This window comes from Ranitomeya variabilis, chromosome 2, assembly GCF_051348905.1.
Source record: "Ranitomeya variabilis isolate aRanVar5 chromosome 2, aRanVar5.hap1, whole genome shotgun sequence".
Classification (NCBI taxonomy): Eukaryota; Metazoa; Chordata; class Amphibia; order Anura; family Dendrobatidae; genus Ranitomeya; species Ranitomeya variabilis.
This window is the reverse complement of record NC_135233.1, coordinates 272,476,010-272,620,188: the sequence shown is the minus strand read 5'-3', so window position 1 is coordinate 272,620,188 and position 144,179 is coordinate 272,476,010. Positions and strand designations below refer to the sequence as shown.

Genomic DNA, 144,179 nt, shown 5'->3' with positions numbered 1-144,179 from the left:
CTTTTTGGGGTTCATTTTTTCCCCTTCTGCTGTGGAGATGGACCCAGTCAAGGTCCGAGCTATTCTTGATTGGACTCAACCCTCGTCAGTTAAGAGTCTTCAGAAGTTCTTGGGTTTCGCTAACTTCTACCGTCGTTTTATCGCTAATTTTTCTAGCATTGTGAAACCTTTGACGGATATGACCAAGAAGGGCTCCGATGTAGCTAACTGGGCTCCTGCTGCCGTGGAGGCTTTCCAGGAGTTGAAACGCCGGTTTACTTCGGCGCCTGTTTTGTGCCAGCCTGATGTCTCACTTCCCTTTCAGGTTGAGGTGGATGCTTCAGAGATTGGAGCAGGGGCCGTTTTGTCGCAGAGAGGCCCTGGTTGCTCTGTTATGAGACCTTGTGCCTTTTTCTCTAGGAAGTTTTCGCCTGCTGAGCGAAATTATGATGTGGGCAATCGGGAGTTGTTGGCCATGAAATGGGCATTTGAAGAGTGGCGTCATTGGCTCGAGGGTGCTAAGCATCGTGTGGTGGTCTTGACTGATCACAAAAATCTGATGTATCTCGAGTCTGCTAAACGCCTGAATCCTAGACAGGCCCGCTGGTCATTGTTTTTCTCCCGTTTTGACTTTGTGGTCTCGTATTTACCAGGTTCTAAGAATGTGAAGGCCGATGCTCTCTCTAGGAGCTTTGTGCCTGATGCTCCTGGAGTCGCTGAACCTGTTGGCATTCTTAAGGAGGGAGTTATCTTGTCTGCTATTTCTCCTGATCTGCGACGTGTGTTGCAGAGATTTCAGGCTGGTAAGCCTGATTCTTGTCCACCTGACAGATTGTTTGTGCCTGATAAGTGGACCAGCAGAGTCATTTCCGAGATTCATTCCTCAGTGTTGGCAGGGCACCCGGGAATTTTCGGCACCAGAGATCTGGTGGCCAGATCCTTTTGGTGGCCTTCCTTGTCAAGGGATGTACGGTCATTTGTGCAGTCCTGTGGGACTTGTGCTCGAGCTAAGCCTTGCTGTTCTCGTGCCAGCGGGTTGCTCTTGCCTTTGCCTGTCCCGAAGAGACCTTGGACACACATCTCCATGGATTTCATTTCTGATCTTCCGGTGTCTCAGGGCATGTCTGTTATCTGGGTGATATGTGATCGCTTCTCCAAGATGGTCCATTTGGTTCCTTTGCCTAAGCTGCCTTCTTCTTCCGATCTGGTCCCTGTGTTTTTTCAGAACGTGGTTCGTTTACACGGCATCCCTGAGAATATTGTGTCAGACAGAGGATCCCAGTTCGTCTCCAGATTCTGGCGATCCTTTTGTGGTAGGATGGGCATTGATTTGTCATTTTCATCCGCTTTTCATCCACAAACTAATGGACAGACGGAGCGAACTAATCAGACTCTGGAGGCTTATTTGAGGTGTTTTGTTTCTGCTGATCAGGACGATTGGGTGACTTTCTTGCCGTTGGCTGAGTTTGCCCTTAATAATCGGGCTAGTTCCGCTACCTTGGTTTCGCCATTTTTCTGCAACTCTGGTTTCCATCCTCGTTTTTCTTCGGGTCATGTGGAGCCTTCCGACTGTCCTGGGGTGGATTCTGTGGTGGATAGGTTGCAGCGGATCTGGAATCATGTGGTGGACAACTTGAAGTTGTCACAGGAGAAGGCTCAGCGTTTTGCCAACCGCCGCCGCGGTGTGGGTCCCCGACTTCGGGTTGGGGATTTGGTGTGGCTTTCTTCTCGCTTTGTTCCTTTGAAGGTCTCCTCTCCTGTTGTGAATTTGCTTTTTGGCTCCCTCTAGTGGTCTCTAGTTATTTGACTCTGGGTTTTTCTGTCATCCCTTGTATTCTCACCTGGGTCGTTAGTTCAGGGGTGTTGCTATATAAGCTCCCTGGACCTTCAGTTCAATGCCTGGCAACGTAGTAATCAGAGCTAATCTGCTGTGCTCTTGTCTACTGATCCTGGTTCCTGCTAGATCAAGCTAAGTCTGCTTCTTTGCTTTTTTTTGCTATTTGTTTTGATTGCATTTTTGTCCAGCTTGTCCTAAACTGTTCCTGACTTTGCTGGAAGCTCTAGGGGGCTGGCGTTCTCCCCCCGGACCGTTAGTCGGTTCGGGGGTTCTTGAATTTCCAGCGTGGATTTTGTTAGGGTTTTTGTTGACCATATAAGTTATCTTTCTATATTCTGCTATTAGTGAAGCGGGCCTCTCTTTGCTAATCCTAGTTCATTTCTGTGTTTGTCATTTCCTCTTACCTCACCGTTATTATTTGTGGGGGGCTTGTATCCAACTTTGGGGTCCCTTTCTCTGGAGGCAAGAGAGGTCTTTGTTTTCCTCTTCTAGGGGTAGTTAGATTCTCCGGCTGGCGCGAGTCATCTAGCGATCACGTAGGCATGATCCCCGGCTACTACTAGTGTTGGCGTTAGGATTAGATATATGGTCAATCCAGTTACCACTGCCCTATGAGCTGGATTTTTGTATTTTGCAGACTTACTAGTGCCTCTGAGACCCTCGCCATTGGGGTCATAACAGTTTGCCAGGCCAGTATTAAATGTTTAATGCATTGCAGAAGTGGGATTATAAGAAAGAAAGTTCTGAGTTTTTTTTTTCCCTCTCTCATTTTTTTTTTTCTTTTCCCCTTTACCTTTGAGTGGCTTAAGCTTGCTGCAGACATGAATGTCCAGACCCTGATTACAAGTGTGGACCAGCTTGCTGCTCGTGTGCAGGGCATACAAGATTATGTTACCAGAAATCCTAGGTCAGAACCTAAGATACCGATTCCTGAACTGTTTTCCGGAGACCGATTTAAGTTTAGGAATTTCAGGAATAATTGTAAATTGTTTTTGTCCCTGAGACCCTGTTCATCTGGAGACTCCGCTCAGCAAGTAAAAATTGTTATTTCGTTCTTACGGGGTGACCCTCAAGATTGGGCTTTTTCGTTGGCGCCAGGAGATCCGGCATTGGCTGATATTGATGCGTTTTTTCTGGCGCTCGGTTTACTTTATGAGGAACCCAATCTTGAGATTCAGGCAGAAAAAGCATTGCTGGCTATGTCTCAGGGCCAGGACGAGGCTGAAGTGTATTGCCAAAAATTTCGGAAATGGTCCGTGCTGACACATTGGAACGAGTGTGCACTGGCCGCAAATTTTAGAAATGGCCTTTCTGAAGCCATTAAGAATGTGATGGTGGGTTTTCCCATTCCCACAGGTCTGAATGATACCATGGCCCTGGCTATTCAAATTGACCGGCGGTTGCGGGAGCGCAAAACCGCAAATTCCCTCATGGTGTTGTCTGAACAGACACCTGATTTAATGCAATGTGATAGAATCCTGACTAGAAATGAGCGGAAAATTCATAGACGCCGGAATGGCTTATGCTATTACTGTGGTGATTCTGCACATGTTATCTCAGCATGCTCTAAACGTATAACTAAGGTTGTTAGTCCTGTCACCGTCGGTAATTTGCAACCTAAATTTATTCTGTCTGTAACTTTGATTTGCTCACTGTCGTCTTATCCTGTTATGGCGTTTGTAGATTCAGGTGCTGCCCTGAGTCTTATGGATCTGTCATTTGCTAAGCGCTGTGGTTTTATTCTTGAACCATTAGAAAATCCTATCCCTCTTAGGGGTATTGATGCTACGCCATTGGCAGAAAATAAACCGCAGTATTGGACACAGGTTACCATGTGCATGACTCCTGAACACCGCGAGGAGATACGTTTTCTTGTTCTACATAAAATGCATGATTTGGTTGTTTTGGGTCTGCCATGGTTGCAGACCCATAATCCGGTCTTGGACTGGAAGGCTATGTCTGTGTCAAGTTGGGGCTGTCGTGGTATTCATGGGGATTCCCTGCCCGTGTCTATTGCTTCTTCTACGCCTTCGGAAGTTCCGGAGTATTTGTCTGATTATCAGGATGTCTTTAGCGAGTCCAGGTCCAGTGCATTGCCTCCCCATAGGGAATGTGACTGTGCAATAGATTTGATTCCAGGCAGTAAGTTTCCTAAGGGAAGACTGTTTAATCTGTCGGTACCTGAACATACCGCTATGCGTTCATATATCAAGGAGTCTCTGGAGAAAGGACATATCCGTCCGTCTTCTTCCCCTCTTGGTGCGGGATTCTTTTTTGTGGAAAAAAAGGACGGATCTTTGAGGCCTTGTATTGACTATCGGCTTTTGAATAAGATCACTGTCAAATTTCAGTATCCTTTGCCGCTGTTGTCAGATTTGTTTGCCCGGATTAAAGGTGCCAAGTGGTTCACCAAGATAGACCTTCGTGGTGCGTATAACCTTGTGCGCATTAAGCAAGGTGATGAATGGAAAACCGCATTCAATACGCCCGAAGGTCATTTTGAGTACTTGGTGATGCCTTTTGGGCTCTCTAATGCGCCTTCAGTTTTTCAGTCCTTTATGCATGACATTTTCCGGAAGTATCTGGATAAATTTTTGATCGTTTATCTGGATGATATTCTGGTTTTTTCTGACTGATAATTGGGACTCGCATGTGGAGCAGGTCAGGATGGTCTTTAAGATTTTGCGTGAAAATTCTTTGTTTGTCAAGGGCTCAAAGTGTCTCTTTGGTGTACAGAAGGTTCCCTTTTTGGGGTTCATTTTTTCCCCTTCTGCTGTGGAGATGGACCCAGTCAAGGTCCGAGCTATTCTTGATTGGACTCAACCCTCGTCAGTTAAGAGTCTTCAGAAGTTCTTGGGTTTCGCTAACTTCTACCGTCGTTTTATCGCTAATTTTTCTAGCATTGTGAAACCTTTGACGGATATGACCAAGAAGGGCTCCGATGTAGCTAACTGGGCTCCTGCTGCCGTGGAGGCTTTCCAGGAGTTGAAACGCCGGTTTACTTCGGCGCCTGTTTTGTGCCAGCCTGATGTCTCACTTCCCTTTCAGGTTGAGGTGGATGCTTCAGAGATTGGAGCAGGGGCCGTTTTGTCGCAGAGAGGCCCTGGTTGCTCTGTTATGAGACCTTGTGCCTTTTTCTCTAGGAAGGTTTCGCCTGCTGAGCGAAATTATGATGTGGGCAATCGGGAGTTGTTGGCCATGAAATGGGCATTTGAAGAGTGGCGTCATTGGCTCGAGGGTGCTAAGCATCGTGTGGTGGTCTTGACTGATCACAAAAATCTGATGTATCTCGAGTCTGCTAAACGCCTGAATCCTAGACAGGCCCGCTGGTCATTGTTTTTCTCCCGTTTTGACTTTGTGGTCTCGTATTTACCAGGTTCTAAGAATGTGAAGGCCGATGCTCTCTCTAGGAGCTTTGTGCCTGATGCTCCTGGAGTCGCTGAACCTGTTGGCATTCTTAAGGAGGGAGTTATCTTGTCTGCTATTTCTCCTGATCTGCGACGTGTGTTGCAGAGATTTCAGGCTGGTAAGCCTGATTCTTGTCCACCTGACAGATTGTTTGTGCCTGATAAGTGGACCAGCAGAGTCATTTCCGAGATTCATTCCTCAGTGTTGGCAGGGCACCCGGGAATTTTCGGCACCAGAGATCTGGTGGCCAGATCCTTTTGGTGGCCTTCCTTGTCAAGGGATGTACGGTCATTTGTGCAGTCCTGTGGGACTTGTGCTCGAGCTAAGCCTTGCTGTTCTCGTGCCAGCGGGTTGCTCTTGCCTTTGCCTGTCCTGAAGAGACCTTGGACACACATCTCCATGGATTTCATTTCTGATCTTCCGGTGTCTCAGGGTATGTCTGTTATCTGGGTGATATGTGATCGCTTCTCCAAGATGGTCCATTTGGTTCCTTTGCCTAAGCTGCCTTCTTCTTCCGATCTGGTCCCTGTGTTTTTTCAGAACGTGGTTCATTTACATGGCATCCCTGAGAATATTGTGTCAGACAGAGGATCCCAGTTCGTCTCCAGATTCTGGCGATCCTTTTGTGGTAGGATGGGCATTGATTTGTCATTTTCATCCGCTTTTCATCCACAAACTAATGGACAGACGGAGCGAACTAATCAGACTCTGGAGGCTTATTTGAGGTGTTTTGTTTCTGCTGATCAGGACGATTGGGTGACTTTCTTGCCGTTGGCTGAGTTTGCCCTTAATAATCGGGCTAGTTCCGCTACCTTGGTTTCGCCATTTTTCTGCAACTCTGGTTTCCATCCTCGTTTTTCTTCGGGTCATGTGGAGCCTTCCGACTGTCCTGGGGTGGATTCTGTGGTGGATAGGTTGCAGCGGATCTGGAATCATGTGGTGGACAACTTGAAGTTGTCACAGGAGAAGGCTCAGCGTTTTGCCAACCGCCGCCGCGGTGTGGGTCCCCGACTTCGGGTTGGGGATTTGGTGTGGCTTTCTTCTCGCTTTGTTCCTTTGAAGGTCTCCTCTCCCAAATTTAAACCTCGCTTCATTGGTCCTTACAAGATATTGGAAATCCTTAATCCTGTGTCCTTTCGCCTGGATCTTCCTGTGTCATTTGCCATTCACAACGTGTTTCATAGATCCTTGTTGCGGCGGTACGTTGTGCCTGTGGTTCCTTCTGCTGAGCCTCCTGCTCCGGTGTTGGTTGAGGGCGAGTTGGAGTACGTGGTGGAAAAGATCTTGGATTCTCGTCTCTCCAGGCGGAGGCTTCAGTACCTGGTCAAGTGGAAGGGATATGGTCAGGAGGATAATTCCTGGGTGGTCGCCTCTGATGTACATGCGGCCGATTTGGTTCGTGCCTTTCACGCCGCTGATCCTGATCGCCCTGGTGGTCTTGGTGAGGGTTCGGTGACCCCTCACTAAGGGGGGGGTACTGTTGTGAATTTGCTTTTTGGCTCCCTCTAGTGGTCTCTAGTTATTTGACTCTGGGTTTTTCTGTCATCCCTTGTATTCTCACCTGGGTCGTTAGTTCAGGGGTGTTGCTATATAAGCTCCCTGGACCTTCAGTTCAATGCCTGGCAACGTAGTAATCAGAGCTAATCTGCTGTGCTCTTGTCTACTGATCCTGGTTCCTGCTAGATCAAGCTAAGTCTGCTTCTTTGCTTTTTTGCTATTTGTTTTGATTGCATTTTTGTCCAGCTTGTCCTAAACTGTTCCTGACTTTGCTGGAAGCTCTAGGGGGCTGGCGTTCTCCCCCCGGACCGTTAGTCGGTTCGGGGGTTCTTGAATTTCCAGCGTGGATTTTGTTAGGGTTTTTGTTGACCATATAAGTTATCTTTCTATATTCTGCTATTAGTGAAGCGGGCCTCTCTTTGCTAATCCTAGTTCATTTCTGTGTTTGTCATTTCCTCTTACCTCACCGTTATTATTTGTGGGGGGCTTGTATCCAACTTTGGGGTCCCTTTCTCTGGAGGCAAGAGAGGTCTTTGTTTTCCTCTTCTAGGGGTAGTTAGATTCTCCGGCTGGCGCGAGTCATCTAGCGATCACGTAGGCATGATCCCCGGCTACTACTAGTGTTGGCGTTAGGATTAGATAAATGGTCAATCCAGTTATCACTGCCCTATGAGCTGGATTTTTGTATTTTGCAGACTTACTAGTGCCTCTGAGACCCTCGCCATTGGGGTCATAACACTCTCCCAAATTTAAACCTCGCTTCATTGGTCCTTACAAGATATTGGAAATCCTTAATCCTGTGTCCTTTCGCCTGGATCTTCCTGTGTCATTTGCCATTCACAACGTGTTTCATAGATCCTTGTTGCGGCGGTACGTTGTGCCTGTGGTTCCTTCTGCTGAGCCTCCTGCTCCGGTGTTGGTTGAGGGCGAGTTGGAGTACGTGGTGGAAAAGATCTTGGATTCTCGTCTCTCCAGGCGGAGGCTTCAGTACCTGGTCAAGTGGAAGGGATATGGTCAGGAGGATAATTCCTGGGTGGTCGCCTCTGATGTACATGCGGCCGATTTGGTTCGTGCCTTTCACGCCGCTCATCCTGATCGCCATGGTGGTCTTGGTGAGGGTTCGGTGACCCCTCACTAAGGGGGGGGTACTGTTGTGAATTTGCTTTTTGGCTCCCTCTAGTGGTTACTAGTTATTTGACTCTGGGTTTTTCTGTCATCCCTTGTATTCTCACCTGGGTCGTTAGTTCAGGGGTGTTGCTATATAAGCTCCCTGGACCTTCAGTTCAAGGCCTGGCAACGTAGTAATCAGAGCTAATCTGCTGTGCTCTTGTCTACTGATCCTGGTTCCTGCTAGATCAAGCTAAGTCCGCTTCTTTGCTTTTTTGCTATTTGTTTTGATTGCATTTTTGTCCAGCTTGTCCTAAACTGTTCCTGACTTTGCTGGAAGCTCTAGGGGGCTGGCGTTCTCCCCCCGGACCGTTAGTCGGTTCGGGGGTTCTTGAATTTCCAACGTGGATTTTGTTAGGGTTTTTGTTGACCATATAAGTTATCTTTCTATATTCTGCTATTAGTGAAGCGGGCCTCTCTTTGCTAATCCTAGTTCATTTCTGTGTTTGTCATTTCCTCTTACCTCACCGTTATTATTTGTGGGGAGCTTGTATCCAACTTTGGGGTCCCTTTCTCTGGAGGCTAGAGAGGTCTTTGTTTTCCTCTTCTAGGGGTAGTTAGATTCTCCGGCTGGCGCGAGTCATCTAGCGATCAACGTAGGCATGATCCCCGGCTACTTCTAGTGTTGGCGTTAGGATTAGATATATGGTCAATCCAGTTACCACTGCCCTATGAGCTGCATTTTTGTATTTTGCAGACTTACTAGTGCCTCTGAGACCCTCGCCATTGGGGTCATAACAGCACACGCTGAATGAAACACGTACAACATTTAGGCCCCTATACAGTCAAACTGTCTTGGAGGCGGGAGTTCCCTTCTTAATGAGACGCAGCACAGCTGGCAAAAATACCACCTTGGTGCTTGGCGCGGCCTCCTGAGCATCGCATTTTGCTGTACAGGAGTCTGCGCTGTTGCGTTATCCCTTGGCCATGCGCTGTCCGTCTTCTGACAACATTTGATGTCGGCTGGTGCGGTTCGCGATGCTCATGAATCCCAGCCCCGCAGTGTCTTTACATTGTTTGACACTGCGGGGCTGGGATTCATGGCCTTGCGCAGTACATATGTTTGTCTCTCACTCGGGTCCTTACACCTGCTTCAGACTGTGCGGCGCCAGCTGATCCCTTATGGCATGCCACGGCCATGAGGCCACACAGTGTGAAGAAGGCAGAAGGAGATAAGTGCCAAGCGAAGATAGGCACTGCTCATGCCCATCAATCACACCCTCGCAGTCTAAAGAAATTAGACACCGAGGGGCGTTGCGTCGGGCAGGGCTGCCGCAGAGGCGCAGCCAGCCAAACAATGATGTGAGAAGACGGGCAGCGCTACCAAGGGGGTTGCTGCGTGTCATTACAAAGGAAAGTCACACCTGAGGGACGTTTTAATGGTCTCAGGGGACACATTTTAGACGTGTTCAGTTCCACGTGTGCAAGGAGAATAAGTTTATGAGCCACCTTGCACAAATGCAGCATGACTGCTGTACAAGGTGGCTGTAATACATACAAACGCCTGGGGGGGGACAGGTTCCCTTCAATTTCAGTTCTTGTGTCTGCGTGGCTTTTGCAGGACACGTTGCCGGCTACACAGCAGGGGAACAGCTGGCGTTACTGAACCCCACTGACACATTGGCTGGTGTTTTTCTCTGTGCAGCTAGCACTTCCGGGCTCCAACTAGCGGTGTTAGAGCCCAGGGTCAGGAGGAGCAGATATGAGGTATTGCAGCACACACAGCAGGGGAGAAGCTGACGTTACTGAACCACAATAACATGGCAGCAAGTGTTAACTGTGCATCCAGCACTTCCAGGCACCAACTGGTAGTGTTAGAGCCCAGGGACAGCAGGAGGAGAGGGAGCAGGGTGTAGGCTGAAGCCTGCACTGGAGGCAGTTTTAGGTCTGTTGTGTCTGCATGGCGTTTGCAGGACACGATGCCGGCTACACAGCAGGGGAACAGCTGGCGTTGCTGAACCCCACTGACACATTGGCGGGTGTTTTTCTCTGTGCAGCTAGCACTTCCGGGCACCAACTGGCGGTGTTAGAGCCCGGGGTCAGCAGGAGGAGCAGAGTGTAGGCGGAAGCCTGCACTGGAGCAAGTTGAAAGGGAACCTTTAACCCCCACCCCAGGCGTTTGTTGCTGAAAGAGCCATCTTGTACAGCACTAATGATGCAAAAGGAAAAGGTGGCTCTTTTAATTATGCTCCTTTCAAAGGCTGAACTAGACACTTATGAAATGAGTCCCCTCACACCGCTAAACCGTCCCGGAGGTGGGACTTTCGTTTGTAATGTGACGCAGCCCAGCCGTCATTCCTACCCCCTTGGCGCCATGCGCCGCCTCCTCAGCATTGTTTGATTCTGTCCCGGAGCCTGTGCTGTTATGTTATCCCTTGGCCAGGCACACTTAGCGCTGCCCATCTTCTGACATTATTTGGAGTCAGGCTGGCTGTGCCTGTGCGGCCACGCTGGCCGAGATCCCGCCTCGCAGTGTCGTCTAATGCAATCCCACCGCGGGCCTGGGATCCGTGGCCATGCGCAGTGCATATCCTCGCCTCTCACTCCCCTCCCTCCAGCTTCTTCAGACTGTGCGGTGTCACGGCCGTGGCATGCTATTAGGGATCAGCTGATGGCGCACAGTCTGAAGAAGGTGGAGGGAAATGAGTGAGAGGCGGAGGTGAAGATATGCACTGTGCATGCCCATGGATCCCAGGCCCGCAGTGTGATTAAATCAGAAGACACTGCGAGGCGGGATCTCGTCCAGCGCGGCTGCACAGGCGCAGCCAGCCTGACACCAAATGATGTCAGAAGATGGGCAGCGCTAAGTGTGCCTGGCCAAGGGATAACATAACAGCGCAGGCTCCGGGACAGAATCAAACAACGCTGAGGAGGCGGCGCACGGCACCAAGGGGGTAGGAATGACGGCTGGGCTGCGTCACATTACAAAGGAAAGTCCCACCTCCGGGATGGTTGAACGGTGTGAGGAGACACATTTCATAAGTGTGTAGTTTAGCCTTTGAAAGGAGCATAATTAAAAGAGCCACCTTTTCCTTCTGCAGCATTACTGCTGCACAAGGTGGCTCTTTCAGTAACAAATGCCTGGGGGGGTGGGGGTGGACAGGTTCCCTTAAATTTGAGTTGTGCCAGCGTGGCGTTCGCATGACACGTTGCCGGCTACACAGCAGGGGAGCAGCTGATGTTACTGAACCCTACTAACACATTGGTGAGGTGTTTGGCTCTGTGCAAACAGCACTTCCGGGCAGCAACCAGCAGTGTTGGAGCCCAGGGACAGCAGGAGGAGCAGATAGGAGGTATTGCAGCACACACAGCAGGGGAGCAGCTGACGTTACTGAACCCCAATAACAGAGGAGCGACTGTTGACTGTGCGGACAGCACTTCCAGGCACCAACTAGCGGTGTTGGAGCCCAGGGACAGCAGGCGGAGCAGATAGGAGGTATTGCAGCACACACAGCAGGGGAGCAGCTGACGTTACTGAACCCCAATAACACGGCAGCAAGTGTTAACTGTGCATCCAGCACTTCCAGGCACCAACTGGCGGTGTTAGAGCCCAGGGACAGCAGGAGGAGCAGATAGGTGGTATTGCAGCACACACAGCAGGGGAGCAGCTGACGTTACTGAACCCCAATAACAGAGGAGCGACTGTTGACTGTGCGGACAGCACTTCCAGGCCCCAACTAGCGGTATTAGAGCCCAGGGACAGCAGGAGGAGCAGATAGGAGGTATTGCAGCACACACAGCAGGGGAGCAGCTGACGTTACTGAACCCCAATAACAGAGGAGCGACTGTTGACTGTGCGGACAGCACTTCCAGGCATCAACTAGCGGTGTTAGAGCCCAGGGACAGCAGGAGGAGCAGATAGGAGGTATTGCAGCACACACAGCAGGGGAGCAGCTGACGTTACTGAACCCCAATAACAGAGGAGCGACTGTTGACTGTGCGGACAGCACTTCCAGGCACCAACTAGCGGTGTTAGAGCCCAGGGACAGCAGGAGGAGCAGATAGGAGGTATTGCAGCACACACAGCAGGGGAGCAGCTGACGTTACTGAACCCCAATAACAGAGGAGCGACTGTTGACTGTGCGGACAGCACTTCCAGGCACCAACTAGCGGTGTTGGAGCCCAGGGACAGCAGGCGGAGCAGATAGGAGGTATTGCAGCACACACAGCAGGGGAGCAGCTGACGTTACTGAACCCCAATAACACGGCAGCAAGTGTTAACTGTGCATCCAGCACTTCCAGGCACCAACTGTAAAAAAGGATTGTTACAAACATAGTCATGCAGAGATACCTATATGCATTATTACCAATATACCAATATCTTAAGGTACCTCAATGCATGTATATCCAGACCGTAGTCAGGAAAAAACCACCAACCATATGGTAAAAAACTTCACACACATGCAGTCCAAGATTTCCCATAAAAATATATAACTTTATTGATACACAAATAAACACATTGAACTGTGAACAAGGTTAATGGACAACAGGGAGTAACAAGATACGCACTATATGGTGGTACATGTGCCCACAGGCTCAAGGCAAACTAGCTGCAGCAACATCAGTGCGGAAAGATCAATACAATGAATGGGGGGCCTATGGTAAGTAATATGAAAAGTCAATAACCCCAAACACCGCATACTAGTAGCGCAATAATATCATGTCCAATAATAGCTACCTGATGATGTCACAGCCAGAAGCCAGGAGCGCACCCGACGCGCGTTTCGGAGCTAACTGCTCCTTCCTCAGGCACCAACTCGCGGTGTTAGAGCCCAGGGACAGCAGGAGGAGCAGATAGGTGGTATTTCAGCACACACAGCAGGGGAGCAGCTGAGGTTACTGAACCCCAATAACAGAGGAGCGACTGTTGACTGTGCGGACAGCACTTCCAGGCACCAACTAGCGGTGTTGGAGCCCAGGGACAGCAGGAGGTGCAGAGGAACACCGTTTAGGCCGAAGCCTGATTGGAGCAAGTCGAAAGGGAACCTTTAACCCCCCCCAAAAGGCGTTTGTAGCTGAAAGAGCCAGCTTTTGCATCACAAAGGATGCCAAAGGAAAAGGTGGCTCTTTTCATTATGCTCCTTGCAAACACAGAACTAAACACTTTTAAAGTGTGTCCACTGAAACCGTAAAACCATCCCGGAGGTGGGACTTTCCTTTGTAATGTGACACAGCCCAGCGGTCATTTCTACCCCCTTGGTGCCATGCGCCGCCTCCTCAGCGTTGTTTGATTCCGTCCCGAAGCCTATGCTGTTATGTTATCCCTTGGCCAGGCGCACTTTGCGGTGTCCGTCTTCTGACATCAATTGGTGTCAGGCTGGCTGCGCCTGTGCGGCCGCGCTGGCCGGGATCCCACCTCGCAGTGTCATCTAATGTAATCCCTCCGTGGGCCTAGGATCCATGGTCATGCGCAGTGCATATCCTCGCCTCTCACTCCCCTCCCTCCGGATTCTTCAGACTGTGCGGTGTCACGGCCGTGGCATGCTATTAGGGATCAGCTGACGGCGCACAGTCTGAAGAAGGTGGAGGGAGATGAGAGAGAGGCGGAGGTGAAGATATGCACTGCGCATGCCCATGGATCCCAGGCCCGCAGTGTGATTAAATCAGAAGACACTGTGAGGCGGGATCTTGTCCAGCACGGCTGCACAGGCGCAGCAAGCCTGACACCAAATGATGTCAGAAGACGGGCACCGCAAAGTGTGCCTGGCCAAGGGATAACATAACAGCGCTGGCTCCGGGACAGAATTAAACAACGCGGAGGAGGCGGCGCACATTGCCAAGGGGGTAGGAATGACGGGTGTGCTGCGTCACATTACAAAAGAAAGTCCCACCTCTGGAATGGTTTTACGGTATCAGTGGACACACTTTAAAAGTGTTAAGTTCTGCGTGTGCAAGGAGCTAAACAAAAATAGTTACCTTTTACTTGTGCAGCATAACTGCTGCACAAGGTGGCTATTTCAGTAACAAATGCCTGGGGGGGGGGGACAGGTTCCCTTACATTTCAGTTGTTGTGTCAGCGTGGCGGTCGCAGGACACATTGCCGGCTACACAGCTGGGGATCAGCTGACGTTACTGACACCCAATAACACTGGGTCGTATGTTTTGACTGTGCAGACGTCACTTCTGAGCCTCAACTGGCGGTGTTGGAGCCCAGGAATTACAGTTCAGGTGGTAGAAAGATGAACACAACTGGAGACCTGGATACTGTAGACAGTCACCCAATTATTTAATCAGGAAGAGGAGTGGCAAATTCCTGCGAGATCCAGGCCTGGTTCATTTTCAGTAAAGTAAGCCGGTCAACGTTATCGGAGGATAGTCGCATGCGACGGTCAGTTAGTACACCACCTGCAGCACTAAAGACGCGTTCCGATAATACACTAGCCGCAGGGCAAGCCAGCACCTCCAATGCATACTGGCTTAGCTCTGGCCATGTATCCAGCTTAGAGACCCAAAACTTGAAAGGGGAAGAGCCGTCTGGGAGTACAGCAAGAGGGCAAGACATGTAGTCTGTCACCATCTGACGGAACCGTTGCCTCTTGCTGACTGGAGCCGTCTGTGATGGTGTAGACATTTGTGGCGGGCACACAAAACTGTGCCACAGTTGGGCCATACTGGTCTTGCCTTGGGCAGAGGCACTGCTTCTGCTCCCTCTTTGTGCAGAGCCTCCTCCACTGCCTGGACGCACTGAGCTGCTTTGTAAAGCACTAGCAGCACTTCTCTCAGTTGGACTGGAGAAGATGATGGAATTCACCAGTGTGTCTTGGTACTCCCGCATTTTATGCTCCCGGTTCAACGGTGTGATGAGGCTTTGTACGTTGTCCCGGTAGCGAGGATCGAGGAGGGTGAACACCCAATAATCAGACATGTTGAGAATGTGGGTGATGCGGCGGTCGTTTCTCAGGCACTGCAGCATGTAATCAACCATGTGCTGCAGACTGCCAACTGGCCAAGAAATGCTGTCCCCTGCTTGAGGCGTGATCTCTGCCCGCTCGTCATCACCCCACCCTCGCTGTACACACTGACTACTGGACAATTGTGTAACTCCCTCCTCTGGACGGATGTCTTCCTCCTCCATTGACTCCTCCTCATCCTCCTCACAAAGTTTTCCCTGCCTATGCGTTTGTGAGGAACCACGTGGCGCTGACTTTCCAGAAGATGATGGAAATGGTGAATCCTCATCCTCCACCTCTTCCACAACATCATCCCTTAGCGCTTGCAGTGATTTTTCAAGCAGGCAGATAAGGGGGACAGTCATGCTGATTAGTGCATCATCTGCACTCGCCATCCGCGTGGAATAATCGAAGGGACGCAAAACCTGTCAGACGTCCTTCATTGTGGCCCACTCTGTGGTTGTGAAGTCTGAACGGCGCGGAGTGCGACTTCTTTGCGCCTGATGCAGCTGGTACTCCATTACTGCTTGCTGCTGCTCACACAACCGCTCCAACATATGTAACGTGGAATTCCACCAGGTAGGTAGGTCACATATGATGCGATGTTCCGGAAGGCGGAATCGGCGCTGCAGAGCCGCAATGCGCGATTTTGCCGTGCTGGAATGCCGCAAGTGAGCACACTCTAGGCGGACCTTGTGCAGCAGTGCATCAAGATCCGGATAGTCCCTCAAAAAACTCTGCACGACCAAGTTGAACACATGTGCCAGACATGCGATGTGAGTGAGGTTGCCGAGGCCCAGAGCTGCCACCAGATTTCGGCCATTATCACACACTACCATGCCTGACTGGAGATTCGCTGCCACAAACCACACATCGCTCTCCTGCTTGATGGAATTCCAGAGCTCCTGCACTGTGTGGCTTCGATTCCCCAAAGAAATTAATTTTAAGACGGCCTGTTGACGTTTGGCCATGGCTGTGCTCATGTCGGTCGTAACAGGTAAACGTTAATGGGTCCATGTGGAGGTGGACTGTGACGGCTCCTGCAGCGATGATTCTGAGGAACTTGTGTAAGAGGAGGAGTCAATACATACAGACTGGATTCCTGCAATCCTTGGAGTGGGCAGGACACGTCCTGCGCCACTCGCACGATCTGTACCCGGCTCAACAACATTAACCCAATGGGCAGTGAGGGAAAGGTATCGCCCCTATCCATATTGACTGGTCCACGCATCGGTGGTGAGGTGGACCTTGCTACTGACGGCGTTCAGTAGCGCGTGTTTTATGTGTCCCTCCACATGCTTGTGCAGGGCAGGGACGGCTTGCCTGCTGAAATAAAAGCGGCTGGGCACATTGTACTGTGGGACTGCCAATGACATCAAGTCAAGGAAGCTGTCAGTCTCCACCAGCCTGAGTGACAGCTAGTGTTGAGCGATACCGTTCGATACTTGAAAGTATCGGTATCGGATAGTATCGGCCGATACCCGAAAAGTATCGGATATCGCCGATACCGATACCCGATTCCAATACAAGTCAATGGGACACCAAGTATTGGAAGGTATCCTGATGGTTCCCAGGGTCTTAAGGAGAGGAAACTCTCCTTCAGGCCCTGGGATCCATATTAATGTGTAAAATAAAGAATTAAAATAAAAAATATTGATATACTCACCTCTCCGGAGGCCCCTGGACATCACCGCTGGTAACCGGCAGCCTTCTTTGCTTAAAATGAGCGCGTTTAGGGCCTTCCATGACGTCACGGCTTCTGATTGGTCGCGTGCCGCTCATGTGACCGCCACGCGACCAATCACAAGCCGTGACGTCATTCTCAGGTCCTAAATTTCTAGAATGAGCATTTTAAGCAAAGAAGGCTGCCGGTTACCAGCGGTGATGTCCAGGGGCCTCCGGAGAGGTGAGTATATCAATATTTTTTATTTTAATTCTTTATTTTACACAGTAATATGGATCCGATACTGATTCCCGATACCACAAAAGTATCGGAACTCGGTATCGGAATTCCGATACCGCAAGTATCGGCCGATACCCGATACTTGCGGTATCGGAAAGCTCAACACTAATGACAGCATTTCCAGTGACAGAAGTTTGGCAATGCCTGCAGTCAGAGCCTGTGCTCGTGGGTGGTTTGCCGAGAAAGGCCGCCTTTTCTCCCTTGCCTGTACTACCGATGGCTGTAGACTGGGCTGGGAGTGTGAGGATGACTGGGAACTTGGTGCTGCGGGTGGAATTACAGTGGGAGTCTCTGGACAACAGTGCCAGAGGTTCTTCCATGGCGATCCTGGGAGGAAGCCGAACCAGCTGTGTGTGAGCTGGAGGAAGAGGCAACATGAGCTGAAGAGGTGGTAGCTGCCGCTGTTGGTTGGCCTAGCTCTTCAGTGTGTTCTTGTAACTCCGCCGCGTGCCTGGTCCGCACATGTTTCCACATGTTGGAGGTATTGAGGTTGCTGACATTTCTCCCTCTTTTGACTTTGTGATGACACACCTTGCATTTGACATAGCAAATGTCATCTGCAACTGTGTCAAAAAAGGACCAGGCACTGCAAGTCTTGGGAGCACCCTTTTTGGCTTTTGGAAGAGACATGCTCCTAATGGGTGCCAAAGTGGAGGCTACAGGATCCGCAGTCTTCCCCCTCCCTCTCCATCTTTGGCCCATTCGGGGAATCTCTTCCTCAGAGCTGCTCCCACCACCTTCCTGTCCCTCACGCCACGATGGGTCAAGGACCTCATCATCTACACTACCCTCTGCCACCAACTGCTCCTCCTGGGTAGTCTCAGCAGCACAGCACGCACCAGAAAGTGGCACCTGAGTGTCATCAGCGGATGCGTTCTGCGGTGTGGTGACCGGAGGCACTGGCCCACCCGCCTCTTCAGACTCAGAGAGAAAAAGCTGTTGGGCATCACTGCACACTGCCTCTTCTTCCATTTCTCCAATGCTGCTTGGCTGGCCCCCTGTTTCCAAGCCAAGAGATTCAGAGAACAGAAGTAGAGACGGCTCCTGTCCTGGGCTCTCTGTCTGCCTGGGCAATTTGGCAGTTGGTGAAGAGACAGATGGGTGCTCTCCAGTGCTCTGTGTCTGAGAGGATGTGGCACTAATTGAAGTCAATGCGTTAGCTGCCATCCATCCGACAACGGCTTCAATTTGGTCTTCACGCAGCAGCGGTGTACGGCGCTCTCCGACAAAGCTGTGCATGAAGGACTGTTCCCTGCTGAAACTGGGTGACGATGAGTCACCGGTGCCCGCAGCAGGCACAGAATCCCCACATCCTCTCCCTGCTCCGCGCCCACGCCCACGTGCCTTACTCCCTGCCTTCTTCATCTTGGTTGACTGATAAAGATAAGCAGAAAAGTACTAACGGCTTAGTGTGCTTATTCCTGAACAGCTCCTAACAGGTATAAGAAACACTAATTTTCTAAAGTGTGGACTAGACTTTAATATGAGCTAATGTGGCCTACACAACTGTAAAGTGGTGTGTTTGGTGAACTTTATTATTTATTTTTTGGGGGCTTAACTGACAACAGGGAGAGCTGCACTCACACGGAGACCGTGCAGACAGCCGTAAACGGCACTGCAAGGCCCCAAAAACCTCCTCTACGTTATCCTATGTAGTGTTTTTCCACAATTTAGCTGGATACGGGTGGAAAGCCACTAATAGGAATTATTTGAAAAAATGTGCAGCGGGCTGCACTATTTGCAAAAAAGGACAATGGAATGGATAGAACTGTATGAGTCAGTGAACCACCCTGAGCTGGATACAACCGGCTGTGGCTGCACACAGACTACAGGGCGAGCTGCACTTACACGGAGACCATGCAGACAGCCGTAAATGGCGCTGCAAGGCCCCAAAAACCTCCTCTACGTTATCCTATGTAGTGTTTTTCCACAATTCAGCTGGATACGGGTGGAAAGCCACTAATAGGAAATATTTGAAAAAATATGCAGCGGGCTGCACTATTGGCAAAAAAGGACAATGGAATGGATAGAACTGTATGAGTCAGTGAACCACCCTGAGCTGGATACAACTGGCTGTGGCTGCACACAGACTACAGGGCGAGCTGCACTCACACGGAGACCGTGCAGACAGCCGTAAACAGCACTTCAAGGCCCCAAAAACCTCCTCTACGTTATCCTATGTAGTGTTTTTCCACAATTTAGCTGGATACGGGTGGAAAGCCACTAATAGGAATTATTTGAAAAAATGTGCAGTGGGCTGCACTATTTGCAAAAAAGGACAATGGAATGGATAGAACTGTATGAGTCAGTGAACCACCCTGAGCTGGATACAACCGGCTGTGGCTGCACACAGACTACAGGGCGAGCTGCACTCACACGGAGACCGTGCAGACAGCCGTAAACGGCGCTGCAAGACCCCCAAAACCTCCTCTACATTATCCTATGTAGTGTTTTTCCACAATTTATCTGGATACGGGTGGAAAGTCACTAATAGGAATTATTTGAAAAAATGTGCAGCAGCCTGCACTACTTGCAAAAAAGGACAATGGAATGGATAGAACAGTATGAGGCAGTGAACCACCCTGACCTGAATACAACCAGCTATGGCTGCACACAGACTACAGAGTGGGCTGCACTCACACACACACACACACACACACACACACACACAGAGACCTTGCAGATCGCTGTGAAAACAGCGCTGCAAGGCAAAAGCAAGGTGAACACACAGCGGTTGCTAAATTAGCCTGGGAAAAGCACAAAGAAGCAAATCGCTATCTCAACTGGCCCTCAGTCAGAACACAGCGTCCTGTCACTAACTGAATTCACAGCAGAGTGAGCCCAAAATGGCGCCAGCGACTTTTAAACTGCAGCATGACATCATTTCAGCAGCCAATCACAGACTTGCCAGTAGTTTCATGCCCACCATGCTGAACAGGATGTGCCCACACTTGTAATCAGTCCTCATTGGCTGAATTCGTGCTGTTTGAATTGAGAACTTCCGATTCCGGTATCCGATATGCGGCAAGTATCGGATCTCGGTATCGGAATTCTGATACCGCAAATATCGGCCGATACCCGATACTTGCGGTATCAGAATGCTCAACACTATTCGTGATATATTCTCTTCTTTGTAACGTGGATAAGACCCTATTGCGCTTTTCTCTCTCCATATTTTTTTGCAATAATCAGATTATGAGTAGAAATGAGGGAACAGCGGAAGTTCCGATTCTGGTACCTGACCAATTTAGCACAAAATTCGGTTTGTGTACCAGAACTGTATCCAAACTTGAGCTTGAACCCAAACTCCATTAAAATTAATGGGAACCTGAACTTTGGAGCAGGAAAATTAAAATATCTCTCCTCCCAAGACTTCTGTACTGTTCCGTGTCTCATCCGAATCTTTAAGGGAAACTGTCAGCAGGATTGTGCTCAGTAACCTACAGACAGTGTCAGGAAGGGCCTGTTATACTGACTAAAATGATACCTGCATGATGAAATCAGTCTGGTGGTTCTTGTTTAATCTTTATTTTCAGTTTTGAGTTAATGATATGTGCTTGTGGGGGGTCATCATGTTGAGCTATGCTTAGCTATTTGTAATGTGCTGCTGCAGTGAAGTATCGTGCAGCCTCCACCAGGGGGAGCTGGTTCAGGAAAAGAGGTTGTACACACAGCACAGCAATACTGAACAACAACACAGGTGTCACAGTTAATGCAAGAGAAGTCAGACAAGCCAAAGGTCATACACATAGAGGTAAATGCAGTACACAGGGGAAATCAGTAGAATGGTCGGGGACAAACAAGAAGTCAGAGCCTACCGGGAACGTGGTAACAAAACGTGAGACGTAAGACGAAGTCGGGATACAAGCCAAGGGTCAGAACAAGTCATAAACGGGTACAGGCAGTCAGAGGCAAAAAGGAACACTAGTACTAGTGACCAGGTCAGGTGCTCAAGCCATGCAGCATGAACTATAGCAGACACTGGGCCACAGGCTGCAGAGGACTTAAATAGCTCAGCCAGCTTTAAAGTGAGGCAGAGGGAATTAACTCCCACATGACCAGTCCAGAGACAAGACAGCTGAACATAAACACAGAACTGGATCATGACACTATTCATCTGTAGGGCTTTCAACAGGTCATTGATTCTACAGTGACCTGACCCCTATTTTACATAATGAATATTATATAAAAAAAAGTCACCTTCAGTAGGCAAGCGCAGGTGCTGTCGCCTGCACATCAGTATGATCGCATGTGCAGTTAATTCTTTTATTTGATGCTATATCTAAATTAATAAAAAAAGTGTCTCAAAATGACGCTGGCCGCACCAGTGGAGTAGCAGCTATCAGTGATCCTATAGCTGTCAATGCGCAGGCGCCGGTGGTGCCATCTTGCCAGAGAAAAAAATAAAATTGCCTCCTCTAAGATAGCACCGCCAGTGGTTTCAGTTTTTAAAAGTCATCATTTTGGATAATTTTCCAACATGTAGGTCCCTCAAAGTCACTTTAAAAGTAAATAGGTTTTCTAAATTTCCTTGACAAAAATGAAAATTTGCTGCTAATATTTTATGTATTCTAACAATATAGTAAAATGAAAGGATGTTTGAAAAATGATGCTGATATAGGTAAAACCTATTTATTAACTTTTTCTGTGGTATGATTATCTGTTTAAGGGAACAAAAATTCAAAGTTTAATGTTAGCAATTTTCATCAAATTTCAGATATTTTCATAAATAAATTCAAAACATTAATTTACCAGTAACATGAAATACAATCCCATAAAATGGCATGTCAGATTTTAAAAAATTCTCTTGGGCAGGAAGGTGAAAACTGGCTGAGGGGTTAAGAATCAGATTGTTGATTTGGATACTTCGAAAGTTTCTGCTATTTCTTTGATAGGTTTATTTTTCCAGACTAATGATGACCTCCTTCGTTTATGTTGATGTCTCTTAATTGCATATTGAGATGCAAATGTAACACTTGGAAAAAACTCCACATCTTTATCTCCTTAATTTGTCATGAAATAATGAGGTAACAGGCGACACCAGAGAATAAAATGGCTTATCAGTCAATTCTACAATTACTTTTGAGCCTGTGAAGATGAAGGGTGAGGGAATGTGGTTGTCAGTGGCAGCGACACTCCAGTTGGTTAATGCATGGGCACAGATGTTGTGTCCGTGTGATCACTGTGATATATATGTGAGTGCACATAATATTTGAATCAAATATGTTAACATAACACGGGAAGGGAATTTTGCTATTCAGGTTTAAAGGAAGCTGTATAACGTTTATCTACACAAATTTTCAAAGTTCTAATCAAAATTTAATAAATTTCTACAATCTGTACAATTTCTGTCTACAGCAATTTTCATAATTTTACACCAGCCACTTACTTGAAAGAGAACTGTGATTTTTTTTCTGGCTAAGTAAAAAGTTGTAATCTATAAATCTAGCTTTGACCTATGTTTAGCTAAGCTAAGTAAAAATTAAAAAAGTCGCAGATTTTTTGCACAAACAGAAGAGAAAACATTTGCGATTTTTACAACATCAAGTCTCATTCAAGATCCATTTTTGACAAAAGTGTTATGCCTTTGTATGTAATGGCTACAACATATTCCCATTGTAGTCTATTGCGCTGTCCATGTTTTTTTTTAGACAGTGTGTCTCGCTTTTGAACCAAGTCACGAATGAAGATCATCCATACAAGTCTATGGCTCTGTGAAAATCCATGCCATCTACTGTATGTGCTATCCAATTTCAACATTGAAATTGGCAAAGGAGGTAATTACTAACAGTAAAATATATTAAATAAATACACTGCTTCACACTGATAAGAATTACCTCAATTTTTTCATGTACAATAAAAAATGTAATTTGAGTGAAGTTCAAAACTGTGATACAAAAAACAAGCAAACATTAAAATAATAAATGTTTGCACACAGGAAAGGAACAACATATTGGGTGATCTACAATAAAGAATGGAACGTAGGTATGGAGCTAAGCTTGTGCAAGGCTTGTCTAGTTCCTATGAAATTTTTGATGAAAGTCCGTGGTAGCCACTCATTAAGACATTGTTTTTACTGTTTTATGGCCCAAATAGTATTTATATTTTCTCATTATCACAACATATTGGAATTTGTGGTCTAAGAATAGGTGGTGTCAACTTTGCAAAGAATTTCTAAGGGATAGCAAGAATGAAACGTGCCATTTCCATAGTTTTCTGCGTTTGTGCTCCCTTATTCCCAGGCTGCGTGGTCCCTGTATGGATCAGATTCACGTTAACAGTAGTTTGGAACCCATTTCAAATGCTTCTTTTCTGAAGCCCAGCAGGATCTCAGAGCCAGCAAAAACAAGGATTTAGACAAATAGAAAACGATCTGTTTTGCTTTCATCAGTCTCTGAGCCGCTGTGTGTAATGTTTATGTTTCTGGAAGAAATTTCTGAAAATCATGCTCTACTGAGGAATTTGGCATCAGGATATGGGCAGCTGAAGTCCCTCTCTATGAGCTGCCCCGGGATCCCACCACAGGAGATAGCTGGGATATGAAGTCACTGACAGGGCGATGAAATCTTTCTAAAGGGAAGGATATAAAGGTAACACAGACAAAGTACCTAAAAAGCAGCTCTCAGCAGCACAAAAGCCAGAAATTATACTTGGGAGAAATGCTTATGTGCATTGGTTAGGAAGTGAGGCGCTACATCTGAAACCGAACCTCCGGTGTTTCCAAAATCAATAGTCTAACCGCAATAATAGCATGGAAGTGTCCTATAATGACAGATTAGTGACACTGCAGTGATTCCAGTGTATCCAGGCATGTCTGTATTGACAGCAATACTTCTAACATGACATTGTAGGTGTCCACACATGTATATGTAATTGTGTTTGGTTTTCGTCATGGATAAGACAGGACAGGTTAGTTTTCGGCTTCTTATTGTTTTTTATATTTGTACAAATGTCAAACTGTAACCGATCTTAGGAGTAGCTATTTCATGGATAACAATTATTGGTCACTTCTGATTTACTTCTGCTTCTGTTTTTTAATACTTTTTCTACATCCTGTTTGTTGTAAAGATGTCAGAAAAGTCATAAAAAGCTGTTGTTATCCCCTTTGAATACTCATATTGGAGCGTAAGGAAGCAATCTTCTCATAAAAGTTTTTATCCTCTTCATATACATGTGCTTCTCACAAAATTAGAATATCATCAAAAAGTTAATTTATTTCAGTTCTTCAATACAAAAAGTGAAACTCATATATTATATAGAGTCATTACAAACAGAGTGCTCTATTTCAAGTGTTTATTTCTGCTAATGTTGATGATTATGGCTTACAGCCAATGAAAGCCCAAAAGTCATTATCTCAGTAAATTAGAATACTTTATAACACCAGCTTGAAAAATGATTTTAAAATCCAAAATGTTGGCCTACTGAAATGTATGTTCAGTAAGTGCACTCAGTACTTGGTCGGGGCTCCATTTCCATCAATTACTGCATCAATGCGGTGTGGCATGGAGGTGATTTACTGTTTACAAACATTAGAACCTCATGGTCTCAACAGAGAATATGAGGTTTTCTATTAAGAATTATTATTGTTACTGTTTATGGTTTTGTATTTGTTTATTCTCCTTGTGAGCCGCAGTAACCACGGGTGATACTCATGTGTGACCCATAAATTGACTTATTAGTACAAGATTGTGCTTTGTAGCATTATACTTATTGATTCTAATGTAACATCACTCTATATATAATATACTATATTATGTACATACACAAAAGGTGAAACAGACAAGGTCCTAAGAAAGGGGATCACCACAACAAGGAAATGGCGAAAAATTATATATACACAGCTTTATTGAAATATATATACAAACAAGGGTAACAAACACATGGACATATAAAAACACTTAAAAAGCATACAAATGCTATACACAACAGCCCCTAATACGGCCGTACCCCACATAGGACTCGAGTCATGTACATATGATGTAATTACCTAGAACCAAATTGCTCATAGAATGAAAGAAATAGGCCAAGCTACCTGGGCACTCCCCTGGGTACTGCAAATGGGAACAGACCACTAATAGTGTGAATGCAAAATAGCAAGAGTATAAAGCCCACATAGACATACAAATCCCTGCACTGCAAGTGCTAGATAAGGGACACACATGCACAAACCTGCCTAGCAAGTAGAGACGACAGGTGTGTACATAACGGTACATAAATGTCAAGCAGCAAAAAATATATCAGCATAATGTATTGCTCCAGGCTATACTTATGTGGCAACAGCATCTGATCGGTATGTGCTAGCTGGCGCTTGTACTTGCTGCATCTATGGGTGGTATCGTAGCGTGATGCATGGAGCGGTTCCCTCTCATGGCATTAGCGCTCACATACTTTATTGGCAGTATGACAGCTCATACAGTGTATTTGGCTCATCTTAATGCGTCTTGACAGCTCTGATATATTTTTTGCAGGTTTCTATCACTATGCGGCGCAGGAGCATGCGCTGTGCGATCGTTACGCAGTTTCTGAACATATGGGTTAGTAGTGGTTAACTGGTTGGATTTATGTAGCGTAATTTGCGCTCATTCATCCTACTGGTATCCTATGGTCCTTTGCATAGCCAATATGGTGGATACATTATGTTTTATACTGTGTGGGCACCTCTATTTTCAAACGATTTTGTGTGCTTTGATTGCCTGGATTACTCGGTTTGGGCATTCATTAATATGCGACAGGAGCCTGTGTAGAGCGATCCCAGCATTGCTCCAGGCTGCACATGTGTGACACTGACATCTGATCGGTATGTGCCAGCCGGCACTTGCATTTGCTGCAGTTATGGATTACATTGCAGCGTGGTGCATGTAGTGGCTCCCTCATACCGAAGGGTTAAACTCTGGAAGCTTTTCTTGTCTCCCCGGCAACTGTATTTTCACACCAATCAGCGTTCGATGCCGGAGCATGCTCAGATGGGGGAGATTCTCCATGTTGGTGTGATTCATACTACTCCATGCGGCCGATCTAGCAGCAGCACAGCTGATTATGGTAATGCTATTCATTTATTTGTTATATAAGGGGCAAGTACTTGGTCTTTAGATTACCCCTGACGAAGCTGCCCGGTGTGGTGGCGATACGCGTTGGGTCTCCTTGTAGCCCACATTAGGACTCTTTTTCCAGGCGCTATAGGCTTGGGCATTATGTGCCCTGGGTAATATGCTATCTCTACAGCTCACACTATCTTGGTGCTATTTTTCTGTATAGTGGCATGTTAGATAGTTAGTCACATGCTATTGAGGCATTATGCTGATATATTTTTTGCTGCTTGACATTTATGTACCGTTATGTACACACCTGTCGTCTCTACTTGCTAGGCAGGTTTGTGCATGTGTGTCCCTTATCTAGCACTTGCAGTGCAGGGATTTGTATGTCTATGTGGGCTTTATACTCTTGCTATTTTGCATTCACACTATTAGTGGTCTGTTCCCATTTGCAGTACCCAGGGGAGTGCCCAGGTAGCTTGGCCTATTTCTTTCATTCTATGAGCAATTTGGTTCTAGGTAATTACATCATATGTACATGACTCGAGTCCTATGTGGGGTACGGCCGTATTAGGGGCTGTTGTGTATAGCATTTGTATGCTTTTTAAGTGTTTTTATACGTCCATGTGTTTGTTACCCTTGTTTGTATATATATTTCAATAAAGCTGTGTATATATAATTTTTCGCCATTTCCTTGTTGTGGTGATCCCCTTTCTTAGGACCTTGTCTGTTTCACCTTTTGTGTATGCTCATATGTCTCAGGTCCTGGTGGTATCCCATGATCCGTGGTGCCCCCTTTCCATTATATGTATACTGATTGTGTTTATGTGGTGTCTCCTTTGACCACATCTTCTGGGTGTTGGCACACGGTAGTCTGAGTAACCTTTTCATTATTATTATTACTATTTCCCATATCTTGTTTGATAGGATATTGTATTACTATGGATTTGGCAGCACGAGAGGCTGCATGGAGTAGTCAGGCCAGTGGTATTTTTAATGACGACTATGGGGATGACCCCGGTAGTAGGGGTGACAATGATGATTTTCAAATTGTTACTAGAGAACTCACCAGTTTGCATAAGGCACTCACTAAATCTTGGTGGAACGTTAAATCACTAGAAGGATACAAGAAAGCGGGACTGGTTCCCAGAGGCCTTAGGGTACAGATTTTCCCGGCATGGGAAGTGGAATCTGGGTTTCAAAATATTTGGGAGTCTGGATTGTTGAAATGCTCTCATATTCTAATTGACATGCTATTGGAGCATGATCAGGGTGTATTGAGAACATTGAGAGACAAAATCAAATCTTGTGAGGAGAAACTTCTCAAATTTGATAGAACCACACTGGTTGAACCCTTTCAAGCTCAACTTAAAAATACGATAGATAGCTTTGAAAAAGAGGTTATAGCCAAGAAAAAGCAGAAATATAGGAGAGACCAACTTGATTTTAAAAATGGTCGAGCTTACAGGTGGGTGCACAGAGGAAATAAAAGGTTTGGTGCACCAGAAGGCACGATAGCTGCCAGTACCATCACTACGCCTGATATACAATCTAGCGATGATTTTTTATCCTCGGGCCCGAGCGACGTCGAAAGCGCCACAGGAGGGGCCGCAGGAAGAGACACGGCACAGAGAAAACGAACCAAGAATTACAAGGCATGGTCGCCCAGGAACCAGCGAGAGACACGGCAATACAGGAAACGCCAATACTAGATATGGATTCACGGTGTCCACCAGCTGCTGGTAAGCTACAAATCATAAACTTGTCCACATATAATCTATCGGAGGCTGAGGTTACAGTATTGGAGAAGGGGCTATCTTTTTGCCCAACTAGTGGCCTGGACAAATTCACCTTTATTAAGGACGTTTACCTGTTTTGCAGACAGCTTACATTTAAGCTTCTGTTTCATCGCTCTGCAGCATTGGATGATCTCTCCACGTGTGATAGACAGATACTGCGGGATTTATTGGATCTGCTGGACGAAGGGGAGGAAGGTCATACTAGACGTAAGTTTACTGGACGATTACCATCTCAGGCCACCCCCTCGTTTGCATTATGCCCGGCTGTGCAATGTTTCTTTGATGCTGTATGTAGGGAGGTACATCAATTGAAACTAGACCCTACCAGGAGCAGGAATATCAGTAAAGACGAACAGGCCATCATAGCACGGCTGGGGTCCAATAGGGACTTCGTTATTCGGGAGGCGGACAAGGGGGGCAATTTGGTCATTTGGCCAGTTAACCTCTATGTCCAGGAAGCTATGCGTCAATTACGCAACACAGAGTGTTATCAAGTCCTTCCCTCTGACCCTACAGGTGCTTTTCAAGCTAAATTAAACCGGCTGTTAGATAATGCGTTTACATATAACATCATTAATAAACGTGAGAGAGAGTTTTTGACCACCCAACATCCTAGGACCCCGACCTTTTACATGCTCCCCAAGGTCCATAAGTCGTTGGAGGTTCCACCGGGCAGGCCTATAGTGTCGGGGATAGGGGGACTACTTGAGCGTCCCTGCACCTACATTGACTTTTTTCTTCAGCCCCTGGTCCTTAATTTACAATCATATGTCAAGGACTCAACATCTCTGATTTCATTGCTGCAGGACTTCGAGGTTCCTCCCAACACGTGGCTGGTGACCCTGGATGTGGAGTCCCTTTACACGTGTATAATCCATGAGTTGGGGACACAAGCTGTAGCGTATTTTCTGGACTTGAATTCATCGGGGGATAGGAGACACGATTCGTTTCTGTTGGATCTGCTGCTGTTTATCCTGGATAGGAACTTCTTCACCTTTGACCGTGTCTTCTATAGGCAAGTGAGGGGCACGGCTATGGGGGCTCGCTGTGCCCCGGCTTATGCCAACCTCTTTTTGGGGTGGTGGGAGGCTACCAGGGTGTACTGTCTGGAGGGGTATGCCAAATATGTTATCAAGTGGCTTCGATATATTGATGATGTTCTATTCCTCTGGACAGGCACCCTGGATGAGTGTCAGGAATTTGTCAAGACACTAAATGAAAATCCATGGAACATCCGATTGACATCTCATTACTCCCAAGTGGATATTGAATTCCTGGACCTTAAACTGAGTGTGAGGGAGACAAAAATCAATACCACCTTGTATCGGAAGCCTACAGCTACTAATAGTCTCCTCCACTTCAATAGTTTCCATCCTCAACATTTGAAGACAGGCATTCCGAGAGGACAGTTTTTCAGAGTCAAGAGGAACTGTAGCCAGCAACATGACTTCGACAGATGCTCTCGGGAACTCACTACACGCTTTCGTGAACGTGGATACCCACACAAGGTAATCTCTCGCGCTTTTGTTGCAGCAAGAGATAGCGACAGGTCGGTTCTCTTACATCCTCGTGCTAAGACATCTGTTAAACCATTGGGGGTTATTACGGCCTATAATAACCAGTGGACGGATGTAAGAAATATCCTCTCCAAATATTGGGGTATTTTGCGTAGTGAGGTCAGATTGCAACCACACATTGCTACTCAACCGAGTCTAATAGCTAGGAGGGCTAAAAATTTGAGGGACTGTTTGAGCCATAGCCATTTTCAGCGGCCAACCAAGAGGTTGAATAGGGGGGTCAGACTCACAGGTACATTCCCTTGTGGGAATTGTAATGTTTGTCCCTATATGGTTGGTGATAGAGTTATTACCTTGCCCACTTTGCCTTTACAGATCTCCACTAAGGCTTACTTCAATTGCAAATCTCGGAACCTGGTGTACGCTTTGATATGCCCATGTCGTAAGGTGTATGTCGGACAGACTACACAGGAGTTGAGGAAACGCATACAGCAACACTTCTCAAATATTTCCATGGCTAAAGCGGATAAGGCTAAAGGAAAGACTCTAACGTCAGTGGCTACACACTACCTGGACGAACATAACTCCCAACTGGTGGATACCAAGATACTTGGATTGGAGGGCGTTCAAACGAACATTAGAGGGGGCAATGTCACCCTGGAACTTTTGAGGCGTGAATCTAGATGGATTTTCGATCTTAATTGTCTAACTCCTTTTGGTCTCAATGAGGACCTTCTATTTACAGGGTTTTACAAACAAACCTGATTGAATTGGCCTCCCCTGGGTTATCTACTATAGCGACCTATATGTCTTTCTGTACCATCTATGGTGTCCGTGGTTGCAGGGGGCAATATGAGTCTCTACTATGGTATCTACGATGTTTTGTCCCTGTATTCATGAGTATATGTTGGTGGGCGCAATAAAGATTACTCCTTCATGAGGTACTGTATATCTATAGGGGGTCTTAGTGTTCTCTAATCCCTAAGTGTACCACTGTTTTTCATCTTAGGGCCAGGATATTCGGGTATTCAGATTGGCTCCCCTGTGCCACTACACTTAATAAGGCCTTTCGGGTATAGTCGTGGGGTTTGCTGTAAATGCCCTTTAATATTTGGCACCTCTACTATATCTTTGATAGTCTGTGAGTTTCTTGTCCACTGTGTACCTTCCATTATAATATCGTTGCAAGTTCATGTGCGTTAATGTATTTTTCATTCTATGGGGTTAGGGTGTAACCCTACAGCAAATAGGGTCCATCTAAAGCATTTTGATAGTCCTGGTTATTCTATACAGGCTCCTAACGCTATGCAGCGTAGGAGTATGCGCAGTGTGATTGTTACGCTGCTCCTGAACACACAGGACATGAGGGGGTTAACTGGTTAGTTATGTAGCGTTGGCTGCATGCATTCATTCGTTTGGTGTTTTATTGCATTCCTGCACAGTCACTGCAGTGGATGCGTTTTACACTGTGTGGACACTTCTACTTTGAAGTGCTCACTGAATGGCATCCTGATTGCCTGGGTAATTTTGGGTATTTCTTATTATACGACGCAGGAGCCTGTGTAGAGCGATCTCAGTATTGCTCCAGGCTATACTTATGTGGCAACAGCATCTGATCGGTATGTGCTAGCTGGCGCTTGTACTTGCTGCATCTATGGGTGGTATCGTAGCGTGGTGCATGGAGCGGTTCCCTCTCATGGCATTAGCGCTCACATACTTTATTGGCAGTATGACAGCTCATACAGTGTATTTGGCTCATCTTAATGCGTCTTGACAGCTCTGATATATTTTTTGCAGGTTTCTATCACTATGCGGCGCAGGAGCATGCGCTGTGCGATCGTTACGCAGTTTCTGAACATATGGGTTAGTAGTGGTTAACTGGTTGGATTTATGTAGCGTAATTTGCGCTCATTCATCCTACTGGTATCCTATGGTCCTTTGCATAGCCAATATGGTGGATACATTATGTTTTATACTGTGTGGGCACCTCTATTTTCAAACGATTTTGTGTGCTTTGATTGCCTGGATTACTCGGTTTGGGCATTCATTAATATGCGACAGGAGCCTGTGTAGAGCGATCCCAGCATTGCTCCAGGCTGCACATGTGTGACACTGACATCTGATCGGTATGTGCCAGCCGGCACTTGCATTTGCTGCAGTTATGGATTACATTGCAGCGTGGTGCATGTAGTGGCTCCCTCATACCGAAGGGTTAAACTCTGGAAGCTTTTCTTGTCTCCCCGGCAACTGTATTTTCACACCAATCAGCGTTCGATGCCGGAGCATGCTCAGATGGGGGAGATTCTCCATGTTGGTGTGATTCATACTACTCCATGCGGCCGATCTAGCAGCAGCACAGCTGATTATGGTAATGCTATTCATTTATTTGTTATATAAGGGGCAAGTACTTGGTCTTTAGATTACCCCTGACGAAGCTGCCCGGTGTGGTGGCGATACGCGTTGGGTCTCCTTGTAGCCCACATTAGGACTCTTTTTCCAGGCGCTATAGGCTTGGGCATTATGTGCCCTGGGTAATATGCTATCTCTACAGCTCACACTATCTTGGTGCTATTTTTCTGTATAGTGGCATGTTAGATAGTTAGTCACATGCTATTGAGGCATTATGCTGATATATTTTTTGCTGCTTGACATTTATGTACCGTTATGTACACACCTGTCGTCTCTACTTGCTAGGCAGGTTTGTGCATGTGTGTCCCTTATCTAGCACTTGCAGTGCAGGGATTTGTATGTCTATGTGGGCTTTATACTCTTGCTATTTTGCATTCACACTATTAGTGGTCTGTTCCCATTTGCAGTACCCAGGGGAGTGCCCAGGTAGCTTGGCCTATTTCTTTCATTCTATGAGCAATTTGGTTCTAGGTAATTACATCATATGTACATGACTCGAGTCCTATGTGGGGTACGGCCGTATTAGGGGCTGTTGTGTATAGCATTTGTATGCTTTTTAAGTGTTTTTATATGTCCATGTGTTTGTTACCCTTGTTTGTATATATATTTCAATAAAGCTGTGTATATATAATTTTTCGCCATTTCCTTGTTGTGGTGATCCCCTTTCTTAGGACCTTGTCTGTTTCACCTTTTGTGTATGCTCATATGTCTCAGGTCCTGGTGGTATCCCATGATCCGTGGTGCCCCCTTTCCATTATATGTATACTATATTATGTATTTATTCTGGCTTTCTTTCTATTTTTTCCACAGACCTAGAATGAGGGGCCCCCTCCCCTTTTGTTCTTCTCTGGTGCAGGTTTGTTTTCTATGTATGTGTCTGGTGGCCTCTAGTTTTTTCATACATCACTACATTGCTATTGTCCACCTCTCCTTTAGATGTGACATTCTCATATATTATAGCGATACTTAGACACCGTTACTTTATTAACACATCTGCGGGTGTTTCCTTCTTTTATTCCTAGCATGTCATCACATTCATCTATACGGTTCCCCACTTCCGGTTGTTTGTATGTAGTTTGCAACACTTCCGTCCACCCGGACAATGCGCGCACGCTCCTCTTTCAGCCCGCACGCATGCATAATCCTATTTGCTGTGCTCTGATGCACGGCTCTATTTCCGGTCCACCGGTATATAATGGCGTTTCCATTATCCCCGTCACACTTTACTCCTCCAGCGGTATTATCCCTGCCTCATGTCATCACTCTACCAGGTATGATTTGTAGGTTTTACACCCCCCTTTTTTGTTGAATGTCTCTCCCCTGTCTTGACGGCTATGCTATTTCTTATTTACAGTCTATGATTACTGACCATCATACAGGTATCAGTTGTGGTCTTTCACACTTTGAGTATCCATGTCACTCCCTAGGTTTCTTGGTGTAGGTTCTTTGGTGTTGGTTCTTTTTCTCATCCGTCCTATTTTTACTTCTAGGGTATCCCCCCAGCCTAGGTCTAATATATCATTGTGTATATTTTAATGATTTGTATGCAGTCTATCTATTCATGTTACATAAATTATCAGTACTATGATGACTTTTACTATTGTTTCCCCTTAGTTCACAGATTTACCTTTGTTCCTTTCATGGTTCACCTATGACTTCACTTATGACGTATAGAGAAGACTCTGTTTTGATTAAGTTACTTTATCACTATATGGATTTTTTTGGTATATATTTTGTCAGTTACCATTGTTATCTTCCTATTTTGGAACAATTATATGTGAATTCTGCTGGAATTGGAATGTTATTGATTTGTTCATGTTACTTTTTGTTCATAGATAAATTCCTTGACAAAGGCCATACGACCGAAACGTCGGGTGCTGTATGATTGGTCTAAATAAAATTGAATCTTTGTCACTATCTCCTACATTTGCCTCAGGTTTATCTACTTAATATGCTTGGAATATGTCATCAATATCAGATGGGGATCAGGTGTTTTCAGCTCAAGAGATGGCCGTATATAGAAAGCGGTGAGCTTGTTCACTCTACTGTTACCATTGCTGGAGCCCCACTAATTCGAAATTGATGACCTATGCTGAGGATCTGACATGACATGATGGGTTGGTTGACTCATTAAACAAGTTTACGCAGGGTCTGGATACCTTATAGCATAAGTTATGGGTGCTTGATTTCTCGACATGGAAATTTAATTGAGAGATTTATTCTGATTTTCATATTAAGAGTCAGATGGGAGCCTTCCCTCTCTTGTGCAGCAGTTGACATCTGTTTTGTAGGAGTTTTTACTTTCTTATGGATACACACAAATGGAATAAGTTGAACTTAATGATTCTGTGCTTTTTTGCCCAACTTTATCATCTGCGTAAATATGTAAAAAAAAAATAGACCAATAATTGACCGATGCAATTTTTTTAACTTGACTCTTAATAAATGAAAAATTGAATTACAGAGAAAATGATGAAAATGACCATCTCTATTCTCCAGCACAGAAAAGGGATTGTCCTGGAATAACATACTGATGATCTATTAGTAGGGTAGGTCATCAATATAAGATCTATGGGGGTCTGATGTTCAGCATCCGCATTAATCTACTGGTATATGCTCTGGCGATGGAGAACATAAATAATGGTATGAGCGTTCTAAGTAATAGCGTCTCCTGATGAAGTCCCAGTGACTTCGAAACGCGTTGAGAATAAACCATTATCCTTAAATTCCCAACACGCCTGGACATTTGTTTTTACAGCAGTGTGGGTGATTTCCACAAAATCCCTAAATTGAATATTCTGAATCGGTTACGAGTTTGACCAGTGGATCTGCGGCAGCTGTAACTCTGATGAGTATTTTATGCTATATTTTCGGAAACATCAGGTGAGTGCCATCTCATTGTATATATTGAAATCTCCATCGGATAAGACCCTATTGCGCTTTTCCCTCCTGCAGTATTTTTGGTCGTTCTAAGTAATATTCATTTCCAATTATTTCCCTGTGTGAATATGCCATTTATAAGCCCACAAATGACTAAACTCTCATACATCAGCTGATCACATCTTTTTATGTTTGCCTGAAAATCACTGTCATCGGCAGCAAATCCCCACCTGTAAACAGAGAATGTGCTGCTGAAAATATTCCAACTGTATGAGAAAGAACCTTGGTAAAAGACTGAGAAAACTACTGAGATATCAATGCCCAGGGGAAAAGAAGAAGTATATTTGCTGTATGTTTATTTTTTAAGACATTTCCAAATATTTGTTTTTAAAAATATGAAAGTTGGATAACCCCTTTAAGCCGAGCTCATACTGATTACTTATGCATATTTGAATGCATTTTTTTTCATGGCAAAATGTTTATGTTTTCAATGCTACTTTTCCATTTTTATTTTTGAAAACAAAAAAAATACTGGAATAACAAGTGAACTAGGCCTTACGGAGAAGTTTATTTGATTAGATTTAGAAATATTCCTTTATCGATGCATTTAGATGTAAAGCATATGGTCGCATCACGAGCCCATAAACGTCTATGGGTTGCTGCAGTAAAGTCGGTTGCACTCATCCCTTCCATGTTTATGACGTCTTAAAGATTAAATTGTAAAAGGAAAAAAGTGTGTCTCTGATGGGAATATAATCCTAGTTCTGGGTTTCCTATAGTTGAATGCTGATCTCTGCATTTGTTCAGTGGTCCTTGTGGTGTTTATCATATGTAATTCTGTACATTTGTTTGCTTCACCACAAGGATAATTTCCACCTTGTCAACACCAAGATTATACTTCACCATCTCAAGTTTAATTATGAACTGTCCCTTATTTTCAAGTATCTGTTTGGCTGCTCAGAACCTCCTGTGGAAATGATTTATGTACATTTGCAAAACAGATTAATTTTTGAGGTGAAATGAAACTGTGAAAAACCTCCTATATATTTTCCAAGATTTACAAAAGGCCACCTATTAACTTCCTTTACTGCAAATGTCTACATCTGGATAAAATAATAATAATAATGTATGTGCTAAAATGTTTAGTGAAAAAACATTGTATGTCCGATTACTAGAAAATCACAGAACAAACAATTCGATCACACCCGATCTAGTATTGTGTTTTACAAAATGTATTATAATAGGGCATTTAAAACAACAAAAATAGAATTAAAAGTGGGTATTCATAAAAAGGATACTCAGCCTCTGGGTTCACTGTGATAAGGGCAGCTTAATAGTAACTTGCAAAGTTATATAACTGGAATTGAATTATCATCGGATTTTACAAAATTCCGTATTCTTCTGAATACAGATTATTTGCATTTCACTCCCCCAGCTACACCCATTATTTTGCTAAATCATAGAGAGCCAGGCACGTAGTTAAAAAAAAAAATTAATACTCACCGCTCAGTGGACAACCTGCATTGTAACTTTGTTATAATGTTTGTTGCTGTTACGACAGCACCCCTGCATGAGTCCCCTTCCTCCTACTCGGCAGGGACATTGTTGTGATCATTTACCCTCCTGTGCTGCCCTGGTCCCCGCAGCGCCTTCTTCCTCTGAGGACCTGCGCATGGCATGAAGGTCTCCAGAGCGTGTGCTTAGGGCGCGTGTACTACCTGCTTCTTTTTAAACGGGCAGCGCGCTCACACTTCTGAAAATGTCTCCAGCCATTGGCTGGGAGACATCAGGTATTTAAAGTACCCTCCCCTATAGGAGGATACCTTTAGTCCTTTAGTGTTTTACATGTTTGCCTAAGTTGTAAGATCTCTGTACTTGTGCTCCCTTATACTAATCCTGTCCACCCTGTCTGTGCCTAATCCTACCTGTCCTTCTGATCCTTATCCTGTCCAAACCTGTTCCTGATTCAGTCCTGCCCATACCAAGACCTGATCCTGACTCGCCTAGCCCGTACCTGTTACAGCCTCTCTCCTTCGTCCAGTCTGAACCAACTCCTGTGATCCTGTGTTGTGAATTCCGTTCTCGGGCTCCCTCCTGTGGTCATGAGTGGTAGTGTGTGAGTTTGTTCTTGGGCTCCCTCTGGTGGCCTTTAGCGATATGGCTGGGCTCAGCTGCTTCATTTCCTTCTATGCTGGGCCTATTTAACTCACCTGGACCTTCATTTGTTGCCTGCTGTCGGTGTATTCAGTCCTGATTCTCAGCTCTCCTGAATATTCCTTGTGACCAGTCTCCTGCTGGAGAAGCTAAGTTTGCTTGTTCATTTTGCTCATTATTTCCTTGAAAACGTTTCTCAGTATATGATGAGTTCAGTCCAGCTTGCTTTTATGTGATTTTTTGTTTGCTGGTTAGTTCTGGGGTGCAGAGTGCGCCCCTCACATCGTAAGTCGGTGTGGGGGTTCTTGTATTCTCTGCGTGGTTTATTTTTGATAGTTTTTGTACTGACCGCACAGATTCCTATCTATTTTCTGTCTATCTAGTGTTAGCGGGCCTCATTTGCTAAACCTGTTTCATTTCTACGTTTGTATTTTCCCCTTAACTCACCGTTATTATTTGTGGGGGGCTGTCTATAATTTTGGGGTTATTTCTCTGAGGCAAGTGAGGTCTTTGCTTTCTCTCTAGGGGCAGTCAGTTTCTCAGGCTGTGAAGAGGCGTCTAGGTTTTTAGGTAACGCTCCACGGCTGCCTTTAGTGTGTTGGATAGGATCAGGATTGCGGTCAGTATAGCTTCCACATCCCCAGAACTTGTCCTAACATTCTGGTTATATGTATCAGGTCAGTTTTGAGATCCTACCACCGAATCATAACAGTACAGCAGGCCACAAAGTGTTAATGCAGCAGAAGAGGGAGAAGAGAAATCCTGAAGTCATTTTTTTTTTCTTCTCTGCACTGTGTTTAGCCTCTCTCCTCCCCTTAATCTCTGGGTGGTTCTGAACTCAGCTGCAGATATGGACATTCAGAGTCTGTCTTCGGCCGGGGACACACTCAACGTATAAAAAAACGGTCCGTTTTTCACGGCCGAGAATCGCACAAATGTTTCAAAAACAGTGATCCGTGTGCAGTGTGAGGATGCGATTTCCTCGCATCAAATGATCCGTGTGACATCCGTGTGACATCCGTATGGCATCCGTATGCCGAGATTTTCTCGCAAGCTTGCAAAACCGACATCTAATGGATTTATGTGCTCAAATGGCAAATGTTCGGGAAAACATATATACAGTATATATATATATATATATATATATATATATATATGTCATTGAGACACATATATATATATTCTGTATTTAGATTTCATTCAGCGCGATATCTGTGAAAAGCCGGTAATTCAATTGCCGGCTTCTCATTTCTCCTGCACAAACCCGACAGGATATGAGACATGGTTTACATACAGTAAACCATCTCATATCCCCTTTTTTTTTGCATATTCCACACTACTAATGTTAGTAGTGTGTATGTGCAAAATTTCAGCGCTGTAGCTGCTAAAATAAAGGGTTAAATGGCGGAAAAAATTGGCGTGGGCTTCCGCGCAATTTTCTCCGCCAGAGTGGTAAAGCCAGTGACTGAGGGCAGATATTAATAGCCAGGAGAGGGTCCATGGTTATTGGCCCCCCCGTGGCTAAAAACATCTGCCCCCAGCCACCCCAGAAAAGGCACATCTGTAAGATGCGCCTATTCTGGCACTTGGCCACTCTCTTCCCACTCCCTGTAGCGGTGGGATATGGGGTAATGAAGGGTTAATGCCACCTTGCTATTGTAAGGTGACATTAAGCCAGATTAATAATGGAGAGGCGTCAATTATGACACCTATCCATTATTAATCCAATTGTCTGAAAGGGTTAAAAAACACACACACACATTATTAAAAATTATTTTAATGAAATAAACACAGCGGTTGTTTCAGTATTTTATTGCTCTCTCAATCCATCAGCAACACCCTCGCTTGGAAAAATAATAAACGCACAAGATACATACCCTCAGCTGAACCGTCACGTCCCCCTGTATGTAAACCATGTCTCATATCCTATCGGGTTTGTGAAGGAGAAATGCAAAGCCGGCAATTGAATTACCGGCTTTTCTATAGAACACCGCTGCGTATTTCTCGCAATGCACACGCATGGTCCGTGTGTAATCCGATTTTTTCTTGCTTTGGCGAGTCTCGGCCGAGATACGCTGACAATCGCAGCCTGCTGCGAGTTCGCTCGGATCCGAAATACGGTGGAGAAAATATCGGATGATGGGAGCTGGACCATAGATTAACATTGGGCCGAGTGCTATGCGATTTTTTATCGCATAGCACTCATCCGTATTACGGTCTAGTGTGACCCCGGCCTTCTAGTGTGGATCATCTCACTGCAAGGGTACAGGGCATTCAGGATTATGTAGTCCGCAGTCCTATGTCAGAGCCTAAAATACCAATTCCTGAGCTGTTCTCCGGAGATAGATCTAGGTTTTTGAACTTTAAGAATAATTGTAAGTTATTCCTTTCTTTGAGACCTCGCTCCTCTGGTGATTCTGTTCAGCAAGTTAAAATTGTTATTTCTTTGTTACGTGGTGACCCTCAAGATTGGGCATTCTCTCTGGCGCCAGGAGATCCTGCATTGCTAAATGTGGATGCGTTTTTTCTGGCGCTTGGAGTGCTTTATGAGGAACCTAATCTGGTAGACCAAGCAGAGAAGGTTTTGCTGGCTCTCTCTCAGGGTCAAGATGAAGCAGAGGTTTAGTGTCAGAAGTTTAGGAAGTGGTCTGTGCTCACTCAATGGAATGAGTGCGCCCTGGCGGCGATTTTCAGAAAGGGTCTTTCTGAAGCCCTTAAAGATGTTATGGTGGGGTTCCCCACGCCTGCGGGTCTGAATGAGTCAATGTCTTTGGCCATTCAGATTGATCGGCGTTTGCGGGAGCGCAAACCTGTGCACCATCTGGCGGTATTTTCTGAGCAGAAACCTGAGCCTATGCAATGCGACAGGATTCTGACCAGAGTTGAACGGCAAAACCTCAGACGTCAGAATGGGTTGTGCTTTTACTGTGGTGATTATACTCAGAGTGTTCTAGGCGCACAAAAAGGTTCGCCAAGTCTGTCACCATTGGTACAGTACAACCTAAATTCATTTTGTCTGTTACTTTGATTTGCTCTCTGTCATCCTACTCAGTTATGGCCTTTGTGGATTCAGGTGCCGCCCTGAATTTGATGGATTTGTCATTTGCCAGGCGCTGTGGTTTTATCTTGGAGCCTTTACAATTCCCTATCCCACTAAAGGGAATTGATGCTACGCCATTGGCCAAGAATAAACCTCAGTACTGGACCCAAGTGACCATGTGCATGGCTCCTGCACATCAGGAGGTGATTCGCTTTCTTGTGCTACATAATTTGCATGATGTTGTAGTGTTGGGTCTGCCATGGCTGCAGGCTCATAATCCAGTCCTGGATTGGAAAGCAATGTCTGTGTCAAGTTGGGGTTGCCAGGGAATTCATGGCGATGCTCCTTTGGTGTCAATTGCTTCTTCTACTCCTTCTGAAGTCCCTGAATTTTTGTCGGACTACCAGGATGTATTTGATGAGCCCAAATCCAGTGCCCTACCTCATAGGGATTGTGATTGTGCTATAAATCTGATTCCTGGTAGTAAGTTCCCTAAGGGACGACTTTTTAATTTATCTGTACCAGAACATGCCGCTATGCGGAGTTATATAAAGGAGTCCTTGGAGAAGGGGCATATTCGCCCGTCCTCGTCCCCTTTGGGTGCGGGGTTCTTTTTTGTGGCCAAGAAGGATGGTTCTCTGAGACCCTGTATTGATTATCGCCTTCTAAATAACATCACGGTCAAATTTCAGTACCCCTTGCCACTGTTGTCTGATCTGTTTGCCCGGATTAGGGGGGCCAGTTGGTTCACCAAGATAGATCTTCGAGGAGCGTATAATCTTGTGCGCATAAAGCAGGGCGATGAATGGAAAACAGCATTTAATACGCCCGAAGGCCATTTTGAGTACTTGGTGATGCCTTTTGGGCTTTCTAATGCCCCCTCTGTGTTTCAGTCCTTCATGCATGACATTTTCCGAGAGTATCTAAATAGATTTATGATTGTGTACCTGGATGATATTTTGGTCTTTTCTGATGATTGGGAGTCTCATGTGAAGCAGGTCAGGATGGTATTTCAGGTCCTGCGTGCCAATGCCTTGTTTGTGAAGGGCTCTAAATGTCTCTTCGGAGTCCAGAAGGTTTCCTTTTTGGGCTTTATTTTTTCTCCTTCTACTATTGAGATGGATCCAGTCAAGGTCCAGGCTATTTATGACTGGACTCAACCTACATCTGTGAAGAGTCTTCAGAAGTTCTTGGGTTTTGCTAATTTTTACCGTCGCTTCATCACTAATTTTTCCAGTGTGGTTAAGCCTTTGACGGATTTGACCAAGAAGGGTTCTGATGTGACAAATTGGTCTCCTGTGGCCGTGGAGGCATTTCAGGAGCTGAAACGTCGATTTTCTTCGGCTCCTGTCTTGCGCCAGCCCGATGTCTCTCTTCCCTTTCAGGTCGAGGTTGATGCTTCTGAGATTGGAGCAGGGGCTGTCTTGTCGCAGAGAAGCTCTGATGGCTCTGTGATGAGACCATGTGCTTTCTTTTCAAGAAAGTTTTCGCCTGCCGAGCGGAATTACGATGTTGGTAATCGTGAGTTGTTGGCAATGAAATGGGCATTTGAGGAGTGGCGACATTGGCTTGAGGGGGCCAAGCATCGTGTGGTGGTCTTGACGGATCACAAGAATTTGACTTATCTCGAGTCTGCCAAACGGTTGAATCCGAGACAGGCTCGATGGTCGCTGTTTTTCTCTCGTTTCAATTTCGTGGTTTCATATCTTCCGGGTTCGAAAAACGTGAAGGCTGATGCCCTTTCTAGGAGTTTTGTACCTGACTCCCCGGAAGTTTCTGAACCGACTGGTGTCCTCAAAGAGGGGTTGATTTTGTCTGCCATCTCTCCTGATCTGCGACAGGTGTTGCAGGAGTTTCAGGCCAATAGACCTGACCGTTGTCCACCGGAGAGACTGTTTGTCCCGGACAGATGGACCAGTAGAGTTATTTCCGAGGTTCATTCTTCGGTGTTGGCGGGTCATCCTGGGATTTTTGGTACCAGGGATTTGGTGGCGAGGTCCTTTTGGTGGCCTTCCTTGTCGCGGGATGTGCGTTCCTTTGTGCAGTCCTGTGGGATTTGTGCTCGGGCCAAGCCTTGCTGTTCTCGTGCCAGTGGATTGCTTTTGCCTTTGCCTGTCCCGAAGAGGCCTTGGACGCATATTTCCATGGATTTTATTTCGGATCTTCCTGTCTCTCAGAGGATGTCTGTCATCTGGGTGGTTTGTGATCGTTTTTCTAAAATGGTCCATTTGGTACCTTTGCCTAAGCTGCCTTCCTCCTCCGATTTGGTGCCACTGTTTTTTCAGAATGTGGTTCGTTTACATGGTATTCCGGAGAACATTGTGTCTGACAGAGGATCCCAGTTTGTGTCCAGATTTTGGCAGTCCTTTTGTGCTAAGATGGGCATTGAATTGTCTTTTTCGTCGGCCTTCCATCCTCAGACGAATGGCCAAACCGAACGAACTAATCAGACCTTGGAAACTTATTTGAGATGTTTTGTTTCTGCTGATCAGGATGATTGGGTGACTTTTTTGCCATTGGCTGAGTTCGCCCTCAATAATCGGGCTAGTTCTGCTACTTTGGTTTCACCTTTCTTTTGCAATTCTGGTTTTCATCCTCGTTTTTCCTCGGGTCAGGTTGAGCCCTCTGACTGTCCTGGGGTGGATTCTGTGGTGGATAGGTTGCAGCAGATTTGGAACCATGTGGTGGACAATTTGACGTTGTTCCAAGAGAAGGCTCAGCACTTTGCTAAACACCGTCGCTGTGTGGGTCCCCGACTTCGTGTGGGGGATTTGGTGTGGTTGTCTTCTCGTTATGTCCCGATGAAGGTTTCCTCTCCTAAGTTCAAGCCTCGTTTCATCGGTCCTTATAAGATTTTGGAAATCCTCAACCCTGTGTCATTTCGTTTGGACCTCCCAACATCGTTTGCCATTCATAATGTGTTCCATAGGTCATTGTTGCGGAGATATGTGGTGCCTTTGGTCCCTTCTGTTGATCCTCCTGCTCCTGTCTTGGTCAAGGGGGAGTTGGAGTATGTGGTGGAGAAGATCTTGGATTCTTGTATTTCGAGACGGAAGCTTCAGTACTTAGTTAAATGGAAGGGCTATGGTCAGGAGGATAATTCCTGGGTTGTCGCCTCCGATGTCCATGCGGCTGATTTGGTTCGTGCCTTTCATTCGGCTTGTCCTGATTGGCCTGGGAGCTCTGGTGAGGGATCGGTGACCCCTCCTCAAGGGGGGGGTACTGTTGTGAATTCCGTTCTCGGGCTCCCTCCTGTGGTCATGAGTGGTACTGTGTGAGTTTGTTCTTGGGCTCCCTCTGGTGGCCTTTAGCGATATGGCTGGGCTCAGCTGCTTCATTTCCTTCTATGCTGGGCCTATTTAACTCACCTGGACCTTCATTTGTTGCCTGCTGTCGGTGTATTCAGTCCTGATTCTCAGCTCTCCTGAATATTCCTTGTGACCAGTCTGCTGCTGGAGAAGCTAAGTTTGCTTGTTCATTTTGCTCATTATTTCCTTGAAAACGTTTCTCAGTATATGATGAGTTCAGTCCAGCTTGCTTTTATGTGATTTTTTGCTTGCTGGTTAGTTCTGGGGTGCAGAGTGCGCCCCTCACATCGTGAGTCGGTGTAGGGGTTCTTGCATTCTCTGCGTGGTTTATTTTTGATAGTTTTTGTACTGACCGCACAGATTCCTATCTATTTTCTGTCTATCTAGTGTTAGCGGGCCTCATTTGCTAAACCTGTTTCATTTCTACGTTTGTATTTTCCCCTTAACTCACCGTTATTGTTTGCGGGGGGCTGTCTATAACTTTGGGGTTATTTCTCTGAGGTAAGTGAGGTCTTTGCTTTCTCTCTAGGGGCAGTCAGTTTCTCAGGCTGTGAAGAGGCGTCTAGGTTTTTAGGTAACGCTCCACGGCTGCCTTTAGTGTGTTGGATAGGATCAGGATTGTGGTCAGTATAGCTTCCACATCCCCAGAACTTGTCCTAACATTCTGGTTATATGTATCAGGTCAGTTTTGAGATCCTACCACCGGATCATAACAATCCTGCACCTGTCCGTCCTGTGTATCCCATCTCGTCCGTTCTTGTGTTCAAATTCCCTTACTGTCTACCAACAGTGCATTATCCATCTTCCTGCTCTCCAGTTCCTGGCCATCCTAACTCTCGGATTCTATTTCTACTTCCCTACACCCCTTAGGGCATTGATGGCGAACCTTTTAGAGACCGAGTGCCCAAACTGCAATCCAAAATCCACTTATTTACCAAAAAGTTCCAACACGGCAATTTAACCTGAATACTGCTGTTTTAGTTTAGAAAAACAACTCATACATAATCGCGCTATAGTCTTTAACCCCTTAAGCCCCGAGGGTGGTTTGCACGTTAATGACCGGGCCAATTTTTACAATTCTGACCACTGTCCCTTTATGAGGCTATAACTCTGGAACGCTTTGACGGATCTTGGCGATTCTGACATTGTTTTCTCGTGACATATTGTACTTCATGTTAGTCGTAAAATTTATTCGATATAACTTGCGTTTATTTGTGAAAAAAATGGAAATTTGGCGAAAATTTTGAAAATTTTGCAATTTTCCAACTTTGAATTTTTATGCCCTTAAATCACAGACATATGTCATGCAAAATACTTAATAAGTAACATTTCCCACATGTCTACTTTACATCAGTACAATTTTGGAACCAAAATTTTTTTTTGTGACGGAATTATAAGGGTTAAAAGTTGACCAGCAATTTCTCATTTTTACAACACCATTTTTTTTTAGGGACCACATCTTATTTGAAGTCATTTTAAGGGGTCTATATGATAGAAAATACCCAAGTGTGACACCATTCTAAAAACTGCACCCCTCAAGGTGCTCAAAACCACATTCAAGAAGTTTATTAACCCTTCAGGTGTTTCACAGGAATTTTTGGAATGTTTAAATAAAAATGAACATTTAACTTTTTTTCACACAAAATTTATTTCAGCTCCAATTTGTTTTATTTTACCAAGGGTAACAGGAGAAAATGGACCCCCAAAGTTGTTGTACAATTTGTCCTGAGTACGCTGATACCCCATATGTGGGGGTAAACCACTGTTTGGGCGTATGGCAGAGCTCGGAAGGAAAGGAGCGCCATTTGACTTTTCAATGCAAAATTGACTGGAATTGAGATGGGACGCCATGTTGCGTTTGGAGAGCCCCTGATGTGCCTAAACACTGAAACCCCCTACAAGTGACACCATTTTGGAAAGTAGACCCCCTAAGGAACTTATCTTGATGTGTGGTGAGCACTTTGCCCCACCAAGTGCTTCACAGAAGTTTATAATGCAGAGCCGTAAAAATAAAAAATCATATTTTTTCACAAAAATGATCTTTTCGCCCCCAATTTTTTATTTTCCCAAGGGTAAGAGAAGAAATTGGACTGCAAAAAATGTTGTGCAATTTGTCCTGAGTACGCTGATACCCCATATGTGGGGGTAAACCACTGTTTAGGCGTATGGCAGAGCTCGGAAGGAAAGGAGCGCCATTTGACTTTTCAATGCAAAATTGACTGGAATTGAGATGGGACGCCATGTTGCGTTTGGAGAGCCCCTGATGTGCCTAAACACTGAAACCCCCTACAAGTGACACCATTTTGGAAAGTAGACCCCCTAAGGAACTTATCTTGATGTGTGGTGAGCACTTTGACCCACCAAGTGCTTCACAGAAGTTTATAATGCAGAGCCGTAAAAATAAAAAATCATATTTTTTCACAAAAATGATCTTTTCGCCCCCAATTTTTTATTTTCCCAAGGGTAAGAGAAGAAATTGGACCCCAAAAAATGTTGTGCAATTTGTCCTGAGTACGCTGATACCCCATATATGGGTGTAAACCATTGTTTGGGCGCATGGCAGAGCTTGGAAGGGAAGGAGCGCCATTTGACTTTTCAATGCAAAATTGACTGGAATTGAGATGGGACGCCATGTTGCGTTTGGAGAGCCCCTGATGTGCCTAAACATTAAAACTCCCTACAAGTGACACCATTTTGGAAAGTAGACCCCCTAAGGAACTTATCTAGATGTGTGGTGAGCACTTTGATCCACCAAGTGCTTTACAGAAGTTTATAATGCAGAGCCGTAAAAATAAAAAATCATATTTTTTCACAAAAATGATCTTTTTGCCCCCAATTTTTTATTTTCTCAAGGGTAAGAGAAGAAATTGGACCACAAAAAATGTTGTGCAATTTGTCCTGAGTACGCTGATACCCCATATGTGGGTGTAAACCATTGTTTGGGCGCATGGCAGAGCTTGGAAGGGAAGGAGCGCCATTTGACTTTTCAATGCAAAATTGACTGGAATTGAGATGGGACGCCATGTTGCGTTTGGAGAGCCCCTGATGTGCCTAAACATTGAAACTCCCTACAAGTGACACCATTTTGGAAAGTAGACCCCCTAAGGAACTTATCTAGATGTGTGGTGAGCACTTTGACCCACCAAGTGCTTCACAGAAGTTTATAATGCAGAGCCGTAAAAATAAAAAATCATATTTTTTCACAAAAATGATCTTTTTGCCCCCAATTTTTTATTTTCCCAAGGGTAAGAGAAGAAATTGGACATCAAAAAATGTTGTGCAATTTGTCCTGAGTACGCTGATACCTCATATGTGGGTGTAAACCATTGTTTGGGCGCATGGCAGAGCTTGGAAGGGAAGGAGCGCCATTTGACTTTTCAATGCAAAATTGACTGGAATTGAGATGGGACGCCATGTTGCGTTTGGAGAGCCCCTGATGTGCCTAAACATTGAAACCCCCCACAATTGACACCATTTTGGAAAGTAGACCCCCTAAGGAACTTATCTAGATGTGTTTTGAGAGCTTTGAACCCCCAAGTGTTTCACTACAGATTATAACGCAGAGCCGTGAAAATAATTTTTTTTTTTTCTCAAAAATGATTTTTTAGCCCCCAGCTTTGTATTTTTACAAGGGTAACAGAATAAATTGGACCCCAAAATTTGTTTTTCAATTTGTCCTGAGTACGCTGATACCCCATATGTGGGGGGGAACCACTGTTTGGGCGCATGACAGAGCTCGGAAGGGAAGGAGCGCCATTTGGAATGCAGACTTAAATGGATTGGTCAGCAGCCGTCACGTTGCATTTGCAGAGCCCCTGATGTACCCAAACAGTACAAACCCCCCACAAGTGACCCCATATTGGAAACTAGACCTCCCAAGGAACTTATCTAGATGTGTTTTGAGAACTTTGAACCCCCAAGTGTTTCACTAAAGTTTATAGCGCAAAGCCGTGAAAATAAAAATTCCTTTTTTTTTTTCACAAAAATGATTTTTTAGCCCCCAGTTTTGTATTTTCACAAGGGTAACAGGATAAATTAGACCCCAAAAGTTGTTGTCCAATTTGTCCTGAGTACGCTGATACCCCATATGTGGGGGGGAACCACTGTTTGGGTGCATGACAGAGCTCGGAAGGGAAGGAGCGCCATTTGGAATGCAGCCTTAAATGGATTGGTCTGCAGGCGTCACGTTGCATTTGCAGAGCCCCTGATGTACCCAAACAGTACAAACCCCCCACAAGTGACCCCATATTGGAAACTAGACCTCCCAAGGAACTTATCTAGATGTGTTGTGAGAACTTTGAACCCCCAAGTGTTTCACTACAGTTTATAACGCAGAGCCGTGAAAATAAAACATCTTTTTTTTCCCACAAAAATGATTTTTAGCCCCCCAAATTTTTATTTTCCTAAGGATAACAAGAGAACTTGGACCCCAGAAGTTGTTGTTCAATTTGTCCCGAGTACGCTGATAACACATATGTTGGGGTAAACCCCTTTTTGGGCGCACGGGAGAGCTCGGAAGGGAAGGAGCACTGTTTTACTTTTTCAACGCAGAATTGGCTGGAATTGAGATTGGACGCCATGTCGCGCTTGGAGAGCCCCTGATGTGCCTGGACAGTGGAAACTCCCCAATTCTACCTGAAACCCTAACCCAAACACACCCCTAACCCTAATCCCAACGGTAACCCTAACCACACCCCTAGCCCTGACACACCCATAATTCTAGTCCCAACCCTAATCCAAACCGTAAATGTAATCCAAACCCTAACCCTAACTTTAGCCCCAACCCTAACTTTACCTCCAACCCTAGCCCTAACCCTAACCCTACCCCTAACCCTAACCCTAAACGTGACTGAAATATGTGGCACTGAAATACGTGGCACTGAAATACGTGGCACTGAAATACGTGGCACGTGGCACTTAAATACGTGGCACTGAAACACGTGGCACTGAAATACGTGATACGTGGCACTGAAATACGTGCCACTGAAATACGTGGCACTGAAATACGTGGCACTTAAATACGTGATACGTGGCACTTAAATACGTGGCACTGAAACACGTGGCACTGAAATACGTGATACGTGGCACTGAAATACGTGGCACTGAAATACGTGGCACTGAAATACGTGGCACTGAAATACGTGGTACTAAAATATGTGACACTGAAATACGTGATACGTGGCACTGAAATACGTGATACGTGGCACTGAAATACGTGATACGTGGCACTTAAATACGTGGCACTGAAACACGTGGCACTGAAATACGTGGCACTGAAATACGTGGTACTGAAATACGTGGCACTTAAATACGTGGCACTTAAATACGTGGCACTATGACTGTCAGAAAATGTTCATTAAACGGTTAGGGGTAGAGTTAGGGTTAGGGTTTGGATCCCTTTATCACCTTGATGGTGGTGGGTGGCTTTTCAGTGTGTTTTCTGTTTTTTTCCAATAAAAACGCATGCGTTTTTAACGCAAACGCATGTGCTTAAAAACGCAAGAAAATACTGCAGGTTGTATTTCTGAAAATGAACGCATGCAGAAAAAAAACGCATGCGTTTGAAAACGCGACCAAACGCGTACAAAAAACGCATGCGTTTTCAATGTTAAATATAGGGAAAAAACGCATGCGTTTTTTTGTGCAAAAAACGCTGCAGACAAACGCAAGTGTGAAACCAGCGACGCTTTTTATAGCAAAAAAGTTTTTGCGTCTCCACATTTTGAGACCTATAATTTTTCCACATTTTGCTCCACAGAGTCATGTGAGGTCTTGTTTTTTGCGGGACGAGTTGACGTTTTTATTGGTAACATTTTCGGACACGTGACCGCTTTTGATCGCTTTTTATTCCGATTTTTGTGAGGCAGAATTACCAAAAACCTGCTATTCATGAATTTCTTTTGGGAGAGGCGTTTATACCGTTCCGCGTTTGGTAAAATTGATAAAGCGGTTTTATTCGACGGGTCAGTACGATTACAGCGATACCTCATTTATATCATTTTTTTATGTTTTGGCGCTTTTATATGATAAAAACTATTTTATAGAAAAAATAATTATTTTGGTATCGCTTTATTCTCAGGACTATAACTTTTTTATTTTTTTGCTGATGATGCTGTATGGCGGCTTGTTTTTTGCGGGACAAGATGACGTTTTCAGCGGTACCATGGATATTTATATCAGTCTTTTTGATCGCGTGTTATTCCACTTTTTGTTCGCCGGTATGGTAATAAAGCGTTGTTTTTTGCCTCGTTTTTTTTTTTTTTTTTCTTACGGTGTTTACTGAAGGGGTTAACTAGTGGGGCAGTTTTATAGGTTGGGTCGTTACGGACGCGGCGATACTAAATATGTGTACTTTTATTGTTTTGTTTTTTTTATTTAGATAAAGAAATGTATTTATGGGAATAATATATATTTTTTTTTATTATTTATTTAGGAATTTTTTTCTTTTTTTTTTACACATGTGGAAAATGTTTTTTTTTACTTTTTTACTTTGTCCCAGGGGGGGACATCACAGATCATTGATCTGGCAGTGTGCACAGCACTCTGCCAGATCTGCGATCTGCTGTGCAGGGCTGCAGGCTTACCAAGTGTCTGCACTGAGCAGACACTCGGTAAGCCACCTCCTTCCCTGCAGGACCCGGATGCCGCGGCCATCTTGGATCCGGGACCTGCAGCCAGGAAGGAGGTAGGAGACCCTCGCAGCAACGCGATCACATCGCGTTGCTCCGGGGGTCTCAGGGAAGCCCGCAGGGAGCCCCCTCCCTGCGCGATGCTTCCCTGCACCGCCGGCACATCGCGATCATGTTTGATCGCGGTGTGCCGGGGGTTAATGTGCCGGGGGCGGTCCGTGACCGCTCCTGGCACATAGTGCCGGATGTCAGCTGCGATAGGCAGCTGACACCCGGCCGCGATCGGCCGCGCTCCCCCCGTGAGCGCGGCCGATCGCGTATGACGTACTATCCCGTCACCCGGAATTAAGTCCCAGGTCACCTTGACGGGATAGTACGTCAAACGGGATTAAGGGGTTAATAGCAAAGCACTTGTAAGAACTGAACTCCAAGGTTAAGGTACTAGCCATCGATTGCAGTGGAGGTCAGTTCTTGAGAATGGAGAGGATTTTTAATTAAAACTAAAATTGCAAAATTGTTTGTTTTTACAACCTCTTTGCATTTGTAATCCCTCATCATGATGAGAATAACCCTTTAAGAGCCAGGGATGTCAAATTCAAATACACAGAGGGCCAAAATTAAAAGTTTGGACAAAGTCGCGAGCAAACCTTGATGTTTGTTAAAAAAAATGTCTACAATTCAGAAATATTTTCCTTATCAAGGAAAGCGATTAACTTTTGGAATTATATTGGAATAATATAATATGTTATGTAAAAGCAGTAAAAAGCATATGTCCCAATGGCCTAATTTAAATATGAAATAACAAAGGATAAAAAACTTTGAATAAAACAAATAGTAGAGTATGATACAAGCAAAAGTGCCCCCCAAAACAGTATGATAGCCCCACAATGAATTCCTCCACAGTATCCTCCATACACACAGTATGATGACCCCATCACAGTATGATTCTCCAACTATATAATTGCCCGACATGATGCTCCATACAGAATAATAGCCCCACATGATGCTTCATACAGTATAGTGGCCCCACGTAGTATTCCAAACAGTATAATGGCCCAACATAGTGCTACATACTTTATAATGGCTCTTCGTGATGCTCCATACAGTATAATGGCTCCACAGTGATCCATATAGTATAATGGCCCTACATAGTGTTCCATACAGTATATTGGCCCCACATAGTGCTCCATACAGTATAATGGTCCCCACATAGTGCTCCATATTGTATATTGACCCCACATAGTGCTACATACAATATATTGGCCCCCGCATAGTGCACCATAAAGTATTATGGGCCCCACATAGTGCTCCATACTGTATATTGGCACCACATAGTAGGGTTGAGTGACTTTTATTTTTATAGGATCGGGTAAGGTTTCACGAAACCCGACTTTCTCAAAAGTCGGGTCGAGTGAAATCGGCCGATCCTATAAAAAAGTCGGGGTCGGGGTCGGCTGAAACACGAAACCCAATGCAGTGCAATGGGATACTATGATTCCCAGGGTCTGAAGGAGAGGAAACTCTCCTTCAGGCCCTGGGATCCATATTAATGTGTAAAATAAAGAATCAAAATAAAAAATATTGATATACTCACCCTCGGACGCGCCCTGGTACTAACCGTCAGGCTTCCTTCCTAAGAATGAGCGCGTGAATGACCTGTGGTGACGTCGTGGCTTGTGATTGGTCGCGAGCGGTCACATGGACAAGCCGCGATGTCACCGCAGGTCATTCACGCGCTCATTCTTAGGAAGGAAGCCTGCCGGTTAGTACCAGGGCGCGTCCGAGGGTGAGTATATCAACATTTTTTATTTTGATTCTTTATTTAACACTTAAATATGGATTCCGATACCGATTCCCGATATCGCAAACATATCGGAACTCGGTATCGGAATTCCGATACCAGATTCAGAAGATCGCCGACCTCATGGCTGACCCCACACAGGGGTCGGGTCGGGTTTCATGAAACCCGACTTTGCCAAAAGTCGGCGACTTCTGAAAATGGACGACCCGTTTCGCCCAACCCTACCACATAGTGCTCTATACAGTATATTGGCTCCACATAGTGCTCCATACAATATAATGGCCCTAAATGATGCTCCAATCAATATAATGGCTCCACAGTGTTCCATACAGTATAATGGCCTCACATAGTTGCATAACGCATAATGGCCCCACATAGTGTTCCATACAGTATAATGGCCCCATATAGTGCTCCATACAGTATAATGGCCCCACATAAAAAAGTTACTCACCTCTGCCCGTTTCCCCGCTGCTTCTGACTCTTCATATATCAAAATCCTACTGTGGACACACGCGCCATCCCCTTGGCTCTAGCGCCGCAGCTACTCTCCTCTGCATGTGTGTCATCATCTCAGCACTAGTCCTGCCATCCCAACCCCCCTTAGCACTCGTGCTGCCTAATGGGATGACGTGCGGCTGATGATACCATGCATTAGCATTTTTTGCACAATTATTATATTGAATTGGAGTTTTTTTATTATACATTTTTTCCACATTAATATTTTTACACTGTTTAATTTTTCCCAGGAAACAATATTTTACCTTGCACTAATATATATGTGATTTTTATGGTGCATATTGGGTATCTATTTATTGTTATATGCCGTCTGTGCTGCACATTTTTTAAATTAATATATTGCAATTTTTTGTATTTTAATATTAAATATATTTATTTTCTTTTATATATTGTATCACTGCTTAATAAAGGAATATAATTGATCCAATTTGGTCCTCTTGGTATATCCGTCCTTTGGTGATTGTTTTTTTTTTTTTTTTTTTTTCCACGCATGTGAAGAGTAGAGTGGAGCTAGTGTTGAGAGGATGGCGTGTGTGCCTACTGGGAGGGCTATACGTGTCCCATCTGGCATGTGTGCCATTGGTTCGCCACCAATGCCTTAGGTGGTCAGCTGCTGCAGCTCCAGGGTCTGTCCTGGAGTGGTAACTGGCATCCACCTGCATCCAAGTCTAGGGACAAATTGTTTCCAAAGCACCACAGAGATGGTTCTATTCCTTTATCGAGCCAAAATGAATTATAACAGCAAAGTGTAGGCCAACAAGTGGCCTTTTTCAAGCATAAACAAAATGGGAGATTAAGCTGAATGGCAGATGAATCTGTCTCTGAATTTGCTTATAACTCAGTTGAAAAATGCCCCAAGGAAGAGCCTGTGGAGTGGTGCAAAGGGAACTACCATTACAGACAATGGGTCCAAGTCTAACCACACCATCAGGGTCTCTAGTGAAGAACCAGATGGTCTCTTAGTTACGCCTCTCCTGGCTCTCTCTGGACCATTGGACAGTGGCTCCACAACCATTTGTGTAACAGTTGTGATTGCACTCCATATAGTAATGTTTGAGTTCATGTTCAGATAGGAAACCTGGTCTAGAGTGAGGAAGACAGAAGAGAGAAAATGCATTTGTGGCGCCCCTGAAGGTCCAGACACCACAGAGCTACTGCATCTCAGCCAGAGGTGTAGTATCTCAACTCTCTGGTAAGGAGGGAACATTGTACAGAACTCTAACACTCGCACCCAACAGACACCAGTTTAGACTGGGCATCTAGGTGAACTCTTAGGGAGGATAGCCACATCCCAGTCTAGATAGGAAAGGGTATTGGGGAGTGGGTGGAGAAGGTAGGGAAAAGGGGAGGAGCTAATCAGGTGGGAAGAAGTGTGTGAGAGAAGACTGAGAATGGAGGTGGAGCTGAGTAGATGTGGGGGTCTGCAGCTCCTGACAGACAGAGAAAGAGCAAGAGAATTGAAAGGGAGGAGAAGAAGCTCCCAGAAAGAAGGGGTTCCAGGGAGATGGAGGCTGCTGTGATTGCAGGTGCAGCAGCCACGTTTCTACCTACTCGCCGAAAAGGGTGAACACCTAGGGTCCAGGGGACAGAGTACGTTGCCCGACAAGACCCGCATTCACTGGCTTGGGACACTGGGTGGCAAGCGCAGGGCAGGAGAGGAGATAGCCAGCGTAGAAAGATGACCAGGAGAGACACATATATAAGACGAGTTCTGGACAGGTGCCCGACTTGCCGGAGAGTTTCCTGGACTTCATACCTGGAGGACACAGCACCCCAGCTTGGGAATCTGAACTGTGAGTAAAACCATGAGAACTGCAATTGTGAGCCCTTGCGGGCAGGGTCCTCTCTCCTTCTGTACCAGTCGTGACTTGTATTGTTTAAGATTATTATTATTTATTTATATAGCACCATTGATTCCATGGTGCTGTACATGAGAAGGGGTTACATACAAATTACAGATATCACTTACAGTAAGCAAACTAACAATTACAGACTGATACAGAGGGGCGAGGACCCTGCCCTTGCGGGCTTACATTCTACAGGATGGTGGGGAAGGAGACAGTTATTGTACTTGCTTTTATTATGTATACCCCTCCTCACATGTAAAGCGCCATGGAAAAAATGGTGCTATAATAATAAATAATAATAATAACTGCAATAAACTGTGTCCTTCTATTTCTTTCTGGCATCATCCACTCTGCACCTCAACCTGTCTCTAGTAACATTGTCACCCGCATCACTAACCACCCTGGGAACCAAGCTCTACCTGTGGAGAGCTATAACAACTCAGCTGCATTATCATCTGCCCCAGACGACTGTACAGCAGCGTCAGCTAACACCTTTATTGCCGAGTACCACATGTGGCGTCACGAACATTTTCCACTTTTCTACAAAACTTCCCCTTTAAAGACATCCCCTTTAACTGGACGCCCAGGGCCATGGACTGGGTCACTGCACTGTGACCACCCCTTTAAGTAACGCCAACCCAGTACCGAGTACCCCACGGTCCTAGCGGGCGCTCCACATGCAATGTAGGAGAGAAAAAGAAGAGGTGTTTAGTGCCAGAAGGCATGCTGAGGAGACAAAGGCACAGGTGAGCAGTGAGGTGAGTACTATTTTTTTTAACATCCTATGTTTGTTACCCTCTGGATTTTGGAGAGCTGGTAGAGCATAATAAAGAACAATTAATTTGCAGACAATAACTTTGCTGCAAATTGAATTTTCCTGTAAAATCTGTGAATCTTGGCAGATTGTCTCATCTCTAGAGCCTAGCCATAGGTGAGCCAGTTCTATATTTAAATAAATACAGATGCCAAATTTATAAAAATCCATAATGAACCTCAAAAATGAGATATTAATACCTCCAAATAGGGAGCTAGTATTAAAAAAAGTAAATGTGCAAAGGCAAAGCAGAGGTGAATCTAGGTTTTCCTGCACTCTACTAATACATTCCAAGTTTCACCATTAGTACATGAATACATTTCCAAATCAATCATCAATACAGAAATACATCACCAGAACCACCATCAGTTCATGAATACATCACAAATCCTACTGCAGCAATCATTTGCAATGTCAGTTCACCCCCATATACAATTGTATTGCATAAACCCACAACTCCCAGTATATGCTTAACAATGATAAGGAGATATTGGAAGTTATTGGTACCAGCCATAATCAGACTACGGACCATGCAGGAACTACACAGCTGTTGAAAGGTAGTCAGTATCATAAATTAACATTTACATGCAGGTATCTTATAGATGACATGTTCTTTGATTGGAGTTGTTTTCTTTCTTTTCTTCTCTGTCTTGTCCAAACCCCAAGATGACTTTTCAAATTCACAATTTGTCTCTGCAGATTTCTCTCTTCACCGGTCTTCTGCAAGATATCCTGATACAGTGTCCTTAAAAATAACAACATTATTCTGAAATATCTGCCCTACACTATGCCCCTGAATAATTGCCCCTCAGAGTGTTACCTGCATAAATATGACCCCCACATGCCTCTTATGGTGCGTAGCACACTGTCCTATCCTTTCCATACATGACCCCCTCTTTACTCTGTCTTCTGCCACTGTGTCTTCACTACAATACCCAGTCTCTATACTTGCCCTGACCCAGAAGAGCCAGCGGTCAGAGCTTCAATTGCACTCGTGCCTGATATACGTGAATGCAATTGACTGTTGGATGTTTTACAGCTTCTCCGAGCCAGTTGTTTGCTTGACAGCCAGCTTGGATAATGGCAAAAACCCACTCCTGAGGAACAGAAAAATGCCGCGGCTTGGGAATAACTTTGTACGGGCACAATAGGGGGCCTGATGGGGTCCCCATGCTGACTGCAGCTGAGTAAATTGCCACTCCTCCCTCCTACCTAGATACGCCTCTGGGGCAATGTAATTGAGTGTAAACAATCAAAATCAAAAGATAAATTAGCAGTTAAAAAATGTGATGCATGCTAGTAATGCTTGAATGATATGCAATCGTATTGCCATTTTTTCATGGAGATATGGGCTGAGGTCTTTTAGTGAATGAGTATTAATGAGTGAGCGTGCTTGGATAAGGTGTTATCCGAGCATGCTCACGTGCTAATAGGGTATTTTCAGCATGCTTGAAAACTATGTTCGATTGGCCACGGCTGCATGTGTTGCCGCTTTCGAACAGCCATGAGGCATGCAGCCACGGCGACTCGACCATAATATTCGAGCACGCCGAAAATACTCTATTAATACCTTATCCAAGCACGTTCGCTCATCACTACTAATGATACTTTGTAAATAGGCAACATAGATAAAAAATGCATACCTATAAGCAATGTTTAAATATGACTCAATCTTTATTATGTCATACAATCAGTAACAAAAATAAAAAAGTAGCACTAATCCTCATCAAAATATTCAATATACAATAGATATAAAATGTGTTAACACAGCATTCCCTTCAACGATACAGTATGTTACCATATAAATTGTGTGGACAGCAATGATTCCCTGAAACTCAAATTTCTTTAAAAAAAAGTGCCAGGTGCATGAATTGTACTTTAATGATATAATGCGTTCCCATAAGGCTAGGGTCCCATGGCCGATATTCTCTCATCCTAGAAAATCAGGCCGATTATTCTAATAACACTCTGATCAGAGATCAGAGTTTGATCAGAGATTGATAATAGTGTGATCTAGGGTTGAGCGAAACGGATCGTTCATTTTCATAAGTCGCCGACTTTTGGCAAAGTCGGCGTCTCATGAAACCCGACCCGATCCCTGTGTGGGGTCGGCCATGCGGTACGCGACTTTCGCGCCAAAGTCGCGTTTCAATGACGCTAAAAGCGCCATTTCTCAGCCAATGAAGGTGGACGCAGAGTGTGGGCAGCGTGATGACATAGATCTCAGTCCCCACCATCTTAGAGAAGGGCATTGCAGTGATTGGCTTGCTTTCTGCGGCGTCACAGGGGCTATAAAGGGGCGTTCCCGCCGACCGCCATCTTACTGCTGCTGATCTGAGCGTAGGGAGAGGTTGCTGCCGCTTCGTCAGAAGCAGGGAGAGCGTTAGGCAGGGTACATTCACCCCCAAACCGCTTGTGCTGTAGCGATTTCCACTGTCCAACACCACCTTTTGTTTGCAGGACAGTGGAAGCTACTTTTTTTTTTCCTCAGCGCTGTAGCTCATTGGGCTGCCCTAGAAGGCTCGCTGATAGCTGCGTTGCTGTGTGTGTACGCCGCTGTGCAAACCAACTGCTTTTTTCAAAGCACAAATCCTGTTGTTCCTTCCTTTCTGCACAGCTATCTTGTGTGTTTGTCCACACTTTTGTGTGCAGCAGTCCTTTTTATAGCTGCCTGCCATACTTTTCTGAGATTACTGCAGGGAGATAAAGATTGGCAAGTCTGCCTCTGTGCCATTGCTGTGTGTGGCATCTGTCTCATTGTGTGCCACCGAAAACCAGTGTGTAATACTGGGCCATTTTTTTTTTCTAAATTCTCCCTGTAAAAAAAAATAATAATAGTGGGAGTCTGGGAGATAAAGATTGGCAAGACTGCCTCTGTGCCATTGCTGTGTGTGGCATCTGTCTCTCATTGTGTGCCACCGAAAACCAGTGTGTAATACTGGGCCATTTTTTTTTTTTCTAAATTCTCCCTGTAAAAAAAAAAATAATTAGTGGGAGATAAAGATTGGCAAGTCTGCCTCTGTGCCATTGCTGTGTGTGGCATCTGTCTCTCATTGTGTGCCACCGAAAACCAGTGTGTAATACTGGGCCATTTTTTTTTTTTCTAAATTCTCCCTGTAAAAAAAAAATAATTAGTGGGAGATAAAGATTGGCAAGTCTGCCTCTGTGCCATTGCTGTGTGTGGCATCTGTCTCTCATTGTGTGCCACCGAAAACCAGTGTATAATAGTGGGCCATTTTTTTTTTTTCTAAATTCTCCCCGTAAAAAAAAAAATAATTAGTGGGAGATAAAGATTGGCAAGTCTGCCTCTGTGCCATTGCTGTGTGTGGCATCTGTCTCTCATTGTGTGCGACCGAAAACCAGTGTGTAATACTGGTCCATTTTTTTTTTTTCTAAATTCTCCTCGTAAAAAAAAAATTATAGTGGGAGTCTGGGAGATAAAGATTGGCAAGTCTGCCTCTGTGCCAGTCCTGTGTGTGGCATCTGTCTCTCATTGTGTGCCACCGAAAACCAGTGTGTAATACTGGGCCATTCTTTTTTTTTTTTCTAAATTCTCCCTGTAAAAAAAAAAATAATTAGTGGGAGATAAAGATTGGCAAGTCTGCCTCTGTGCCATTGCTGTGTGTGGCATCTGTCTCTCATTGTGTGCCACCAAAAACCAGTGTGTAATACTGGGCCATTTTTTTTGGGGGGGGGTAAATTCTCCCTGAAAAAAAAAATAGTGGGAGATTAAGATTGGCATTTCTGCTTGAGTGCCGGTCCTGTGTGTGCCATCTGTCTCAAATTATTGGGGCACAGAAAACCTAGTGTGTAACATTGGGCCTGATTTTCCTTTCAGTGTCAGGCACCTATAAAGGTATATATAAATCCTACAGAAGTTTGAGTTCACCTTATAAGTTGTTTTACAGTAACAAATACCGTTACTTTGGTTACAATGAGGAAGTCTAGTGGAAGAGGTCGTGGCAGTGGGCGGTCATTGTCAGCTGGTAATGATGGCAGTGGTGGTGGAGCATCAGGTGGTCATGGTAAAAGCAGTACAGCACCTAAGTCTCGAGTTGTTGAGCCAGGTTCGTCATCTGGCTACACAAGGCCTCGAATGCTCTCTTTTCTGGGAGTAGGAAAACCACTTTTGAAGCCTGAGCAGGAGGAACAAGTATTGGCTTTCATTGCTGACTCTGCCTCTAGCTCTTTCTCCTCCTCCTCGGAAAGTGCCAAATGTCAGAGCAGTGCATCGTCAGTGGATGCTCCCGGTCAGGAACAAGTCGCTTCCTTGTGTCCTTCACCCAGAACAACAGTGAAGGATGCCTCAGTCGACACAACAGGTTAATCCATGGAGCTCTTTACACATACCGTTCCTGGGTTAGACAGTGAAACAGTTAACAGGCCATGCCCATTAGAAGTTGAATTGGACATGGAGTGCACAGATGCACAGCCACAGCCAGATTACTATGCTGTTCCTTTGACTCAGACCAGAACATTGCAGAATTAAACCAGCGGAGACTATGGTGCCCCGTCACGAATGCTATACCACCGACTTACACGGTGACACAGACGAAGTTGCACACGACATAGAAGAGGAGGTCATAGATGACCCAGTTGTTGACCCCGATTGGCAGCCATTGGGGGAACAGGGTGCAGGCAGCTGTAGTTCTGAAGCGGAGAAGGAGGAGCCACAGCAGGCATCAACATCACAACAGGTTCCATCTGCCGGGCCCGTATCTGGCCAAAAACGCTTGGCAAAACCAAAACCAGTTGGAGGACAGCGTGGCCATCCGGTTAAAGAAGCTCAGTCTGCAATGCCTGAAAAGGTATCCGATAGTAGAAAGAGTGCAGTCTGGCATTTTTTTAAACAACATCCAAATGATCAGCGCAAAGTCATCTGTCAAAAATGTTCAACTACCTTAAGCAGAGGTCAGAATCTTAAAAGTCTAAATACAAGTTGCATGCATAGACATTTATCCACCATGCATTTGCAAGCCTGGACTAACTACCAAACGTCCCTAAAGGTTGCAGCACCCTCGGCCAATGAAGCTAGTCAGCAACGCTACATCCCTTCCCTCCCTGTAAGCTCACCATTTCCCACACCACCTGCAGTATCTGTGCAGCTTTCGTCGCCAGGCCAAAGCAGTCAGGGAATCACCAGGTTCGCAGTAGGAAACACTGCATGTAGGGCACCGGCAAGAATACCATCTCCAACCCTCTCTCAGTCACCCATGTCCACCGGCAGCACCGCTAGTTCCACGATCTCCAGCTCTCCAGTCCAGCTCACCCTACATGAGACTCTTGTTAGGAAAAGGAAGTACTCATCCTCACATCCGCGTATACAGGGTTTGAACGCCCACATTGCTAGACTAATCTCATTAGAGATGATGCCCTACCGGTTAGTTGAAAGCGAAGCTTTCAAAGCGCTGATGGACTACGCTGTATCACGTTACGAGCTACCCAGTCGACACTTCTTTTCTAGAAAAGCCATCCCAGCCCTCCAACAGCATGTTAAAGACCGCATCGTCCATGCACTCAGGCAGTCTGTGACTACAAAGGTGCACCTGACAACAGATGCATGGACCAGTAGGCATGGCCAGGGACGTTACGTGTCCATCACGGCACACTGGGTGAATGTGGTGGATGCAGGGTCCACAGGGGACAGCAATATTGGGACAGTTCTGCCTAGCCCACGGTCAAGGAAAGAGTTGGCTGGACCCCCCTCCTCCTCTTCCTCCTCCTCCTGCAGAAGCGAGAGCTCGTCCACAGACCGCAGTCGCACATCCACTCCATCCGCAGCTGCCACTGTTGCACACCAGGTGTGCCATTATGGGACAGCTAGTGGCAAGCGTCAGCAGGCTGTATTGGCAATGAAGTGTTTGGGTGACAACAGACACACCGCGGAAGTTCTGTCCGAGTTCTTGCAGAAAGAAACTCAGTCATGGCTGGGCACTGTACATCTTGAGGCAGGCAAGGTAGTGAGTGATAACGGAAGGAATTTCATGGCTGCCATAGCCCTTTCCCAACTGAAACACATTCCTTGCCTGGCTCACACCTTAAACCTGGTGGTGCAGTGCTTCCTGAAAAGTTTTCCGGGGTTACCCGACCTGCTCCTCAAAGTGTGCAGAATTTGCTCGCATATCCGCTGTTCGCCCATACACTCCAGCCTTATGCAGAACTATCAGCGGTCTTTGAACCTTCCCCAGCATCGCCTAATCATCGACGTTGCAACAAGGTGGAACTCCACACTGCACATGCTTCAGAGACTGTGCGAACAGAGGCGTGCTGTTATGTATTTGTGGGAGGATACACGGGCAGGCAGTTGGATGGCAGACATGGAGTTGTCAGGTGTGCAGTGGTCGAAGCTACAAGACCTGTGTCAAGTCCTTCAATGTTTTGAGGAATGCACACGGCTGGTTAGTGCAGACAACGCCATAATAAGCATGAGCATCCCCCTAATGCGTCTGCTGATGCAAAGTTTGACGCACATAAAGGAGCAGGCGTCTGCAGCCGAGGAAGAGGAAAGCCTTGATGACAGTCAGCCATTGTCTGGTCAGGGCCGTGTAGAGGACGCGGTAGCGGGCGAAGAGGAGGAGGAGGAGGACGAGGAGGATGATGGGGATGAGTATTTTTTTAATGAGATAGCTTCTCCTGGGCCAACCCGAAATTAGTGGCGTTGCAAGGCTGGGTTCTGTTTTTTTAAGGGAGACAAGTGACGTAGATTTGCCTGTAACTGCCCCTCAAACCAGCACAACCGCAGATTTGACAACTGGAACTTTGGCCCGCATGGCGGATTATGCCTTACGTATCCTCAAAAGGGACCCACGCATTATTAAAATGATGAGCGATGACGATTACTGGTTGGCCTGCATGCTTGACCCTCGCTATGAAGGCAAATTGCAAAATATTATGCCACATGAGAACCTCGAACAAATATTAGCAACCAAACAAGCTACTCTTGTAGACCGTTTGATTCAGGCATTCCCAGCACACAGCGCCGGTGATGGTTCTCACACGAGCTGCAGGGGGCTACAGGGCAGAGGTGTTAGAGGTGCACAAATCAGAAGTGGCGTTGGACAGAGGGGTTTTCTGACCAGGTTGTGGAGCGATTTCGCAATGACCACAGACAGGACAGGTACTGCAGCATCTATTCAAAGTGACAGGAGACAACATTTGTCCAGTATGGTTACTAACTATTTTTCAGCCCTTATCGATGTTCTCCCTCAACCGTCATTCCCATTTGATTACTGGGCATCCAAATTAGACACCTGGCCTGAATTGGCAGAATATGCATTGCAGGAGCTTGCTTGCCCAGCAGCTAGTGTGCTATCAGAAAGAGTATTCAGTGCTGCTGGTTCAATATTAACCAAAAAAAGGACTCGTCTGGCTACCCAAAATGTGGATGATCTAACCTTCATTAAAATGAACCACTCCTGGATTTCAAATTATTTTGCCCCACCTTTCCCGGCTGACACCTAGCTTTCCTATAAAAAGGTCTTGCTTGTGGACTGGTCTTACTGAGTGTTCCAATCTCTTAATTTGCAGCAGCTGTTTGTCCAGCATACGACATGTTTACACCTCCCTCAATGAGAAAACTCCTCCCACGGGGCTGTGGTCTCGCCACTTGGCGCAAGCACCCGTCAGAGTGCCGTTTGTCTGAAGAGGTGGGTGTGCCCGCTTTTGGTCGACGGCACTGCCACTGGGTCCCTCATAGTACAATAAAGTGTCTCTGGCGGTGGTGGCGCGCACCCAACGTCAGACACACCGTTGTAACATGAGTGGCCCTGGGACGGTACCGCCGGCCACAAGAGAGTCCCCGCCCAGCTCAAACTGTGCTCTACCATGTGCAAAATTATCTCGCACAGCTCCACCAATGTTTAGTCTATGCGCTGACATCATTCAATGCCTCGCACTGACAATACCAATTTGTTGACATCTATGATGCTAGTTAACGTAGTCTGGGTCAGTGTCCTATATTGACACCAGTAAATACTTACTGCCAAATTACTTTGTCAGAAACTCAGCAGATGAGCCCAAAAATAAAAATAGGCTCATGGCAGTTTTAAATAGGTTACATAGATACACAGGCAGCATTGTGGTCAGTGGAGGAGGATTGCAAGTAGGGACCGCAGACAGGCTAATGAAGGCCTAAAATAACTAAAAAAAAACTGCCATGAGCCTATTTTTATTTACTTTAGGCCTTCATTAGCCTGTCTGCGGTCCCTACTTGCAATCCTCCTCCACTGACCACAATGCTGCCTGTGTATCCATGTAACCTATTTAAAACTGCCATGAGCCTATTTTTATTTATTTTAGGCCTTCGTTAGCCTGTCTGCGGTCCCTACTTGCAATCCTCCTCCACTGACCACAATGCTGCCTGTGTATCCATGTAACCTATTTAAAACTGCCATGAGCCTATTTTTATTTATTTTAGGCCTTTGTCAGCCTGTCTGCGGTCCCTACTTGCAATCCTCCTCCACTGACCACAATGCTGCCTGTGTATCCATGTAACCTATTTAAAACTGCCATGAGCCTATTTTTATTTATTTTAGGCCTTCGTTAGCCTGTCTGCGGTCCCTACTTGCAATCCTCCTCCACTGACCTCAATGCTGCCTGTGTATCCATGTAACCTATTTAAAACTGCCTTGAGCCTATTTTTAGTTATTTTAGGCCTTCGTTAGCCTGTCTGCGGTCCCTACTTGCAATCCTCCTCCACTGACCACAATGCTGCCTGTGTATCCATGTAACCTATTTAAAACTGCCTTGAGCATATTTTTAGTTATTTTAGGCCTAGTAAGCCTGTCTGCGGTCCCTCCTTGCAATCCTCCTCCGCTGACCACACCAATGCTGCCCGTGTACCCCTGGAACCTATTTAAAAGTTCATAGAGCCTATTTATATATTTTATTTAATATTAATAAAGCCATGATGGACTACGCTGTACCACGCTACAAGCTAACCAGTCGACACTTCTTTTGCGAGAAAAGCCATCCCAACCCTCCACCAGCATGTAAAAGACCGCATTGTCCATGCACTCTGGCAATCTGTGAGTACAAAGGTGCACCTGACAACAGACGCATGGACCTGTAGGCATGGCCACGGAAGGTTACGTGTCCATTACGGCGCAATGGGTTAATGTGGTGGATGCATGGTCCACAGGGGACAGCCTACTAAGTCTGTCTGCAGTCCCTAATTCAAATTGTCCTCCACTGTCTAAACCTTCTGGCTCTCATTAAGTGTTTTTTTAACCAAAAATTGGTGGTTACGGCCTACTATCGGTGTCTGCTGCTCCCTGGTGTTGACCTCAACTGAATAAATCTGAGCTTCAACCTTCTGGCTCTCATTAAGTGCTGCTTTTTAAAAAACTTGGTGGTTACGGCCTACTAACGGTGTCTGCCGCTCCCTGGTGTCGACCTCAACTGAATAAATCTGAGATTCTACCTTCTGGCTCTCATTAAGTGCTGTTTTTTAAAAAACTTGGTGGTTACGGCCTACTAACGGTGTCTGCCGCTCCCTGGTGTCGACTTCAACTGAATAAATCTGAGCTTCAACCTTCTGGCTCTCATTAAGTGCTGTTTTTTAAAAAACTTGGTGGTTACGGCCTACTAACGGTGTCTGCCGCTCCCTGGTGTTGACCTCAAGTGAATAAATCTGAGCTTCAACCTTCTGGCTCTCATTAAGTGCTTTTTTTTAAAAAAAATTGGTGGTTGGGGCCTAATAACTCTGTTTGCCGCTCCCTGGTGTTGTCCTCAACTGTATAAAGCTGAGCTTCAGTCTTTAGGTTTTCGGCCTAAAGTATCAGATATTAAACTGCATTTGGCCTTCAACTTTGGTTACGGCCTACTAACGGTGCCTGCCGCTCCCTGGTGTCGTCCTCAAGTGAATAAATCTGAGCTTCAACCTTCTGGCTCTCATTAAGTGCTGTTTTTTAAAAAACTTGGTGGTTACGGCCTACTAACGGTGTCTGCCGCTCCCTGGTGTCGTCCTCAAGTGAATAAATCTGAGCTTCAACCTTCTGGCTCTCATTAAGTGCTTTTTTTTAAAAACTTGGTGGTTACGGCCTACTAACGGTGTCTGCCGCTCCCTGGTGTCGACCTCAACTGAATAAATACAAAATTGGTGGTTGGGGCCTAATAACTCTGTTTGCCGCTCCCTGGTGTTGTCCTCAACTGTATAAAGCTGAGCTTCAGTCTTTAGGCTTTTGGCCTATAGTAGCAGATATTAAACTGCATTTGGCCTACTAGTGTGGTTGGGCCCTTAAAACAGTGTCTGCTGCTCCTGGGTTTGCTACTCCACTGAACAAAGCAATGCCGCCTGTTTAGTCCTGTTACCAATTTTGAACTGCATTTAGCCTACTTTATTCTTTGGCCCTATATCTGTGTTTCCTCCTCATCCTGCCCATTGCCCAGCCACTGCTAGATGAGTCTGCTGGTACATTGACCTAGACCACTACATTCCCCTTGCACTCTACACAGCCAGAATCTGACCCTGCTGAAAGTAAGGTTCCCCTTCCCGCATGTTATACCACCTTACACAGGGACAAAGAGGAAGGTGCAGATGAAAGTGCAGGTTCCCTCATCAGGTGGGGGGGCATACTCGTTGGCGACGTCACTGGCACAGGGCCCCTCAGAGTACGCCAAAGTGTTGCTGCTGGTGGGAGGCGCCCCCGCCGTGCAAACACACCGCTGTACTTTGAGGGGCCCTGTGCCAGTGCCAATGCCAACGAGTGGGCCCCCCCTGCTTGCTTAGGATCACAGCACTTGCAAACTTGACATACTTACCTCTCACTGCTCCACCGCTGTGACGTAGTCCACGTTTTCTGGGCCCACTAAAACCTTGAACCAGCCCTACCCCCCACAACTTTTGCCAAATGACCCCCAATTTCCAATGCCCAACTATTATTATAAAGTTAATTAAGATTGACAAGCTTCAGAAACAAGAATGGATGTTTTTGGCATTAAAATGGGCACTGTAGGTGTTTTCCTGGCCTCCACTCACTGCCGACTATGCTTCCCCATTGACTTGCATTGGGTTTCGTGTTTCGGTCGATCCCCGACTTTTAGCGATAATCGGCCGACTGCACTCGACTCGACTCTGGACAAAGTCGGGTTTCGCAAAACCCAACTCGATCTTAAAAAAATGAAAGTCGCTCAACCCTTGTGTGATCTGATTTTCTCCAATGTAGGGAATTAAAAAAAACATTCTCAATCTTCTCCATTCTGTCAGTCTGTGAAAATTGAACTGCATTTGGATGTCATCCTAGTGCAGTCTGATTTTTTCCACAGAACCATAGACATGAATGGCCGATGCAATCCTAATCGGATGCAACTCATACATGCTGTGATTTTTTTTCCTCTGATCGACTCATTTCAACGAAAAAATCTGACGTGCATGCTCCCAAAGACTAACATGGGGATGAGTGCTATCTGCCAAAATGACAGCTAGCACTTGTCCAATTTTGAAACTTGTGTGCATGAGCCCTAACGAACTGTAATATATACATTTACCTGTATCAATTGCACCTGTTTGAACTTGTTTCTTGAATAAAAGATACCTGTCACCACACTCAATCAATCACACTCCAACCTCTCCATCATTGCCAAAACCAAAGAGCTGTCTAAGGACACCAGGGACAAAATTGTAGACCTGCACAAGGCTGGGATGGGATACAGGACAATAGGCAAGCAGATTGGTAAGAAAGCAACCACTGTTGGCACAATGATTAGAAATAGAAGAAACACAAAATTACTGTCAATCTTTCCTGGTCTTGTGCTCCATGGAAGATCTCCCCACATGGGGTAAGGATGATTCTGAGAAAGGTCAGGAATCAACCAAGAACTACATGGGAGGACTAGGTCAATGACCTGAAGAGAGCTGGGACCACAATCTCAAACATTATCGTTAGTAACACACTACACCATCATGGATTAAAATCCTGCAGGGCATGCAAGGTCTCCCTGCTCACGCCAGCCCATGTTCAGGCCCATTTGAAGCTTGCCAATTACCATTAAGGGGGAAGGACATATGGTCAGATGAGTCCAAGAGAGAACTTTTTAGTATCAACTCTACTCGCCGTGTTTGGAGGAAGAAGGATGAGTACAACCCCAAGACCACCGTCCCAACCGTGAAGAATGGTTGGGGAACCATCATGCTTTGCCGATGCTTTTCTGAAAAGGGGACAGGACAAATGCACCATATTGAAGGGTGGATGGACGGGGTCATGTATCACAAGATTTTGGCAAACAACCTTCTTCCCTCAGTAAGAGCATTGAAGATGGCTCAAGGCTGGGTCTTCCAGCATGACAATGACCCAAAACAAACAGTCAGGGCAACTAAGGAGTGGCTCCGTAGGTAGCATTTCAAGGTCCTGGAGTGGCCTAGCCAGTCTCCAGACCTGAACCCAATAGAAAATCTTTGAAACAAGCTGAAACTCAATGTTTCCCAGTGACAGTCCCAAAACCTGAAAGATTTAAAGAAGATTTGTATGGAGGAGTGGGTCAAAACCCCTGCCTGGTGCAGTCTGTGCGAACTTGGCCAAGAACTACAGGAAATATCTGTCCACTGTAGTTGCAAACAAAGGTTTCTGCACCAAATATTAAGTTCTGTTTTTCTATTGCATCAAAAATATTTCATGCAATAAAATGCAAATTAATTATGTAAAAATCAAATAATGTGATTTTCTGGTCTTTATTTTTACATTCTGTCTCTCACGGTGGAAGTGTTTCTATGATAAAAATTACAGACCTCTCCATTCTTTGTAGGTGGGAAAACTTGAAAAATTGGCTGTGTATGAAATACTTATTTTCCCCACTGTAGTAATAGTGCAGCCTGAAACCTCATATATAGTAGTAATGTCCAACTCCCTCACATTTAGTAGTTATGCCTCCAGCAACCTGCAAAGAGTAATATTGCCAGTAAAACCTCATATATAGTAATAATGTCTCCTGAGTCACGTCATATACTGCAGTAATGTCCCCTGAGCCCCCCTACATACGATATTAATGTCCCAAGTCACCATACATTCATTATAAATTGTCCATGGGTATACCCCATGTATAGCATAATGGAATCTTAGTCTCCTCAACATATACTAACAATGGATCCTCAGTGCCCCCATGTATAGTGATATTTTAATAATAATAATAATAATAATAATAATAATTTTATTTATATAGCGCCAACATATTCCACAGCGCTTTACAAATTATAGAGGGGACTTGTACAGACAATAGACATTACAGCATAACAATAAACACAGATCAAAACAGATACCAAGAGGAGTGAGGGCCCTGCTCGCAAGCTTACAATCTATGAGGAAAAGGGGAGACACGAGAGGTGGATAGTAACAATTGCTTTCGTTGTTCGGCCAAACCATAGTGTAAGGCTCGGGTGTTCATGTAAAGCTGCATGAACCAGTTAACTGCCTAAGTATGTAACAGTACAGACACAGAGGGCTATTAACTGCACAAAGTGTATGAGAACATGATGCGAGGAACCTGATTATGTTTTTTTTTTATTTTTTTTTAATTTTAATAGGCCACACAGGGATAGTTATGTTAATGCGTTGAGGCGGTAGGCCAGTCTGAACAAATGCGTTTTTAGGGCACGCTTAAAACTGTGGGGATTGGGGATTAATCGTATTAACCTAGGTAGTGCATTCCAAAGAATCGGCGCAGCACGTGTAAAGTCTTGGAGACGGGAGTGGGAGGTTCTGATTATTGAGGATGCTAACCTGAGGTCATTAGCGGAGCGGAGGGCACGGGTAGGGTGGTAGACTGAGACCAGAGAGGAGATGTAGGGTGGTGCTGAGCCATGGAGTGCTTTGTGGATGAGGGTAGTAGTTTTGTACTGGATTTTACCCTGAGTCCCCACCAAATACAGTAATAGTGGACCCTGAATACTATCATGTATAGTATTAATGGCTCCCGAATCCCTCAACATACTGTACACTAATAATGCCCCTGAGTTTGCACCACATATACTAATAATGCTATTTAAGTTCCCCCACAAAAAATAATAGTGCTGTAGAATTTTTTTTTTTAACTCATCTATCATTATCCTGGTGAGTCCGCCGGCACAGTCAGCCTCCGGGAGCAGACAAAGTAGTAAAAATTCAAAAAATTCCTAGAGCTTGTAGAATTTCAAAAGACGCGGTGTGTGAAGGGATTCTTACATTTTAAAAACCTTTTACAATTTTATGTGATTGATTCTACCAGTACATGAAACAGATAAAAAAAATATTCCATGAAGAACCCATCTGGTAAGAGCTTGCAGGCGAAAGTAAATTGCTCTACTCATCTTCAACTTGACCGTAGTTTCAGCTAATATAATAGCACACTCACATCAAGAGATGCATTATTCCACAGGAATATATTGCTTGATCATTTGTCCGTATGAATAGAAGTCCTGTAGTTATCCATTTTGGAAAGAGTAGTCTTTCCAGTCATTCAGAAAGGTATTGACAATGATGAAAGAAACAATGATGCAGAATGGGCCGCCAGTGGAAAAGGCAAATATAACGTATCAAGATCACGTATTGTAATTAGTGTTGAGCGATACTTTCCGATATCGGAAAGTATCGGTATCGGAAAGTATCGGCCGATACCGTCAAAATATCGGATCCAATCCGATACCGATACCCGATCCCAATGCAAGTCAATGGGACGAAAATATCGGAATTAAAATAAACCCTTTATAAACTTGTAGGTTCATTCTACATGAAGGAAAACAACTAAGAATAATGTAGGATGTATTGGGGGACGTGGCGGAGATATTAAAGGGACAGAGGTTTAGCCCAATGTAATAGAATAGCAGGATTTTTAATTTTTTTTTTTGAAGTTTGGCGTTAGAAAGAATTTGACTATGTTATTTTTTTTTTTTTTTATGTCAGATATTGATGTTTCACTACTTCCACGCCCTTCACCTTCTTTTTTACTTCTCCCACGCTTTCTTCTTAATTATCCTCATCATCAGCTTCTTTGACATCAACTTCTTCACCTTATTCATCTTCTTCTTCATCTTCTACCTATTATTTTTTGGGTTACATTGTTCATATTCTTTTTATTTTACTATTATCTTCATCATATTCAACTTCTTCATCATATTCTTATTTGTGACAGGCATTCCCGTAGTTGTTATCTATAAAAGTTTGAAGATTACACCTTCCGTTCTGCCTGTCACAAACCAGTTACATTTGTCCGCGTTCAGTTTGGCCTGCAGCATCAGGCTTTATCCAGGGGCACCACGAGGAGGAACGGACTCACCCCCATACACTGCTTAGTCTTCTTCTGCTTATAATTTACATAATATTTTTTTGCTCTGATATTTTGTGTTATGCTTAATGTCCTTCTGCTCTTTGTTCTGCAGCCTCTTGTTCTTCTGCTTCTCGGTCTTCCAGGTCGTCGTCGTCTCCAGGGTCGTCGTCTCCGGGGTCGTCGTCATCGGGGTGGTCTCCGGGGTCGTCGTCATCGGGGTGGTCTTCAGGGTCATCGTCTCCAGGGTCGTCGTCATCACGGTGGTTGTCGTCTCTGGTGTCGTCGTCATCTTAGGGGTGTTCTTCCGGGTCATCGTGTTTAGTCTCTTGAACTTGGAAATGTAGCAGAAGGTACAAGAAGGCTGAGAAAATGCCGAGAACCAGCTGATGGAACTGGAACTCGGATGGCTACCCGAAGGTCCAAGAGCCAATGGAACTACCGAGGACCAGCTGACGTTACTGGAACCCGGTTACTAAGCAGGAGGTACCCGTGCCTGAAAGCACTACCAAGGACCACCTGACGTTGGTGGAACTCGGATACCCAGAGGGAGGCACCTAAGCCAAAGGCTCTGCCCGGAACCAGCTGACGGTACTGGAACCAGGATGGGGAGCAGAAGGTACAAGAGCAAGTGTCTGCGTGGCTTTTGCAGGACACGATGCCGGCTGCACAGCAGGGGAACAGCTGGCGGTGCTGGACCCCACTGACACATTGGCGAGGTGTTTTTCTCTGTGCAGCTAGCACATCTGGGCCCCAACTGGCGGTGTGTTAGAGCCCAGGGTCAGCAGGAGGAGGAGCAGGAGGAGGAGGAGCAGGGGGAGGGGAGTGTAGGCCGAAGCCTGCACTGGCGGCAGCTTTGGGTGTGTTGTGTCTGCGTGGCTTTTGCAGGACACGTTGCCGGCTACACAGCAGGGGAACAGCTGGCGGTGCTGGACCCCACTGACACATTGGCGAGGTGTTTGGCTCTGTGCAGCCAGCACTTCCGGACAGCAACTAGCGTTGTTGGAGCCCGGGCTCTGCAGGTGGAGCAGAGTGTAGGCCGAAGCCTACTTGAACCGATTTCAAAGGTCACCTTTAACCCCCCCTCAGGGGTTAGAAAGTAGAAGAGCCACAGCTTATGCAGCAGTAGTGCTGCACAAGTCAAAGGTTGCTCTTTTAATTTTTCTCCTTGCACACGCTGAATGAAACACGTATAACATTTAGCCCTTTATACAGTCAAACTGTGTAATGGAGGCGAGAGTTCCCTTTGTAATGAGACGCAGCACAGGTGTCAAGAATCCCACCTTGGTGCTGGGTGCAGCCTCCCGAGCGTTGTTATTTGCTGTACAGGAGTCTGCGCTGTCGTGTTATCCCCTGGCCTAGCGCCGTTAGCGCTGCCCATCTTCTGGCATCATGTAATGTCGGCCGGTGCGGTTCGCGATGACCATGAATCCCAGCCCCGCAGTGTCTTAACATTGTTAAAACACTGCGGGGCTGGGATTCAGGGCCTGGCGCAGCACATATGTTGGCCTCTCACACTCGGGTCCTTACACCCGCTTCAGACTGTGCGGCGTCATCTGATCCCTTATCGCATGCCACGGCCATGAAGCCGCACAGTCCGAAGAAGGCGGAAGGAGAGGAGGGACAGGCGAACTGATGCACTGATCCTGCCCATCAATCACACCCTCGCAGTCCCAATAAATAAGACACCGAGGGGCGTTGTGTGGGTCAGGGCGGCCGCAGAGGCGCAGGCAGCCAAACAATGATGCCAGAAGACGGGCAGCGCTACCAAGGGGGTTGCAGCGTGTCATTACAAAGGAAAGTCACACCACCGGGACGGTTAAATGGTCACACAGAGGACACATTGCAGACGTGTTTTCAGTTCCACATGTGCGAGGAGAATACGTTTCTGAGCCACCTTGCACACATGCAGCATTACCGCTGTACAAGGTGGCTGGATAACGTAAAAACGCCTGGGGGAGGGGGGACAGGTTCCCTTCAATTTCAGTTCTTGTGTCTGCGTGGCTTTTGCAGGACACGTTGCCGGCTGCACAGCAGGGGAACAGCTGGCGGTGCTGGACCCCACTGACACATTGGCTGGTGTTTTTCTCTGTGCAGCTAGCACATCTGGGCAAAAACTGGCGGTGTGTTAGAGCCCAGGGACAGCAGGAGGAGGAGCAGGAGGAGGAGGAGCAGGGGGAGGGGAGTGTAGGCCGAAGCCTGCACTGGCGGCAGCTTTGGGTGTGTTGTGTCTGCGTGGCTTTTGCAGGACACGTTGCCGGCTACACAGCAGGGGAACAGCTGGCGGTGCTGGACCCCACTGACACATTGGCGAGGTGTTTGGCTCTGTGCAGCCAGCACTTCCGGACAGCAACTAGCGTTGTTGGAGCCCGGGCTCTGCAGGTGGAGCAGAGTGTAGGCCGAAGCCTACTTGAACCGATTTCAAAGGTCACCTTTAACCCCCCCTCAGGGGTTAGAAAGTAGAAGAGCCACAGCTTATGCAGCAGTAGTGCTGCACAAGTCAAAGGTTGCTCTTTTAATTTTTCTCCTTGCACACGCTGAATGAAACACGTATAACATTTAGCCCTTTATACAGTCAAACTGTGTAATGGAGGCGAGAGTTCCCTTTGTAATGAGACGCAGCACAGGTGTCAAGAATCCCACCTTGGTGCTGGGTGCAGCCTCCCGAGCGTTGTTATTTGCTGTACAGGAGTCTGCGCTGTCGTGTTATCCCCTGGCCTAGCGCCGTTAGCGCTGCCCATCTTCTGGCATCATGTAATGTCGGCCGGTGCGGTTCGCGATGACCATGAATCCCAGCCCCGCAGTGTCTTAACATTGTTAAAACACTGCGGGGCTGGGATTCAGGGCCTGGCGCAGCACATATGTTGGCCTCTCACACTCGGGTCCTTACACCCGCTTCAGACTGTGCGGCGTCATCTGATCCCTTATCGCATGCCACGGCCATGAAGCCGCACAGTCCGAAGAAGGCGGAAGGAGAGGAGGGACAGGCGAACTGATGCACTGATCCTGCCCATCAATCACACCCTCGCAGTCCCAATAAATAAGACACCGAGGGGCGTTGTGTGGGTCAGGGCGGCCGCAGAGGCGCAGGCAGCCAAACAATGATGCCAGAAGACGGGCAGCGCTACCAAGGGGGTTGCAGCGTGTCATTACAAAGGAAAGTCACACCACCGGGACGGTTAAATGGTCACACAGAGGACACATTGCAGACGTGTTTTCAGTTCCACATGTGCGAGGAGAATACGTTTCTGAGCCACCTTGCACACATGCAGCATTACCGCTGTACAAGGTGGCTGGATAACGTAAAAACGCCTGGGGGAGGGGGGACAGGTTCCCTTCAATTTCAGTTCTTGTGTCTGCGTGGCTTTTGCAGGACACGTTGCCGGCTGCACAGCAGGGGAACAGCTGGCGGTGCTGGACCCCACTGACACATTGGCTGGTGTTTTTCTCTGTGCAGCTAGCACATCTGGGCAAAAACTGGCGGTGTGTTAGAGCCCAGGGACAGCAGGAGGAGGAGCAGGAGGAGGAGGAGCAGGGGGAGGGGAGTGTAGGCCGAAGCCTGCACTGGCGGCAGCTTTGGGTGTGTTGTGTCTGCGTGGCTTTTGCAGGACACGTTGCCGGCTACACAGCAGGGGAACAGCTGGCGGTGCTGGACCCCACTGACACATTGGCGAGGTGTTTGGCTCTGTGCAGCCAGCACTTCCGGACAGCAACTAGCGTTGTTGGAGCCCGGGCTCTGCAGGTGGAGCAGAGTGTAGGCCGAAGCCTACTTGAACCGATTTCAAAGGTCACCTTTAACCCCCCCTCAGGGGTTAGAAAGTAGAAGAGCCACAGCTTATGCAGCAGTAGTGCTGCACAAGTCAAAGGTTGCTCTTTTAATTTTTCTCCTTGCACACGCTGAATGAAACACGTATAACATTTAGCCCTTTATACAGTCAAACTGTGTAATGGAGGCGAGAGTTCCCTTTGTAATGAGACGCAGCACAGGTGTCAAGAATCCCACCTTGGTGCTGGGTGCAGCCTCCCGAGCGTTGTTATTTGCTGTACAGGAGTCTGCGCTGTCGTGTTATCCCCTGGCCTAGCGCCGTTAGCGCTGCCCATCTTCTGGCATCATGTAATGTCGGCCGGTGCGGTTCGCGATGACCATGAATCCCAGCCCCGCAGTGTCTTAACATTGTTAAAACACTGCGGGGCTGGGATTCAGGGCCTGGCGCAGCACATATGTTGGCCTCTCACACTCGGGTCCTTACACCCGCTTCAGACTGTGCGGCGTCATCTGATCCCTTATCGCATGCCACGGCCATGAAGCCGCACAGTCCGAAGAAGGCGGAAGGAGAGGAGGGACAGGCGAACTGATGCACTGATCCTGCCCATCAATCACACCCTCGCAGTCCCAATAAATAAGACACCGAGGGGCGTTGTGTGGGTCAGGGCGGCCGCAGAGGCGCAGCCAGCCAAACAATGATGCCAGAAGACGGGCAGCGTTACCAAGGAGCTTGTTGCGTGTGTCAATACAAAGTCAAATCACACCTGAGGGACGTTTTAATGGTCACAGAGGACACATTTTTGACGTGTTCACTTCAACATGGGCAAGGAGAATAAGTTTCTGAGCCACCTTGAACACATGCAGCATTACTGCTGTTCAAGGTAGCTGTAAAACATAGAAACACCTGGGGGAGGGGGGACAGGTTCCCTTCAATTTCAGTTCTTGTGTCTGCGTGGCGGTTGCAGGACACGTTGCCGGCTACACAGCAGGGGAACAGCTGGCGGTGCTGAACCCCACCGACACATTGGCTGGTGTTTTTCTCTGTGCAGCTAGCACATCTGGGCAAAAACTGGCGGTGTTAGAGCCCAGGGTCAGCAGGAGGAGCAGGGGGAGCGGAGTGTAGGCCGAAGCCTGCACTCGAGCAAGTTGAAAGGAAACCTTTAACCCCCCCCCCCCCCAGGCGTTTGTAGCTGAAAGAGCCATTGTGTACAGCACTAATGCTGGAAAAGGTAAACTTAGCTCTTTTAATTATGGTCCTTGTACATGCGGAACCAAACATTTATGAAATGTGTCTCCTCACAGCGTTAAACCGTCCGGTAGGTGGAACTTTCCTTTGTCGTGTGACGCAGCACAGCCATCATTTTTACCCCCTTGGCGCCGTGCGCCCCCTCCTCAGCGTTGTTTGAATCTGTCCCGGAGCCTGCGCTGTTAGGTTAGCCCTTGGCCATGCACACATGTTGCGCTGCCCATCTTCTGACCTCATTTGGTGTCAGGCTGGCTGCGCCTGTGCGGGTGCGCTGGCCGAGATCCCGCCTCGCAGTGTCGTCTAATGTAATCCCACCGCGGGCCTGTGATCCGTGCCCGTGCGCAGTGCATATCCTCTCCTCTCACTCCCCTCCCTACGGCTTTTTCAGACTGTGCGGTGTCACGGCCGTGGCATGCTATTAGGGACCAGCTGACATCGCACAGTCTGAAGAAGCCGTAGGGAGGGGAGTGAGAGGAGAGGATATGCACTGCGCACGGGCACGGATCACAGGCCCGCGGTGGGATTACATTAGACGACACTGCGAGGCGGGATCTCGGCCAGCGCACCCGCACAGGCGCAGCCAGCCTGACACCAAATGAGGTCAGAAGACGGGCAGCGCAACATGTGTGCATGGCCAAGGGCTAACCTAACAGCGCAGGCTCCGGGACAGATTCAAACAACGCTGAGGAGGGGGCGCACGGCGCCAAGGGGGTAAAAATGATGGCTGTGCTGCGTCACACGACAAAGGAAAGTTCCACCTACCGGACGGTTTAACGCTGTGTGGGGACACATTTCATAAGTGTTAGGTTCAGCATGTGCAAGGAGCATCACGAAAAGAGGCACTTTTTCCCTTTGCATTATTACTGCTGCACAAGGTGGCTCCTTCAGTAACAAACGCCTGGGGGGGGGGGGGGTCAGGTTCCCTTACATTTAACTTGTTGTGTCTGCGTGGCGGTCGCAGTACACGTTGCCGTATACACAGCAGGGGAACAGCTGGCGGTGCTGAACCCCACTAACACATTGGCGAGGTGTTTGGCTCTGTGCGTACAGCACTTCTGGACGGCAACTAGCGGTGTTGGAGCCCAGGGACAGGTGGAGGAGGAGGAGGTTGGAGGAGGTTGGAGGAGGTAGGAGGGATTGCCACACACACAGCAGGGGAACAGCTGACGTTACTGAACCCCAATAACAGAGGAGGGACTGTTGACTGTGCGTACAGCACTTCTGGACGGCAACTGGCGGTGTTGGAGCCCAGGGACAGGTGGAGGAGGAGGAGGTAGGAGGAGGTAGGAGGGATTGCCACACACACAGCAGGGGAACAGCTGACGTTACTGAACCCCAATAACAGAGGAGCGACTGTTGACTGTGCGTACAGCACTTCTGGACGGCAACTGGCGGTGTTGGAGCCCAGGGACAGGTGGAGGAGGAGGAGGTTGGAGGAGGTAGGAGGGATTGCCACACACACAGCAGGGGAACAGCTGACGTTACTGAACCCCAATAACAGAGGAGGGACTGTTGACTGTGCGTACAGCACTTCTGGACGGCAACTGGCGGTGTTGGAGCCCAGGGACAGGTGGAGGAGGAGGAGGTTGGAGGAGGTAGGAGGGATTGCCACACACACAGCAGGGGAACAGCTGACGTTACTGAACCCCAATAACAGAGGAGGGACTGTTGACTGTGCGTACAGCACTTCTGGACGGCAACTGGCGGTGTTGGAGCCCAGGGACAGGTGGAGGAGGAGGAGGTTGGAGGAGGTAGGAGGGATTGCCACACACACAGCAGGGGAACAGCTGACGTTACTGAACCCCAATAACAGAGGAGCGACTGTTGACTGTGCGTACAGCACTTCTGGACGGCAACTGGCGGTGTTGGAGCCCAGGGACAGGTGGAGGAGGAGGAGGTTGGAGGAGGTAGGAGGGATTGCCACACACACAGCAGGGGAACAGCTGACGTTACTGAACCCCAATAACAGAGGAGGGACTGTTGACTGTGCGTACAGCACTTCTGGACGGCAACTGGCGGTGTTGGAGCCCAGGGACAGGTGGAGGAGGAGGAGGTTGGAGGAGGTAGGAGGGATTGCCACACACACAGCAGGGGAACAGCTGACGTTACTGAACCCCAATAACAGAGGAGGGACTGTTGACTGTGCGTACAGCACTTCTGGACGGCAACTGGCGGTGTTGGAGCCCAGGGACAGGTGGAGGAGGAGGAGGTTGGAGGAGGTAGGAGGGATTGCCACACACACAGCAGGGGAACAGCTGACGTTACTGAACCCCAATAACAGAGGAGGGACTGTTGACTGTGCGTACAGCACTTCTGGACGGCAACTGGCGGTGTTGGAGCCCAGGGACAGGTGGAGGAGGAGGAGGTTGGAGGAGGTAGGAGGGATTGCCACACACACGGCAGGGGAACAGCTGACGTTACTGAACCCCAATAACAGAGGAGGGACTGTTGACTGTGCGTACAGCACTTCTGGACGGCAACTGGCGGTGTTGGAGCCCAGGGACAGGTGGAGGAGGAGGAGGTTGGAGGAGGTAGGAGGGATTGCCACACACACAGCAGGGGAACAGCTGACGTTACTGAACCCCAATAACAGAGGAGCGACTGTTGACTGTGCGTACAGCACTTCTGGACGGCAACTGGCGGTGTTGGAGCCCAGGGACAGGTGGAGGAGGAGGAGGTTGGAGGAGGTAGGAGGGATTGCCACACACACAGCAGGGGAACAGCTGACGTTACTGAACCCCAATAACAGAGGAGCGACTGTTGGGACTGTGCGTACAGCACTACCAGGCAACAACTAGCGGTGTTGGAGCCCAGGGACAGGTGGAAAAGCAGAGGAACACAATGTAGGCCGAAGCCTGAGAAAGTCGAAAGGGAACCTTTAACCCCCCCCCAAGGCGTTTGTAGCTGAAAGAGCCAGCTTGTGCAGCACAAAAGATGCAAAAGGAAAAGGTGGCTCTTTTCATCATGCTCCTTGCAAACACAGAACTAAACACTTATAAAATGTGTCCCCTGCAACCGTAAAACCGTCCCGGAGGTGGGACTTTCCTTCGTAATGTGACGCAGCCCAGCCGTCATTCCTACCCCCCCGGCGCCGCGCACCGGCTCCTCAGCGTTGTTTTATTCCGTCCAGGAGCCTGCGCTGTTATGTTATCCCGTGGCCAGGCACACTTAGCGCTGCCCGTGTTCTGGCATCATTTGGTGTCTGGATGGCTGCGCCTGTGCGGCCGCGCTGGCAGAGAGCCCGCCTCGCAGTGTCTTCTGATTTAATCCCACTGGGGGCCTGGGATCCATGGACATGCGCAGTGCATATCTGAACCTCCACCTCTCACTCATCTCCCTATGGCTTCTTCAGACTGTGCGGTGTCACGGCCGTGGCATGCTGTTAGGGACCAGCTGACACCGAACAGTCTGAAGAAGCCATAGGGAAATGAGTGAGAGGTGGAGGTTCAGATATGCACTGCGCATGTCCATGGATCCCAGGCCCCCAGTGGGATTAAATCAGAAGACACTGCGAGGCGGGCTCTCTGCCAGCGCGGCCGCACAGGCGCAGCCATCCAGACACCAAATGATGCCAGAACACGGGCAGCGCTAAGTGTGCCTGGCCACGGGATAACATAACAGCGCAGGCTCCTGGACGGAATAAAACAACGCTGAGGAGCCGGTGCGCGGCGCCGGGGGGGTAGGAATGACGGCTGGGCTGCGTCACATTACGAAGGAAAGTCCCACCTCCGGGACGGTTTTACGGTATCAGTGGACACATTTTATAAGTGTTAAGTTCTGCGTGTGCAAGGAGCTAAACAAAAATAGCTACCTTTTCCTTGGGCAGCATTACTGCTGCACAAGGTGGCTCTTTCAGTAACAAACGCCTTGGGGGGGGGGGACAGATTCCCTTACATTTCAGTTGTTGTGTCAGCGTGGCGGTCGCATGACACATTGCCGGCTACACAGCTGGGGATCAGCTGACGTTACTGAAACCCAATAACACTGGGTCGTATGTTTTGACTGTGCAGACGGCACGTCTGAGCCTCAACTGGCGGTGTTGGAGCCCAGGAATTTAAGTTCAGGTGGTAGAAAGATGAACACAACAGGAGACCTGGATAACGTATACAGTGACCTAATTATTCAATCAGGAGGAGGAGTGGCAAATTCCGGCGAGATCCAGGCCTTGTTCATTTTCAGGAAAGTAAGCCGGTCAACGTTATCGGAGGATAGTCGCATGCGACGGTCAGTTAGTACACCACCTGCAGCACTAAAGACACGTTCCGATAATACACTGGCCGCAGGGCAAGACAGCACCTCCAATGCATACTGGCTTAGCTCTGGCCATGTATCCAGCTTTGAGACCCAAAACTTGAAAGGGGAAGAGCCGTCTGGGAGTACAGCAAGAGGGCAAGACATGTAGTCTGTCACCATCTGACGGAACCGTTGCCTCCTGCTGACTGGAGCCGTCTGTGATGGTGTAGACTTTTGTGGCGGGCACAGAAAACTGTGCCACAGTTCGGCCATACTGGTCTTGCCTTGGGCAGAGGCACTGCTTCTGCTCCCTCTTTGTGCAGAGCCTCCACCACGGCCTGGACGCACTGAGCTGCTTTGGAATGCACTAGCAGCACTTCTCTCAGTTGGAATGGAGAAGATGATGGAATTGACCAGTGTGTCTTGGTACTCCCGCATTTTTCGCTCCCGGTTCAACGGTGTGATGAGGCTTTCTACGTTGTCCCGGTAGCGAGGATCGAGGAGGGTGAACACCCAATAATCAGACATGTTGAGAATATGGGCGATGCGGCGGTCGTTTCTCAGGCACTGCAGCATGTAATCCACCATGTGCTGCAGACTGCCAACTGCCCAAGAAACGCTGTCCCCTGCTGGAGGCGTGATCTCTGCCCGCTCGTCATCACCCCACCCTCGCTGTACACACTGAGTACTGGACAATTGTGTAACTCCCTCCTCTGGACGGATGTCTTCCTCCTCCATTGACTCCTCCTCATCCTCCTCACAAACGGTCCCCTGCCTACGCGTTTGTGAGGAACCACGTGGCGCTGACTGTCCAGAAGATGATGGAAATGGTGAATCCTCATCCTCCACCTCTTCCACAACATCATCCCTTAGCGCTTGCAGTGATTTTTCAAGCAGGCAGATAAGGGGGACAGTCATGCTGACTAGTGCATCATCTGCACTCGCCATCCGCGTGGAATAATCAAAGGGACGCAAAACCTGGCAGACGTCATTCATAGTGGCCCACTCTGTGGTTGTGAAGTCTGTACGGCGCTGACTGCGACTTTTTTGCGCCTGAAGCAGCTGGTACTCCATTACAGCTTGCTGCTGCTCACACAACCGCTCCAACATATGTAACGTGGAATTCCACCTGGTAGGTAGGTCACATATGATGCGATGTTCCGGCAGGCGGTGTCGGCGCTGCAGAGCCGCAATGCGCGCTTTTGCCGTGCTGGAACGCCGCAAGTGAGCACACTCTAGACGGACCTTGTGCAGCAGTGCATCAAGATCCGGATAGTCCCTCAAAAAGCTCTGCACGACCAAATTGAGCACATGTGCCAGACATGGGATGTGAGTGAGGTTGCCGAGGCCCAGAGCTGCCACCAGATTTCGGCCATTATCACACACTACCATGCCTGGCTGGAGATTCGCTGGCACAAACCACACATCGCTCTCCTGCTTGATGGCATTCCAGAGCTCCTGCGCTGTGTGGCTACGATTCCCCAAGAAAATTAATTTCAAGACGGCCTGTTGACGTTTGGCCACGGCTGTGCTCATGTCGGTCGTAACAGGTACACGTTCATCACGGGTCCATGTGGAGGTGGACTGTGACGGCTCCTGCAGCGATGATTCTGAGGAACTGGTGTAAGAGGAGGAGTCAATGCGTACAGAATGGATTCCTGCAATCCTTGGAGTGGGCAGGACACGTCCTGCGCCACTCGCACGGTCTGTACCCGGCTCAACGACATTAACCCAATGGGCAGTGAGGGAAAGGTATCGCCCCTGTCCATGTTGACTGGTCCACGCATCGGTGGTGAGGTGGACCTTGCTACTGACGGCGTTCAGTAGCGCGTGTTTTATGTGTCCCTCCACATGCTTCTGCAGGGCAGGGACGGCTTGCCTGCTGAAGTAAAAGCGGCTGGGCACATTGTACTGTGGGACTGCCAATGACATCAAGTCACGGAAGCTGTCAGTCTCCACCAGCCTGAATGACAGCATTTCCAGTGACAGAAGTTTGGCAATGCCTGCAGTCAGAGCCTGTGCTCGTGGGTGGTTTGACGAGAAAGGCCGCCTTTTCTCCCATGCCTGTACTACCGATGGCTGTAGACTGGGCTGGGAGTGTGTGGATGACTGGGAAAGTGGCGCTGCGGGTGGAATTACAGCGGGTCTCTGGACAACAGGGGCAGAGGTTCTTCCACGGCGATCCTGGGAGGACGCCGAACCAGCTGCGTGTGAGGTAGAGGAAGAGGCAACACGAGCTGAAGAGGTGGTAGCTGCCGCTGTTGGTTGGCCTACCTCTTCAGTGTGTTTTTCTAACTCCGCCGGGTGCCTGTTGCGCACATGTTTCCACATGTTGGAGGTATTGAGGTTGCTGACATTTTTCCCTCTTTTGACTTTTTGATGACACACGTTGCATCTGACATAGCAAATGTCATCTGCAACTGTGTCAAAAAAGGACCAGGCACTGCAAGTCTTGGGAGCGCCCTTTTTGGCTTTTGGAAGAGACATGCTCCTAACGGGTGCCAAAGCGGAGGCTGCAGGATCCGCAGTCTTCCCCCTCCCTCTCCCTCTTTGGGCCGTACGGGGAATCTCTTCCTCAGAGCTGCTCCCACCACCTTCCTGTCCCTCACGCCAAGATGGGTCGAGGACCTCATCATCTACACTACCCTCTGCCCCCAACTGCTCCTCCTGGGTAGTCTCAGCAGCAGAGCACGCACCAGTAAGTGGCACCTGAGTGTCATCATCAGCTGATGCGGCCTGCGATGTGGTGACCGGAGCCACTGGCCCACCCGCCTCTTCAGAGGAAGACAGAAAAAGCTGTTGGGCATCACTGCACCCTGCCTCTTCTTCCATTTCTCCAATGCTGCTTGGCTGGCCCCCTGTTTCCAAGCCAAGAGATTCAGAGAACAGAAGTAGAGACGGCTCCTGTCCTGGGCTCTCTGTCTGCCTGGGCAATTTGGCAGGTGGTGAAGAGACAGATGGCTGCTCTCCAGTGCTCTGTGTCTGAGAGGATGTGGCACTAATGGAAGTTGATGCATTAGCTGCCATCCATCCGACAACAGCTTCAATTTGTTCTTCACGCAGCAGCGGTGTACGGCGCTCGGACACAAAGCTTCGCATGAACGACTGTTGCCTGGTGAAAGTGGGTGCTGATGAGTCACCGGTGCCCGCAGCAGGCACAGAATCCCCACGTCCCCTCCCTGCTCCGCGACGGCTCCCACGCCCCCGTGCCTTACTCACTGCCTTCTTCATCTTGGTTGACTGATAAAGATAAGCAGAAAAGTACTAACGGATTTGTGTGCTTATTCCTGAGCAACTCCTCCTAACAGGTATAAGAAGCACTAATTATCTAAAGTGTGGACTAGACTTTAATATGAGCTAATGTGGCCTACAGAAATGTAAAGTGGTGTAACTGGTGTGTTTGGTGAACTTTATTATTTATTTATTTTTTGGGGGCTGAACTGACAACAGATAGAGCTGCAGTCACACGGAGACCGTGCAGACAGACGTAAACGGCGCTACAAGGCCCAAAAACCCTCCTCTACTTTATCCTATGTAGTGTTTTTCCACAAATTAGCTGGAGACGGGTGGAAAGACACTAATAGGATTTTTTTGAATAAATTAGCAGCAGACTACACTATTTGGAAAAAAAAGAAAATTGATTTGGCGGTATGACGCAGTGAAAAACCCTGAGCTGGAGACAACCAGGCTATAGCTGCTCACAGATTACAGGGCGAGCTGCAGTCACACGGAGACCGTGCAGACAGCCGTAAACGGCGCTGCAAGGCCCAAAAACCCTCCTCTACTTTATCCTATGTAGTGTTTTTCCACAAATTAGCTGGAGACGGGTGGAAAGACACTAATAGGATTTTTTTAAATTAATTAGCAGCAGACTACACTACTTTGAAAAAAAAGAAAATTGATTTGGCGGTATGACGCAGTGAAAAACCCTGAGCTGGAGACAACCAGGCTACAGCTGCTCACAGATTACAGGGCGAGCTGCAGTCACACGGAGACCGTGCAGACAGCCGTAAACGGCGCTGCAAGGCCCAAAAACCCTCCTCTACTTTATCCTATGTAGTGTTTTTCCACAAATTAGCTGGAGACGGGTGGAAAGACACTAATAGGATTTTTTTAAATTAATTAGCAGCAGACTACACTACTTTGAAAAAAAAGAAAATTGATTTGGCGGTATGACGCAGTGAAAAACCCTGAGCTGGAGACAACCAGGCTACAGCTGCTCACAGATTACAGGGCGAGCTGCAGTCACACGGAGACCGTGCAGACAGCCGTAAACGGCGCTGCAAGGCCCAAAAACCCTCCTCTACTTTATCCTATGTAGTGTTTTTCCACAAATTAGCTGGAGACGGGTGGAAAGACACTAATAGGATTTTTTTGAATTAATTAGCAGCAGACTACACTACTTTGAAAAAAAAGAAAATTGATTTGGCGGTATGACGCAGTGAAAAACCCTGAGCTGGAGACAACCAGGCTACAGCTGCTCACAGATTACAGGGCGAGCTGCAGTCACACGGAGACCGTGCAGACAGCCGTAAACGGCGCTGCAAGGCCCAAAAACCCTCCTCTACTTTATCCTATGTAGTGTTTTTCCACAAATTAGCTGGAGACGGGTGGAAAGACACTAATAGGATTTTTTTGAATAAATTAGCAGCAGACTACACTACTTGGGAAAAAAAAAAAAAAAAGGAACAGTATGAGGCAATGAACCACCCTCCCTGAACTGAATACAACCAACTATGGATGGCCTATGTGGCTGCACTCAGACTGGAGACTGGGCTGCACTCACACACACACACACACAGACCCTGCAGATCGCTGTGAAAACAGCGCTACAAGGCAAAAGCAAGGTGAATAGTAGGTGAACACAGCGGTTGCTAAATTAGCCTTTGGAAAGCACAAAGAAGCAAATCGCTATCTCTAAACTGTCCCTCAGTCAGCAAACAGCGTCCTGTCACTAACTGAATTCACAGCAGAGTGATCGCAAAATGGCACCAGCGACTTTTAAACTGCATCATGACATCATTACACCAGCCAATCACAGCCTTGCCAGTAGTTTCATGCCCTCCATGCTAAACAGGATGTGCCCACACTTGGAATCAATCTCATTGGCTGAATTTCTGCTTTTTGAATCTTAGAACTTCCGATTCCGGTATCCGATACGCGGCAAGTATCGGAATCCCGGTATCGGAATTCCGATACCGCAAGTATCGGCCGATACCCGATACTTGCGGTATCGGAATGCTCAACACTAATTGTAATTTATTATGGCCCTCTACTTTTCACACCTTTTGCTAAAAATATTTTTATTTTACTTTTTACCTTTTATTTTATTTTTTTGCTTTTAACCCCTTAACCTGCCAAGCCAAATTTCACCCTCAAGACCAGGACAAATTTTCCAATTTTTCAATTCTGACCTGAGTCGCTTTATGTGATGATAGCTCTGGAACGCTTCAACGGATCCCACTGATTCTGAGAAACGTTTTTCATGATATACTGTACTTCATGTTGTGTTGGTAACACTTGTTCGATATGACTTGCGTTTATTTGTTAAAAATAGCTGAAATATAATTTTTAATTCTGATGCCCTGAAACCAGAGAGTTATGTCATGCAAAATAGCTAATATAATAACATTTACCACATGTCTACATTACATCAGCATCATTTTTTAACATAATTTTTCTTAGGAAGTTAGAAGGAAGTTAGAAGGGTGAAAATTTAATCAGCAATTTCTAAATTTTCCAACAAAATTTGTATTTTTTTTGTAGTGACCACATCACATTTGAAGTGACTTTGTGGGACCTATATGACAGAGAATACTAAACTGTGACACCATTCTAAAAACTGCACCCTTCAAGGTCCTCAAAACCACATTGAAGAAGTGTATTAACAATTCATGTGCTTCACAGGAATTAATGCCCCATTTTTTCATTTTTTCAAAGATAACAGGTCAAAATTGACACCAAAATTTGTTGTGCTATTTTTTCTGACTACGCCAAAACCCCACTTCTGAACCCCAGTGTGCCTAAACCACATTAAGTGTCTACATGTTTGGCATTACTATAGCAATGAGAGTCCATTTAAATTATGGGTGCATGTCTCCAGAGCCATGAGCTGGGCATAATGTACTGGTCACTACAACGTACTATATTATACTAGGGACTACAAAGGCAGTTTGCAATTTTCAATCAGCAACATACATTGCTGTTTGTTTCTGGAAAACAACAATGGAGTAAAAATTGCCACTACACATGTAGATAAATTCCCAAGGGGGTATAATTTCCAAAATGGGGTCAATTTAAGGTGGATTCTGCTCTTCTAGCATTTAGGGGCTCTATATATGGAGTCTGCAAACTGTTGGAGGAAAATCAGAGCTCCAAGAAGCAAACAGCGCTCTGCCCCTCCCGCCCTATGGCTAAGCAGTACTGTAGAGCCACATGGGGTATTTCCACATTCAGCAGAAATTGTGAGACACATTTTTGTACAATTTCTACCCATTTCTTGAGTGAAAATGTAAAATTTTGGTGGTAAAAACATAGTTATTTTTTCACTGCCCAATGGTATAAAATTTTGTGACACATTCGTGGTGTCAATATGATCACTGCACCCCTAGATGAATTCATTGAGAGTTGTAGTTTGTTAAATGTGGTCACTTATGGAAGGTTCTGCTGTTCTGGCACATCATGGGCTCTCCCAGTGGGTCATGGCACCTGCAAACCATGAGGCTATGTGCACACTTTGCCGATTTTTTACTGCGGATCCGCAGCGGATTTGACCGCTGCGAATCCGCAGCAGTTTCCTATGAGTTTACAGTACAATGTAAACCTATGGGAAACAAAAAACGCTGTGCACATGCTGCAGAAAAAGCCGCGTGGAAACGCTGCAGATTACATTCCGCAGCATGTCACTTCTTTTCTGCGGATTTTCACCTGCTCCAATAGGAAAATGCAGATGAAAATCCGCATAAGAAACTGCAGTAAAAACCGTGATAAATCCGCAGTAAAAACCACAACGGGTTTTCACTGCGGATTTTGGAATTCCGCTGCGGAAAAATCCGCAGTGGAATCCGCAAAGTGTGCACATAGCCTTACAGTAAAATCTGGCGCTCCTTGCCTTCTGAGCTTTGCATTGTGCCTGAAATATATTTCCCGATTATATGTAGGGTATTTGCGCACTCAGGAAAAAATGGACCTCAGTTTGTTGTAAAACAAATTCCAATTAACCCTTGCAAAAATTAAAAATTTTGGGCTAAAACAACATTTTAGCAGTAAAAAAGTAATCATTCTCTCTTCACCGCCAAATGGTATAAAATTCTGTGAGGCACATGCAGTGTCAATATAATCACTGCACCCCTAAATTAATCCATTGGGGGGCATATTTTGTAAAATGAGGAGGGTTTCTGCTGTTCTGGAACCTCAGGAGCTCTGCCAATGTGACACGGCACCCGCAAACCATTTCAGCAAAATCTGAACTTCAATATGGGGCATCTTCCCTTCTTAGCTTTGCACTGTGCTTCAAAAGTAGTTTTAGACCACATATGGGGTATAGTGTGTACTCAGAAGAAATTGCACAGCAACTGCTGTTTAAGCACATCAGGGGTTCTCCAAACGCGATATGACACCCGTAGACCATTCCATAATAGTCTGCATTACAAAACATCAGTCCTTCCTTTCTGAGCCCTGCCGTGTGCCTAAATGGTAGTACCCCCCGACCTGTGTACTCAGCAGAAATAGCAAAATAAATTGTATGGTGCAATTTTATTTTCACAGCCCAAAGTTATAAACTTTTGTCAAGATAAATTCTTTGTTTGGTATTGTTTTGAGAATGGAGTCCCTTGTGTGGGGTTTTGACTATTTAGGAACATCAGGGGCTCTCCAAATGCCACATCGCGTTCAAAAATGTCACATGCCGTTCAAAAAGTCAAATGGAGCTCCTTCCCTTCTGTAGTTTTCCCCCACATATAGAGTATCGCAGAACACAGGAGAAATTGCACTGCAAATTGTATAGTGCATTTTCTCCTGCTACCTTTGTGAAAATAAAAAAATGGGGTTAAAATAACATTTTTTGTAGGAAAAATTTGACTTTTTATTTTCACAGCTCAACTTTATAAACTTTTGTGAAGCACCTGGGGTCCAAGGTGCTCACCGCACATATAGATACATTCCTTGAGGGGTCTATTTTCCAAAATGGGGTCACTTGTCGGGGTGGGCTGTTTAGGCATATCAGGGGCTCTCCAAATGCGACTTGGCATCCAGTATTGATTGCAGACAATTTTGCAGTCAAAAAGTCAAACGGTGTTCCTTCCCTTCCAAGCCTTGCCGTTTGCCCAAACAATAGTTTCCCCCCATATATGGTTATCGGCGTCCTCAGGAGAAATTACACAGCAAATTTTGGTGTCCATTTTCTCCTGTTACCCTTGTGAAAATAAAGAAATTTGGGTCTAAAGTAAAAGTTTTGTGAAAAAAGTTAAATGTTCATTTTTTCCTTGCACGAATTGCAGGGATTACCTAACAAACAGGCAATTCCTGTATGTGTTGCAGCTAGTGTTGAGCATTCCGATACTGCAAGTATCGGGTATCGGCCGATATTTGCTGTATCGGAATTCCGATACCGAGATCCGATACTTTTGTGGTATCGGGAATCGGAATCGGAAGTTCCCAGTGTATGGTTCCCAGGGTCTGAAGGAGAGGAAACTCTCCTTCAGGCCCTGGGATCCATATTACTGTGTAAAATAAAGAATTAAAATAAAAAATATTGATATACTCACCTCTCCGGAGGCCCCTGGACATCACCGCTGGTAACCGGCAGCCTTCTTTGCTTAAAATGAGCGCGTTCAGCACCTTCCATGACGTCACGGCTTCTGATTGGTCGCGTGCCGCTCATGTGACCGCCACGCGACCAATCACAAGCCGTGACGTACTTATCAGGTCCTAAATTCCTAATTCTATGAATTTAGGACCTGAGAATTACGTCACGGCTTGTGATTGGTCGCGTGGCGGTCACATGGGCGGCCGCGACCAATCACAAGCTGTGACATCATCTAAGGCCCTGAACGCGCTCATTCTTAGGAAGGAAGGCTGCCGGAAAGAAGCCGAGGGTGAGTATATTCCTATTAGGTATATACTCACCCTCGGACGCGCCCTGCTTCTTTCCGGCAGCCTTCCTTCTTAAGAATGAGCGCGTTCAGGGCCTTAGATGACGTCACGGCTTGTGATTGGTCGCGGCCGCCCATGTGACCGCTCACGCGACCAATCACAAGCCGTGACATAATTCTCAGGTCCTAAATTCCTAGAATTAGGAATTTAGGTCCTGAGAATTACGTCACGGCTTGTGATTGGTCGCGTAACAGTCACATGAGCGGCATGCGACCAATCAGAAGCCGTGACATCATGGAAGGTGCTGAACGCGCTCATTTTAAGCAAAGAAGGCTGCCGGTTACCAGCGGTGATGTCCAGGGGCCTCCGGAGAGGTGAGTATATCAATATTTTTTATTTTAATTCTTTATTTTACACATTAATATGGATCCCAGGGCCTGAAGGAGAGTTTCCTCTCCTTCAGACCCTGGGAACCATCAGGATACCTTCCAATAATTGAGTCCCATTGACTTGTATTGGTATCGGGTATCGGTATCGGATTAGATCCGATACTTTGCCGGTATCGGCCGATACTTTCCGATACCGATACTTTCAAGTATCGGACGGTATCGCTCAACACTAGTTGCAGCTGTTGAACAGTCACAAGGCATGCAGCCGTGGTGACTCACACATAGTATTTGAGCACACTGTAGATACCGTTAGCACCCGAGCTTGCTAGGATAACACCTTATCTGAGCACGTTCGCTCAACACTGACAACCCATTTTTCACTAATCAATGTATAGAATTTATCACAATTTCTGTGTTTTTGTTTGTCCACTTGTTTTTTTTGAGCACTGACCATCTGGGAAGTTTCCTAGCCATGGACCCACAATGTAAATCTTTTCCTCAGCAAGTTGCCTGTTTGTTAGGCAATCCCTGTTATGAACTGGTGGCCTAGGAGCAGCGTGGACGAGCTCTGGAGTAGGTGGCCTCTATACTGACCGCAGACCCTGAACTTAACACCGCAACTAGAAGTAGCCGTGGGATGTTCCTGTCACTCCCTAGACACCTCGTCACAGCCGGAGGACTAATTACCCCTAAAGAAAGAAACAGGAAAACTATCTTGCCTCAGAGAAAATTCCAAAAGGAAAGACAGCCCCCCAGAAATATTGACTGTGAGAGGAGAGGGAAATTACAAATGCAGACTGAAAACAGAATTTAGCAAAGGAGGCCACGCTACCTAGAAAGAAAAGACAGGGCAGAGTACTGTGCGGTCAGTATTAAAATACTACAAAAATCCACCACAGAGAATACAAAAATCTCCACACCTAACTAAAGGCATGGAGGGTAACTCTGCAACTCCAGAGCTTCCAGGTAGGCTGAATAAATCCTTACACAGACAAAGCTGGACAAGAAAAAACATAGCAATTCACTGAACTATAAAGTCCACTGCATGTGGACTGAAAAAACAAAGCCAGGACTTATCTTTGATGATTTGGACAATCCAGCAGGAGAAACCAAGCAGAGATGTGAATTCTCCTGAAAACAGTGGACAACTGGCACTCACCAAAGGGTGAGGCCAGACTAAATAGCCCCGTCCAAAGTGGTCGCACCTGATGACTGCTGTGAAGGACAAACAACAGCACTACCACTTATAACCACAGGAGGGAGCCCAAGAGCAGAACCCACAACAGAATTTACAACAGTACCCCCCCTTGAGGAGGGGTCACCGAACCCTCACCAGAGCCTCCAGGCCGAGCCAAATGGAAGGCACGAACCAAATCGCCAGCATGAACATCGGAGGCAACAACCGAATAATTATCCTCCTGGCCATAACCCTTCCATTTGACAAGATACTGAAGCCTCCGTCTTGAAAAACGAGAATCCAAGATCTTCTCCACAACATACTCCAACTCCCCATCAATCAGCACCGGGGCAGGAGGATCAACAGAGGGAACCACGGGCACCACATATTTCCGCAAAAAAGATCTATGAAAAACATTATGGATGGAAAAAGAGGCTGGAAGGGCCAAACGAAAAGACACTGGATTGATAATCTCAGAAATCCTATAAGGACCAATAAACCGAGGTTTGAACTTCGGGGAAGAAACCTTCATAGGAACATGACGGGAAGACAACCAGATCAAATCCCCAACCCGAAGCCGGGAACCCACACGCCGACGACGGTTGGCAAAACGCTGAGCCTCCTCCTGAGACAACACCAAATTGTCCACAACATGACAATCAGAAGACTCAACCTGCCCTGAAGAAAAATGTGGATGAAACCCAGAATTACAAAAGAAGGGTGAAACCAAGGTAGCAGAACTAGCCCGATTATTAAGGGCAAACTCGGCCAATGGCAAGAAAGCCACCCAATCATCCTGATCAGCAGACACAAAGCATCTCAAATAAGTCTCCAAAGTTCGCTCGGTTTGACCATTTGTCTGAGGATGAAATGCGGAAGAAAAAGACAAATCAATGCCCAGCTTAGCACAAAAGGACTGCCAAAACCTAGAAACAAACTGGGAACCTCTATCGGACACAATATTCTCCGGAATGCCATGCAAACGAACCACATGCTTAAAAAACAATGGAACCAACTCAGAAGAGGAAGGCAATTTAGGCAAAGGTACCAAATGAATCATCTTAGAAAACCGGTCACAGACCACCCAGATAACCGACATCCTCTGGGAAACAGGAAGATCTGAAATAAAATCCATAGAAATATGCGTCCAAGGCCTCTCAGGGACCGGCAAAGGCAAAAGCAACCCACTCGCACGGGAGCAGCAAGGTTTAGCCCGCGCACAAGTCCCACAGGACAGCACAAAAGAACGCACATCCCGTGACAAAGAAGGCCACCAAAAGGACCTACTAACCAAATCTCTGGTACCAAAAATCCCAGGATGGCCAGCCAACACAGAACAGTGAACCTCAGAAATCACTTTACTAGTCCATCTGTCAGGAACAAACAGTTTCCCCGCTGGACAGCGATCAGGTTTATCAGCCTGAAACTCCTGAAGAGCCCGTCGCAAATCAGGGGAGATAGCGGAAAGAATCACCCCCTCCTTCAGAATACCAACCGGCTCAAGAACCCCAGGGGAATCAGGCAAAAAACTCCTAGAGAGGGCATCAGCCTTAACATTCTTAGAACCCGGAAGATACGAGACAACAAAATCAAAATGAGAGAAAAACAGGGACCATCGAGCCTGTCTAGGATTCAGCCGTTTGGCAGACTCGAGGTACATAAGGTTCTTATGATCGGTCAAGACCACAATACAGTGCTTGGCCCCCTCAAGCCAATGTCGCCACTCCTCAAATGCCCACTTCATAGCCAACAACTCACGATTACCGACATCATAATTGCGTTCCGCAGGCGAGAACATCCAAGAGAAGAAGGCACACGGTTTCATCGAGGAACCATCAGAATTCCTCTGAGACAAAACGGCCCCTGCCCCAATTTCAGAAGCGTCAACCTCAACCTGAAAAGGAAGAGAAACATCTGGCTGACGCAACACAGGGGCAGAAGTAAATTGGCGCTTAAGCTCCTGAAAGGCAGAAACAGCCTCAGAGGACCAATTCGTTACATCAGCGCCCTTCCTCGTCAAATCGGTCAGGGGTTTAACCACACTAGAGAAGTTGGCAATGAAACGGCGATAAAAATTAGCAAAGCCCAAAAATTTCTGAAGCCTCTTCACGGATGTGGGCTGGATCCAATCATGAATGGCCTGAACCTTAACCGGATCCATTTCTATAGATGATGGAGAAAAAATGAAGCCCATAAAAGAAACCTTCTGTACTCCAAAGAGGCACTTAGACCCCTTCACAAACAAGGAATTATCACGAAGGACCTGAAATACCATCCTGACTTGTTTCACATGAGACTCCCAATCATCTGAAAAAATCAAAATATCATCCAAATATACAATCATGAATTTATCAAGATAATTCCGAAAAATATCATGCATGAAGGACTGAAACACAGATGGGGCATTAGAGAGTCCAAATGGCATCACAAGATATTCAAAATAGCCCTCGGGCGTATTAAATGCAGTTTTCCATTCGTCACCCTGCTTAATACGAACAAGATTATATGCCCCTCGAAGGTCAATCTTAGTAAACCAACTAGCCCTCTTAATCCTGGCAAACAAATCAGAAAGCAAAGGCAAAGGGTATTGGAATTTGATCGTGATCTTATTCAAGAGGCGATAATCAATACAGGGTCTCAAGGAGCCATCCTTCTTGGCAACAAAAAAAAAACCTGCTCCCAATGGAGAAGAAGATGGCCGAATATGTCCCTTCTCCAAAGACTCCTTAACATAACTCCGCATGGCGGCATGTTCAGGCACAGACAGGTTGAAAAGTCGGCCCTTAGGGAACTTACAGCCTGGAATCAAGTCAGTAGCACAATCACAGTCCCTATGCGGTGGAAGGGAACTGGACTTGGGCTCATCGAAAACATCCTGGAAATCTGACAGATACTCAGGAATTTCAGAAGAGTGGGAGGAGGAAATTGACATCAGAGGAACGTCATCATGAACCCCCTGACAACCCCAACTAGTCACAGACATAGATTTCCAATCCAACACCGGATTATGTACCTGTAACCATGGAAACCCCAGCACAATAGCATCATGCAAATTATGCAACACCAGGAAACGACAATCTTCCTGATGGGTTGGCGCCATGCACATGGTTAACTGTGTCCAAAACTGAGGTTTATTTTTAGCCAATGGTGTAGCATCAATGCCCCTCAAAGGGATAGGACTCTGGAAAGGCTGCAAGAGAAAACCACAACGTCTGGCAAATTCTAAGTCCATTAAATTTAAAGCAGCGCCTGAATCCACAAATGCCATGACAGAAAATGACGATAATGAGCAGATCAGGGTCACAGATAACAGAAATTTAGGTTGTACAGTACTGATGGTAATGGAATTAGCGATTCTCTTGGCACGCTTAGGGCAATCAGAAATAACATGAGCAGAATCGCCGCAGTAAAAGCACAACCTATTCTGACGTCTGAATCCTTGGTGTTCAGCTCGAGACACAATCCTATCACACTGCATTGGCTCAGGACTCCGCTCGGAAGACAACGCCATAGTGTGCACAACTCTGCGCTCACGCAAGCGCCGATCAATTTGAATGGCCAGAGACATAGAATGACTCAGACCTGCAGGCGTGGGGAACCCCACCATAACATCTTTAACAGATTCAGAAAGACCCTTTCTGAAAATTGCCGCCAAAGCATCCTCATTCCATTTAGTAAGCACAGACCATTTTCTAAATTTCTGGCAATACGATTCTGCCGCTTCTTGACCCTGACACAGGGCCAACAAGGTTTTTTCAGCATGATCCACAGAATTAGGTTCATCATACAATAACCCAAGCGCCTGAAAAAAGGTGTCTACATTAAGCAAGGCCGGATTCCCAGACTCCAGGGAAAATGCCCAATCCTGAGGGTCACCACGCAACAGAGATATGACAATTTATACCTGCTGGATGGGATCACCAGAGGAACGGGGCTTCAGAGCAAAAAACAGTTTACAATTATTTTTAAAGCTCAGAAATTTGGACCTGTCCCCAAAAAACAGATCAGGGGTAGGAATTCTAGGCTCCAAAACAGGAGTCTGCACGATATAATCAGAAATACCCTGCACTCTAGCAGCAAGTTGATCCACACGAGAAGCAAGTCCCTGAACATCCATATCAGCGCTTAACTCTTGAGCCACCCAGAGGTAAAGAGGGAAAAAAAAACCCACAGAGTACAGAAAAAAAAAATGGCTCAGCACTTTCTTTCCCTTCTTTTGAGAGGCGGTTAACTCATTGGTGGCCAGTTGTACTGTTATTAACTGGTGGCCTAGGAGCAGCATGGACGAGCTCTGGAGTAGGTGGCCTCTATACTGACCGCAGACCCTGAACTTAACACCGCAACTAGAAGTAGCCGTGGGATGTTCCTGTCACTCCCTAGACACCTCGTCACAGCCGGAGGACTAATTACCCCTAAAGAAAGAAACAGGAAAACTATCTTGCCTCGAGAAAATTCCAAAAGGAAAGACAGCCCCCCACAAATATTGACTGTGAGAGGAGAGGGAAATTACAAACGCAGACTGAAAACAGAATTTAGCAAAGGAGGCCACGCTACCTAGAAAGAAAAGACAGGGCAGAGTACTGTGCGGTCAGTATTAAAATACTACAAAAATCCACCACAGAGAATACAAAAATCTCCACACCTAACTAAAGGCATGGAGGGTAACTCTGCAACTCCAGAGCTTCCAGCTAGGCTGAATAAATCCTTACACAGACAAAGCTGGACAAGAAAAAACATAGCAATTCACTGAACTATAAAGTCCACCGCATGTGGACTGAAAAAACAAAGCCAGGACTTATCTTTGATGATTTGGACAATCCAGCAGGAGAAACCAAGCAGAAATGTGAATTCTCCAGAAAACAATGGACAACTGGCACTCACCAAAGGGTGAGGCCAGACTAAATAGCCCCGTCCAAAGTGGTCGCACCTGATGACTGCTGTGAAGGACAAACAACAGCACTACCACTTATAACCACAGGAGGGAGCCCAAGAGCAGAACCCACAACAGAATTCACAACAAATACCTGCATGTGTTGTGGCTGTCGAACAGCTGCTAGTCATGCAGCCATGGCAATTCAAACATAGTATTCGAGCATGCCGAAGATGCTTTGTTAGCACCCGAGTGTGCTCAGATAACACCTTAACACTAATTGTCATCAGTCAGGACTTGGCCTGGATGCTGCTATGCAGCATTCTAGGGGAAATTACAAATGTCTTGAAAAATAAGGGATGACACTAAATATTGAGTCTTTGTATAAATTTGATATATATGTCAATAGAAGTGTAAAAACTTGCAAAAGGCTCATTTGTACTTTAGTAACGACGGAAACATCTGACTGAAAGATGTTAATACTCTGAAGCATGAAACTGTGAAAACCAAAATTTGTGTCTCAAAACTTTTGGCCACGGCTGCAGAATATCGAAAGTGAAGTGTGTACTCTCACATAGTCAAAGGTTATCTCAATGTAACAACCAGGAATGGGACCACACCACAATGGCAAAATTGTGTTTCCTTGACTATGGATAACCATGCAAAGAACTGCTTCAACCACAGGATGTGTTTTCAAATCAACAATAAGACCAGAAACTAGAATCAGATGTAAAACCCAGGGCAAAGCAAAACATGTTGGAGCACAACCAAAGAAGATTCATTAAGGCTGATTTATTGATCCTGATGTATTTTTTCATTATTTTACTCACTTAAAGCGCCATTAATTCCACAGCGCTTTACAGACTTCATTGTGACTTTCCCGATTGGGGTTTACAATCTAAATTCCCTTTCAGTATGTATTTGGTGTGTGGACAGAAACAAGAGAACCAGGAGGAAACATACGCAAACATGGGGGGAACATAGAAACTCCTTGGTGGAATTTAAAGCCCGGCACTGCAAGGCTACAGTGCTTACCACTGAGCCACAGTGTTGTATTGGCTCCTTTACGCTTTAGGTGGCTTATTCATTCAGACTTACATCACACACAAGCACGTTACAACAGTCTTGATGATGAAGAAGGTGCCAAATTCATCAAGTAGCGCATGCCACTTAATTAATTTGGCACCTTCCCAAAACGTCATGCTATTCTGTGCGCTGTGACAAAAATGCTACTTTAGTCAGGGAATAGAGTAGTACTTCTGGCATATAAAAACAGCGGTTTTGATGAACTTGGCAGGTAGGCGTGGCCACACCTCATCTTGCCCCTGTTTTGCCAAATCTGATACAAACTGTCCATCATTTTGATGAACCACAAAGAGCCATCGAAAAGAGCCATCAAAAAGTAAAAAATAAAATACTTACCTTACCACTAACCTCTTCTGCATCTCGGCTCCTCACCATCCCCCATCTGGTCCTCGTCATATGTTCTTACTGTTGCAGTGAAATCCTGGACCTCTTCACGCTATGTCGGGAACTGCGGCTCTGATGAGGCCATGGACGGTTCTACTCACGCATGCAATTAAGGTCAAGACGTCACGATGTGCCTTCTAGCCGTGATTATCATATTTTACATGGCGTTTTCCTGCCAAACATCAGGATTTGCAGCTGAATGTTCTACTGCAAATCCTGAAAGTGAGCAATTACCTTAAGTTGCAGTATTTTGCCTATTCACAGAATAAGTGACTGTGTGTGTTGTGTGTCTAGTGACGGAGAATGGTCAACTTGTTCCAAACACACATTAAAATTAGCATGTTCTACATGTTAAAAAACAGCTTTTATGTTAAGCATATTCCTTTAAAAAAATGTCCTACTTGCTTTAGCAGATTAGTAGCAGCAGATGACCATGTATGTAGTTGCCCAAGCAGTCTACTGGAAGGAACCTTTTGCTCCTCCAAATTGTGATTTACTCCATTGCCACCAACAGGAGCAGATCCATCAGCATCATGGGTCAGTGACTCAACAGATCAGAGAGCAGCAATAACATTAATGGACTTTACCGTAGCATAGTCTATCAGTGTCTGATCAGTGAAGGTTCCGCCACTAAGATGCTGACTTATAAACAAATCAAAAGACATCTGCAAATAAGATGGGACAATGTGAAGCTTTCTCCATGTTGATCTTTGTGAACAGTATCCTCCATTACCTCTCACTTGGCCCACAAAAGCATGCAGCATTTGACATATTGCCATGTTTGTGTTTTTATTCCGTGCATTTTTTTTGATTCATCATCTTATAAATCACAAGAGGCAGGACTGGGCCTTTTGCACAGAACACATCTGTTTTTGTGAAGGTTTGAGAACTGAATGTATTTTTGTGTATGTGTAGACCGTCCATGAGAACATGTATTTATGTTCATGATCCGCTGTATGGGTCTAGTGATGACAAGACTCTTTCATGCTGTGAATCTGTGAGATATCTGTTTGTTTGCAAGAGCTCTGCCCCACATCTTGCTGACAGGGATGGCCAGGGCAGGAGAAAGCTGCTGACAAAGAAGAAGAAGCGATCAGTGTTTGACTGGATGTGAAGCATCAGTATGATGTATATGCTGGGGGCTCCTCGTGTGGACCCGGTGCCTGATGCGCAGCAATTTTTAGATGTCACAGTCCAAACTTTCCATTATAGGTGGTAATCATTATGGTTTTGCTACATACATTAAGGATTGTACCGAAATGCAGTAGAGATTGACATTGAACCTGTCCCCTCTGCTTCCTAGGTGGTCAGCAATACCGTAAATGTGAGGGGCAATAAAAATAGGATCTTCAAAACTATACTTACGGGCTGATTAAATTGAACTATAAGACATTTTGTATCGGAATCTTAATGACATTATTTATGCATTGCTCAGAGTACTTGCAGCGCCATCTAAGGGGATGGTGTGGAGGCCTCAGTCTGGGCACAGCTGGGTGGTCTGTGCCCTTAATTACAGGCTGGTTGTGACATCAACGTTAATAAGCAGGAAGCTGGAGATGGCTTGAGAAAGAAATAATTGCAGTGTGTAGCAATGTAATTACAAGGTGTGCTGGCTCTCCCATTAAATATTCTGTACTGCCACTGTAACCTTTGTGCCATCAATGAGAGTCTGGCAGGGATCTAGAGGTGAAAGGAAGATTTAGCTGCATCAGTTGATGTGAATTAATGTCTTTCCCTTAAACAAAGTACTTTGTCTAATACACACAAAGGCGCACACACAGACACACATCCAGACACACACACAGACACACATACATCCAGACACACGCGCACACACATACATCCAGACACACACGCGCACACACACGCGCACACACACACAGACGCACATACATCCAGACACACACGCGCACACACATACATCCAGACACACACACGCACACACACACAGACACACATACATCCAGACACACGCGCACACACACACACCAGACACACATACATCCAGACACACACGCGCACACACACACAGACACACATACATCCAGACACACACGCGCACACACATACATCCAGACATACAGATACATACATACCGACACACACACAGACACACATACATCCAGACATACAGACACATACATCCAGACACAGAGACACACATATATCTAGACATACAGACACACATACATTCAGACACACACGCGTACACACACATACATACAGACATACAGACACATACATCCAGACACACACAGACACACATATATCCAGACATACAGACACACATACATCCAGACACACGCGCGTACACACAAATGCATCCAGACAGACACACACATCCAGACATACACGCACACATACATCCAGACACACACACACAGACACGCATACATCCAGACACACATGCGCACACGCACACATACATACAGACGCACACAAACACAAACAAGTGTGCACACACACAGAGACACAAAAACATGCGCAAACACATCCAGACATACACAGACACACAAACAAGCACGTGTACACAGATTTACAGACATTCAGACACACAAAAAGATATGCTCACAGACACAAATATCCAGACATACACAGACAGACATTCCCACACACAGAGACATACAACACACACACACACACACACACACACACACACACACATACAGTATACACACCTACAGTGGGGAATGTAAGTATTTGATACACAGAAGATTATGCAAGTTCTCCCACCTACAAAGAATGGGGACGTCTGTAATTTTTATCGTATGTACACTTCAACTGTGAAAGACAGAATCTCAAAAAACAAAAACAGAAAATCACATTGTATGATTTTTACATAATTAATTTGCATTTTATTGCATGAATTAAGTATTTGATAAAACAGAAAAATAGAACTTTAACTCCTTCCCGCCGCCACCCTTTTTCGTTTTTGCGTTTTCGTTTTTTGCTCCCCTCCTTCCCAGAGCCATAACTTTTTTATTTTTCCGTCAATATGGCCATGTGAGGGATTATATTTTGTGGGACGAGATGTACTTTTGAACGACACCATTGGTTTTACCATGTCTTGTACTAGAAAACGGGAAAAAAAAATCCAAGTGCGGTGAAATTGCAAAAAAAGTGCAATCCCACACTTGTTTTTTGATTGGCTTTTTTGCTAGCTTCACTAAATGCTAAAACTGACCTGATATTATGATTCTCCAGGTCATTACGAGTTCATAGACACCAAACATGTCTAGGTTATTTTTTATCTAAGTGGTGAAAAAAATGCAAAGCTTTGCTAAAAAAAAAAAAAATGTGCCATTTTCCGATACCCATAGAGTCTCCATTTTTCCTGATCTGGGGTCGGGTGAGGGCTTATTTTTTGGGTGCTGAGCTGACGTTTAATACCACTTTCGTGCACATACGTTCTTTTGCATTTTAATGCAATGTCACGGCGACCAAAAAAAATGTAATTCTGGCATTTCTAATTTTTTTCTCGCTACGCCGTTTAGCGATCAGGTTAATGTTTTTTTTATTGATAGATCGGGGGCGATTCTGAATGTGGCGATACCAAATATGTGTAGGTTTGATTTTTTTTTTATTGTTTTATTTTGGATGGGACGAAAGGGGGGTGATTTAAACTTTTACATATTTTTTATTTTTTTCATATTTTTAAAAACATATTTTTTTTACTTTTGCCATGCTTCAATAGCCTCCATGGGAGGCTAGAAGCTGGCATAGCCTGATCGGCTCTGCTACATAGCAGCAATAATCACATCGCTGCTATGTAGCTGAAATGCAGGCTTGCTATGAGCGCCGACCACAGGGGGCGCTCACAGCAGGCTGGCATCAGTAACCATAGAGGTCTCAAGGACCTCTATGGTTACCATCCTGATGCATCGCCGACCCCCGATCATGTGATAGGGGTCGGCGATGTGCTCATTTCCGGCCGCACGGCCGGAAGCGCCGGTTAAATGCCGCTGTCAGCATTTGACAGTGGCATTTAACAGGTTAATAGTGGCGGGTGAATCGCGATTTCACCCGCCGCTATTGCGCGCACATGTCAGCTGTACAAAACAGCTGACATGTCGCGACTTTGATGTGGGCTCACCGCTGGAGCCCACATCAAAGCAGGGGACCCGACATGCGCTGTACTAGTACGGGGCATGTCGGGAAGGGGTTAATATTTGGTACAAAATCCTTTGGTTACAGTCACAGAGGTCAGATGTTTCCTGTAGTACTTGACCAAGTTTGCACACACTGCAGCAGAGATTTTGGCCCACTCTTCCATACAGATCTTCTCCAGATCTTTCAGGTTTCGGGGCTGTCAACATTGACTTTCAGCTTCATCCAAAGATTTTCTATTGGGTTCAGGTCTGGAGACTGGCTAGGCCACGCCAGGACCTTGAAATGCTTCTTACGGTGCCACTCCTGAACGAAAATGTTCGGCATTCGTACTAGACAGTCACTGAAGTCTAGTGCATTGTACAGAAGACTTTCTGCTGAAGTCCACTTCATTGTGATCGAGTTGTGCCGATGGTGTGATAGAAATATATATATCATGTAGATCTCACTTGCATGTATACTCCTCTATAATCAAATATATACTCTTATACTCACAGCTAATATATACATTATAATCAATGGTTTAAAATGGCTGACAAACTGATATAAGCCAGACAGACTGTATGGGGTTTTTCCATCTTAAAAACAGGAACTCGGGTCAGATGTCTGAAATAATGCCTAGAATATAGCTGAATCTTGCTGAAACGGCAGACCAACAGTGTCACATGTCTCAACTTTGTCCTAGACACAGAACTCAAGTTTAGTTGCTTAATCCTCTGTCATATGAGCATTAATCACCATATTCCATATATGTTTAGATAACCAATGACAGAGGAGCTAGACAATATGGTAATTAACTAACCACCCCTGACAACCCCTAACCACTCCTTTCTATGTGAAAATATAAAACTATGTATGTACAATAAAGTTGCAGTATTGATGGAATGTTGTTCTGTCACAGTTGTGTACAGTCCATTCTTGATGAGCGCTCAAAATACTCAGTCTAATTGGGAGCGGCCGCAGCACACACAGAGGGATAAATTTATCCAACCCTAATATTTCCATAACAAATGGCCCCCAACAGCGAGGCACGGATGAAACGCACACGTGGACCCACTACTGACCGGAGATACGGAAGTTGTAGCCGTGGCCCTGGCACAGGGGCAGGAGACTGCGCAGCTCCATAAGTAAGGTAAGAAAATGTTATCATCTTACCTGAAAGTCCCCTGTGCCCAGTCCTTGTCTATGCCTCTTGCCAGTCAGGTGTGGTCATCAATTCCCAGGTAGTGTAAAAAATCCGTAGCCATGAATCCACCCTGGGAGGTGTCTGCTGTGGACCGTGTATGTGTTTGTGTAAAATCCGAGAGAGGAAGGAAAAAGTGACTTTTGTTTGTGGTTGCTGGGAAACAGACCGCAGGAGGTCAAATCGCTCGATAAGTTATTGCAGGATTCCCGTGCATAGGAGGAACAGGTAGAGTTCCGGGGCAGGTAGTCCCATGTTCCAGGCACGGGTAGTGATAACTTAGAGGGGCTACTGCAGATTCCCGTAGCCGGCGGCCAGTCAGGACGTCCGGACCGGGGTGGTAGATTTCCCGCTTGTTGTGCTTCTCAGGCACTCAGGCAGCCCGGGCGCAGGTGCGTCCAGTGCGATTGGCAGTAGTCTGTTCCCAGCGCAAGCTGCATGTGTCACAGAATTTAAAAGGGCATCTCTCGGATTGTCTATCTGTTTTTGTTTGTGTCATGTACTGTTGCTTCTTTAAGAAGCATGAAATAGTGAAAAGAAAGTTTTGGTTTTTTTTTTCCTTCTTTCATGAACTTCCTCTTTTTTCAGCTGAAGCAGAGATGCATTGTAAATCACACTGTCACATCTGTTTTTTTTTTACTGACTGTTTTCAGCTGCAATGCTGGCTATGTGTAGCTTTTTGTGAAGAAGTTAAATTTAAATTGTATCTATCATTTTTGATGTGACATACATGTTTTCAGATATGTGATTTTAGTGACATTTGATATTATTGCAATAGCATACAGCAGCATATAAAAAGAGAAAGTGTGTCTCTGACTGCATTTGAGCGCAGAGATTCTAAAAGAAAAAAAAAGGAGAAGAGAAAAGCCGTTTTCATTTTTAATTTTTTTTTACTCTCTTAAAGGGTCTTTTTCTTTTTGCGGCATTTTAAAATTTTTAATTAAGTTTTCCTCAATCTTCAATCTCTTTACCTTTTTATTTTTTATTTATTTATTTATTTTTGGAAAAAGTTTTTTTTTCTTTCCTTTTGTATCAAAGTTTTGAGTTTTTGGTTGTGAACTAAGTTTTTGACGGTTTTTCTTATCGTTTTGGGTTTTTCTTAGAGTTTTATATACTCATTTTTAGAAGTTTTTTCTTTTTCTTAGTACTGTTTTTTTCATTTTTGTATGTTTTTCATTTTTTGCTTTTGCCATGGGGAATAGAGTGGCCGAGCAACAGGAAAGTCTTTTTACTTCCTGATGAGAAAACAGCCCCTAGATAGTGGCAGGACACGAAGGTGTTAAGTATGTGAAGATTTTGAAAGGTATAAAGTACGTGAAATTCATTAGAATGGCAGACTTCAAGCTGCGGAGTGGCATGACGTAGAAAGGAAAATAAGGGAAGTTAGCTGATGTTAGATTGCTGAATACTAATACATGGTATGAAGTGGCAGCAGAGCTTACATCGTTTAGGTGGTACAGAAAGTTATGTGAGCAAACCAGGAAGTGATTTTTGTGGGTATGAGACGGGAGAATCTGCGCAGTCTGCTTTTAGCAGAATCCATGGTATAGGTAGTTATTTTTGCACAGTATGTGGCGCGCCCCGTCTCTCCCTACAGGGAGAAGGCATAATTGCTCCTCTCTATTATTCTTGTTGTTCTCCTCTATCCTCTTTTTTCCTCTGTCAGTCTTTTCTCTCCGCATTCTCTCTCTACTTTCCTCTCCTCTTCCTCCACATTTTTTTCTCTTCTCTCTCTTCCCCTCTCTATCTCTCTCCTCCACACCCTCCATCTTCTCCTCCCTCTCCCTCCCTTCCACACCTCCCATCTTCTCCTCCCTCTTGTCCACATTCTCTCTCCCCTCCTACTATTCCTTTGTCTCACTCATCAACCCCTCCTCCTTCTTCTTCCTCTTTTTTCCTCTTCTTTGCCGGCTGGGCCAACGCCCAATTCAAACAATATGGTGCTTACAGCACAAGGTTTCCCTCTATGTCCCTGGCACAAACCAGACATTGCCATTTGTGATATCGGGGAAAGAAGGTGAAAGCCCCCCCCTACAGTGGGCAGCCCCAGACACATCAGGTAGCAGACAGCTCAGCCCTGGGTGCAGAGGGGGGAGGAATGATATCAGAACGAGCTCACTGACAGATCCTCCGTTACCTCATTTCACAGTCAACAATATTGTAACCCTTAAGGTTTTACATGAACTTTGATATCACAATGTATTGATAATGTACAACTTCAGCACCGGTCAGAGCTGCCTACATTCACACCAACATAGAACTATAAGTCTAATCCATCATAGTTTCAGCAAGGGGGGAGACATCCTCACATAAAAAAAAAGCAACTTCTAAGTCCAAAATCAGTCAGTGTACGACCCCAGTACAAGCTATCACAACTATTCCTCTGATGAAGATGAAGAGGGAACATCACATGCTGTCCAGTACTAGAAAAGAAACCCACAGGCACCAAGAATGCAAGGGCAGATAGAGGCACCACCATTACACTATGTGCACTGCACTTCAAGTCAGATGACAATCTTCCAGACCCAGGGATGCATCCCATGCCATTTTACCGAAGAAAGTGGCAGAAGCAGTAAACATATGAAGCCACCTGATATGAAGCCACCTGGAATGATCTCTGGGCCATGAATGAAAATAGAAGCAGGTGATGCACTCTGGCCAATCATGAAGGAACAATTCAAACTTCCAGCAGAATCAGACATACACGCTTGGGAGTCAGGGCCACAGCTAATTGAACAGCTCAGAGAGTGAGCCATGACATGAGCCAAGATAAGATAGAGTCTGTAAAGAAGTTTCATTGCAGAGTAATGCAAGTATTCCAAGACTTGGGCCTCACCATTCATGACCAGATACACAGGCCTTTGTGCATGGACTGAGACAGCCAATCAGGAAACCACTGATAGTGGCTAGGCCTGAGAACAGGTCAATAGCAGTGGACTGACCCAGCAAAATGTTTTATGTGCGCCTAGGAGACTGTTTATTGCTAATTGTTGCCAAAACTGCCACCATTATAGCACCACAAAGAGCACGAAGAAGGAAACGGGTGCCGTGCTGCTGAGAACACCAGAAGGGGAGCCAGAGGTGAAGACGCTGCAAAGTGCCGATCAACACACAGGAAGAACCGCTGCAGACTCCAGAGAGAAGACACCAACCTCAATAAGGTTAGCAAAGGGGAGAAGCTATGTCAGACCAGGGGTAAGAAGTGACGGCAGATGCAGCCGCAGCCCCTGTAATGCCCCAAGACCTTGGGTTGGATGCAGCCGCCGGTCTCATGGCACCCCCGGGCCTCGCCACGAATGCACCTGCAGGCCCCATCTTACCACCGCAGCTTCAATCAGCAGGCCGGACCCCGCTGCCGCTGCAGTACCCATCATGCCGTAGTCCATAGTAGCCAAAGGGATTGAGTCCCAACCAGGGGTGCAGAAGACAGCCCCTCTCATGGTGACCACTGACCTGGAAGCCCAACCACCCTACAAAGACAGAAGAAGTGCCAAGTGTTACATCTGTGGCAAGTTTGGCCATTTCCAGAACCAGTGCAAAGCACCCACGCCCCCGAAGAGACTGGACCCATGCAATCCAAGAGTTGGTCCAGAGAAACAGGTCAAGGAGGAAGTGCAGAAAGCAGTGAAGTACCCCGTCCATAGGACAGAGGCAAGCAAGCCAGGCCCGCAAGACACTATGCTCCTGACATGTAAAACTTCATCTGCAAAACCACTACCTCAAATTACCCTTAAAATGGATGGCGTTGTCAGATCCAAAGTGGTGCAGCCAGAAGTGTGATGACACCTGTGGAACTCACTGATCCCACCTGCCTATCAGAATCCTCTGTGTCTCGCATGAGCATTGATGGTCAAGTCAGACATTCTCAGCTTACAAAGCCACTGAGCGTGTGCACTCAGCCAGGACACTCTATCCTGTCCCAGTTTGTGGTGTAAAGGACCTGCCACTCAACCTGCTGGGAGCGAACCTACTGCAGAAGCTGAAGGCAACCACAGTTTTCCAGGAAGATGGGACAGTGACACTTTCTTCATCCCTGACCCGAGAAGAGTCATGCTGGCGGCCCTACAAGAACATTAAACAATCGATGAGGCCTACCCAAGGAGGTACTGGATGTAGTACCAGAAAGTCTATGGTCTAAGGGTCCCCAGCACATGAGAAAACCTCAAGTTGCCCCAGTACGGGTGTCACTCAAGCCATGTACCCCGTACCCTCGTAAGGCCCAGGCCAAGCCTAGAGTCAAGCTGCCTCTGACCAACTGAAGGTCTACCTGGAAATAGGAATCATTGTTCCTGGCACATCGCCTTGCAATACCCTGCTTTTCCCCGTCAAGAAAAAGACTGTAAAAGGAGAGCAAGCCAAGGTCAGAATGGTATATGACCTGAGAGCTGTGAATGACGCCACAGTGTTTGAAACTGCAATTATGCCGAATCCGCACACTCTGCTCTCAAATGTGCCTGCCACAGCAAAAGTGTTCACAGTGAACAACCTGGCTAATGTTTTCTCCAGTGTTCCCCTTCATCCGGAAGACCACAGTGGAGAAGATGGTTTCTCCAACAACTCCGAAGGTGCTACAGGCCTTCCTTGGTCTAGTTTCGTATTGCAGAGCCTGGATCCCTGATGCTTCCGTCCTAATGCAGCCTCTGTGTGAATACGTCAGCGTGACCCCGTTCCTCCAGACAGATGTGGCCTTCAGTTCGTTCAAGAAGTTAAAAGGCTCTGTAGTCTCAGCGCCAGCACTAGGCCTATCTGACTACAAGAAGCCATTCCATCTCTACTTGATGAGAAGAGAAGGCCTTGCTACTGGAGTCCTGACGCAGCTTCAGGGGGGAAAGCAGAGACTTTCGGACTACTTTTCAGCTTGCCTGGATCCAGTTGCAAGGGAAGCCTCTTCCTCCCGCATGAGAGCAGCAGTTGCAGCACATGCCCTCCTGGACAGGTCTACTGACATCAGTGGAAAAAACCATTGGAAATCCTGGCTCTGCATGACATCTCAGCAATCCTCAACCAAACCCAGCTAAAACATCTCTCCACCGCCAGGCATCTTCGCCTCCAGTGCTCTCTACTCCTGCCCAACAATGTCACCATCTCCAGATGCACAGTCCTCAACCCGTCCACTCTACTCCCACTCCCAAGGGGGGATACAGATATGGACCCTCAGATAAAAAGTCTGCATGGGATCTGAATTTGCTCCGGACGGATGACCATGATTGCTTCAGCATCATGCAACAGGAAACAGCAGGACTACCCAAGGTGGCAGACGAGCCACTGACCAACCCAGAGTTGATCCTCTATGTGGATGGCTCCAGATTTGCAGATGATGAAGGAAGATTCCACACGGGATGTGCAGTGACCAGCAATCAAGAGATCCTGTGGTCCAGAAGTCTGCCGCCCAGTCTGTCAGCCCAGGAAGCAGAACTGATAGCGCTGATGAAGGCCTACCAGATGGCAGAAGACAAGACTGAGAAAATGTATACCGATTCGAGGTACTCGCATGGCATAGCACACGACTTCGGACCCATCTGGGCTGTAAGGGACTTCATCACAGCAAGTGGAACAACCGTGAAGCATCATGGAGCCATTATGGACCTGCTGAACACACTTCAACTTCCAAAAGTGGTGACAATACTAAAAGTCAAAGCGCATGGAAAACTAAACACAGTAGGGGCACGAGGCAACAACATGGCGGATATGGCAGCCAAAGAAGCAGTCAAGGGAAGACAATATGGAAAAGTGGGAGAGGTCGTAGAGCCGGACAGCTACTACATGACGACTGAAGACAAGAAACCTGACCAAATGACGTCCTGGGATCTGCTCAAAAAAGCTGCAAGAGCAAGCCCCAAAGGACAAGAAGGAATGCTGGATGCAGAAAAGAGCAGCACATGAAGAAGGAAGGGTATACTAAATGGACTACAAACCCGGTTTACCCCGAAGCATGTACCCTATGGTGGTCCAGTGGGCACATGGGCCCACACACAGATTAAAGACACAGATGAATGTTCCGATTGGTGCTTACTGGTTTGCTCCAGAAATCTCCACCCTAACAGCCAAGTTCATAAACAGCTGTCTGACCTGTGGCAAATGCAACCCTGGAAGAATGAAGAAAGTTCCCACACATCGTCTTGCCAGACCACTGTACCCCCTTCCAGAGGATCCAGATAGACCACATCCAAATTCCGCCAAGTGAAGGATTCGAATATGCCCTTGTGGTCGTGGACATGTTCTCAGGATGACAGCCAGAAGCTTTCCCAGTGAAGAACCAGTCAGCAAGGACTACTGCAAAAAAGCTACTCTCAGAGACGAGATATGCAGCTATGGGGTCCCAGAAGTGATAGAGAGTGACCAGGGACCCGCATTCACAGCAAATCTCACACGAGAGATCTAGTCAGCAGTAGGGTCAGACTTAGGCCTACACACTCCCAATCACACTACTCAGTGTTAGGCACACTCCCAGAGGCCCAGAAAAGCTGTTACCATATGAAATTTTGTTTGTGTCCAGTCCCAGGTTAGGGGTATCCTTTCCCTCGGCAGCTGACTATGTAATATGATACTTTGTCTGCTTATGTAATTGAACTCACCAAGAAACTTGCTAACATCCATTCTCGAGTTTTTTTTTCTTCATTGCCAGATCCAGATTCAGTGTCCGGTATGCACTCCTAGAAGTCAGGAGACTGGGAGTTGGTGGAAAAAAAAAGTTTGTAAGGAGAACACCACTCGATCCCAGATTTGATGGTCCTGTTCAAGTGCTGCTGATGACACCAAACTCTGCGAAACTGGAGGGAAGACCCGCTTGGATCCACTCATCGCATGGCAAGAAAGCTCCCCTACCAGAAGATGACACCCAAGCCAGAATGATGTTGCGGCCTGACCGAATAGATGACCTATCTGATAAAGACTACACATCGCTCACTACACATGCTATTGACTAAGAGACTGATTGCAACGAACCCCCTTTAGGGACAGATCTCCTGACCGCCCATTTGCGAAAAGTCTGTACGGAGTGGGGCACAGGCGTTAGGCTTGTGTCAGTTCGCCGACAGCACAAAAGAGTTGCAGCGCTTTGGGACAGGAGGCTAGGATTAGGGCAAGTGATATCTAAGGGGGGCTTGTGATAGAAATATATATATCATGTAGATCTCACTTGCATGTATACTCCTCTATAATCAAATATATACTCTTATACTCACAGCTAATATATACATTATAATCAATGGTTTAAAATGGCTGACAAACTGATATAAGCCAGACAGACTGTATGGGGTTTTTCCATCTTAAAAACAGGAACTCGGGTCAGATGTCTGAAATAATGCCTAGAATATAGCTGAATCTTGCTGAAACGGCAGACCAACAGTGTCACATGTCTCAACTTTGTCCTAGACACAGAACTCAAGTTTAGTTGCTTAATCCTCTGTCATATGAGCATTAATCACCATATTCCATATATGTTTAGATAACCAATGACAGAGGAGCTAGACAATATGGTAATTAACTAACCACCCCTGACAACCCCTAACCACTCCTTTCTATGTGAAAATATAAAACTATGTATGTACAATAAAGTTGCAGTATTGATGGAATGTTGTTCTGTCACAGTTGTGTACAGTCCATTCTTGAAGAGCGCTCAAAATACTCAGTCTAATTGGGAGCGGCCGCAGCACACACAGAGGGATAAATTTATCCAACCCTAATATTTCCATAACAATGGTATCCATGGTGACCCCGGACCGAAAGATGGCCTCGGGATCACCCAGTTACAGTTGCTTGTAAGATCCTGCTCAGAGCACAAACTGAAACGCCTCTTCCCTACCAGTAAGATGCTGATCTAATGCCCTGCAATGCAAAAGCATTGCAAAGTGCAAAGTGTTAGATCAACAATCATATAATGGATAGTTGATGTCCTATCCTGGCACAAGGCAAGAAAAATAAAAATAAAGTTTTTAAAAGTTGCAAAAATTTTTTAAAAAGTCAAAAAATAAAGAACAACAAAATGAAAAAAATTAGCAATAAATAAATATATATGTATGTAAAAATAAAATAAAAAGTACACAAATTTGGTATGGTCACTAGTAGGGTTGAGCGACTTTCATTTTTTTAAGATCGAGTAGGGTTTTGGGAAACCCGATTTTGTCCAGAGTCGAGTCGAGTGCAGTCGGCCGATTATCGCTAAAAGTCGGGGATCGACCGAAACACGAAACCCAATGCAAGTCAATGGGGAAGCATAGTCGGCAGTGAGTGGAGGCCAGGAAAACACCTACAGTGCCCATTTTAATGCCAAAAACATCCATTCTTGTTTCTGAAGCTTGCCAATCTTAATTAACTGTATAATAATAGTTGGGCATAGGGAATTGGGGGAAAGTTGTGGGGGGAGTAGGGCTGGCTCAAGTTTTTCGTGGGCCCAGGAAATGCGGACTACGTCACGGCGGTGTTGCAGGGAAAGGTAAGTATTTAAAAGTTGCAAGTGCTGTGATCCTGAGCAAGCAGGGGGGGGCCCACTCGTTCGCATTGCCACTGGCACAGGGCCCCTCAAAGTACGGCGGTGTGTTTGCATGGCGGGGGCGCCTCCCACCAGCAGCGACACTTTTGCGTACTCTGAGGGGCCCTGTGCCAGTGACGTCGCCAACGAGTATGCCCCCCCACCTGATGAAGGAACCTGCACTTTCATCTGCACCTTCCTCTTTGTCCCTGTGTAAGGTGGTATAACATGCGGGAAGGGGAACCTTACTTTCAGCAGGGTCAGATTCTGGCTGTGTAGAGTACAAGGGGAATGTAGTGGTCTAGGTCAATGTACCAGCAGACTCATTTAGCAGTGGCTGGGCAATGGGCAGGATGAGGAGGAAACAGATATAGGGCCAAAGAATAAAGTAGGCTACATGCAGTTCAAAATTGGTAACAGGACTAAACAGGCGGCATTGCTTTGTTCAGTGGAGTAGCAAACCCAAGAGCAGCAGACACTGTTTCAAGGGCCTAACCACACTAGTAGGCCAAATGCAGTTTAATATCTGATAGTATAGGGCGAAAGCCAGAATGTGGAAGCTCAGCTTTGTTCAGTTGAGGACAACACCAGGGAGGGGCAGACACCTTTAGTAGGCCGGAAAAGCCTATTGCATTTTTTAAAATGGTAATTTGGAGCAGAAGGTTGAAGCTCAGCTTTATTTAGTTGAGGGCAACACCAGGGAGGGGCAGAAGCCGTTAGTAGGCCCTAACCACCATTTTTTTTTTTTAAAACCACTTAATGAGAGCCGGAAGGTTGAAGCTCAGCTTTATTTAGTTGAGGACAACACCAGGCAGGGGCACTCAGACAGACACCTTTAGTAGGCCGGAAAAGCCTATTGCATTTTTTAAAATGGTAATTTGGAGCAGAAGGTTGAAGCTCAGCTTTATTTAGTTGAGGGCAACACCAGGGAGGGGCAGAAGCCGTTAGTAGGCCCTAACCACCATTTTTTTTTTTTAAAACCACTTAATGAGAGCCGGAAGGTTGAAGCTCAGCTTTATTTAGTTGAGGACAACACCAGGCAGGGGCACACAGACAGACACCTTTAGTAGGCCGGAAAAGCCTATTGCATTTTTTAAAATGGTAATTTGGAGCAGAAGGTTGAAGCTCAGCTTTATTTAGTTGAGGACAACACCAGGCAGGGGCACACAGACAGACACCTTTAGTAGGCCGGAAAAGCCTATTGCATTTTTTAAAATGGTAATTTGGAGCAGAAGGTTGAAGCTCAGCTTTATTTAGTTGAGGGCAACACCAGGGAGGGGCAGAAGCCGTTAGTAGGCCCTAACCACCATTTTTTTTTTTTAAAACCACTTAATGAGAGCCGGAAAGTTGAAGCTCAGCTTTATTTAGTTGAGGACAACACCAGGCAGGGGCACACAGACAGACACCTTTAGTAGGCCGGAAAAGCCTATTGCATTTTTTAAAATGGTAATTTGGAGCAGAAGGTTGAAGCTCAGCTTTATTTAGTTTAGGGCAACACCAGGGAGGGGCAGAAGCCGTTAGTAGGCCCTAACCACCCTTTTTTTTTTTTAAAACCACTTAATGAGAGCCGGAAGGTTGAAGCTCAGCTTTGTTTAGTTGAGGGCAACACCAGGCAGGGGCACACAGACAGACACCTTTAGTAGGCCGGAAAAGCCTATTGCATTTTTTAAAATGGTAATTTGGAGCAGAAGGTTGAAGCTCAGCTTTATTTAGTTGAGGGCAACACCAGGGAGGGGCAGAAGCCGTTAGTAGGCCCTAACCACCATTTTTTTTTTTAAAACCACTTAATGAGAGCCGGAAGGTTGAAGCTCAGCTTTATTTAGTTGAGGACAACACCAGGCAGGGGCACACAGACAGACACCTTTAGTAGGCCGGAAAAGCCTATTGCATTTTTTAAAATGGTAATTTGGAGCAGAAGGTTGAAGCTCAGCTTTATTTAGTTGAGGGCAACACCAGGCAGGGGCACACAGACAGACACCTTTAGTAGGCCGGAAAAGCCTATTGCATTTTTTAAAATGGTAATTTGGAGCAGAAGGTTGAAGCTCAGCTTTATTTAGTTGAGGGCAACACCAGGGAGGGGCAGAAGCCGTTAGTAGGCCCTAACCACCATTTTTTTTTTTTAAAACCACTTAATGAGAGCCGGAAGGTTGAAGCTCAGCTTTATTTAGTTGAGGGCAACACCAGGGAGGGGCAGAAGCCGTTAGTAGGCCCTAACCAAAGTTGAAGGCCGAATGCAGTTTAATTTCTGATACTATAGGCCGAAAGCCAGAAGGTGGAAGCTCCGATTTAGACAGTGGAGGACAATTTGAATTAGGGACTGCAGACAGACTTAGTAGGCTGTCCCCTGTGGACCATGCATCCACCACATTAACCCATTGCGCCGTAATGGACACGTAATCTTCCGTGGCCATGCCTACAGGTCCATGCGTCTGTTGTCAGGTGCACCTTTGTACTCACAGATTGCCAGAGTGCATGGACAATGCGGTCTTCTACATGCTGGTGGAGGGTTGGGATGGCTTTTCTCGCAAAAGAAGTGTCGACTGGTTAGCTTGTAGCGTGGTACAGCGTAGTCCATCATGGCCTTATTAATAGTAAATAAAATATATAACTAGGCTCTATGAACTTTTAAATAGGTTCCAGGGGTACACGGGCAGCATTGGTGTGGTCAGTGGAGGAGTATTGCAAGTAGGGGCTGCAGACAGGCTATCAAAGGCCTAAAATAACAAACAGTAGGCAGTCATGGCAGTTTTACATCGGTTACATGGATACACAGGCAGGCACTCCAGGCAGCATTGTGGTCAGTGGAGGAGTATTGCAAGTAGGGGCCGCAGACAGGCTATCAAAGGCCTAAAATAACAAACAATAGGCTCATTGCAGTTTTACAGCGGTTACATGGATAGACGGGCAGGCAGCTTGGTGGTGAGTGGAGGAGTATTTAAAGTAGGGACCGCAGACAGGCTATCAAAGGCCTAACATAACAAACAATAGGCTCATGGCAGTTTTACAGCGGTTACATGGATACACGGGCAGGCAGCTTGGTGGTCAGTGGAGGAGTATTTAAAGTAGGGACCGCAGACAGGCTTCAAAGGCCTAACATAAGAAAATGGGCTGGCTGTAGGCACTTTATAATTGGTTCCAGGGGTACACGGGCAGCAGTGGTCTGGCCAGTGGAGGACTAGTGGAAGGAGGGACCGCAGACAGGCTTCAAAGGCCTAACATAAGAAAATGGGCTGGCTGTAGGCACTTTATAATTGGTTCCAGGGGTACACGGGCAGCAGTGGTCTGGCCAGTGGAGGACTAGTGGAAGGAGGGACCGCAGACAGGCTTCAAAGGCCTAACATAAGAAAATGGGCTGGCTGTAGGCACTTTATAATTGGTTCCAGGGGTACACGGGCAGCAGTGGTCTGGTCAGTGGAGGACTAGTGGAAGGAGGGACCGCAGACAGGCTTCAAAGGCCTAACATAAAAAAATGGGCTGGCTGTAGGCACTTTATAATTGGTTCCAGGGGTACACGGGCAGCAGTGGTCTGGCCAGTGGAGGACTAGTGGAAGGAGGGACCGCAGACAGGCTTCAAAGGCCTAAAATAACAAACAATAGGCTCATGGCAGTTTTACAGCGGTTACATGGATACACGGGCAGGCAGCTTGGTGGTCAGTGGAGGAGTATTTAAAGTAGGGACCGCAGACAGGCTTCAAAGGCCTAACATAACAATCAATAGGCTCATGGCAGTTTTACAGCGGTTACATGGATACACGGGCAGGCAGCTTGGTGGTCAGTGGAGGAGTATTTAAAGTAGGGACCGCAGACAGGCTTCAAAGGCCTAACATAAGAAAATGGGCTGGCTGTAGGCACTTTATAATTGGTTCCAGGGGTACACGGGCAGCAGTGGTCTGGCCAGTGGAGGACTAGTGGAAGGAGGGACCGCAGACAGGCTTCAAAGGCCTAACATAAGAAAATGGGCTGGCTGTAGGCACTTTATAATTGGTTCCAGGGGTACACGGGCAGCAGTGGTCTGGTCAGTGGAGGACTAGTGGAAGGAGGGACCGCAGACAGGCTTCAAAGGCCTAACATAAAAAAATGGGCTGGCTGTAGGCACTTTATAATTGGTTCCAGGGGTACACGGGCAGCAGTGGTCTGGCCAGTGGAGGACTAGTGGAAGGAGGGACCGCAGACAGGCTTCAAAGGCCTAAAATAACAAACAATAGGCTCATGGCAGTTTTACAGCGGTTACATGGATACACGGGCAGGCAGCTTGGTGGTCAGTGGAGGAGTATTTAAAGTAGGGACCGCAGACAGGCTTCAAAGGCCTAACATAAGAAAATGGGCTGGCTGTAGGCACTTTATAATTGGTTCCAGGGGTACACGGGCAGCAGTGGTCTGGTCAGTGGAGGACTAGTGGAAGGAGGGACCGCAGACAGGCTTCAAAGGCCTAACATAAAAAAATGGGCTGGCTGTAGGCACTTTATAATTGGTTCCAGGGGTACACGGGCAGCAGTGGTCTGGTCAGTGGAGGACTAGTGGAAGGAGGGACCGCAGACAGGCTTCAAAGGCCTAAAATAACAAACAATAGGCTCATGGCAGTTTTACAGCGGTTACATGGATACACGGGCAGGCAGCTTGGTGGTCAGTGGAGGAGTATTTAAAGTAGGGACCGCAGACAGGCTTCAAAGGCCTAACATAAGAAAATGGGCTGGCTGTAGGCACTTTATAATTGGTTCCAGGGGTACACGGGCAGCAGTGGTCTGGTCAGTGGAGGACTAGTGGAAGGAGGGACCGCAGACAGGCTTCAAAGGCCTAACATAAAAAAATGGGCTGGCTGTAGGCACTTTATAATTGGTTCCAGGGGTACACGGGCAGCAGTGGTCTGGTCAGTGGAGGACTAGTGGAAGGAGGGACCGCAGACAGGCTTCAAAGGCCTAAAATAACAAACAATAGGCTCATGGCAGTTTTACAGCGGTTACATGGATACACGGGCAGGCAGCTTGGTGGTCAGTGGAGGAGTATTTAAAGTAGGGACCGCAGACAGGCTTCAAAGGCCTAACATAAGAAAATGGGCTGGCTGTAGGCACTTTATAATTGGTTCCAGGGGTACACGGGCAGCAGTGGTCTGGTCAGTGGAGGACTAGTGGAAGGAGGGACCGCAGACAGGCTTCAAAGGCCTAACATAAAAAAATGGGCTGGCTGTAGGCACTTTATAATTGGTTCCAGGGGTACACGGGCAGCAGTGGTCTGGTCAGTGGAGGACTAGTGGAAGGAGGGACCGCAGACAGGCTTCAAAGGCCTAAAATAACAAACAATAGGCTCATGGCAGTTTTACAGCGGTTACATGGATACACGGGCAGGCAGCTTGGTGGTCAGTGGAGGAGTATTTAAAGTAGGGACCGCAGACAGGCTTCAAAGGCCTAACATAAGAAAATGGGCTGGCTGTAGGCACTTTATAATTGGTTCCAGGGGTACACGGGCAGCAGTGGTCTGGTCAGTGGAGGACTAGTGGAAGGAGGGACCGCAGACAGGCTTCAAAGGCCTAACATAAAAAAATGGGCTGGCTGTAGGCACTTTATAATTGGTTCCAGGGGTACACGGGCAGCAGTGGTCTGGTCAGTGGAGGACTAGTGGAAGGAGGGACCGCAGACAGGCTTCAAAGGCCTAAAATAACAAACAATAGGCTCATGGCAGTTTTACAGCGGTTACATGGATACACGGGCAGGCAGCTTGGTGGTCAGTGGAGGAGTATTTAAAGTAGGGACCGCAGACAGGCTTCAAAGGCCTAACATAACAAACAATAGGCTCATGGCAGTTTTACAGCGGTTACATGGATACACGGGCAGGCAGCTTGGTGGTCAGTGGAGGAGTATTTAAAGTAGGGACCGCAGACAGGCTTCAAAGGCCTAACATAAAAAAAATGGGCTGGCTGTAGGCACTTTATAATTGGTTCCAGGGGTACACGGGCAGCAGTGGTCTGGTCAGTGGAGGACTAGTGGAAGGAGGGACCGCAGACAGGCTTCAAAGGCCTAAAATAACAAACAATAGGCTCATGGCAGTTTTACAGCGGTTACATGGATACACGGGCAGGCAGCTTGGTGGTCAGTGGAGGAGTATTTAAAGTAGGGACCGCAGACAGGCTTCAAAGGCCTAACATAAGAAAATGGGCTGGCTGTAGGCACTTTATAATTGGTTCCAGGGGTACACGGGCAGCAGTGGTCTGGTCAGTGGAGGACTAGTGGAAGGAGGGACCGCAGACAGGCTTCAAAGGCCTAACATAAAAAAATGGGCTGGCTGTAGGCACTTTATAATTGGTTCCAGGGGTACACGGGCAGCAGTGGTCTGGCCAGTGGAGGACTAGTGGAAGGAGGGACCGCAGACAGGCTTCAAAGGCCTAACATAAAAAAATGGGCTGGCTGTAGGCACTTTATAATTGGTTCCAGGGGTACACGGGCAGCAGTGGTCTGGTCAGTGGAGGACTAGTGGAAGGAGGGACCGCAGACAGGCTTCAAAGGCCTAAAATAACAAACAATAGGCTCATGGCAGTTTTACAGCGGTTACATGGATACACGGGCAGCTTGGTGGTGAGTGGAGGAGTAGTGCAAGGAGTGTCTGTCCCAGTACTCCCAAAATATAAATAGATGTTAATGTCTCGCAAAACAACCAAAACAAAAAAAAAGGTGGCATACTTAGGTACAGGGGTGGGCTCATCTGCTGAGTTTTTGACATAGTAATTTGTTGTGAATTTGGATTCTGGGCTCCCCCGGTGGCCGCTTGTGGAATTGGACTTGTCATCCTCTTTCCTGTTTCACCTGGTTCCATCAGTAGTGGGTGTCGCTATTTAAGCTCATTTCTCTGGTGGTTTCTTGCCGGTCAACAATGTTATCTGATGCCTCTCAGTGCTTGTTCCTGCTTCTAGACTACTACTAGATAAGTTGGACTTTTGTCCATGTTTTGTTTTGCCTATTTGTTCCAGTTCACAGCTGAAGTTTTGTTACTGTGTCTGGAAAGCTCTCGTTGATCAGGGATTGCTACTCTGGCGTTATGAGTTAATGCCAGAGTTTAAGGTAATCTCTGGATGGTGTTTTGTTAGTGTTTTTCTGCTGACCATGAAAGTATACTATCTGTCTTCTGCTATCTAGTAAGCGGACCTCAAATTTGCTAAGACTATTTTCCTGCTGCGTTTGTTGTTTCATCTGAACTCACCGTCATTATATGTGGGGGGCTACTGTCTTCTTTGGAATATTTCTCTAGAGGTGAGCCAGGTCTTATATTTCCCTCTGCTAGCTATTTAGGTCTTAGGCCAGAGCTGGGCATCTAGCGATAAATAGGAAATGCTACCTGGCTATTTCTAGTTGCGCGGCAGGCTTAGTTCATGGTCAGTATAGTTCCATCTTCCGAGAGCTTGTCCCTCTATAGGCTTGCTATGATCTCTGCCTGCAGAGATCATGAGAGTTTGACCGGCCAATAAAGTGTTAAAGACCCAGGTTGAGAAAGGAGAGTTATAAGAAGTCTGCTGGAATTTTTTTTTTTTTTTTTTTTTTTTTTTTCCTCCAGTCTGCCTTGCTGCAGTCTTTTTTCTCTCTCTCCTCCTAATCTCTGTATGGCTCTGTGTGCACCTGACAATAATGGATCTCCAGAGTGTAACTGCGGGTTTGAATAATCTCATCACGAAAGTACAAAATTTACAAGATTTTGTGGTACATGCTCCGGTATCTGAGCCGAGAATTCCTTTGCCGGAGTTCTTCACAGGGAATAGAGCTAGCTTCCAGAATTTTCGAAATAATTGTAAGCTTTATTTGTCCCTGAAGTCTCGTTCAGCTGGAGACCCTGCTCAGCAGGTTAGGATTGTGATTTCCTTGCTCAGGGGTGACCCTCAAGATTGGGCCTTCTCATTGCCAGCAGGGGATCCTGCGTTACGCGATGTGGATGCGTTTTTTCTGGCCTTGGGCTTGCTTTATGAGGAACCTCATTTGGAACTTCAGGCAGAAAAAACTTTGATGGCACTATCTCAGGGGCAAGACGAAGCTGAAGTTTTCTGCCAAAAATTCCGTAAATGGTCTGTGCTTACTCAGTGGAATGAGTGCGCCTTGGCGGCAACTTTCAGAGAAGGTCTCTCTGATGCCGTTAAGGATGTTATGGTGGGGTTCCCTGTGCCTGCAGGTCTGAATGAGTCCATGACAATGGCTATTCAGATTGATAGGCGTCTGCGGGAGCGCAAACCGGTGCACCATCTGGCGGTGTCTATGGAAAAGACGCCAGAAAGTATGCAGTGTGATAGAATTCTGTCCAGGAGCGAGCGACAGAATTTTAGACGGAAGAATGGATTGTGTTTCTATTGTGGGGATTCTACTCATGTTATATCAGCATGCTCTAGGCGTACAAAGAAGCTTGATAAGTCTGTTTCCATTGGCACCATTCAGTCTAAGTTTATTTTGTCTGTAACCCTGATTTGCTCTTTGTCATCCATTGCCACGGACGCCTATGTTGACTCTGGCGCCGCTCTGAGTCTTATGGATTGGTCCTTTGCCAATCGTTGTGGTTTTGATTTAGAGCCTTTGGAGACTCTTATTCCTCTGAAGGGGATTGACTCCACCCCATTGGCTAATAATAAACCACAATACTGGACACAAGTAACCATGCGTATCAATCCGGATCACCAGGAGATTATTCGTTTCCTGGTGCTGTATAATTTACATGACGATTTGGTACTGGGATTGCCATGGTTGCAGTCTCACAACCCAGTCTTGGACTGGAGAGCAATGTCTGTGTTGAGCTGGGGATGTAAGGGTATTCATGGGGACTTACCTTTGGTTTCTATTTCGTCGTCCATTCCCTCTGAAGTCCCTGAGTTCCTCTCTGATTATCAAGACGCCTTTGACGAACCCAAGCTTGGGTCGTTACCTCCGCACCGTGAGTGCGATTGTGCCATAGATTTGATACCGGGTTGTAAATATCCAAAGGGTCGTTTGTTTAATTTGTCTGTGCCGGAACATGCTGCTATGCGGGAATATATAAAGGAGTCTTTGGAAAAGGGACATATTCGTCCATCTTCTTCTCCCTTGGGAGCTGGGTTTTTCTTTGTCTCAAAAAAGGACGGCTCTTTGAGACCATGTATTGATTATCGGCTTCTGAATAAGATCACTGTTAAGTATCAATACCCATTGCCATTGCTTACTGATTTGTTTGCTCGTATAGAGGGTGCTAAGTGGTTCTCTAAAATTGATCTTCGTGGGGCGTATAATTTGGTGCGGATCAGGCAGGGGGATGAGTGGAAGACCGCATTTAATACGCCCGAGGGCCACTTTGAGTATTTGGTCATGCCTTTTGGTCTTTCTAATGCCCCTTCAGTTTTCCAGTCTTTTATGCATGATATTTTCCGCGATTTTCTGGATAAATTTATGATAATATATCTGGATGATATTCTGATTTTTTCTGATGACTGGGACTCTCATGTCCAGCAGGTCAGGAGAGTTTTTCAGGTTCTGCGGTCTAATTCTTTATGTGTGAAGGGGTCTAAGTGCGTTTTTGGGGTCCAGAAAATTTCCTTTTTGGGGTATATTTTTTCTCCCTCTTCCATTGAGATGGATCCCGTCAAGGTGCAAGCTATTTGTGACTGGACTCAGCCCTCCTCTCTTAAGGGTCTTCAGAGATTTTTGGGCTTTGCCAACTTTTACCGCCGATTTATTGCTGGTTTTTCGGATGTCGTTAAACCACTGACTGATTTGACCAGACAAGGCGCTGATGTTGCTAATTGGTCCCCTCATGCTGTAGAGGCCTTTCAGGAGCTTAAGCGCCGTTTTGCCTCTGCCCCTGTGTTGCGTCAGCCTGATGTGAATCTGCCTTTTCAGGTTGAGGTTGACGCTTCGGAGATCGGAGCTGGGGCAGTGTTGTCGCAGAAAGGTTCCGACTGCTCCGTCATTAGGCCTTGTGCCTTCTTTTCTCGCAAATTTTCGCCCGCAGAGCGGAATTATGATGTTGGGAATCGGGAGCTTTTGGCCATGAAGTGGGCGTTTGAGGAGTGGCGCCATTGGCTCGAGGGGGCTAGGCATCAGGTGGTGGTATTGACTGACCACAAAAATTTGATTTATCTTGAGACTGCCAGACGCCTGAATCCTAGACAGGCGCGCTGGTCTTTATTTTTTTCTCGCTTTAATTTTGTGGTGTCATACCTACCGGGTTCTAAGAATGTTAAGGCAGATGCCCTTTCTAGGAGTTTTGACCCGGACTCTCCTGGTAATTCTGAACCCACAGGTATCCTTAGGGAGGGAGTAATTTTGTCGGCCGTTTCTCCTGATCTGCGGCGGTCCTTGCAAGAGTTTCAGGCGGATAGACCGGATCGTTGTCCGCCTGATAGACTGTTTGTTCCGGATGATTGGACCAGCAGAGTCATCTCTGAGGTACATTCTTCTGCATTGGCAGGTCATCCCGGAATTTTTGGTACCAGGGATTTGGTGGCAAGATCCTTCTGGTGGCCTTCCCTGTCACGAGATGTGCGAGTCTTTGTGCAGTCATGTGACGTTTGTGCTCGGGCCAAGTCTTGTAGTTCTCGGGCTAGCGGACTGCTGTTGCCCTTGCCTATTCCTAAGAGGCCTTGGACACACATCTCGATGGATTTTATTTCAGATCTGCCTGTTTCCCAGAAGATGTCTGTCATCTGGGTGGTCTGTGACCGTTTCTCTAAAATGGTCCATTTGGTTCCTCTGCCCAAGTTGCCTTCTTCTTCTGAGTTGGTTCCTCTGTTTTTTCAGAATGTTGTCCGATTGCACGGTATTCCTGAGAATATTGTTTCTGACAGAGGTACCCAATTTGTGTCTAGATTTTGGCGGGCATTCTGTGCTAGGATGGGCATAGATTTGTCTTTTTCATCTGCTTTTCACCCTCAGACTAATGGCCAGACCGAGCGGACTAATCAGACCCTTGAGACATATCTGAGGTGTTTTGTCTCTGCTGACCAGGATGATTGGGTTGCTTTTTTGCCATTGGCAGAGTTCGCCCTCAATAATCGGGCCAGCTCTTCCACCTTGGTGTCCCCGTTTTTCTGTAATTCGGGGTTTCACCCTCGATTTTCCTCCGGTCAGGTGGAATCCTCGGATTGTCCTGGAGTGGATGCGGTGGTGGAGAGATTGCATCACATCTGGGGGCAGGTTATGGACAATTTGAAGTTGTCCCAGGAGAAGACTCAGCGTTTTGCCAACCGTCATCGTCGTGTTGGTTCTCGGCTTTGTGTTGGAGATTTAGTGTGGTTGTCTTCTCGTTTTGTCCCTATGAGGGTCTCTTCTCCTAAGTTTAAACCTCGGTTCATCGGCCCTTATAGAATATTGGAGATTCTTAATCCTGTTTCTTTCCGTTTGGACCTCCCTGCGTCCTTTTCCATTCATAACGTTTTTCATCGGTCGTTATTGCGCAGGTATGAGGTACCTGTTGTACCTTCAGTTGAGCCTCCTGCTCCGGTGTTGGTTGAGGGTGAGTTGGAGTACGTTGTGGAGAAAATTTTGGACTCTCGTGTTTCCAGACGGAAACTCCAGTATCTGGTCAACTGGAAGGGTTACGGCCAGGAGGATAATTCTTGGGTCAATGCATCTGATGTTCATGCTTCTGATCTTGTTCGTGCCTTCCATAGGGCTCATCCTGGTTGCCCTGGTGGATCTGGTGAGGGTTCGGTGCCCCCTCCTTGAGGGGGGGGTACTGTTGTGAATTTGGATTCTGGGCTCCCCCGGTGGCCGCTTGTGGAATTGGACTTGTCATCCTCTTTCCTGTTTCACCTGGTTCCATCAGTAGTGGGTGTCGCTATTTAAGCTCATTTCTCTGGTGGTTTCTTGCCGGTCAACAATGTTATCTGATGCCTCTCAGTGCTTGTTCCTGCTTCTAGACTACTACTAGATAAGTTGGACTTTTGTCCATGTTTTGTTTTGCCTATTTGTTCCAGTTCACAGCTGAAGTTTTGTTACTGTGTCTGGAAAGCTCTCGTTGATCAGGGATTGCTACTCTGGCGTTATGAGTTAATGCCAGAGTTTAAGGTAATCTCTGGATGGTGTTTTGTTAGTGTTTTTCTGCTGACCATGAAAGTATACTATCTGTCTTCTGCTATCTAGTAAGCGGACCTCAAATTTGCTAAGACTATTTTCCTGCTGCGTTTGTTGTTTCATCTGAACTCACCGTCATTATATGTGGGGGGCTACTGTCTTCTTTGGAATATTTCTCTAGAGGTGAGCCAGGTCTTATATTTCCCTCTGCTAGCTATTTAGGTCTTAGGCCAGAGCTGGGCATCTAGCGATAAATAGGAAATGCTACCTGGCTATTTCTAGTTGCGCGGCAGGCTTAGTTCATGGTCAGTATAGTTCCATCTTCCGAGAGCTTGTCCCTCTATAGGCTTGCTATGATCTCTGCCTGCAGAGATCATGACAGTAATTTGGCAGTAACTATTTAATGGTGCCAATATAGGACACAGACACAGACTACTTTAAGTTGCATCGTAGATGTCTACAAATTTGTATTGTCAGTGCCAGACATTGAATGATGTCAGCGAATAGACTAAAGATTGGTGGAGCTGTGCAACATAATTTTGCATGTGGTAGAGCACATTTTGAGCTGGGGTAGGGGGGAACTCTCTAGAGGCCGGCGGGACCGCCCCAGGGCCCCTCATGTTACAACGGTGTGTCTGACGTTGGGTGTGCACCACCACCGCCAGAGACACTACATTGTACTATGAGGGACCCAGTAGCAATGCCGTCAACCAAAAGCGAGCACACCCACCTCTTCAGACAAACAGCAGTCTCACGGGTGCTTGCGCCAAGTCGCGATACCACGGCCCCGTGTGGGGAGTTTGGCCATTTAGGGAGGTGTAAACATGTCGTATGCTGTACAATCAGCTGCAGCAAATTAGACATTAGAAAAGTAATTCACAGGCAAGAGCCTTTCATAGGAAAGCTAGGTGTCGGCCGGGCAAGGTGGGGCAAAAGATTTCGAAATCCAGTTGTGGTTCATTTTAATGAATGTTAGATCGTCAACATTTTGGGTAGCCAGACGAGTCCTTTTTTCGGTTAATATTGAACCTGCAGCACTGAATACTCTTTCTGATAGGACACTTGCTGCCGGGCAAGCAAGCTCCTGCAATGCATGTTCTGCCAATTCTGGCCAGGTGTCTAATTTGGAGGCCCAGTAATCAAATGGGAATGACGGTTGAGGGAGAACATCGATAAGGGATGAAAAATAGTTAGTAACCATACTGGACAAATGTTGTCTCCTGTCACTTTCAATTGATGCAGCAGTACCTGTCCTGTCTACGGTCATAGCAAAATCACTCCACAACCTGGTCAGAAAACCCCTCTGTCCAACGCCACTTCTGATGTGTGCACCCCTAACACTCCTAGTCTGCTGCCCCCTGGAGCTCGTGTGAGAACGATCACGTGCGCTGTGTGCTGGGAATGCCTGAAGCAAACGGTCAACAAGAGTTGATTGTTTGGTTGCTAATATTAGTTCCAAGTTCTCATGTGGCATAATATTTTGCAATTTGCCTTTATAGCGTGGATCAAGGAGGCAGGCCAACCAGTAATCGTCATCGTTCATCATTTTCGTAATGCGTGTGTCCCTTTTTAGGATACGTAAGGCATAATCCGCCATGTGGGCCAAAGTTCCAGTTGTAAAATCTCCGGTTGTGATTGGTTGAGGGGCAGTTGCAGGCAAATCTACGTCACTTGTGTCCCTCAAAAAACCAGAACCCGGCCGTGACACGCAACCAATTTCCTGTGCCCCCGGGAAAGGTTCGGCATTAAAAATATACTCATCCCCATCATCCTCCTCGTCCTCCACCTCCTCTTCGCCCGCTACCTCGTCCTGTACACTGCCCTGACCAGACAATGGCTGACTGTCATCAAGGCTTTCCTCTTCCTCTGGTGCAGACGCCTGCTCCTTTATGTGCGTCAAACTTTGCATCAGCAGACGCATTAGGGGGATGCTCATGCTTATTACGGCGTTGTCTGCACTAACCAGCCGTGTGCATTCCTCAAAACACTGAAGGACTTGACACATGTCTTGTATCTTAGACCACTGCACACCTGACAACTCCATGTCTGCCATCCTACTGCCTGCCCGTGTATCCTCCCACAAATAAATAACAGCACGCCTCTGTTCGCACAGTCTCTGAAGCATGTGCAGTGTTGAGTTCCACCTTGTTGCAACGTCTATGATTAGGCGATGCTGGGGAAGGTTCAAAGACCGCTGATAGGTCTGCATACGGCTGGCGTGTACAGGCGAACGTCGGATATGTGAGCAAAGTGCACGCACTTTGAGGAGCAGGTCGGAGAACCCAGGATAAGTTTTCAATAAGCACTGCACCACCAGGTTTAAGGTGTGAGCCAGGCAAGGAATGTGTTTCAGTTGGGAAAGGGAGATGGCAGCCATGAAATTCCTTCCGTTATCACTAACTACCTTGCCTGCCTCAAGATCTACTGTGCCCAGCCACGACTGTGTTTCTTGTTGCAAGAACTCGGACAGAACTTCCGCGGTGTGTCTGTTGTCGCCCAAGCACTTCATAGCCAATACAGCCTGCTGACGCTTGGCAGTAGCTGGCCCATAATGGGACAACTGGTGTGCAACAGTGTCATCTGCCGATGGAGTGGTTGGCAGACTGCGTTCTGTGGAAGAGCTGTAGCTTCTGCAGGAGGACGAGGAGGAGGAGGAGGAGGGGGTGCGAACGCCTACAGCCAACTGTTTCCTAGACCGTGGGCTAGGCACAACTGTCCCTACATTGATGTCGCCTGTGGACCCTGCATCCACCACATTCACCCAGTGTGCCGTGATGGACACATAACGTCCCTGGCCATGCCTACTGGTCCATGCATCTGTAGTCAGGTGCACCTTTGTACTCACAGATTGCCTGAGTGCATGGACGATGCGCTGTTTAACATGCTGGTGCAGGGCTGGGATGGCTTTTCTGGAAAAAAAGTGTCGACTGGGTAGCTCGTATCGTGGTTCAGCGTACTCCATCAGGGCTTTGAAAGCTTCGCTTTCAACTAACCGGTAGGGCATCATCTCTAACGAGATTAGTCTAGCTATGTGGGCGTTAAAACACTGTGTACGCGGATGCGAGGATAAGTACTTCCTTTTTCTAACCAGAGTCTCATGTAGGGTGAGCTGGACTGGAGAGCTGGAGATCGTGGAACTTTCGGGTGTGCCGGTGTACATGGCAGACTGAGAGACGGTTGGAGACGGTATTGTTTCCGCCGGTGCCCTAGATGCAATATTTCCTCCTACAAAACTGGTGATTCCCTGACCCTGACTGCTTTTGGCTGGCAAAGAAACCTGCACAGATACTGCCGGTGGTGCGGAAAATGGTGGCCTTACAGTGACGGAAGGGATGTTGCGTTGCTGACTAGCTTCATTGGCCGAGGGTGCTACAACCTTGAGGGACGTTTGGTAGTTAGTCCAGGCTTGAAAATGCATGGTGGTTAAGTGTCTATGCATGCAACTAGTATTTAGACTTTTCAGATTCTGACCTCTGCTTAAGCTAGTTGAACATTTTTGACAGATGACTTTGCGCTGATCAGTTGGATGTTGTTTAAAAAAATGCCAGACTGCACTCTTCCTAGACTCGGATCCCTTTTCAGGGATTGCAGACTGAGCTTTAACCGGATGGCAACGCTGTGCTCCAACAGGTTTTGGCTTTGACACGCGTTTTGGGCCAGATACGGGCCCGGCAGATGGAACCTGTTGCGATGTTGATGCCTGCTGCGGCCCCTCCTCCACCTCCGCTTCTGAACTACTGCCGCCTGCACCCTGTTCCCCCAATGGCTGCCAATCGGGGTCAATAACTGGGTCATCTATTACCTCCTCTTCGAGCTCGTGTGCAACTTCGTCTGTGTCACTGTGTCGGTCGGTGGTATAGCGTTCGTGGCGGGGCAACATAGTCTCATCAGGGTCTGATTGTGGATCTGTACCCTGAGAGGGCAATGTGGTGGTCTGAGTCAAAGGAGCAGCATAGTACTCTGGCTGTGGCTGTGCATCAGTGCACTCCATGTCAGAATATACTTGTAATGGGCATGGCCTGTTAAATGTTTCACTTTCTAAGCCAGGGACGGTATGTGTAAAGAGCTCCATGGAGTGACCCGTTGTGTCGCCTGCTGCATCCTTCTCTCTTGTTGTAGTTTTTGCTGAGGAGGACAAGGAAGCGACTTGTCCCTGACCGTGAACATCCACAAGCGACGCGCTGCTTTTACATTTACCAGTTTTGGAAGAGGAGGCAAAAGAGCTAGAGGCTGAGTCTGCAATGTAAGCCAAAACTTGCTGTTGCTGCTCCGCCTTTAAAAGCGGTTTTCCTACTCCCAGAAAAGAGAGCGTTCGAGGCCTTGTGTAGCCTGACGACGAAACTGGCTCCACAGCTCCAGACTTAGGTGGAATATTTTTATCCCCACGACCACCTGATGCTCCACTACCACTACCATCATTACCAGCTGACAATGAACGCCCACGACGACCTCTTGCACCAGACTTCCTCATTGTTTTAAAATCTTAACCAAAGTAACTTTATTTGTTGCTGTCAAACAACTTACACGGTGAGCTATAACTTCAGTATGATTTCAATATCCCTTAACAGGTTGGTGAGACCACAAGGAAAATCAGGCACAATGTTACACACTCTGTTTTCTGTGGCACAAAATCACAGAGATGACACACACGCAGGACTGTCACTCAAGCACTAATGTCAATATTAATCTCCCACCTAATTTATTTATTTTTTTTTCTCAGGGAGACTTTAGAAACCAAATAATATTAAAAAAAAAAAAAAAAAAAAGGCTTTCTATGGCCCACAATTAGAGAGAGAGAGGTGGCACACCCAGGAGTCAAGACTGGCGCACAAGCTGAAAGGGCAATATTACTCTCCCACTGTTTTTTTAAGTTTTTTTTTTATTTCAGGGAGACTTTAGAAACCAAATAATATAAAAAAAAAATAAAAAAAAATAGGCTTTCTATAGCCCACTGAATGAGAGAGAGAGGTGGCACACCCAGGAGTCAAGACTGGCACACAAGCTGAAAGGGCAATATTACTCTCCCACTGTTTTTTTATGTTTTTTTTTTTTTTTTCAGTGAGACTTTAGAAACCAAATAATAAGAAAAAAAATAAATAAATAAATAGGCTTTCTATAGCCCACTGAATGAGAGATAGCACACACAGCAGTGGCACACAAGCCCTGACTGAGGCCAATATTTTTCTCCCACTGATTGATGTAGTGTTTTTGTGTTGAGGTAGATTTTAGAACACAAATCAAGGAAAAAAAAAAAAATGCTTTCTATGGCCCACTGAATGAGAGAGAGGTGGCACACCCAGGAGTCAAGACTGGCACACAAGCTGAAAGGGCAATATTACTCTCCCACTGTTTTTTTATGTATTTTTTGTTTTTTAAGGGAGACTTTAGAAACCCAATAATATTTAAAAAAAAAATAAATAGGCTTTCTATGGCCCACTGAATGAGAGGGAGAGAGGTGGCACACCCAGGAGTCAAGACTGGCACACAAGCTGAAAGGGCAATATTACTCTCCCACTGTTTTTTTATGTATTTTTTTTTTTTTTCAGGGAGACTTTAGAAACCCAATAATATTTAAAAAAATAAATAAATAGGCTTTCTATGGCCCACTGAATGAGAGGGAGAGAGGTGGCACACCCAGGAGTCAAGACTGGCACACAAGCTGAAAGGGCAATATTACTCTCCCACTGTTTTTTTATGTATTTTTTTTTTTCAGGGAGACTTTAGAAACCCAATAATATTTAAAAAAATAAATAAATAGGCTTTCTATGGCCCACTGAATGAGAGGGAGAGAGGTGGCACACCCAGGAGTCAAGCCTGGCACACAAGCTGAAAGGGCAATATTACTCTCCCACTGTTTTTTTATGTATTTTTTGTTTTTTAAGGGAGACTTTAGAAACCCAATAATATTTTAAAAAATAAATAAATAGGCTTTCTATGGCCCACTGAATGAGAGGGAGAGAGGTGGCACACCCAGGAGTCAAGACTGGCACACAAGCTGAAAGGGCAATATTACTCTCCCACTGTTTTTTTATGTTTTTTTTTTTTTTTTTCAGGGAGACTTTAGAAACCAAATAATAAGAAAAAAAATAAATAAATAAATAGGCTTTCTATAGCCCACTGAATGAGAGATAGCACACACAGCAGTGGCACACAAGCCCTGACTGAGGCCAATATTTTTCTCCCACTGATTGATGTAGTGTTTTTGTGTTGAGGTAGATTTTAGAACACAAATCAAGGAAAAAAAAAAATGCTTTCTATGGCCCACTGAATGAGAGAGAGGTGGCACACCCAGGAGTCAAGACTGGCACACAAGCTGAAAGGGCAATATTACTCTCCCACTGTTTTTTTATGTATTTTTTGTTTTTTAAGGGAGACTTTAGAAACCCAATAATATTTAAAAAAAAAAATAAATAGGCTTTCTATGGCCCACTGAATGAGAGGGAGAGAGGTGGCACACCCAGGAGTCAAGCCTGGCACACAAGCTGAAAGGGCAATATTACTCTCCCACTGTTTTTTTATGTATTTTTTGTTTTTTAAGGGAGACTTTAGAAACCCAATAATATTTAAAAAAATAAATAAATAGGCTTTCTATGGCCCACTGAATGAGAGGGAGAGAGGTGGCACACCCAGGAGTCAAGACTGGCACACAAGCTGAAAGGGCAATATTACTCTCCCACTGTTTTTTTTTTTTAGGTATTTTTTTTTTTTTCAGGGAGACTTTAGAAACCAAATAATATTAAAAAAAAAAAAAAAAAATAGGCTTTCTATAGCCCACTGAATGAGAGATAGCACACACAGCAGTGGCACACAAGCCCTGACTGAGGCCAATATTTTTCTCCCACTGATTGATGTAGTGTTTTTGTGTTGAGGTAGATTTTAGAACACAAATCAAGGAAAAAAAAAAAATGCTTTCTATGGCCCACTGAATGAGAGAGAGGTGGCACACCCAGGAGTCAAGACTGGCACACAAGCTGAAAGGGCAATATTACTCTCCCACTGTTTTTTTATGTTTTTTTTTTTTTTAAGGGAGACTTTAGAAACCCAATAATATTTTTTTAAAAAAATAAATAGGCTTTCTATGGCCCACTGAATGAGAGGGAGAGAGGTGGCACACCCAGGAGTCAAGACTGGCACACAAGCTGAAAGGGCAATATTACTCTCCCACTGTTTTTTTATGTATTTTTTGTTTTTTAAGGGAGACTTTAGAAACCCAATAATATTTAAAAAAAAAAATAAATAGGCTTTCTATGGCCCACTGAATGAGAGGGAGAGAGGTGGCACACCCAGGAGTCAAGACTGGCACACAAGCTGAAAGGGCAATATTACTCTCCCACTGTTTTTTTATGTATTTTTTGTTTTTTAAGGGAGACTTTAGAAACCCAATAATATTTTAAAAAAAAAATAAATAGGCTTTCTATGGCCCACTGAATGAGAGGGAGAGAGGTGGCACACCCAGGAGTCAAGACTGGCACACAAGCTGAAAGGGCAATATTACTCTCCCACTGTTTTTTTATGTATTTTTTGTTTTTTAAGGGAGACTTTAGAAACCCAATAATATTTAAAAAAAAAAATAAATAGGCTTTCTATGGCCCACTGAATGAGAGGGAGAGAGGTGGCACACCCAGGAGTCAAGCCTGGCACACAAGCTGAAAGGGCAATATTACTCTCCCACTGTTTTTTTATGTATTTTTTGTTTTTTAAGGGAGACTTTAGAAACCCAATAATATTTAAAAAAATAAATAAATAGGCTTTCTATGGCCCACTGAATGAGAGGGAGAGAGGTGGCACACCCAGGAGTCAAGACTGGCACACAAGCTGAAAGGGCAATATTACTCTCCCACTGTTTTTTTAGGTATTTTTTTTTTTCAGGGAGACTTTAGAAACCAAATAATATTAAAAAAAAAAAAAAAAAAAAAATAGGCTTGCTATAGCCCACTGAATGAGAGATAGCACACACAGCAGTGGCACACAAGCCCTGACTGAGGCCAATATTTTTCTCCCACTGATTGATGTAGTGTTTTTGTGTTGAGGTAGAATTTAGAACACAAATCACGGAAAAAATAAATAGGCTTTCTATGGCCCACTCAGTGAGAGATGGCACACACAGGGATGGCACTGTAGCAGAAATGCCAATCTTAATCTCCCACAAAAAAAACAAAAAAAAAACAGGGACTGTCCTACAATTACTATCTCCCTGCAGTAATGTAAGCCAGGTATGGCAGGCAGCAATAGGAGTGGACTGATGCACAAATTAAATAAAAAGTGTGGACAAACAAAAAAGATAGCTGTGCAGAAAGGAAGGAACAAGAGGATATGTGCTTTGAAAAAAGCAGTTGGTTTCCACAGTGGCGTACACACAGCAATACAGCTATCACGGAGCCTTCTAGGGCAGCCCAATGAGCTACAGCGCTGAGGGGAAAAAAAAAAAAAATAGCTTCCACAGTCCCTGCACACCGAAGGTGGTGTTGGACAGTGGAAATCGCTGCAGCACAAGCGGTTTGGTGGTTAGTGGACCCTGCCTAACGCTCTCCCTGCTTCTGACGAAGCGGCAGCAACCTGTCCCTAAGCTCAGATCAGCAGCAGTAAGATGGCGGTCGGCGGGAACGCCCCTTTATAGCCCCTGTGACGCCGCAGACAGCAAGCCAATCACTGCAATGCCCTTCTCTAAGATGGTGGGGACCAGGATCTATGTCATCACGCTGCCCACACTCTGCGTTCACCTTCATTGGCTGAGAAATGGCGCTTTTCGCGTCATTGAAACGCGACTTTGGCGCGAAAGTCGCGTACCGCATGGCCGACAAGCACAGGGGTCGGATCGGGTTTCATGAGACGCCAACTTAGCCAAAAGTCGGCGACTTTTGAAAATGATCGACCCGTTTCGCTCAACCCTAGTCACTAGAATTGAGCGACTTTTACTTTTTTCGGGGGCCGACTGAAACACGAAACCCAATGCAAGTCAATGGGAACCAAAGTCGGCAGTGAGTGGAGGACAGGAAAACACCTACAGTGCCCATTTTAATGCCAAAAACATCAATTTTTATTACTTAAGCTTGTCAATCTTAATTTACTTTATAATGATAGTTAGGCATTGAAAACTGAGGGTCATTTGGCTAAAGTTGTGGGGGGGTAGGGCTGGCTCAAGATTTTCGTGGGCCCAGGAAATGCGGAATACGTCACAGCGGTGGAGCAGGGAGAGGTAAGTATTTCAACTTTGCAAGTGTTGTGATCCTGAGCAAGCGGGGGGCCCCACTCGTTCGTAGGAAGGTGCAGATGAAAGTGTGGGTTCCTTCATCAGGTGGGGGGGCATATTTGTTGGCGACGTCACTGGCACAGGGCCCCTCATAGTACGGCAGTGTGTTTGACGGTGGGTGGCGCCTCCCACTGGCAGAGACACTTTTGCATACTATGAGGGGCCCTGTGCCAGTGACGTCGCCAACGAGTATGCCCCCCACCTGATGAAGGAACCTGCACTTTCATCTGCACCTTCCTCTTTGTCCCCGTGTAAGGTGGTATAGTATGCGGGAAGGGGAACCTGACTTTCAGCAGGGTCAGATTCTGGCTGTGTAGAGTGCAAGGGGAATATAGTGGTCTGGGTCAATGTACCAGCAGACTCATCTAGCAGTGGCTGGGCAATGGGCAGGATGAGGAGGAAACACAGATATAGGCCCAAATAATAAAATGGACTAAATGCAGTTCAAATGTGGTAACAGGACTAAACAGGCAGCATTGCTTTGTTCAGTGGCGGACAACTGTAATGAGCGGCAGACACAGTTAGTAGGCCCAAATAATAAAGTAGGCTAAATGCAGTTCAAAATTGGTAACAGGACTAAACAGGCGGCATTGCTTTGTTCAGTGGAGGACAACTGTAATGAGCTGCAGACAAAGTAAGTAGACCCAAATAATAAAGTAGGTTAAATGAAGTTCAAAATTGGTAACAGGACGAAACAAGCGGCATTGCTTTGTTCAGTGGAGGACAACTGTAATGAGCGGCAGACAAAGTAAGTAGACCCAAATAATAAAGTTGGCTAAATGCAGTTCAAAATTGGTAACAGGACTAATCAGGCGACATTGCTTTGTTCAGTGGAGGACAACTGTAATGAGCGGCAGACACAGTTAGTAGGCCCAAATAATAAAGTGAGCTAAAGGCAGTTCAAATGTTGTAACAGGACTAAACAGGCGGCATTGCTTTGTTCAGTGGAGGACAAGTGTAATGAGCGGCAGACACGGTTAGTAGGCCCAAATAATAAAGTAGGCTAAATGCAGTTCAAATTTGGTAACAGGACTAAACAGGCGGCATTGCTTTGTTCAGTGGAGGACAACTGTAATGAGCGGCAGACACAGTTAGTAGGCCCAAATAATAAAGTGGGCTAAATGTCTGCCAAAAAATTGTTCATAAATAAACAGGTGGCATAGCTAGGTACATGGGTGGGCTCCTCTGCTGAATAACAGACAGTGGTAGTAGGTGCAAAGTATTAACTGGTCTAAATGGAGGCCAGGGCCCCTGTATATTTTAACTATCATCTATCATTTCAACAAATTTGTATTGGCAGTGCCATTGAAGGATTTAACAGCCCAGACTACACTGTGGTGGAGCAGGGAGAGGTAAGTATTGCAAGTGATAGAGCACTTTTCGAGTTGGGGGGAACACTCTTTCGTGGGCGGCGGTACTGGCACAGGGCCCCTCATATTACAACGGTGTGTCTGACGTTGGTTGTGCACCACCACCGTCAGAGACACTTCATTGTACTATGAGGGACCCTGTGCCAGTGCCATCGCCCAAGAGTGGGCACACTCACCTGTCCAGGCAAACGGCACTCGCACGGGTGCTTGCACCAGGTGGTGACCACGGCCCTGTCGGGGGAGTCAGCCCATTTAGGGAGGTATAAAAATGGCCTATGGTGGACATTCAGCAGCTGCAAATGGAGGAATTGGAGCAGTCAGTAAGAGGAGGCCAAAAGCAAGACATTTTTCAGGCAAGCTACGTGTCAGCAGGGGAAGGTGGGGCAAAATAATTTGAAATCCATGATTGGTTCATTTTAATGAAGGTTAGATCATCAACATTTCGGGTAGCCAGACGTGTCCTTTTTTCGGTCAGTATTGAACCAGCAGCACTGAAGACTAGGGTTGAGCGACTTTCATTTTTTAAAGATCGAGTCGGGTTTTGTGAAACCCGACTTTGTCCAGAGTCGAGTCGAGTGCAGTCGGCCAATTATCGCTAAAAGTCGGGGATCGACCGAAACACGAAACCCAATGCAAGTCAATGGGGAAGCATAGTCGGCAGTGAGTGGAGGCCAGGAAAACACCTACAGTGCCCATTTTAATGCCAAAAACATCCATTCTTGTTTCTGAAGCTTGTCAATCTTAATTAACTTTATAATAATAGTTGTTCAATGGAACATGGGGGTCATTTGGCAAATTTGTGGGGGGTAGGGCTGGTTCAAGGTTTTAGTGGGCCCAGGAATCGTGGACTACGTCATGGCGGTGGAGCAGGGAGAGGTAAGTATTTCAACGTTGCAAGTGCTGTGATCCTGAGCAAGCAGGGGGGCACACTTGTTCGCATTGGCACTGGCACAGGGCCCCTCAAAGTACAGCGGTGTGTTTGCACGGCGGGGGCGCCTCCCACCAGCAGCGACACTTTTGCGTACTCTGAGGGGCCCTGTGCCAGTGACGTCGCCAACGAGTATGCCCCCCCCACCTGATGAAGGAACCTGCACTTTCATCTGCACCTTCCTCTTTGTCCCTGTGTAAGGTGGTATAACATGCGGGAAGGGGAACCTTACTTTCAGCAGGGTCAGATTCTGGCTGTGTAGAGTGCAAGGGGAATGTAGTGGTCTAGGTCAATGTACCAGCAGACTCATCTAGCAGTGGCTGGGCAATGGGCAGGATGAGGAGGAAACAGATATAGGGCCAAAGAATAAAGTAGGCTAAATGCAGTTCAAAATTGGTAACAGGACTAAACAGGCGGCATTGCTTTGTTCAGTGGAGTAGCAAACCCAGGAGCAGCAGACACTGTTTTAAGGGCCCAAACACACTAATAGGCCAAATGCAGTTTAATATCTGATACTTTAGGCCAAAAGCCTAAGACTGAAGCTCAGCTTTATTCAGTTGAGGGCAAACACCAGGGAGGGGCAGACACCGTTAGTAGGCCCTAACCACCAATTTTTAAAAACACAGCACTTAATGAGAGCCAGAAGGTTGAAGCTCAGCTTTATTCAGTTGAGGACAAACACCAGGCAGGTGCAGACACCGTTAGTAGGCCGTAACCAAAGTTGAAGGCCAAATGCAGTTTAATATCTGATACTATAGGCCGAAAGCCAGAAGGTGGAAGCTCAGCTTTATTCAGTAGAGGGCAAACACCAGGGAGGGGCAGACACCGTTAGTAGGCCGTAACCAAAGTTGAAGGCCAAATGCAGTTTAATTTCTGATACTATAGGCCGAAAGCCAGAAGGTGGAAGCTCCGATTTAGACAGTGGAGGACAATTTGAATTAGGGACTGCAGACAGACTTAGTAGGCTGTCCCCTGTGGACCATGCATCCACCACATTAACCCATTGCGCCTTAATGGACACGTAATCTTCCGTGGCCATGCCTGTTATGATCCCAATGGCAGGGGACCTCAAAGATTACAGCAAAGTCTGCAAAACATAAATACCAGCTCATAGGGAAGTGGTAACTAGGCTGACCATATACCTGATCCTAGCGCAAACACTAACAGCAGCCGGGGAACATGCCTACGTTGGTCCTAGACGTCTCGCGCCAGCCGGAGAACTAACTACCCCTATCAGGGAAAATAAGACCTCTCTTGCCTCCAGAGAAAAGACCCCAAAGTAATACAAGCCCCCAACAAATAATAACGGTGAGGTAAGAAGAAAAGACAAACGTAAGAATGAACTAGATTTAGCAAAGAGAGGCCCACTGACTAATAGCAGAATATAGTAAGAAGACTTATATGGTCAGCAAAAAAACCTGCAAAATATCCACGCTGAATATCCAAGAACCCCCAAACCGACTGACGGAGTGGGGGGAGAATATCAGCCCCCCTAGAGCTTCCAGCAATAACAGGAATCACATATTGTACAAGCTGGACAAAAAATAAGAACAATGCAAATGACCAAGAGTACGAAAGCAGGACTTAGCTTATCTTGCAAAGAACCAGGACCTGAAGACAGGAGCAAACAGAAGTGAATTGATTACAATGATGCCAGGCACTGGACTGAGAATCCAGGAAGTTTAAATAGCAACACCCCAAGCCTAACGAAGCAGGTGAGCACAAACCTGGTAAAAGACAATCCAAGTGCCAAATCACTAGTGACCACAAGAGGGAGCCAAAAAGTATAGTTCACAACAGTACCCCCCCTTTAAGGAGGGGTCACCGAACCCTCACCAAGACCACCAGGGCGACCAGGATGAGCAGCGTGGAAGGCACGAACCAAATCGGCCGCATGAACATCAGAGGCGGCCACCCAGGAATTATCCTCCTGACCATAGCCCTTCCATTTGACCAAATACTGGAGCCTCCGTCTAGAGAGACGAGAATCCAAGATCTTCTCCACCACGTACTCCAACTCGCCCTCAACCAACACCGGAGCAGGAGGCTCAACAGCAGGAACCACAGGCACAACGTACCGCCGTAACAAAGACCTATGGAACACGTTGTGAATGGCAAACGACACCGGAAGATCCAAACGAAAAGAAACCGGGTTAAGAACTTCCAAAATTTTATAAGGACCAATAAAGCAAGGCTTAAACTTAGGAGAGGAAACCTTCAGAGGGACATACCGAGAAGACAACCAAACCAAATCCCCAACACGAAGTCGGGGGCCCACACCGCGGCGGCGATTGGCAAAACGCTGAGCCTTCTCCTGTGACAACTTCAAGTTGTCCACCACATGATTCCAAATCCGCTGCAACCTATCCACCACGGAATCCACCCCAGGACAGTCAGAAGACTCAACATGACCCGAGGAGAAACGAGGATGAAAACCAGAGTTGCAGAAGAATGGCGAAACCAAAGTAGCGGAACTAGCCCGATTATTAAGGGCAAACTCCGCCAATGGCAAGAAGGTCACCCAATCATCCTGGTCCGCAGAAACAAAACATCTCAAATAAGCCTCCAGTGTCTGATTAGTTCGCTCCGTTTGACCATTAGTCTGAGAATGGAAGGCAGATGAAAACGACAAATCAATGCCCATCTTAGCACAAAAAGATCGCCAGAATCTGGACACAAACTGGGATCCTCTGTCGGACACGATATTCTCCGGAATGCCATGTAAACGAACCACATTCTGAAAAAACAAAGGAACCAGATCGGAAGAGGAAGGCAACTTAGGCAAGGGTACCAAATGGACCATCTTGGAAAAACGATCACACACCACCCAGATGACAGACATTCCCCGAGACACCGGAAGATCAGAAATGAAATCCATGGAAATGTGCGTCCAAGGCCTCTTCGGGACGGGCAAGGGCAAAAGCAACCCGCTAGCACGAGAACAACAAGGCTTAGCCCGAGCACAAGTCCCACAGGACTGCACAAATGACCGCACATCCCGTGACAAGGAAGACCACCAAAAGGACCTAGCCACCAAATCTCAGGTACCAAAAATTCCCGGATGCCCTGCCAACACCGAGGAATGAACCTCGGAAATGACTCTGCTGGTCCATTTATCAGGAACAAACAGTCTGTCGGGTGGACACGAGTCAGGTCTACCAGCCTGAAATCTCTGCAACACACGTCGCAAATCCGGAGATATGGCCGACACGATCACTCCCTCTTTAAGAATACCAGCTGGCTCCGAGACTCCAGGAGAGTCAGGCACAAAGCTCCTAGAGAGAGCATCAGCCTTAACATTCTTCGAACCAGGCAGGTATGAGACCACAAAGTCAAAACGAGAGAAAAACAATGACCAACGAGCCTGTCTAGGATTCAGGCGCTTAGCAGACTCGAGATACATCAGATTTTTGTGATCAGTCAAGACCACCACACGATGCTTAGCACCCTCAAGCCAATGACGCCACTCCTCAAATGCCCACTTCATGGCCAACAACTCCCGATTACCAACATCATAGTTCCGCTCAGCAGGCGAAAACTTCCTAGAGAAAAAGGCACATGGTCTCATCACAGAACAACCAGAGCCTCTCTGCGACAAAACAGCCCCAGCACCGACCTCAGAAGCATCCACTTCAACCTGAAAGGGAAGTGAGACATCAGGCTGGCACAAAACAGGCGCCGAAGTAAACCAGCGCTTCAGCTCCTGGAAGGCCTCCACGGCTGCAGGAGCCCAATTAGCCACATCAGAACCTTTCTTGGTCATATCCGTCAAAGGTTTAACAACGCTAGAAAAATTAGCGATAAAGCGACGGTAGAAATTAGCGAACCCCAAGAACTTCTGAAGACTCTTAACAGACGTGGGCTGAGTCCAATCATGAATAGCTCGGACCTTGACTGGGTCCATCTCCACGGCAGAAGGGGAGAAAATAAAACCCAAAAAGGAAACCTTCTGCACTCCAAAGAGACACTTTGAGCCCTTCACAAATAAAGCGTTATCACGCAAAACCTGAAACACCATCCTGACCTGCTTTACATGAGAATCCCAATCATCTGAGAAAACTAGAATATCATCAAGATACACAATCAAAAATTTATCCAGATACTTCCGGAAGATATCATTCATAAAGGACTGAAACACTGAAGGGGCATTAGAGAGCCCAAAGGGCATCACCAAGTATTCAAAATGACCTTCGGGCGTATTGAATGCAGTGTTCCATTCATCTCCCTGCCTAATGCGCACAAGGTTGTACGCACCACGAAGATCTATCTTGGTGAACCACTTGGCGCCCTTAATCCGAGCAAACAAGTCTGACAATAGCGGCAACGGATACTGAAACTTAACAGTGATTTTATTCAGAAGCCGATAGTCTATACAAGGTCTCAAAGACCCGTCTTTCTTGGCCACAAAAAAGAATCCCGCACCGAGAGGGGAAGAGGATGGACGAATATGCCCCTTCTCCAAAGACTCCTTGACATAAGAACGCATCGCGGCATGCTCGGGTACAGACAAATTAAATAATCGTCCCTTAGGAAATTTACTGCCAGGAATCAAATCTATAGCGCAGTCACAGTCCCTATGAGGAGGAAGAGCACTGGACCTGGACTCACTGAATACATTCTGATAGTCACACAAATACTCAGGAACTTCTGAAGGAGTAGAAGTAGCAATAGACACCGGCGGAGAATCGCAATGAATTCCCTGACAACCCCAACTTGAGACAGACATAGCCTTCCAACCCAAAACAGGATTATGGGTCTGTAACCATGGCAGACCTAAAACGACCAAATCATTCATTTTATGCAGAACAAGAAAACGAATCACCTCCCGATGTTCAGGAGTCATGCACATGGTCACTTGTGTCCAATACTGCGGTTTATTTTCCGCCAGTGGCGTAGCATCAATTCCTCTGAGAGGAATCGGAACCTTTAAAGGCTCCAGGACAAAACCGCAGCGCTTGGCAAACGACAAGTCCATAAGACTCAGGGCAGCACCTGAATCCACAAATGCCATAACAGGGTAGGAAGACAATGAACAAATTAAAGTCACAGACAAAATAAATTTAGGCTGCAAATTACCAATGGTGACAGGACTGACAACCTTGGTTAGGCGTTTAGAGCATGCTGATATAACATGTGTAGAATCACCACAGTAAAAACACAGCCCATTCTGACGTCTATGATTTTGTCATTCGGTTCTAGTCAGGATTCTATCGCATTGCATTGAGACAGGTGTCTGTTCAGACAACACCGCCAGAGGTTTAGCGCATTTGCACTCCCGCAAACGCCGATCAATCTGAATAGCCAGCGCCATAGAATCATTCAGACTTGTAGGAATTGTAAAACCCACCATCACATTCTTAATGGCTTCAGAAAGGCCATTTCTGAAATTTGCGGCCAGAGCACATTCATTCCATCGAGTAAGCACGGACCATTTGCAAAATTTTTGGCAGTACACCTCAGCTTCATCCTGGCCCTGAGAGATGGCCAGTAGAGCTTTTTCTGCCTGAATTTCAAGATTAGGCTCCTCATAAAGCAATCCGAGCGCCAGAAAAAACGCATCAACATCCGCCAATGCAGGATCTCCTGTCATGATTCTCAATGGCGAGAGAACATAGCCCAGCATATATGAGAACTAGCTCTTGGAAGATGGAAACTATACTGACCATGAACTAAACCTGCCGCACAACTAGAAGTGGCCGGGTAGCATGCCTACGTTTTTTATCCCTAGATGCCCAGCGCCAGCCGGAGAACTACCTAATCCTAGCAGAGGAAAAGACAGTCCTGGCTCACCTCTAGAGAAATTTTCCCAAAAGGCAGACAGAGGCCCCCACATATATTGGCGGTGATTTTAGATGAAATGACAAACGTAGTATGAAAATAGGTTTAGCAAAATCGAGGTCCGCTTACTAGATAGCATGAAGACAGAAAGGGCACTTTCATGGTCAGCAGAAAACCCTATCAAAACACCATCCAGAAATTACTTTAAGACTCTAGCATTAACTCATAACACCAGAGTGGCAATTTCCGCTCACAAGAGCTTTCCAGACACAGTAACGAAACAGCAGCTGTGAACAGGAACAAAATGCAAAAACACACAAGGACAAAAGTCCAACTTAGCTAGGAGTTGTCTAGTAGCAGGAACATGCACAGAAGGCTTCTGATTACATTGTTGACCGGCATGAAACTGACAGAGGAGCAAGGTAATATAGCGACTCCCACATCCTGATAGGAGCAGGTGAACAGAGGGGATGATGCACACAAGTACAATTCCACAAGTGGCCACCGGGGGAGCCCAGAATCCAATTTCACAACAGTACCCCCCCCTCAAGGAGGGGGCACCGAACCCTCACCAGAACCACCAGGGCGATCAGGATGAGCCCTATGAAAGGCACGGACAAGATCGGAGGCATGAACATCAGAGGCAGTGACCCAAGAATTATCCTCCTGACCGTATCCCTTCCATTTGACCAGATACTGGAGTTTCCGTCTGGAAACACGAGAGTCTAAGATCTTTTCCACAACGTACTCCAACTCACCCTCAACCAACACCGGAGCAGGGGGCTCAACGGAAGGCACAGCCGGTACCTCATACCTGCGCAACAATGACCGATGAAAAACATTATGAATCGAAAAGGATGCAGGGAGGTCCAAACGGAAGGACACAGGGTTAAGAATCTCCAATATCTTGTACGGGCCGATGAACCGAGGCTTAAACTTAGGAGAAGAAACCCTCATAGGGACAAAACGAGAAGACAACCACACCAAGTCCCCAACACAAAGCCGAGGACCAACACGACGACGGCGGTTGGCAAAAAGCTGAGTCTTCTCCTGGGACAACTTCAAATTGTCCACCACCTGCCCCCAAATCTGATGCAACCTCTCCACCACAGCATCCACTCCAGGACAATCCGAAGATTCCACTTGACCGGAGGAAAATCGAGGATGAAACCCCGAATTACAGAAAAACGGGGACACCAAGGTGGCAGAGCTGGCCCGATTATTGAGGGCGAACTCCGCCAAAGGCAAAAAAGCAACCCAATCATCCTTATCCGCAGACACAAAACACCTCAAATATGTCTCCAAGGTCTGATTAGTCCGCTCGGTCTGGCCATTAGTCTGAGGATGGAAAGCAGACGAAAAAGACAAATCTATGCCCATCCTAGCACAGAATGCCCGCCAAAATCTAGACACGAATTGGGTCCCTCTGTCAGAAACGATATTCTCCGGAATACCATGCAAACGAACAACATTTTGAAAAAACAGAGGAACCAACTCGGAAGAAGAAGGCAACTTAGGCAAGGGAACCAGATGGACCATCTTAGAGAAACGGTCACACACCACCCAGATGACAGACATCTTCTGAGAAACAGGCAGATCCGAAATAAAATCCATCGAGATGTGCGTCCAAGGCCTCTTCGGGATAGGCAAGGGTAACAACAATCCACTAGCCCGAGAACAACAAGGCTTGGCCCGAGCACAAACGTCACAAGACTGCACAAAGCCTCGCACATCTCGTGACAGGGAAGGCCACCAGAAGGACCTTGCCACCAAATCCCTGGTACCAAAGATTCCAGGATGACCTGCCAACGCAGAAGAATGAACCTCAGAGATGACTCTACTGGTCCAATCATCAGGAACAAACAGTCTACCAGGTGGGCAACGATCAGGTCTATCCGCCTGAAATTCCTGCAAGGCCCGCCGCAGGTCTGGAGAAACGGCAGACAATATCACTCCATCTTTAAGGATACCTGTGGGCTCAGAATTACCAGGGGAGTCAGGCTCAAAACTCCTAGAAAGGGCATCCGCCTTAACATTCTTAGAACCCGGTAGGTAAGACACCACAAAATTAAACCGAGAGAAAAACAACGACCAGCGCGCCTGTCTAGGATTCAGGCGCCTGGCAGACTCAAGGTAAATTAAATTTTTGTGGTCAGTCAATACCACCACCTGATGTCTGGCCCCCTCAAGCCAGTGACGCCACTCCTCAAAAGCCCACTTCATGGCCAAAAGCTCCCGATTCCCAATATCATAATTCCGCTCGGCGGGCGAAAATTTACGGGAAAAAAAGGCACAAGGTCTCATCACGGAGCAGTCGGAACTTCTCTGCGACAACACCGCCCCAGCTCCGATTTCAGAAGCGTCGACCTCAACCTGAAAAGGAAGAGCAACATCAGGCTGACGCAACACTGGGGCGGAAGAAAAGCGGCGCTTGAGCTCCCGAAAGGCCTCCACAGCATCAGGGGACCAATCAGCAACATCAGCACCCTTCTTAGTCAAATCAGTCAATGGTTTTACAACATCAGAAAAACCAGCAATAAATCGACGATAAAAGTTAGCAAAGCCCAAAAATTTCTGAAGACTCTTAAGAGAAGAGGGTTGCGTCCAATCACCAATAGCCTGAACCTTGACAGGATCCATCTCGATGGAAGAGGGGGAAAAAATGTATCCCAAGAAGGAAATCTTTTGAACCCCAAAAACACACTTAGAACCCTTCACACACAAGGAATTAGACCGCAAAACCTGAAAAACCCTCCTGACCTGCTGGACATGAGAGTCCCAGTCATCCGAAAAAATCAGAATATCATCCAGATACACAATCATAAATTTATCCAAATAATCGCGGAAAATGTCATGCATAAAGGACTGGAAGACTGAAGGGGCATTTGAAAGACCAAAAGGCATCACCAAATACTCAAAATGGCCCTCGGGCGTATTAAATGCGGTTTTCCACTCATCCCCCTGCTTGATTCGCACCAAATTATACGCCCCACGGAGATCAATCTTAGAGAACCACTTGGCCCCCTTTATACGAGCAAACAAATCAGTAAGCAGTGGTAACGGATATTGATATTTAACCGTGATTTTATTCAAAAGTCGATAATCAATACACGGCCTCAAAGAGCCGTCTTTCTTAGACACAAAGAAAAAACCGGCTCCTAAGGGAGATGACGAAGGACGAATATGTCCCTTTTCCAAGGACTCCTTTATATATTCTCGCATAGCCGCGTGTTCAGGCACAGACAGATTAAATAAACGACCCTTAGGGTATTTACTACCCGGGATCAAGTCTATGGCACAATCGCACTCCCGGTGCGGAGGTAGTGAACCAACCTTGGGTTCTTCAAAAACGTCACGAAAGTCAGACAAGAATTCAGGAATCTCAGAGGGAATAGATGATGAAATGGAAACCAAAGGTACGTCCCCATGAGTTCCTTTACATCCCCAGCTTAACACAGACATAGCTCTCCAGTCGAGGACTGGGTTATGAGATTGCAGCCATGGCAATCCCAGCACCAAAACATCATGTAGATTATACAGCACCAGAAAGCGAATAACCTCCTGGTGATCCGGATTAACACGCATAGTCACTTGTGTCCAGTATTGTGGTTTATTACTAGCCAATGGGGTGGAGTCAATCCCTTTCAGAGGTATCGGAGCCTCCAATGGCTCCAAATCATACCCACAGCGTTTGGCAAAGGACCAATCCATAAGACTCAAAGCAGCGCCAGAGTCGACATAGGCGTCCGCGGTAATAGATGACAAAGAACAAATCAGGGTCACAGATAGAATAAACTTAGACTGTAAAGTGCTAATTGAAACAGACTTGTCAGGCTTCTTAGTACGCTTAAAGCATGCTGATATAACATGAGTTGAATCACCACAATAGAAGCACAACCCATTTTTTCGTCTAAAATTCTGCCGCTCGCTTCTGGACAGAATTCTATCACATTGCATATTTTCTGGCGTTTTCTCAGTAGACACCGCCAAATGGTGCACAGGTTTGCGCTCCCGCAGACGCCTATCGATCTGAATAGCCATCGTCATGGACTCATTCAGACTCGCAGGCACAGGGAACCCCACCATAACATCCTTAATGGCATCAGAGAGACCTTCTCTGAAAATCGCCGCCAGGGCGCACTCATTCCACTGAGTAAGCACAGACCATTTGCGGAATTTTTGGCAGTATATTTCAGCTTCATCTTGCCCCTGAGACAAGGACATCAAGGCCTTTTCCGCCTGAAGCTCTAAATGAGGTTCCTCATAAAGCAACCCCAAGGCCAGAAAAAACGCATCCACATTGAGCAACGCAGGATCCCCTGGTGCCAATGCAAAAGCCCAGTCCTGAGGGTCGCCCCGGAGCAAGGAAATTACAATCCTGACCTGCTGTGCAGGGTCTCCGGCAGAGCGAGACTTCAGGGACAAAAACAATTTGCAATTATTTTTAAAATTTTGAAAGTGAGATCTATTCCCCGAGAAGAATTCAGGCAAAGGAATTCTAGGCTCAGACATAGGTGCATGAACAACAAAATCTTGCAAATTTTGTACCTTTGTGGCGAGATTATTCAAACCTGTAGCTACACTCTGAAGATCCATTTGAAACAGGTGAACACAGAGCCATTCAAGGATTAGAAGGAGAGAAAGAGAGGAAGGCTGCAGTATAGGCAGACTAGCAAGTGATTCAATTAAGAGCACACTCAGAACTAGAGGGAAAAAAAAAAAAAATTGTAGCAGACTTCTTTTTTCTCTCCTTTCTCAGCCAGTAATTTAACCCTTTTTTGGGCCGGTCAAACTGTCATGATTCTCAATGGCGAGAGAACATAGCCCAGCATATATGAGAACTAGCTCTTGGAAGATGGAAACTATACTGACCATGAACTAAACCTGCCGCACAACTAGAAGTGGCCGGGTAGCATGCCTACGTTTTTTATCCCTAGATGCCCAGCGCCAGCCGGAGAACTACCTAATCCTAGCAGAGGAAAAGACAGTCCTGGCTCACCTCTAGAGAAATTTTCCCAAAAGGCAGACAGAGGCCCCCACATATATTGGCGGTGATTTTAGATGAAATGACAAACGTAGTATGAAAATAGGTTTAGCAAAATCGAGGTCCGCTTACTAGATAG

The 144,179-nt window shown here is 46.4% G+C and overlaps 1 long non-coding RNA gene across 1 annotated transcript; it reads left to right on the top strand.

Annotated features, from left to right (window-relative positions):
- Positions 1–31,424: 31,424 nt before the first annotated feature.
- LOC143805496 (uncharacterized) lies at positions 31,425–108,809 on the top strand. Its single transcript, XR_013221260.1, has 3 exons — positions 31,425–31,457; positions 32,309–32,354; positions 107,878–108,809. It is a non-coding gene; the product is annotated as an uncharacterized LOC143805496 (long non-coding RNA).
- The last annotated feature ends 35,370 nt before the right edge of the window (positions 108,810–144,179 follow it).